This window comes from Dermacentor andersoni, chromosome 2 (assembly GCF_023375885.2).
Source record: "Dermacentor andersoni chromosome 2, qqDerAnde1_hic_scaffold, whole genome shotgun sequence".
NCBI classification, from domain to species: Eukaryota; Metazoa; Arthropoda; class Arachnida; order Ixodida; family Ixodidae; genus Dermacentor; species Dermacentor andersoni.
Window position 1 is genome coordinate 47,390,083 of NC_092815.1, and position 144,179 is coordinate 47,534,261.

Here is a 144,179-nt window from a genome sequence, read left to right on the forward strand (position 1 = left end):
AATCGGGCGTCAAGCCTTCAAGCTGTACACGATGTTACCTGGAACGAATCGCTGCCAGTATGTATATAACCACCAGGAATGGACGGACTCGAGCTCAAGGCTGCACCGAGTCGCCTTCGGTTCTGTTCTCTTAAAGCGATAACATTTCTTTGCAGGCTCAGTCCCCGGGGTTTAGTGTTCGTCTTCGTTTCCTTACCAGATGAATTTGCGGATATATATAGATAACTTGGTGGTGATGGTGGTGAATTGTAGCAACAGGCGAGTTTAGCCTGGCGGTCAAGGCCGGCAATTGCTCCGCCCGAGCATCTCTTACGATACCGCTGAAGGGTTTCACCATATGTCCATCAAACAAGTCTCTTAAGAATTCGATAAGGAGACGTTAAGTTTTTTTGTGGGCTATAACTGATCCCTCGGGAAAAATAAGGTGGTGCAGGCACGCATGCGGAAGGTCTTTTTTTTTTTTTTTTGCAGATTCTACAGGAGAGCGTCCCTTTCATCTTGGAATTTCTGGCAGGGCCACAAAAGTGCTCAATGCCTCCTGTCTCGTTGCATGCCGTGCAGTTCGGATCATGCACAGTTGCCGTGGCCTTTATTATTCGCCCCGCCTTAAATGACTAGGCCGGTGTACTAGCCGATCCTGTCCTTATTCGATATAGAAGTGAGGCTTCCTCTCGGTGAAATCTCTTGGTTACGCAGGGCATATGCGGAGGAACCCAAAGCGACACAAAGTGATTTCGAATGTCAGATTTTTTCACCTGATTACTCTTTGGAGCCTTGACTTTGGGAGGATGATAGAGCGCTGCGTATGCAAGCGCATCAGCTTCTTCGTTGCGAGAAATACCAATGTGGGAGGGTATCCACTGAAACATTACTGTGAAGCCTTTGTTGTTGAGTTCTTTCACGATCGCTAGTGATTTGCGTGGGAACTTGAGGGATGGCAGACCACGGTATAGTTGTTGTAACGCGGCCTTTGAGTCCGTAAGGACAACCGCATTCTGCGGAGGCAAAGTCTTTAGTTTGCGCAGAGCAGAAGCTATTGCTACGCCTTCCACAACTGTCGACGAGGCTATACAGTCCAAACGGCCAGACCACGTATATCTTAGAGAGGGGATATAAAATGCTGCTGCGCAGCGGTCTTCGTCTGCTTTGACAGAGTCATCTGTGTATACTTGAGGTGATTCGGGTAAGTCGTGTTCAAATGTTCCAGGACTAGTGACTTGGCTTCTGCAGATGGAGTGCAGCTCTTTGACTGCAATCGTGGTACACTTAAGTTGCATGTGATGTCCTCGAATGTCCAGGGTGGTTCTATCATTTCCCTCTGTCTCGAGCAGCGCAATCCTAAGACGCGAAGCGTGTTCAGTGCTGCATAAAAATGTGAGCGCGGCCTGTTACCTATACGTCGTAACAGGACTTTGCCGGGCGTAGACTCACTCAATCGTAGTAGCTGGATCATGAGAGCCTGGGAAGCCTGAAGTCGCAGAGGGCGTGACTCAGCTTCGTAGAGCCCTTTCTTGTTTGATGCTGGCTGAGGGACTCCAAGGCAAAGTCCAAGGCAAAGTCGAGCACCTTTTCTGTGGATGGCTTCTAAGCGCTCGTATTGGCTATCTGAGGGTGACATCAGAGGTAGCTGATACAGGATCCGACTGGTAACCAACGCTGTATGTAGCCGTAGCATCGACGTTGGGTGGCTGCCCCAGCGTATGCCAGCGACTCGCTTGAGCACATGTAGCCTGGGTGACGATGACGTCACAACGTGGTCTACACCGCGGCGCCAGAGTAGCCTGTGGTCTAAGGTAACACCAAGAAATCGGACGTTGGTGACTTGTCGAATCTGGTAACCGTCCAAATTCGGCGTCAAGCGTGTAGATTTTCTTTTCACTCTAGGAAATAGTACGAATGATGATTTCTCTGCTGATAGTGATAAACCAATCGTTGCCAAGTGGCCCTGAATGGCTTTTACTGCTCCCTGGGCTATTCGTGCGAGGCGGCGGTGCTGGTAACCGGAGACCCATAAGCAGATATTATCGGCATATATAGATATCTTCACTGGTGTTAGATGGTTTAGTACCCTTGGGAGGCTAGTCATGGCGATGTTAAATAATAAGGGAGATAAAACACTCCCCTGTGGCACGCCGCGAAATATACGTATTTCATTGCTCAAAGTGTCGCCAAGACGAACTCTGATGCGACGATCATTGAGGACCGTATGTATGAAGTGCAAGAGATGACCCGTGACGCCTATAACTTGTAACTGGCTGATGATGGCTGTCTGAGACACGTAGTCGTAAGCCTTGGAAACATCCATGAAAACATGCGCCACTATGTACGCGCCCGAATAGGGAACTTGTTGCTGGCTGCTGTGAGGTCTATTACAGTGTATATGGACAGCTTGGGGCACTGGATACGTGCCCGAAGAGACAACTTCGGCACTGGGTCTCTGCCCATTCGTGGCCGATCCCGCATAATGAATTTGCCACTGTGACACAAGGGGCATGAAATCTAAAATGTATTTATATTTCTGTTGAGGCTTTTCTGCGCCCGTGCACCTCTCATCAACATTCCTCCCTCGGCAAGAACCATACATCGCCTTCGTCCTCTTGAGGCAAACAGCTATAATGCGGGCGACGAGGCTGTGCTCGTGTCATGCTTTATATACTGTTGCTATACTTCACCAACTCAAACAAGGTTCGTGTAATTTAGACAGCAGCATCGCGTTGAATCTACGTGCATTTTTATTCAGCGCCTTACTATCTAGGTGGCTGGACGCATCATCGCGAAAAGAAAAAAACAGAAGAAGAAAATAAAGGAATTGGTGGTTTAGCTCGACACCTATATAGAACAGATCTGGGATGAAATCAAACACTGCACACGGTATCGTTAGAAATACGTTGCTCCCACTGGATTCTTTTCGCAAAACACGGCACCCACTCATTACCTGTCGTCAATACACGGGCAAGATCGACGCCGTTGCTCAAAGCAATGTACCGGCAAGAACCATACATCGCCTTCGTCCTCTTGAGGCAAACAGCTATAATGCGGGCGACGAGGCTGTGCTCGTGTCATGCTTTATATACTGTTGCTATACTTCACCAACTCAAACAAGGTTCGTGTAATTTAGACAGCAGCATCGCGTTGAATCTACGTGCATTTTTATTCAGCGCCTTACTATCTAGGTGGCTGGACGCATCATCGCGAAAAGAAAAAAACAGAAGAAGAAAATAAAGGAATTGGTGGTTTAGCTCGACACCTATATAGAACAGATCTGGGATGAAATCAAACACTGCACACGGTATCGTTAGAAATACGTTGCTCCCACTGGATTCTTTTCGCAAAACACGGCACCCACTCATTACCTGTCGTCAATACACGGGCAAGATCGACGCCGTTGCTCAAAGCAATGTACCAGCAAGGTATACACGCTGAGCTGCGTGTACACGTCTTATTGAAGGCTTCACTGCGACTCTTTGAAATGCCTTATCTTAACACAAGGATATAAAAAATTGAGAAAGGAATCATTACGGTTACCCCAGCTGAAGTTCCGTGGAAACCTGGATTCCCTATTATTGCAGGTTAACGACGCGGTTCTTCGCATTCCACTCCAACGTTTACCGGATATCCTAGTTCACCCCGACTATCCCGGCGCCTCGGATGGAGGAATGGCGTGATGAACACATTTAGAGAAAGGAGGCAACGAGGAGAAAACACGCAGTACACGCGTTGGGAATAAGGAACAAATGTGAAATAGTTCGGGCACAGCTTAAATTACGCCGTACCGCCAGTGTACCGAAGCGGAATACGCGTGACTCAGCAAAACCGACAGGAGTCCCGCAAATCAAAAAAAAAAAAAAAAAGTTCTCGCGCAAGACTGCGAAACTCGCATAAGGTTCAGAGTAAAAACACCGTGAATTCTTGAAGCAAGCAAGAAAGAAAGAAAGAAAGTGTAGAAAGAAATTCAATAAGCCGCAATTTTTCCAGAGCCGTGTAGGGCGCTCCACTTGGAGTGGCTTGTGTACAGTCAGTGCACGAGCACAGGGTGAGGGGGCACGCTCCACTGCCGTGCACAGACCTCTGCAGGGACGGGGACGAAGCCGCCGCCGCGTTGAATGCAAACACGTGCCGACGGGCGCAGTCGAGTGCGCTGCCTTCCTCGACGGAGGAGATACGGCTTAAAATTGCAAAACAGGGCCCCGGAAAGGAGAGGGAGAGAGAGAGAGACAAGAAAAGAGCTCGGGCCGTGGCCTTTATTATCGTAAATTTGACCGCCGGGTCTGCATCCCATTCGCTGTGCACGTAAAACAGACTGAGCTAGATAAAAAAAAAAAAAAAAGAAGAAAAGGAATGAAACTCGTGCTGACAAGCGTGCATCGCCAAGTGTAGAGGTGCCGTCCCAGTTTTGGGAGCGTTAAAGCGGGGATTTTCGATTCGTTTTCATTTGAAGTGCACCAGAAAAGCGCGCCGCTAAGCTTTCGCCTCTTGGATACAGCGTCGACGTCACCGGCCGCAATTGCCTGACCGCTAGCCGCGCACACTTCTTCCGTTCACGCGAATCTGGACTGATTCGCGCCATGTCAGACTGACGACACTAAGAAACGACTCACATTTTGACTAACCTGAACACATCAGTGGAAAGCCAGAAATTCGACCAACCGTGACGTAAAGATAAAGCTCACCGTGGTGGTCCAGTTGATATGTGGTGCTCTGCAGGTGAACACGAAGTCGTCGCGGGTTCGATTCGCGACCACGGTAGCCGCATTCTGACAGAGAGTGAATGCAAAAACGCTTGTGTAAAAACAGCGCCTTGTGTAGTGAACTTGTTAGCCGAGATTTGGGCGCTCGTTTAACGGTCCCGTGTATGTGAAATTAATCGGAAGCTTTTCCCAAAAGTGTTTTTCGTAGCCCCTATACACGCATGTTACTTTCAAAAGAGCTTAAAACAAAGCTTACGTCAGAAAATTCTTCCTCACTCATTTTACCAGCACACCTGGATGTTATGGCGTGAACGGGTGACAGCGCGCAGCCTTCATTTGTGTCGAGTTATTTCAACTACTGCTTCTTTATTATTAATTAGATTAATTTTGACCACCAGAGGATGTTTAAGGTGTCCCAATGCACGGGACACGGGCGTTTTTGCAAGGAAGAATACTATAGGTCCTATGCCTTCTCTTACAAAGCAACGGCAAGCTTTAAAACTCATTTTTTTAAATATTCGTTGAAGACATAGGCTTAATTAGCAAGCTCTAGCATGTTAGCATGAACACCATCGCCTTTCTCTCACCTGTACATACCACGATAGCATTTCTTTCTAGATTCTTTTTCTTTTTATTCTTTCCCGCTCTCCTCTTTCTATAGGGCCCTTCTGTCCACGATCCACTTCCCTTTGAAGAGTAACATGTTTCCTCTTTCTATATTTCCCTTCTCACTCATAGATTAAGTTTATCGTGAATTGTAACATCACTGAACTATAACGAATTCGTAGATTTGAAACAGTGATACAACGAGTTCATCTCATTCTCGAATAGTGGAGTGGAAGGCGAACGTCGTTTCCTCTTATGAAAGAAAGGTATACTTGACGATTCAATCTTCTCTTTTTTTTCTTCTGCCATGTGACGTGGGCACCGAGTGTCCAGTAACATTATTGAGGGGAAAAGGATGTTTATGTTTGGTACCGCGGACAGGACGCTTCGCCACTTCCATCATTAATTATGCCAGACTCATCTGACTAAGGTTCTTCGTTCGCGCAGTCGCCGTGTACTCGAGTACTAGACGTCTCCGACGTACCGCAGCGCTTTCCGTTCCCGACAGGTCAACGAACCAGACTACTGTTGCATTCAATAGCTAACTGTAGTGCATGAAAACTAGCGCTTTCGGTACTTCGCAGTGGACACCAGAGGAAGCAAGACGCAATTAAGTACGTCATATGTAACTCTGTAATGTTTACCCGTGGCCTGCGAGATCTCGGAGGTCACGGTTTACCCCGGCACAGGTTAAATGAGACTACTGAGCAATGCAGTAAGTGCTGGTCAAAGCATGGCGTATACATGACGAGTTTCTGACTGCGATCACTTCTGGTGCATTCAGTTAGCAAAAGCACAGCTTTTGCTACTCGGTGTTAGATCTGCCCGCGGATACACCATCCCCTTCATCCTTTTCGAGCAAATTGAAGAAGCAAGCAGCGGTTTCTTTCTTTATTTATTCGTTCTTGTAGGCGTAATATAAGCGACCACAAGGCAGATGATTCGCGTAATTAGTCTCTGCTTAGTCTAGAGATTTCTTGCAGCTTCAATAAACTAAATCAGGTTAGAAATTCAAAAATACAGGACGTAAACGCTGCTATCCACGCGGGTGAATCGTCGCTCAGAAGTTTTTCCTCAGTCCGTTGCCAATTCTGAATGCATGGTGCACAATTCAGGGGGCGCAGGACAAGTGTCCAGAGTAGGGACGTGAGTGAAGGCACAGCGGGCGAGTCAAGTGGAGCGCCATTGTGAGGCATAAAAGCCGGACGTTGTATTGTACACTGCACTGTTGGCTTAAAAAAAAAAAGAAAAAGAAAAAGGAGTCCCTTCTGGGTCGTCACCGCTCAGTGGTGTGGAAAACTACAAAACCATAAATAAAAAATGCCACACACAAGGACCTGCCAAGCCCCATATATCTTATCATTAGTCTGCTTTACGAGATCCTGCAGTTCGGACATCAATAGACGCCGTTGACGAGCCTCGATCGGGCGCGTAACAATAAGAGAGAGAGAGACAGACAGAGAGAGGGAGAAGGTGGCAATCATAAAAAAAAAAAAAGTGCTATTACAGGATACTACATGGCGCTTTAGCGAAACGGGGCGGAGGAGAGAGGAGGAGAAAATGGAGCGATAGGAGGCCTGGCAACCAAAAAAAATGAAAGAACCTAAATAAATCACGTAGAAAAAAGAAAAAAGACAGCCAGGCGTGTGACGCGCGCGCAGGCAGCTCTGGCCGAGCGCTCAGGGATCGAGTCGATGAAGGCGCGCGCGCTGTGCCCGCGTGAGCTTCTCCAGCTGTCGATGCAATAAATTCGGGGTTCGATATAGGGAGCCAGGATGAAGCGGGAGGAGGGCGAGGGGGGGATCGCTGGGCTAGCTGCAGCCGTTGTTAGCCGCCTCATTGGTCGGCACGAGAAGCCAACTTCCGAGCACCACCTTTCTCGGCCTTGCGTTGGCACGTGTAGAAAATAACACAAAATATATATATATATATATATATATATATATATAAAAATAAAACGCTCCAGACTTCTTGCGCCAGAAGGCCATGACGCTATACAGAAGCTAAATAACAGTGCCGCAGGGGCCTGAAGATAAATATTTCTAAAAAAAAAAAAATGCTCTTATAGATTTGTTATTTTTAACACCTTGACAGTAGGGAAGCCAGCTTGCAGCAAGTGCCGGAGGCCGCGCATGATGCTGCTGCGTCTATAGCTTTGTACGTGTACGGTTCTTGCGAATGAGGCTAAGCGCGTGGGAGACAAGCAGGTCGCTGTTTGGTCCATTGCCGGCACGCAAAGCTTGATATCATTACGAAGATTGTACAGTGCTGACCAACAGGTATACGGGCGCCATTTTGACGGCGCGAAAAGACGCGCAGCATCCCTGCAAAGGGGACAAGCGTGGAGCCCTCTTTCGGCTGAAGGTTTATTTAAACTCAGCGTGATATGCAGATTCCCGTCGCAGGAATCGAAATTAAATAATAATAACAATAATAATAATAATAATAATAATAATAATAATAATAATAACATTGACAAGGAGTAAGCAGCATGCTCTTATCAGGCGAATGTGTAAACGGACTCCGGGTGTCCTTACTCCTCGCGACCTTCCCCTTTATCTCATTTTCTTCCAACAGGTCTTCGGCCATCTTCTCCAAATAAACAATTATTAAGCCAATCAATTCTTTGCAGCTTCAAAGTACGTACGTGTTTTGGAAGTTATACACACGATACCAGGTCTCAGACAATTGAACCGATGGGAACGTGTCTCGAAGACACGTTCTCATCGGCAATAAAAATCAAATAATGTTCGCACACCAGAGGAAATTGAAGATTGTATTTGTAGACTAGGAACAGGCGCTTTGTCGAATTTTTCACCAATTATGAAACAGGCCAACGTTTCTTCACCTCCTCCACTCTAGCATAGCTGTGAAAACATCTTTGGGGAAATATGATCTTTTAAGAACAGCTCAGTTCACACATGAGCGGTTCAAATAGTAGCCTTTTAGCATCTCGATCGAGTGAAGGCTGCGGATTTGAAAGAGAGCGTGTTGCATAAGTCAAAAGTTGTGTGCACTGCTAGAACAGCAATGTTTGAAGCTGCGCATATTTTGCGCACAGGCAGCATCGCAACCGATGAAGTTACGACTGAGGAACGATCGCTGCTATACACGTACCACGGCAGTTCGATGAAAACAAATCATATGCGCTCTATGACCGCTGCGCTCCGTTCCCGGCCTTTACAGACCGGGAACAGAGTACAGCGTCGCAGTTTTTCGATGTCTGCGAAATAGATAGCGGCGTCTCCCAGCAGCCAGGCTTTTATAACCGTACCGTACCCACTCCTATACATTTGCATCGTACGAGCTGAACTTTGATACGTACGCAACGCTGCAGAGAGAGATATACACGGGAAGCTACGGCGAACGAAGTGTGCGAGGTTTCATGCGGTGAGTTGACATGGAGACTCTGGCAGGAGAAACGTCGGGTGAAATGCACTTTCACTCCGCATTACCCTTCGCGTGTACCGAGCGCTTCCGATGCGTCTGTCATGAGAATCCAGAAAATGAAGGGGCCGAGCAATGTCGGCGAAAGAACTGAATGGCTCGCGGGAACTTCACATGCGCATTGTAAGCCTCAGGTTCTGTACTATCAAAAATTAGACGCGATAGCAGCTGGGGAGTTCAATGAACTATATTTGTACTAACTACATGGCGCGAAGCTAATCAAGACAACATAAAAAGGGTTTTGCAACCGTTCTCCGTAACCGCATTCAAGCGTTTACAACCCTGTGTGGTCTCTTCCTGCAGCTACTGGTCCGCACAGCGGCAATATATCTCCTGGCGGTGGGCGTGTTCCCGCCGTACGTATTTCGTGAAAACGGTGCAACCTCGGTGCAAAAAAACAAGACAACGACCGCAGCGCAACGTGCAGCGACAACGGCTCCCTGCGGCATCGACAGACGGCGGTGGCTAGACAATCCTGGCGTCGGCGGCCGCGACCTCCGGGTTTACAGCCGCCCTGCCGGCCGCCAAAACCGGCCATAAATAACGGTGCAGCAGCGCTGCCGGCGCGGGAGCGCGAAGAACAACACCCCGTCAGGAAGACACACTTGTCACTGTTTGCGCTGGGTGTATACGTGCCGCCTCTTCCCCGTCGAGCTGACGAGGCCGGAACTGAGGCGCCGAAAAAAAAAAAAAAAAGTGCTGCAGCTCGCAACCACACGTCCGGCCGCCCCGAACGGCGCCGGTGACGCGTGCTGCTCGACTCGCTTGTTCGCCGAAAGACTCACAGGTCCAAGATGTGAAGATACGCGAGCGCAAATGTGAAACGTAAGTGAATGAGCGAGACAGTCATTACCTAAAGTTGTGTCTTTCTTAATCGTCCTTTTTTTTTTAAAGTCACACACTCTGACACGCATATCTGAAGAAAGATTTGCTGAAAATATGTTCAGTAACTTTGGGCACAGACCCGGTCCACCATACTCCGGTTCCGAACAAGCTATTTCTTCTCATACGCTATACATAATCTCCGCGAAGCGCGCCATTCCATGTGTACGCTTCCTTGCACCCGTCGCGCGCACCAAAGCTCCTATAGCTGTTCTCTGTTCTCCATCAAAGATACATCTGAGCGCGACGAGCAGCCCTGAAACTGCTCCCTATAGGAGTTACCAGAAACAATCACGGCCTGAATGCAGTTAATGTATAGTGAATGTAGCGACGGAGTATCTGTTGACGACAAAGCCCCACGCTGGCATCGAGGTATACCCTAAAGATGCTTGTATAGGTGTTCAGTGTTCGCTGCCCAACCGATGTGATACTTTAGCAGTCTGTTTACCGCGCTTTTTCACCCTGATTGTTTGCGCCCGTAGTCCGAGGCCTCGAACCACGCGTGGAGTGGACAAGAAACCGAAGGCGCAAATGTTAACTCTGACATGATCTCGAACGTCCAGAACGAGATCGATTGCCAACGTCTTGCCATCGATTAGTGGCGGAGTTAGAAATACATTCCAACGAGCTCAAAGGCGTGGATAGTGAATATACACAGGCACACACGGAAGCTCTAGCAGCAACCAACGTTTATTCAAGATCAGACGTCACGCGCCTGTCTTTCAGCAGTAATTCAAAATTCCGTTTTTGTTTTTTAGATGTCCTGCTGAAACCTTTATCACCTTCTCATAAAATACATCTTGCCTGCTTATTATCTGACGCGTGTATTCGTAATTGTTAAAGCCACCGTTATTTATATTTATAATCTTAACAAGTTGGTGAAAGCTGTACATTCTTTGAGGAGCGGTAACCATCCACAATTGTCACAGCGCGCACATACGTGACCGTCTCACTAACGCATCAAATCTTGCTTACGTTTTCTCAGGCGATCATTTAATACATCTTCCTGTCCGTCCAGTGTACTCCCGTCTGCAAGACGGGACAACGCCGATGTCACGCCGTCAGTGCATGACGCGAATGGTTCCTGCAATGATGTCCTTTTCTGCAAACCATGCTTGATTTCCACGAAAGGGGCCAGATAGCTTTCAAAGGTGGCTGAGCTTTTTTTCCGGTGCACAGAAGGCAACTTTAAATCCAATACGAATGACGTGCATCGTTATTTAGTCCGTACTATATTACATGTGTGTGCGCAATAACCGCAGCCTTCACCTCCTCCTGAACGCGTTTGGAACTGTCGCTGCATTGCATGCGCCTCCTTCCCCGTCGTGGGAAGGGAAACACGTTGGGCAAACAGGAAGATGATCGCAAGAGGGAACATAAGCGATACGTGATACGTTATCGAAATGGGTAGTTACCTGCGGTCTGTAACTGCCGCTTTTCACTGAACTCACTGTCATAAACAGCTACAAGGGCAACTTGCTCGTAAGAGATAATTACTGAACAAAAGGCCTAGCAAATTTCGATAACATTGCCTCCTCAAAAACGACCCAAGTACGAGAAGTATATTCAAAAATACACGACGTCACATTGCCGTATGGTCACTGAATGTCGTCGCGAAATTTAAGAAACGAAAGTTTAGCCTTCGTGTTGCTTACCGATAATAATTTAATAAACCTCTGCTACCGCAGTGTAAATAGAAATATGCTTTCGAAAGAATGCCAGGCTAAATTAATTTTCGCCTTCAGTGTCCCTTGAACTATCGTCACCCTCCGCGCACTTTGCTGATTAGAGGCAACAAGCACGGCAATGACGACCGACAGTGCCATTACACCGCGTATATATGTGGCATAGCTGGCCCGCCAGCCTCCGCGTGGATCGTGGCCATCGTACCTGTCAGTGCATGCACACGCCGCGGGCCCATCTGCGCCCCCGTGTCCAAACAGCGCGCGACGGGTCGCGGCCGTAAACGAGGAGCCGACCCACGCGGTGGGAGCGCCCGCACGCGCCGCGGCCAACAAAGGGACTCCTCGGCGCAGCTGCCACGTGCCGTTCCGCCCATCGGCAAACGACCACCGGCGAAGGAGGGGGGGTACCCTGCTGTGGTCGCGTCTCCCTCCTCCTTGCACGCTTGATTAGCGAGTTGCAGCCATGTCGGGCAGTCGTCGCAGCGAGAGCCCAACCGGGTCGACTTAGAATTGGCATCGTGTGTTGTATCTGTTTCGCGCGCTGCTGTCACTATTGGTGAACGACCACGGATGTTACACTTTTCTACGCCAGTGCCACGAAGATATTATTTAAAGGGGCGCTAATCGGCGACGTCAGATCAGTTTACACTGGCAAATTTTATTCTCTGAAGACCTCATTCATTTGGCGGAAAAGGGTTGATTAGCATCGGAGAAAATGAAGGACAAACTTCTCTCTTTCGATTTTCGCGCCACAGATTTCAACGGAGACCAATTTCACCTACCTTAGAAGCACCTGTCTCAATGAGATGCCTTAATTTGTCGAGTGTGTTGTGCATCTGTGACGTACACTGTGCATATCAGTCCTTTTTTTTTTTTTCGTCATACAAATCTGGAGTAGCATATGCTATATGCGTGCCGCCAGGCAGAGATCTCCAGGATCCATAAGGGAGCTCTCTATTTCTCTCGGATTTCAAAGTACTACCTCATATTTGTACCCGCTTTTACGCAGGAAAAGTCCAAATTTCGTAGGATCAGAATTCATGGTTTATTTGCAATGTGACAGATCACTTGTTTACTGGTAAACAACTAATAAAGACCCTCATGGATACTGTAATAGTCCATTACTACATGGCGCGCTGTTGGGGATGGATGGATGGATGTTATGAGCGTCCCCTTTGGAACGGGGCGGAGGGTTGCGCCACCAACCTCTTGCTATTATACTGCCAAATGTCCTACCTATATGAAAAAAAAAAAAAAAAACACGATGAATTCCCATAACCAAGTTTTCTGACCCCCTATTGTGAACTTTGCTTTTGTACGCCTCCGTTGTTTGTCGTTTCCCTATTTTTCTTCCACCAATCTTCAAATCGCCTCTTACTAATCTCTATTGCGGACATGTTTACTTTTCCCCTGCTGTTGCTTAACCCAAGGGCTTCAAGGAGGCCAGTGATGCCTAAATCGACCGTTGGGCAGATATCTTCACATGCTAATAAAACATGCACCATAGTGTCCTTAGCTTTGCCGCAGCAAGCACATGCTTCTTCTTCCTTGTTGTTGTTGTTCCGCTTTGTAAGTGCTTGTCCTAAGGCATCCTGATCTCGTTTCGAAAAGTAAAGAGCTTCCCTTTGAGTTATCATAAATTGTTTCTTTCCTGGTTTCGTTTTTTACTCTTAAGTAGTTACTCATATGGCAGGTTTCTTTTCCATTGCCGCCATCCTTGAGATAATTTCAGCCTCTCCGACTTTCCAGTTGACGTTCTTGGTTGCTGAGCTGCTCACCCTACATGGCGCATACTTGCTGGTAAGCTTCCTAGTTCTTTTCCTCCACTGTGAATCAATGTTTTTCCTGTACGGATACCTCAACACACTTCCCAGCCAACTTACTTTCGTCCATATTCCCTTAGTCGTTATCCATAATCAATTTTACTGTCAGCTTCCCTCGCTTAAAACCTTGTCCAGCCTATATCACCCTTACAAAGCTTTATTTGTAGTCTTCCCGTGAGCGCCCGATTCGAGGCGTCCTACTGACCTTTCGCCGCCATCGAGTCCTGATTGTACCCCTGATTTCAAGAAACAACCACATTACCAAAAGTAAGTCCTGGAACCATTACACCTTTCCACATACCCCGGAGAATCTGGGGTATGTGGTTCCACATGGCGCCCTGTGTTTCACTATGGCTGCATTCCTATTTATTTATTTCTTTATTTATTTATTTATTTATTTATTTAGCAAATACTGCCGGCCTGGATTAAATGCCTTAGGCAGGAGTGGGGTACAGAAATAATAAGGACAGAGAAAACGTACATTGCAACAGAAGAAGCAAACAACAAGACTCGGCCAGAGTCCAAAACACAGTAACATCAAGTGCAAAAGCAAAATACTTGGCTCAAACCAGATTACATGTGTGCCCTATTCTTCACTCAGGGCTTGTAGAAACAAGTTCACCGTTTCGGAACTGACCACGTTTCCAGGCAGACCATTCCACTAAACAATGGTACGGGGAAAAAAGGGTATTTAAAAACATTTGTTTTACACGAAAATGCACCGACTTTTTTGGAATGATAGGAACGCGTAGGGGCGGTGAGTAAGGGGCTCAACTAAAATGCCTTCCTCTAGATTTATTTTATTATGATAATATAAGTAAAATAATATTAGTCGTTCGCGGTGACGTCGCATGTCCAGATGTTCGAGTCCTGCGGTGTGCAGTAGGGCTGTTGGGGATATATTCCAGCTGTAACAATTAAATATAAACCTGACTGCCTTGCGTTGGACATTTTCTAGTTTCACTTCGTTACTTTCTAAGAGCGATCATACATAGGTTTTATAAGCTAAAAGCTTTATTTATTGAGTAGATTGTACTAGTGTTCTCTTCAAGTAATGCAGTTGTCCTAGGGCATTTTTTTTTCCATATACGAGATATGCACATTCCATCGAAGGTCGGAGGTTATAATTCCTAAGTATTTAAAGGTATTTACAACTAAGAGAGGTTCTTTGGCTATGCGATATGTAAAACTTAAAGGATTCTTTCTACGTGTGACAGTCATTGCTACGGTCTTTTTGGAATTCACAGTCACTTGGCACGTCGAGCACCAATTGTCTAATGCAGATAGGGAATCGCTGAAAAGAAGTTGGTCGTTAGAACTAGAAATTTCTTTATAAGTTATACAATCATCTGCGGACAGTCACATTTTAACATGTATGTTTTCAGCAATGTCGTTAATGAACACTAGAAAGAAAAGGTGACCTAGGACAGAGCCCTGCAGAATACCGGAATCCACTGGGACTGCATCAGAAAGAATGGAATGAAATAGAAAAACTTTATTGCTCTATATTTCAGAGAGATTGGCGTTGGGCCGGTGTCTTCATGTCTTGAGTCCTGGCCGCTTCACAAGGTCGGCGCCCCTATTCCAGGGCACCGCTGAGTCTTGCTGCCTTGCAGGCGTGCTGCACCATTGCCCGTTGGGCTGCGAGCTCGCTGCTGGTGAGCAGACCCTCCCATTGTTCCGCACTTAGGTTATTTACTTTATGGAATGCGAAATTAGGCTTGCATTCCCACGTGATGTGGTATAACGTGGGGGTTGCCCCGCACCTCGGACATGTATCCCTGTACTGGGCAGGGAACATTTTGTGTAGTGTGTGCAGGTTGAAGAACGTACCTGCTTGCAGTCTTCGCCAGCTGACTGTCTCGTGTTGTGTGAGCGATGTGTGGGGTCGGGGGTATTTAAGTCTCGTTCCTCTGTAGTGGTTAAGTATTCCTGCATAGCACCATCGACAACTACACTTTGACGTCTGTGCGAAAGATAGGCTTCAATCCAAGAGAGTGGTCAATCGTGTTTTAATGTGGGTTTTAATTTCAGAAATAATTTGTGATGAGATACGCGGTCGAACACCTTCTCGAAGTCAAGAAAAATGATATCGACTTGACTTTGCCTATCTAATGCTGCTGCTAAGTCGTGAACAGTTGCAATCAGTTGCGTAATAGTGGAAAGACCGTGACGGAACCCGTGCTGTCGGTTATCAATAACGTGATTCTCCTCGAGAAAATTGGTTATGTGTCTACAGATGATGTGTCCTAGCAATCTTACGGAAGTGCACAAAAGAGAAATCGGCCTGTAAGAAGAAGGTACTGACGGGTTTGGTTCTTTAGGAATAGGAGTGAGTTTTGCGAATTTCCAATCTGTCGGCAACTCTGAGCATTTTAGTGATTTCTTAAAGCTAAAGTACTTCGCACACCACTCAGCATACCGGACTAGAAAGGTGTTGGGTATTTCATCGATACCTGGCGATTTCTTGGTGTCTAAGTTGAGCAGAAGAGCTAACCCGCCTTGCGCAGTTATACAAATGTCAGTGATTGGAGGAAAATCATCAGTGGAAGAGGGCTGCGATGTGAAACGGTCGTCATGTGTGAATACCGAACTGAAGTACTGGTTGAGCACCTGTGCGAGTTCTAACTTGTGCGTAGTCGCGCTATCTGTAGAGAGGCCAAGTACCGATTTCTTGCGTGGTGCAAGATATCGCCAGAACTTATTGGAGGTAAGACAAGGAAGTTTTTCATACACACAGTGTGGAAATGGTGTTTAGCTTTACTGATAGCGTTCCGTAACAACTGGCATAGTCCGGAGATCTTATCGGCTGTGGTCGATGAAAGACGTATTGTATGTTGGCGTCTTGCTTTCTTCGGTTTACGCCCCAGACGCGCAATGTCTCATCTAAGGATTGCTGCTGCGCACAATTTTCCGTTTTCTTGTCACAAAATCATTTATGCATCGGTGAACTAAGCAGCCACCGTAGTCCTCCATAAAGAAAGCAACAAAATCCCAATAAAGAAAGGCGTCAGGCAGGGAGATACGATCTCTCCAATGCTGTTCACAGCGTGTCTACAGGAGGTATTCAGAGACCTGGATTGGGAAGAATTGTGGATAAGAGTTAATGGAGAATACCTTAGTAATTTGAGATTCGCTGATGATATTGCCTTGCTTAGTAACTCAGGGGACCAACTGCAATGCATGCTCACTGACCTAGAGAGGCAAAGCCGAAGGGTGGGTCTAAAATTAATCTGCAGAAAACTAAAGTAATGTTTAACAGTCTCGGAAGAGAACAGCAGTTTACGATAGGTAGCGAGGCACTGGAAGTGGTAAGGGAATACATCTACTTAGGACAGGTAGTGACTGCTGATCCGGATCATGAGAGTGAAATAATCAGAAGAATAAGAATGGGCTGGGGTGTGTTTGGCAGGCATTCTCAGATCATGAACAGCAGGTTGCCATTATCCATCAAGAGAAAAGTGTATAACAGCTGTGTCTTACCAGTACTCACGTACGGGGCAGAAACCTGGAGGCTTACGAAAAGGGTTCTACTTAAATTGAGGACGACGCAACGAGCTATGGAAAGAAGAATGATAGGTGTAACGTTAAGGGATAAGAAAAGAGCAGATTGGGTGAGGGAACAAACGCGCGTTAATGACATCTTAGTTGAAATCAAGAAAAAGAAATGGGCATGGGCAGGACATGTAATGAGGAGGGAAGATAACCGATGGTTATTAAGGGTTACGGACTGGATTCCAAGGGAAGGGAAGCGTAGCAGGGGGCGACAGAAAGTTAGGTGGGCAGATGAGATTAGGAAGTTTGGAGGGACAACATGGCCACAATTAGTAGATGACCGGGGTAGTTGGAGAAGTATGGGAGAGGCCTTTGCCCTGCAGTGGGCGTAACCAGGCTGATGATGATGATGAACTAAGCTTTTCAAGAAGGCCCACCCCATGTGCTCAACAGAAGAACTCTTACTCAACTGTTACAAACAAGAAAAAGGAGGAAACGAACTGTATAGTTCATCTAAAATATCGACCTCACATGCACCTCAGAACAAGGGAATAACTGTCTCTTTCTTCTGAAGCTTTGGAGTAGGGTGCAGTTACAAGGTTAGATTTAGCATTTTGTGGTCTGATATCCCTTCTAAGACATCCACATAGGGCTTACGGCGTAGCAGGTTAGCGGTAACAAGGAAGATGTCCAAAGTTGACTGTGGGTCATTTTGTACGCGGGTGGGCTCCATGACTAGCTGAGTCAGATTATGCAAGAGCACCACGCCGGGGAATGATTGACAGGCACTAGTGAAAGCCTCCGGAGTATCGGTTAACCAATTTATTGACGGAAAGTTGAAATCCCCTGTCAACAACAAGTTAGCTGAACGGATTTCATTTCGGCATATGAATTCATTAAGCTTTTGTACGAATGTATTATTAGAGTTCGGGGGCCGATAAAATCCCCCAATGACTAAATGAAATTCCTCAAGGAATAATTTGACTATTATACTTTCTAGTCCGTCAACAATTGGTAACCTTGATACTCGCAGAGATTCTTTGTATATTATTGCGACGCCACCACCGCGACCATTTCTGTCCCTCCGGAAAATATTATAACCACACGGTGTTACTTCACTATCATAAATATCTGGATGTAGTCACGTTTACGTCACTACTACAACATGAGGGTGATATGCTAAGATAGTGCTAAGTCAGTTAATTTGTTCGTTATACTTCGGGCACTGACATTGATGCACCGGAAAGTCTTTTTAGGGCAATCACTTATTGAGTGTGTTCGTTTTGGACTGCGGCTTTCTCTTGCCCCTTACTGTTATTTTTTTTTTCTTGTGTTTTCACATATTTATTGCCTTCGTTTATCCATATACCAAGGTATCTATATTCTTTTACCCGAGGTATTTCCTGGCCCTGTATTGCCACTGTCAGTTCACTGTTTTCATTGAATATCATAACACCTGATTTTCTAACGCTAAATTTCAAACCTAAATTCTCGCCTTCCTGTCTAGATATTAGCCAGACGTTGCAAATTACTTCGCTTGCTAGCTAGAAACGCAATGTCGTCCGCGTAACATAAACCGCACAAAATGTTCTTTCTTGCACCAAGTTCCAGGTCTAAACAAAGAAACGTCGTTGGAGCAAGTTGGGCCGCGGAATTTCGCGCGTGCCCATGAAGATCCATCCTTCAGCGCCTCCTAAAAGCGACACATATATGGCACATCGCGCGGCAACAGCGCGCTGCAACGGACACAGTCTGACGCTCGGCGGAATCCGACGCCATTATTGCAGCTCATTGCTGTGTGCCAGAAGCCCAGTGGGAAACATGTTGTGCACGCCGCGCACGCATACATCAGCGTCCCTAACAAGGCGGCAGCGCTGTCGCGCGTTGGGAGACGACGTGCGCGCAAGAGGACACGCCGCCGGTGTTGGGTTTCGTTCCGCGTCGGGAAGGACGCGCCGCGAGCCCACAATGCGAGCGCTGTTCCCACCCGCTCTCTCGGCTCCTACGGCCCGGCTGGAATGCGTGAGAACGAGCCGAGCAACGACGATGCAACAGAAGGCACGAGGACTTCTTCCTCGGCTGACTGGTGAAGCGTCGAGTGGTCTGGGCCCAGCCCAACGGCTCGGCTGCAGATCCGTCGGAAGTTCGCAAGGGTTTAGCCAAGCCAGGGAGCGCGAAAGGATGAGTGGGGTGGTCACGTCAATCACCTGCCTGGCCCAGCAAAAGTAGTCGCGTTCATCCACTTTTCAAAAGGGGCGGGAGGGGGGTGAAAGCCCCTTAACCCTTCTACTTACAGCGGTGTTGCAGATCTGCATACCCCTCTTGGTGTGCGGGAGGCGGTGACGATGGGCGATACATAAAGCCAACAGAACAATGACGCAGAATAGCCAGCCAACACACAGCCACCGTAATTACTGGTGCAGCTCTTAGGCACATAATCCAGCTTTAGTGCAAACATATTTGCCAATGAATAGCAGCCAGTAACAAAAACAATGCTTAGCGGTGTGGAAAGAAAACAACAACAGCAAGACACACCGTGAAAGCAGTCAAATAAGACCAAGCATTATAATTTGGGCTAGTTTTTGTGGCGGCTTGTATGTGATGGGCCACACAAGTTGCGCACAAACCCTGGTCTTCAAGAGCAGCCATACACTGTGGCTGACATTCATGCTTCAACAAGATGGCAATCAAAAAGTGCTACTATGATTACTGTAAAAGAGAAATATGTGAAGCTTTTTATCATCGACATGATAGCAAAAGAAGTTTGCATATTTTTTATCCCAGCTTTTGCTGGCATATTACTTAAAGTTATATGCTTTATTTTAAGGTTTCTTCTTTTGTTGCCTTCAATGAATACATTCAATTTTGTCAAGTATTATACCAATTTCTAGCCCATTTTGTTGTGTTTCTTGCATCCCTCCCAGGCACGTACCCAAGGGGGGCCCGGCGGCCCCCCCCCAAGATTAGGACGCATCCCCCCCCCCTCCCGCCTTACTCCCTGTCCACGCCACCACTTCTCACACACATTCCTACAGCACCGCCAAATCAATGTTGAAGCTTGACAGCTATTCGCTGGTTCCACATTTTGTTGCCTGCTTTTGGATGGCAGTAGTTATCGGGGTCTACTGGGATGTGAAGGTGAGTTTCCTCATCGATTCCGTGCCAGCGCGATTAACTCAAGATACATTCAGTTGTCACCATCTATTCAACGATCACACGCATCGCTGTTGGTTCGTTAGTTCAACCTCCTTTGTTTAGACTGATCTGGGGACCAGGAAAGAGATTCGGTTCGTGGTCAGCTGGTCTGTATGCACGTGGAACGAGCTGCGGCCGGATAAAACGCCAATTGCGTTTAACTTTTCCTTTTGCTTCATTATTTCCTCGAGTGACGGCTCGCCAAAACGCTGACAGATCCTCAAAACCATATGCCCATGATATGGGTTAGATAAGGTGGAAAATAAAATAATGTGAGACAGCGTCCATCATCAAACACTGCAATAACCCTTAAACTCATGGGCAATAAGACTTTCACCCGTTAGCTCATCTGGTTTTTCCCTAATTGTACAGCTCTTTTCGTGCAAAATAGCCAACTGGAAACGAGAGTCGCAAGGAGTTGAGAAATTAAGCGATCTACTAAGGCAGAAAGCTGAGGCAACAGCCAAACAGGAAGGAAAAGCAAAAATGAACAAATTTACCCATTGTCTATGAAAATATTTATGGATCAACATTTTCTTATTTAACTAGGAAGTAGAAAAAACACCGCCGGAAGTGGAGAACAATTTCGTGTGTACTGAATGACGCTTATACAGTTATCATTCGAGCCGCCTGACGTAGCCTCTTCTCTGCTGTGCTTATATATATATAGGCGTCTTTCTAACCTTCCGCGGTGGGCGCAGTACGTTTAGAATCCCAGCGTCCTGTGCCCTACGAGGTTGTATGGGACTGGCGGCCACGCATCGTTACGTAACTTCCCCCCCAAAAAATGTACGAATCACTTGTGGCACTTGCTACAGCAGTAAACGAGGGATCCAAAAGAACTGTGATTGTTCCGCAAATATATATTTATCTATAATTCTTCCAAAGTGAATTCAACAAACGCTACTATAGTCGGCTACAAGTCCGCCAGCCAGTGTTCCTCCGCGAGGCTGCAAATAATTCATACTTCAAACTTTTCTGCTACCCAAATAAGATGGTAATCACAAAAATAAAATTATTAACGCGTAATATTATACCTTTCCCTCGCCTATTACAGGGTAATGGCGAAAGCCTAATTCTTTATTGAACTGAAATAACGTGCTTGCTTCTCTGCAACTATTTATTGTCAAGTTTCACTTCAGTTGGCAGTGAAGTTTCACGAGTAAAACGAATTCAACTGTGAAATGAACTCCACTGCAGACTTTTGAAGAGTGAGATGTTCAGACTACATACACTTTGTCCATGTCTGTTGCACACCTCATTGCTTCCGCCGATGAAAGGACTCTTCAAGAACAGCAGATGCTCTGGAGCAATCAAGTACGACGGCATTTTGAAAAGGCCGTATGACGACGATTTTGTTTGCTTCTGTGATTGGCTGGCAGAGTAGCATAACTCTGCGCGGTCCGTGTGCCTTAGTTGCCAACTGCTGCTTTTTTTAAGTTGTATTCTACTAAAGTAATTTTTATTTTACGCTTTCGGTTCTTTACTTGTTCTTGGCACGGTTCTTCCTGCGCTTCTTACCTGCGTCAGTCCATTTGACATGGTTCCTTGTTTGTCAAGTAAAGGAGAGGGGTATCGCATAGGTGTAGCTTTAAAACACACCTTATTTCATTTCTCTTTTGTGGGTTTACACTTGTTTATGGCAAATGGTGGGCGTTATTCACATTTCTACTAGTAAAGGTACCCCCCTTCAACTGCATAGAAAAGTTACCTTGGGTTGGGACCCCCCCAATAAATCGTGGGTACGTGCCTGATTTCTCCCCTGTGCTACTCCAGTTAAGAACTTATTGTACACCAAAGACTATGACAAGGTCTGAACCTGAAGATGCCTTTACTACAATATGTGTGCGTAAGTGGCCAGTGCTATGCACAAATGCAAGTGAGCAATGACAAGGCTGATCTGCCAATGCAGCATCAAGAACCATAGTTATTGACAGTGGATGCTACAATAAAACCGGAAATTAACTGCTAAGGATCCAACTTTAAGGTGGAGGAAAGAGTTCTTTCAGTAAGCTTGCTGGCATGAATGAGAAAGCAGTGGAAAGAGTGTGTCTTTAAAGAGGGGTGAGGGTGGAAAGCCTGCTGTCACATGCATCGCAAATGTGTCGCATACATCTTGAATGACATGTGAAAAATCTTCCAGTTAAACAAGTGGCAAAATAGATGGTTGGGTGTTTTTGCTCGGCGTCAGTGTGCCATATGTAGCGGGCTGACTTCTTTCATTGTTTTTCATGTTTTGCACCAAGCATAATTTTCAAGTGGCTGGACAGGTGGTTTTCAAGCCTGCTAGACAATAGTTGATGTTTCTATATCTGATGTTCCAGTAGTGAGCAGTGTTGCCATTTTAGTGATTTTGTTCCTAAATTTAGCAAGTTTCTTGTCTGTTGAATGAAAATCCTTCAATTTAGAGACCGGTGACATTTTGGGCGACATTACAGAACAATTGGCGACATTTTAGTGACTTTGAAGTTAGCAAAGTTGCTTTGAAAACGGCCTCAATGCACTTTATTATTCAAAGGCTACACGTTAGTGGATGGAACTGGCTGTATGACGTGTGTGCTCTGCGACTACAATGAAGCAATAGTTGCCTTCACAGGTTTCACAGTTTGCTCACAAGTGCATGCATTTCATTAAGTTTTACAAAACTCATCTGAATGGGGTGTAACACACCGGGTTCTGCACTTTCACTAAGTATGTTCGATTGTTGGACATTTACAAATTTTATCGGGAGATTTAGGATGCAGCAGGTGAATAATAAGATAGGCTGATGGTAGAAAGGTGCATACATAGGAGGGGCTGGGTTCAATCACGCGGGCCTGAGCACATTGCCTCGTTGTCACGTTTTGGACAAATAAGTACTGTCAAGAGCCTTCAGGTAGACTAAAAGGGTGGAAGCGTAGTATTTGACCTGCAAAAAAGTCATGCAGATGTCATCACTATATTAACATGCACCCATCTGCGTCTTACATAAGTTTTCCACCTTTTCAAGAGCACCGAGAACTACAAAACATTTAGAGATATTGAGGGCCAAATGATTCTGTGCTAAGAAAATCAGATCGCTCATGTTCTTTTGAATCATGCTGCATCTGGAACCTCACAATACTACAGTGAATGCGAATTTCATCTGTCATCGTCTCTTGTTATGTAAATATAGTAGTAAAAGCCCACTACACACTGCTGGTAAATTCAGTTTATTCCCGTCTCAAACAGACCCTAGATGAATGCAAGACATTTTGGTATATGATTTACGCCATGATAGCGTACGTTATAGCTTTCCGGAACATTATGTTACCTAAAGTTTACTCAAAAGCTTTAGCGACAATTTAAGCGACCTTGCACTAAATTTTATTGAAATTTCGCAGCTTTTTCACTTCATTTTAGCAACATGCTAAAGAAAATTATGGCAACACTGGTAGCGACTTTTCACATGCGAGTCCACATTCTGCAAACTTGACAAATCGCACTGAAGAATGTAATATTCGTAATATATTCTGCAGCTGTATGGTTTTTATGATACTAAAGATGCAGGAAATGTAGTGAAAGTAAGTTTTCAATCAACAGAATTAACTGGCACCTGAAAGGGGCAAGGCAAGATAACTAATGAAATTAACATCTTTTGGAAGAACAATGCATGAAGCTTAACAAGCTACAAAAAGCATGACAAGTGACTGGAGAGTATCCCAAGCAACTCAACGATAACAAGCCCTAATGTACTCATGAAAGCAAATCTGGTTGCCCTAATTGGTAGCAATTTGCTACCATTAGGGCTGTGGCTTTTCTACTAAAGCTCGTAATAAGGTGGGCAGTCTAAAGCTTTGGAGAACCAAAATGTATATGTACATGCCAGCAAACACCAGTCTGCCATCCTAGCATTGTTTCCTAGGTGTGCCTGTTGTCCAAAGTCCACTGCACAAGCGCCCACCTACTAGCACAGTTGCACCAATGAGCAGCCAGGCTTAACAAAACACACAGCATGCTTCAATGAAGCTCCTTTCAACATAACTTTCCAACACTGCTTTAGAAACCAAAATGAAATCAGTTACTAACACTACAGGCTGTTTTATTAGATAATCTTTCACCAGAAACCAGCGAAAGAAAAACCAACTTCTCTGCAAGCCAGTAGGTCCTCACTTTAGTAGGAAATGCTGCGTCTTTTGCTTTTGGAGAGGCAGCTGTTTGGTGTCATTAACTGCTGTCCTCAGCCCATCTTACACTGTCACGACAGCCCTTGAAGACTGAAGGCAGCTCTTGTGGCAATTCTGCTAAATAATTTAATTTAATTATGGGGTTTTACATGCCAAAACCACTTTCTGATTATGAGTCCAGCTGTAGTGGGAGACTCTGGAAAGTTGGACCACTTGGGGTTCTTTAACGTGCACCTAAATCTAAGTACACAGGTGTTCTTGCATTTCGCCCCCATCGAAATGTGGTCGCCGTGGCCGGGATTCAATCCCGCGACCTCATGCTCAGCAGCCCAACACCATAGCCACTGAGAAACCACACCAGGTGCAATTCTGCTAAACGGTTCTCAACATATTCTGAAGATTCACACGCATGAATGTCTATATTTGAACAGGAAAAAAAAAAAAAAAAACTTTCATGTTGTGTATTGTTTGGTGACCAAACAAGTGTTCTAATCATATCTCTGGGTGGAAATTTGGACATGTCCATATTGCATCTTAAGGCAATAGGTGCGAAAACGACTACACGGAGATGTTGGTCGGTTTTTCTGTGTGTCGTCATTCTCGTGCCTTTTACCTGAAGTCTCATCATATGGCCATGCTCCGACTGCAGCACCAGCGCAGCACAGAAGTCTAAACGTGACCTGCAGGGTGCTAAATATCTGCTCACAGGCCGTACGTTGTGCAGCCATGATCTACAAGGACGACAGTACAACAAACATCTGGAATCCTGTGTGGACAATATATGACAGTCTCAGAAACATGTTATTGATTGTTCTGAAACTAATCTTACATCTTCAAGCGTACCTCAGGACCTTCATTAAAGTTTTGCATCCATCCATCCATCCATCTTCAAGTACAACTCGCCCACACAGTTGTTAGCATTGAAACAAAAAGTAGTGTGCAAATGTCCGTGTTTGTCTCTTGTTTTCCTTTTAGCGTCCCTGTGTGTATCACTTTTGCAGCGCAACCCTACAACATACAGTCAAACAAAAATAACCTTCAAATCTTGTCTTTCACGACAAATTGGCATAACATGTCAGCCAGACATTAATTAAACAAAGTCTCTACCTTGTGGGCCTACAACTTAAGCTATAACAAGCACAATAATAGTACCAATTATGCATCCCTTCCAGTGACACAAACAATGCATATCTTGCCCTTCTTATGTTCAAAAGTTCAGCACAGCGTATTAACACAGAACAAAAGCATATAAAGAACTTAGTTTAATCATCATCATCACCTCAGTATTTACAGCACACAGCGTTTGTCCCAGCAAACTGCTGCAAGCAATGATTCAGGAAGATTTCTATAACCCTAGAAATCGGTGCTCGACATACAAAACGCAGGCGCACCTAGCCTCATTTTTAAGCAGCTAAGGAATATCATAATGCATATGTGTTGTGTCATTCACTTGTGTGTAACCGTGTTCCCTTCTTTTAATCATCACAAAATTTATTCCCACAAGTGTGACAAAATGAATATGTAACAAGGGAGGAGGAAAAAAAAAAGTGCAAGGGAGTAATAGTAAAAATAAAATGAAATACATAACTATAAATCTGCATCTGTCAAACACAACAAGGCTGGTAAGCGTTCGTGGCATATAAATTAAAAACCGTCAGGCCAATTGCTTCTTGTGTGCCAAGGTTAAACAAATGAGGTCTCTGTTCGAGACCTTCTGCATCGATAACAGCTTGTCATTGCTAGTTGCGTGTGAACGTTCGTCCCCTGTAATAAAAAAGAAAAGACCAAATATACACAGCTATGGTAGTACATATGAAACTGTACCTGCAAGCGGAGCGTGGTGCTGTGGTCTAATGTTAACGGCATGCAGTCTTTCATACTAAATGCTGCACTGCTAACTTCACTGATAGGTCTTGATCGTTCACTGACAGAAAATGATAGCATGATAATGTAACGCTGACCAAATAAGTTTACGGGCCATGGGATCTGAGAAAGAACTGAATATATCCTCAGCCTCACAACCTAGCCCGGTGTTGCAAGATGCACCACAACGAAAAAGAACACCTGGTTTTCGTCGTGTAGAATGCAGAATGCTGTTGTTTCGTAAATGTACCATGTGACATAATTTTAATTTTAGACCTACTCAGCATGCTTTGGCAAGTGATGTTTCATTTCACACTTCTTCAGTAGCTATTGTTTGAATACCAATTAGGTGTGCTGTGATGTGTAGAGACAATGTTGCAGAGTAAATGGCCAATGTGGTTATCAACTAGTCCTCCACAGATTGGCACAATGTCTCTGATAAGGTGTCCATAGCTGAGGAAGTGTCGTGCATATTTTCTGACTTAAATCACCACAGATTATGAGTCGGACTGACAGTGTAACAGACCACAAGCAGCTACCACCCTTGCTTTTATGAACTGCAAGTTTGCACAACTAGTGCACAATGACTGCAATATGTCAAGGTTGCACTAAGTGCAATCACTAAATCATTGCAGGATCACTAAATCCTGCATGTGACTTGCTTGATGATTGTGCTGCCTTAGCACAAATTGAGACTTGGAGTCTGAGAGAGCATTGAGCAAGGATTGTCTTGCTGCTGAACTTTTCAGTCAAGCTACACAATGATGCAAAGCCCAAAAACCAAATGTGTCCTGTGCAGTTAGTACAGCCTAAAAAGTCACATTAATAAATTGCCTGATCACGTGCTAAACAGAATCGCACCAACTTCCTTCACATAAAGGATGATGCAATAGGCACAGAAAATGTCCAAAATATCAGCCATATTGCACCAAAACATTATAGTTACCCATCTGTAGGGGTGTGCGAATATTTGAAAATTCTGAACTAATCGAATAACTGATGTAAGTAAATACAAATATCTTTCCAATAGTGTAAACATAAATACAAATATTTTTTGAGTATTTTTCGAATAATTTAAATCCTCTTGTGTGCCCAATCAAATACAATGCTGGAGAAAAAAAAATCCCATTATTTTTATCCTGGTGACTGTGGTAGTAAACATAAAACAGGAGAAATTACGTAGTAAAGCACATTATACATCGCTGAGGGAGCCAGGCTTTTCATTTTAAGCCACAATCACTAACACTCCCCAAAGAATGCTGTGTTTGTGAGCAAACTGACTATTGCTCCGAATCCTCTATTTCGACTACTAATAAACAGCACCTCATAATATGCAATGTATAGGGAAAAAAAAGTGCTAACATTACAGATACTAGTATATATGAACGCAGTTTTATGGTAATAGATAAGACGACCATTATCTATTCAAAACGTAATCAACAGTTCACCCGATTTGGTCTCAAAAAGTACTATTTGCACAACCCTTGTTATCTGCAAGCCACGTTGGCTGCCATTACACATCAGCTGGTGTTGGTAGTATACAATTGAAAAATCTTCAATAATCAAGTGTCAAAGATCAGTTAGCGAAGGCAAATGCTAGGAATTTCCTACGTCCTTTCCTAGAACTAAGGAGGAGTGGAAGAATGTGTACATACACTTACTATATATATATATATATATATTATGGTGGCCTTCCCTTCAACAAACAAGCCAAAAAGAGAGCTTCGCAAAAGAAAAGTGTGTAACGCTCACGTGATTGTCTTCTTCTCTACAGATTTTGGGTCTGGTCTCGCACGATTGAGCACCTTGAGGAAGTCGGATGTCTTGGTACGCATCCGGGAGTGTATGTAGGCCTGCAGGAGTATTCCAAATTGATGAATCGGGCAACGCAGAGACCATTTCAAGCAACTGGTTCTCTATTGCCTAATGGGGCCGTTAAAGGGGGGGATAAACACTTTTTCTTCAAATTGTGCAACATACTGGAGTGACTGCAATGCTTTTCAAAGGCTATATTACTGAAATTTTTTTTTGGAAAGGATCAAATATGAATAGAGATATAACGAGTGCAATGTTCTTGTTCTTAATTTCCACTATATATACATATATCATAAGAACGCCGCTGCCGAAAATTTGCATCAGCAGCGAAGCAGGATATAGTGGGTTACTGGAATTTTAGCTCTGCGTTTGTCTAGTTGAACTCTATGCCACCAGGCAGCTACACCGCTCCGGCCGCTCACGTTTACGCCCCTGCAAATCCGGTACTCCGTCCAAACCGCTCCCGTTTGCCGGAATAGCGGACACGCTAAATGTCTCTAATATCTGCTGCTAATGGTGAAGGCAATCTACATAGCAAGCAAATACCGAATCAGAAGATTATAGGATAGGCATTAATATAGGTCACGGTTTTGTGGAGACTTCACATTTCTTGTCTTCCTTGTTGCCTTCCCCATGAAAGACAAAAGGCATAATATGTGAATAACATGCTTACGTATTCACTACAGCTCAGTGCACCTAGGCGGCTGCAACCTAACGCAGCACTTTCATACCAGCAGTGCGCATTAGCTGGGTTGTAACGCCATAGTGTGAGGGAGTAGTAAGCGAGATTTCAAGTAGGTTAACACACACTGAAATGCAATCTATCAACATTACAAGATTTGAAAAGGTCACGCCAAATTTGCAAAGACGTTTCAATCAGAACATGAAACATTTCTGAAGAATTTGCAAGTAATGAGCCAGACATGAAGATGAACACAAGGAAAGCATTTTCCATGTACTGAAAATAGCATGCTAAGAGAGGTCAGGACACATGTCCTTGCCTCTTTTCCAAGTGTCCACCAAGAGGTTGCGTTGTTCCCAATAAGCTACTTTCCTACAAATTTGAACAACTGCATAGCTTCTTTTCCAACCCTGCATACTGCAATATTACAATTTTATAAATTTGCTTGATATGCAGCATAACTTGGTACACACACATCTGACGTGCAAACACTCCATTTTGCTTCAAAGTACCAGAGCTGCTGCTGCTGCATCAAAACTGTTGAAGAAATAAGGCTGGCTAGAAAATGCAAATGTGAATGACAGCTTTGACATGAATGTTCAGCAGCTGCTTGTGTGTATTTGAATGCACATGTACACACACTGCCTCTATTAAATGGAACATTTGAGCACATGGCCTGGGCATGGTCAGCTGTTTCTAGCGCTACCAGCGGGTGTATGGGAAAGGCCCTAAAGCTATCCAGAGCCAGCAACTGGTGGCCGGAAGAACTGCGATTGCAAAGCCACAGCTACAGTCGAGCAAAGAAAGCTCAAAACGACACCTGCAGGTGCTCCTAGCAATCAAAGGTCACACGTCCCCATGCGTCTTTTCGTAAAGGCGCTGTGCATACACGGGACTTACGAAGGCCCTATCTCCAGGCCCCCAATTTTTGAGAATCTTGAGCACCTATGGCTTACCTTGGAACACTTGATGTGATAGTGCAGGTAGTCACGGAAGATGTGAATCAAGTTTATTGTGTTGTCCCTTGCTTGGCGATTTGTGTGCCTCGGGAAGAGCACTGAAGGGGGTAAGAAAAGGTGCAATTGCAAGTCATGCTGAAGGTGTTGTACAACACGAAATGCCCAAGCAAATGTAGAAGAGACCTGTGGAAAGCAACAGGCCCAGCCCACACAGTACAGGACCTGGCTGACAGAAGGATTGTGATAATAATCATTTAGCCAAATATTAAATGGCCATTTCTTACTTTGACATGTATTTAGCAGGTGCAACTAAAGCTACTGTACAAGCATAGCACACAAGTATTGCTTCCAGCAAATGTGACTGCATGGGACAGCTAACGTCAGTCCTGAGTTTGATGTTCGCAGACCTAAGTCGAATCAGAGTGCTGAGCCCGTTGAAATTGCCATCACAGTGATTAGGAACTAATGCAAATTTTCAGTGGATGAACAGGCACTAAATATTTTGAATGCTCCCTTCCTTCATATTTAGTTCCTCCCCTCACATTCTGCCTTTCTTCTTTAGGTCACTCTAGCCATTTTTGTCATTGTGTGTCACCTTATAACTACACTTGACAGTCACTCTAGCGGAAGTGCAAAAGGTACACATTCTACTAAAAAACCAAGCCTGCCTTCTTGAACACTGTTGAAGACTGAATTCCAAATCACAGGAGTGGCCAGTGATTAATTACAGGACAGTGGACACATACCTTATCTGATTCTTCAAACTGACATAGATAACAGCACAAGCCATTCATGGAAGCTGCTTTTTCAGAAAACAATGCTCACCAATTGCACGAAAGCAAACACAACAAGGTCAACAAAAATGAAGCACAGTTGAACTATGTTGTAAGAAAGTCGCATCCAAGCTGATAATGCTTTCGTTATATCCAACATTTGTTATAACTATACATTCACAGGGTTCATACAGAACATGTGACTCAATATACAAGGACAATTCAAGGCCAACAGACAATGAAGCTAAGGAAAGCATGGGGGCACAGTAAAACCTTGTTAATTCGACCCTCGTCAATTCGAAAAATTGGATGATTCAAACTCGTCCTCCTGTCCCAGCAGGCATATGCATTATTTAACTGCATCAAACTCTTGTTAATTTGGATGTATTTGTTTGCACACCAGTTAATTCGCGCAACTCCTAGAGCGACAGAAATGCGAGACAAATCAGAGAAAAGCGGTGCTAGCACCCAATCGAAATGAAGCGACAGAGTCTGTATCACCATGGTCATCAGCAAGAAATGTACGAAAGACAGGAATGCCAGGACACTTTGTGCCTATTTGTGCCTTTATAGCCTTTATTCTAGCATTTATCATCATGCATGACTACATGCTGGCCACGTGTCTTCAGAACTGTGTAGTCGCCATCTGTGACCGTGCCGATAGCGATTGTGGTTGTGGCAACACTACTTTCATTTTGACTCAGTATGCGCATTGACCATGTGCCTGCATTGTGGTCATGTCGATAGTGACCACGGTTTTGTCAGCAATGGTTGTGGTGTGCAGTAGTTTTGGGTTGACTCAGTGCAATGCGCATACAATGTCAAACACAGCAGCATGTGGAAACTGCCAAAAATGAAGAGCGATTCTACCGCCATCTGCTTGCTTGCATTAAACACCTCAGCTACATTGTGATCAACGGACGTCTGTTGCTGACCAGCTCATTGGTGAAGAACTAATTGGGATGTACGTGTGGTAGCGAAAAGCATGTCTATTTGGATGAAGACATGGGTCTCACTCTGCACTGCAAAGGAAGTCACCAGGGCCTCATAACTGATAGTGCTAATCAATCATGAGATGACGAGAATTGCAGCTTCCGTGCAGATACTGTGCAAAATAAAAGCAAGGGTTGTGAATTCATTTATTGTTTTCTTGATATCCTCAATAATTCGATATTTGGTCAATTCGGACACATTTCTTGGTCCTTTAAAAAACAAAAACAAAAAGAAGAAGAAGAAGAAGAAGAAGAAAGAAAGAGAGAGAGAGAGAGAGAGAGAGAGAGAGAGAGAGAGAGAGAGACAAGCCTAAATTAGCAAGGTTTTACTGCAATGAGCTGTAGTTGAAATTGAAATGTTGAAAACATTTAAGAGAAATGAAAGTTGAGAAAAAGATTACTTGTTGCCAGCGGCAACCGAACCCACAACTTTCGCATTATACATGTGAAGCACTACCAATTGTGCTACAGCGATAGTCACTCACAGTCCACAGGGTTTATTAGCCCCGTGCCTGCTCTCATAAGGTAATGTGTTAAATGATGCCTTCGGGCAAAAAAAAAAAATGCATTCCACATTCGCCTGCCATGGCTTTTGAGTGGTGCAGGCTAACACGCCCCAGGGCTAGATCTACCGAGTACACATAAAAACCGAAGTCAGTGGATGGATGAACGTATGGCTGTCGCTGTAGTACAATTGGTAGTGCATTGCACACATAATGTGAAGGTTGTGGGCTCGGACCCCACCGGTGACAAGTTATCTTTTTGTTCATTTTCAATTCTCTTTTCTTCCCTGCCCTTCATTATTTTCTACATTTCAATTTCAACCACAGCTAATTACCCCACACTTTCCTAGGCTCCATTGTTTATATGGTCGTGATTAACAAAAATCAAGCCTCCGTTCTTCAAGGACAATTCAAGGATTTCAAGTAGTATGACAAAGATAAACTTGCAAGGAAGGAGAAACAAATTTTATTTGTACACATACACTAGAACTGCTTAGCTGCAATTTCTTGCAGCTAAGCAGTTGCTTAGTGCAACACACGCTTCGAGCTCTTCAAATGGCTTTCCACAAACTTGACTTTCCCATTGTAAATGTGTCAATCAGCTTTTAGCATGATTGTTAGCAGTGTTTGGCTTCAGCCAAAGACACTCGTCACACTAGAGTCAAATTGCAGAAACTTATTTTCAGCCACGCATTTCTAGAGCCTAGGGCTCGAAAATGTAGCCATGACGGCTGCGGTGTGAACGAAGTAGCAAAATAACAAATATAGTGGTACAGCTTTGTTGGTTGATCTGGTTTTGTCTAGCTCCATGATGGCAATGGTAATTTAAACATGCCTGTTGTTGGTCGGCGTGGGCACGCGACATCGCATCACTTAGCGACACTCTGGAAAGAAAATATCTAAAATCGTTTGCGGATAGGCAGTGTGCATGGCACAGGTTTGAAGCGATGTTTGTTACATTGAACGTTCAAAAGTTGCCCCGAACCCCAGTTTTCAAGTAATTCAAGGAGCTAATTTTTTTTCCCAAGAAGTTTTAAGGGGGCCTTGAATCTCCTTCTCCAAAACCAAGAGTTTTCAAGGATTTCAAAGAGGTAGGAATACAGGATTCATAACCTGTATTCGTTGCATGCTAATATCGTTGAGAAGATTTTTGGATTTACTTTGTTATATCTGATAATTCATTATACCTGCGGAGGTTCAACTGCACTGCACAGCTGCATTTACGTTATACTCTGAAAGCCTTCACCTCACATAAGTTTCTTGAACCTCTTTCTGCTCATGCATGTTTCCGTTAAATCTCATTAATTTGAAACTGAATGTGCAGATCTGCTTGGCTACTTCTCCATTTGGGGACTGTAGTATAAAGATAAGAACACAGGATGAGTATCGTAATTATGTTAAGTGACGCTTCTTTCGCCTGCCAATTGCGAAGCAATGGCAATTACATACTTGGAGAAAAAAAATTAACTAGATCTAGCTTAGGGTGACATCAGAATTATGACCGGTAAGCACATTTCAATGGACAACCAGGTTTTGACATGTATGGAGATTATCATATCATAGTGACATGTATGGAGATTATCATATCTTAAAACAAATATAACTCAAATCGACAAGCAGACAGTGATGAGAACTGGCAGGAACAAGATAAAGAATGATCCATGAGTCTGTACCAGTATTTAACAATGCAACTGCTTCTCCCACTGTGCCTGGACTGTGAGTCATCACACCATCAGCTCTGATAACACTATCAACTGCAGTTGACCTCCGAATAAGGTCAGCAGCACAGGAGGTACTGTAGTTGGCTTTTTAGTACACCTCCTTTGTACACTTCCCAAATAAAGGTTTGTTGTAATTACCCTGCTTTTCTGGCATGCGGTAGGTGAATTATTTCAATAGTGAACATGTGCATTCATAAAAGTCCTGCAGTCACGTAATTGCAGTCAAGTAATCTGGCCCCAGCAATTAGCAAAAAAAATTGAATTGCAACATCCCGCATTGGTTAATGTTGAAACGCAAGTGCGTGGCTGTTTCTACGAACTTAGGAAATGTCCTCGCGCATCTACGGCACTGAATGCGCGAAGTATCAACTACTTACACATGTTGCGACTACAGCCTATACGTTTTACACCTGCAGTGCTCCTACAATTCTATCACGTCTTATGTAAGAAATTATTAAAAGCAAGCACTGCTGCACAGTGACAATTTTTACCATTTGCTTGACCCCTCAAACTGCTTTTGTAATAAATGCAATGCAGCTGCATGCTGTAGGTGCTTATGTGCAGGCTATGTATGATCACGTTAATTCTTCCTGCTTACACAACAAACGATTTTCATATAGCTAGAAACACCATTTTGCAGGAACAATACTAGTCCAAGCACACTGTTGAAATCAGGTATGCTTTGAATTAACGGCAACTTTCTTATAGATATTTAATCATACTTTTCTTTTCAAACCGAACAGATTTTTTCTTTCTTTCTTTTTTCTTTAGAAACTGTACACACAACTAACAATCACTTCTTTTTTAATGAAGGTTAGCATTCCCGCAGCATGTACAAGAATCCTCTGGTCCTGAGACGGCTTTTGCCAAAGTCCAGTCAACTCTATAATTGGCATTCAGTAGAAGTGGTGCAAGCCGTAATGCATGAAAGTTATGTGCAAGAGTCTGTAGCCACAAGCGTAAGCCTAACCAGAGAAGCCACCCACCAAATGTGATATAGCCGATGCTGTTGCCAACACGGGCATCCGTGTTCTCTAGTTCTTTTGGAGGTTCACGGTGACTGAAGAGCACTTGTGGCGCTGTGTGGCTTGCTTTGCGGCCCTCTTTGAATTCCTAGTACACAAGGAGAGACATCACCATCCGCCATTACATCACTGAGGCAAGCACACAAACATCTGAAAGGTGCAATCAGCATCCACATGCACTGTGAGAGAGACACAACACAATAGAAAGAAAAGACATGGACAACACCACTTTGTCAACACTGCTTTCCAAGCAGTGTATGTGGATGCTGATTACATCTCACCAACTAGCGACCATCAAAGTGCTTACTAAGTTAATAAGTCTAAAGGCACTGTACAATGCTTAAAGAAGCCCTGGAACACTTTTAATGCCATTCTTAGGGTACTTCACATACTTTCTGGGGGCCAAGTATCTATCTGTATGTTTGTATCTAACTGTTTTCCCGCCTACCTGAGTCAGTGGGTAGCTCATGGTCAAATGTGTAGTGCATCGGGCTGCTGTGATGAGAAAACAGTGTTCGAAACCAAACGTTGTAACAACTTGGGTCGCTGAGTATCTGGCAGCGGGTATACAGGTGTCGCTCTTCAACAAAACTCTTTCATGCTGACATGGCTCACAGTAGATGCAGAACTGAGTAGGTACCGCTGTTCGAAGAAAATCTTTGATGCTGACTTGAAGCACTGGGCATGTGCCACTCGGCCTGTGCTGGTCTTCAACGAACCTCTTTGAAGCCAACTTGGGTTCCGGGTACCGCATTCACTCGAATCTAACGTGCACTTTTTTCCCCGATAAAATGGGCCCAAAAATTGTGTGCGTGTTAGAATTGAGTATGACCATAAATCTTTTGTTACCATATTGCCATCGGCATTTCCAACTGGCCGCCTCGTACGCGCTTCGAGCCTAGCTGTCACAGCTTCCTCAATGTGCTGTAGTATGTGTGCTAAGGTTAGTCCACCATCCGTCTTCCCTTTTTCTGCGTTTGCTCCATCAGCATGGAAGTGCCGACTGTGAAGACACGCCGAGTTCATCATGATGCTGCAATTAAAAGGAAAGTGATCACTTCTGCGGAGTCAGACTGAAATCGGGCTGCATCACGGGCATTCGGAGTTCTCGAAACTTGCGTGCGGGACTAGCTGAAACAGGAGAGGCGTTCTACTCCAGCGGCTGTGCGGCCCCTATATTGAAAGCGATCTGCGATGGAGACAGAGTCTACACACCTAGGCACACCATGCTGTGTTCTCGTTGTTTAGTTTGCACTGAAGCGAGAGGCCGCAGAAGGTCAATTTGCTTGCTCCTGCTGCCGAACTTCATCACTCCAGTGTTTTGATAAAAAGTTTCGGCGGTCATTGAGTGAGACATGTTCATGTTTGCTTGTGTGTGTGTGACACCATGCTTGTTAATTTAGTTACTAAACAAATGCTTAAAAGTTTATACGGCCGATAAAACTACTAACCTTACTTTTTGCATAGCTATCTACTGATTTGATATTGAAATCTGTTTTGCCTTTTCGGCAAAACTGTGACTTTTTATTTATCGCAGCTTTAGTGCATTTGGCGTAAATCGTTTTTCCAAATGAGAGAAAGTTATATTTCTGTATGAAAGAATGAGTTGCACGGTACTGTAAGGGACATTTATTTTTTTTAGGTAACGACAAACGGAAGCCTGTTAGAATCGAGCGCATTTTTTTCCCCTTTTTTTGGTCACGGAAAATGGGTGCATGTTACAATCGAGGGCGTGTTACATAGTAAGGTTTGTTACAGCGCAACACAAGACAAGGAAAAACGAAGGTATAAAACGACAACACGGCACTGACTCTAAACTGATATTTTATTGGTAAATCAGGCAAATCGGGATCAGGTAAATAATTTACTGGACGCTGGTTACTCCAAAGTGATTATTTCATCTGTGAGTGATAGTATGGTTCGCGGCTTCAAGTGCATAAATGACCAAGGTATAAAAATTAAATTAGAAGAAAAAAGAAAAAATGCAGTAGTACCGTATGTACACAAGTTAGTGCATGGGCTTAAGAACGTTGGTTCAAGGTACAGCATTGATGTTCGTTTTTCTGTGAAACATGATATAGGTCGCACATGCCTGTTAGTTTATCACTTTCTGAAGGATAAGCAAGTGAAGGGGAAATGTACTGTCAAACATGTGAACAGGTACATCACTAGTGCGAAGCAGGTTGTGTATGCCATTCCATTATCTTGTGGTAGAGAGTACACGGGACAAACGAAGCGATGTGTGAACGTTCGACTAAGGGAGCATGAGCTATCTCTTCAAGGGGTTGTGCCACTTCATCTCTCAGAGCATTGCAAGTCGTGTAGTTGTCGCTCCAAATTTAAAAAGACTAGTGTCCTTTTTAAGTGCGTGTGCCAACTGACAAGGGAAATCTCTGAGGCTTACAATGTAAAGATTAGGGACAAGGCATGTATCAGCGAACCGCCTATCACTTTTCATGACAATGAACTGCGTTACCTATCTCAATTTTGATTACACATCAGTTTGTCACAGTTGCTTCGATGCATATCTGTGTCTCGTGCATGTCATGGTTATGAACTGGCACCTATATATATGTTAGACATATCTACAATAAAATATCAGCTGAGAGTCAGTGCCGTGTTGTTGTTTTATACCTTCTTTTGTCCTTGTCTTGTATTGCGCTGTAATGAACCTTACTATGAATCCCAACCAACTGGCCCAACTTGCCATCTTGAGGATGAAATACGGTATGTGCCAGTAAGTATGTGCCACTCTTTGACGAGCGTCTTTGACGTCAACTTCGGTAATTAGGCATGCGCCACTCTACAATGATGAAAAAGATCCCTTAACTTCTGCCATGCTGAGTGAATCGAGCCCACGTCACAAGGGTTCCTCAAAGACGGATGCCCGACGCTTTAACAGGCTGTGCCACAAATGCACTGGTTATGTGCCGCTCTTCAGTGCACCCCTTGCCAACTTTGGATCACCAAGTATGTGCCACGCTTCTAATCTCGGAGTCTACACATGGACTTCTCAGCAGCGCCACTGGATGGTGCAGTGTGTCCAAAAAGAAGTGCGAGAGAGGAGCTCGGTTGCCACATGACATGTTTCTGAGCGTTCGCCACACACCGGTGCACCATGCATTGCCGAGGCCATGTGCAGCTTCGCAGTGAAAGTGCTAGATGGCTCCAAATGTTCTTAGGGAATAGGATGCCTCGAGGCCAACGCTGCAGTTCAGGGTGGTGACACCCTCTGACCCAGTCTGCGTCGCCTTTCATAAGCACTTGCGCCACACTGGTTCTCGCTAGCGCGATTGTGTACTGCTGTTGCTGCTTGCCGGATACAGTATCTTCTTTCAGCATGTTTTTGGCTAGCTTGGTGTATGCTTGGTGAGTGAGCATGTATGTGCGCACGTGTGCTTGCAGGTGCAGTTGTGTTTGTGTGCACATGTTGGCAAGTGTACAAATATGCAGTGTGTATGTGCGTGCCTGTGTGTATGTGTTTCTGAATGTTTGTGTGCATAAGACTGCATGTATATATGCTTGTTCGTATGTGTGCATGTGTGTCTATGAATGTTGTACCTGCGTTCGTGTATGTGCATATGCCCACATTTGTGCATCGACGTGTTTGTGCGGGCATGTGTTTGTGTGTGTGTGAGTGCATATGTATTTCAAGCAGTTGGTAGGGTTTACCTTTACATGCAACAAACTTCCATCAAAATTGCCATAGTGGTTGCTGAGAAAAACGATTTCTCTGTTAACGTGAATTTAGGCAGGAGCTCCTGAATAAACCTTCCCCTTAAGAGCCTAATTTTGTGTTTAAAACTTTCTTGCGAATATGTTACAACACCGAACACTTCCTTTTACCAAATTCTGACATGACTTTCTTTTCCTGGGCAATTAGACAGATGATTTCGCCAAAATCACGATCGCTTTTGTACACACTCAAAGGTGGTGCGGTGGAAATGAGAGCCAATATGGTGCTGGCGGAAACCATGTCTCCACCCTAAAAGCCGGGCTTGGTATCTAGGCGCCCTGTTAGGGAAGCACGAGAGATGAGTCCCGCTGCAGTACACGCCTCACAACTCATTTAGACAGTGGAAATATGTTGTGTCGCTATATTGATTCAATGCTAAACGCATTACTCTCAACAGTCATCGTGACATGTGTTCTGTCGAATCTTTTTGAACATAGTAAGAAAACATTGCCGGTTGTTAAAACGAGAACATCTGTGAACATGTGGGCCAAATGTTATTGCACTGCATGCAGCAGAAAATTTACGATCTCGTGTCAAAAGCAGCGAAACGGCACTTGCTCTCGCTTTCGCGATATCATCATGCAGCTTCATCTTAAGCAGCTGGACTCACAACAGCTACTGGCTGATTTCGTGATCACGGGAACATTCTCAAGAAAACAAAACTGCTCATTTGAGGTAAATAAATGAAAAATATGTGTGTGATCCCACAAACATGGAAAGACCATTTCATCTTTGCAGTGCCAGTCTTAACACGATAGTTGCGCATTGGTGTGTTTGCTGCATGTGGCCTTTGAGATGAAAAGTGTAGTGTAGATGCTGCGGCCACCATGAGCCGTCTCACGTTCAACCTTTGGGCTAGGTCAGCACGGCATTGCTCTCTTTGCCCCCCTTGCCATTCCCCTGTGTAGTTTCCAGTGTTCTAGGGGAAATGGAAGGAGAGAGAAAGCCGCTGATCTGTTCGGTAGCTACGTCTAACTTGGTTTGTGTTTGAAAGATCCAAAACATTTTTGCGACTGGAGATTTATGAGGCAACATATTTTAATAGTTATGTCATTCTACAATTAGTTAGAAAAGTGTTTCAAGGCCCCTTAAGAATGGTAAAGAGGGGCAAAGAAAAATGTGCCTATGCCGCATGGTTGAGGTTTTTGATAATGACTAATCAGTTCCACAAAATGCCCCGGCAATAACAAGGCTTACTAAAAATTCCTAAGTTACTTAGCAAAATATGAAAACAACAATGAAATAAAGACGCAGTGCCAGCAGTGAATAAACAGAACTTGGTAAACATTTCGGAGGAAATGGTGTAAGCAGTGAAACTTGAAAACACCAGTCCCAAAATGTTAACGTGGTCAAGTGGACTACCACTAATGCAGATTACGCCTCAAGGGCCACAAATGTGAGATGCAAAATGTGTGACACAAAAGTGATGGTAGCGCCCAACCAAAACAAGAAATGGCAAAGTAAGCTTCGCCACAGTTATCACTCGTACCCGAATGGTGCATAGAGCCATTACTGACTCTATAGCCTGTTTCACATGCAAGCGAAAATGCTCGTGATTCCTGCCGCCGCGACGCAGAAACCTGTTTCAAGCGGTGGTGGCAGCACTAGCGGCTGGCGCGCTGAGATTCAGGCTAGTGGGAATTTCATCGCGGCAGCAGCACCGCTTCCGAACCAATGACGGCCCGCCTCGCCATGTGACCTGTGGAGGACTAGCGCAGGAAAGCCTGCACATAGAACGATGTTTATTTACTTGCTGCTTGCTAATGTCAGCTGTGCTGATTCCCACTCTGAATGCCAGGGCGACATCCTGAATTTGCTTGCTAATGTCAGCTGTGCTGATTCCCACTCTGAATGCCAGGGCGACATCCTGAATTTGCATCCCCGATGCCATGTATCTGGAAGGAAGCGCAGAAGTAAAGCTGGCGTACTCAGATCAGCGATTTATCAATGGAAGGTGGCGAACTACCTAGTACCTCAGAGCCATTGCAAGTCTTGAGCGTAACAGTACGGGTTCCCGCACAACAAAGGGCTTCGTAAGCGGCCCTTCAACGAGGGCATGGAGCTGCTCAAACTTTTCTGCCAACATCTTATAATACTCCTGAAAACATTCGGTGTCGGCGTTCATGAGCAGCAGCATCTGTACAAGAAATGCTGCAAAGTACTATTTCTGTACAAACACAACCCACTGTGGTGTGGAACTTGGATTCCTCCTTCCGATTCTCCCAGATAGGTCTCGCCCACCAGCGCCGTGGAACCCGGAGTTCAAGCAAAGCCTTCTTTTTTTATGCAAGTAAATACGGTATAAGGACAATTAAAATTCTGGACACCTTATAGCGCCATGTGATAATTCAGACTCGGACTGCATGAATGCGTGCTAATTTGGCCACCGAGTTGAGCTGAAATAGCTATATTTTGGTTCTGATACATTGCAGGCATGGTCGTCGACCATGTCACTGGCACCTCCTTGAAACCGAAACTAGCGAAGCCTAGTCGATTTAGTAGTCGCTGGCTACACCCAAACTGCAGGACAAGCCAAGCAAAGCCACTAAGTAGTAACGGTGGCAATTGTGAATTGTGTGATTTGTGGTGCGACTTCCGTTTTGTGCACCCAGTGCTTGGTAATTTATGTGCTACAGTCAAACCCACTTATAACAATGTTTAAGTGCCAAGAAAATACCATCTTATAACCGATAATTGTTACAACAGGGTTGTACAAAAGGGACAGATGGGACAAAAATAAAAAAATTTAATTAGGCAGAAAGAAGTATAGTCGAACCCACTTATAACATTATGGGTTTTAACGATACTCAGACATAATGATGAGCTGCCATGGCATTGTGAATTTTTGTGCGTGTTCCATAATAAAATAAACAGCTTACTACAATGACCTCATGCTATGGTGTGTTACTGGTTACCTATAACAATTAAATCTCATCATTGGGTGCCTGTGCCGAAAGATAGTGAAATGCAAAATCCTGTAGAGAGGGGGTGCTGGCGTTCCTTTTCATTTCAGCGCAAACACTGAGTAGCTAGATTTAATTGTTATAACCAATAACGCAGCATGGGAGCATTGTAGCAAGCTGTTTATTTTACGATAGAACACACACAAAAGGTCACGGTGCCATGACTGGTCATTGCTTTATCCAATATTCTGTTAAAACTGGTACTGTTATTAGTAGGTTTGACTGTATATAGCAACACGGCATGCTTGGCTGTGCCAAGAATGGAAAATCGTAGAATGATCCCAAGTTTGTAAACTTAACGAAAAATTTGGGAGAGTTGGCAGGCGAAAAGTACGCCTATTAGGATGAAGATGCACGTCACACTGCTGCCCCACTGGAAAAAAGGCCATGGGGCCCTCACCCCCACAAGTGCTTATCATTGTCATCAGATGACAAGAATTGCAATTTCGGCACCGATATTATAGAAAATACGAACATGGGTAATAAATTTATTTGCTCAATAATGCAGCGTTGATAGAGTGACAGTACGCATATTTCTTTTTTCTTTTTGCCCATCTGACAGTTCTTAATTTTGATAATTCTAAGATTTGTTGTGGCCCTGTGATATTTGAATTCAGAAGATTTTACTGAATTTCTTTGTGATGTCTGGAATGCACAAAAAAGTTTTAGACCAGCATGACTGCGAGGTTGCTCAACATTTCTGATTATAAAGAGTTAAATGCAAACATGTTATACCAACTTAGAATTCTCATGTGCTCAAAATTGAGCAAAGAAGCGTCTTAAAAAAGAAATGTGCATGATGGCCTTACCTGCATGAATACCTTTCCGAGGACAATATCACCTTCATCTTTGAACATGGTGCTGAAGACTACAGTTACCCTGTCTGGCTTTGCCTCGACATACCTGGAAGCAAATATGGCCATGAGTATTAGATTGAGGACATTCAGTTGATAGAAGGACTGTGTAAGTGCATGACTTTAACCTAGAATCAGGAACACCTCTAACACCAACACTACAATGTTGCAAACACCAAGTCGCCCCTGACAAATGCACTGATATACAAGGTGCACGAGGAATTTTAGAACACAGCTTTGAATCGCCACAGACATTCACACCTTCATTCGGTCAGTCAGGTCCTTAACTTTGTCTTCTCCAACCCACCTGCTACTTATATAGTAGCACATTTATTCCAGGGTAGCATCTTGCAGTCTGACACAAGAAGTGAAACCACAAGCAGTCGTCGTCACATTGCCCACCTTCCACAGTGATTAGGAGATCACTACCTTCTTGAATGAGGCAAAATCATTTGTTTTTGAGGCACGATGAGAGCTCGTGGCATATTCTCATCCGTGACAATGAGAATAAGGCATTGCCAGTGAGTAGACATCACTAAGGTAGTCAGATTTCTCCAGCAGGTAGAGGCCACCATGAGTGAAAAGCCTGAAAAGCCAATGATGGCCTTTGTGAAGGGCCGACTGACATGCGTGTCCTTTTTCAGTGTGCCTGTGGCTCTCAGCGCGGCTGAGCGTGTACACAGCCCACGCACCTTGATTTAGTGGTAACCTGCCATGTGTGCAAAGAGTGGGCGTGCCGAGATGGCGTGCCACCATGTGTGCCGTCTTTCTGTGTGTTTAGTACCGGAGGTTGTGTGATCTTGAGTTTCGAAGAGGGGCCAAAGCAAGAGGCTGACGGCAGCTCAAACACCCGCTCCTCGCTGCCGGTGTTTTTCACGATAGTGTCGTCTTACTGTGGGTGACACTATAAGCTGCAAGGGTGGAGTGGACGCAAAAGGATGGCTGGCTTTGCTTCGTACCACAGATGTGAAGATATTGTCAACATGGCATGAAACTTTGTCTTTCGCTGTAGACTCTCAAATTCAACGAAATTATTTTTTTTTCTCAGTCATATTTGCATTTTCCAATTGCCTGATAATTTGAAAAATTTTGCGGACTCTTCCGTGTAGAAAAAATCCATTAGAGATGGTACTTATTTGCATAAAAGGTTGAATTTCAATACAAAAACAAAATTCATTTAACAAAGGAAATTGCTGATATTATAGATTTTGTTATATCAAGGTTTAACTGCAATTAAAAGTACCACGCCACTGTGCACAGGTGGTGTCACAGAAAAGGAGACTAGAAAATAGCCACACACATCTGGAAACTTGCCAAAGGTTGCTGTTATGGAAGGACTAGCCAGCATCTACATGCCCCATCTCATCCGAGTATACAATCATAATCAAAGCCAAATTAGGTCAATTATTGAAGATTCAGAAGGCTTTATCGAACAGTCTTAGGAAGCAGCAATAAAAGAAACAATGTAAAACACTTGAACCAAGCATAACTAATTTTGTCTGAAATATTGCTACTATTGAAGACATCAGTATCTCCTCAAATACCTTGGGTATACTGCACAGTATGTTCAAATAGTGGTTACTCTTGCTCCCTAAAATTAACGCTTCAATCGGCAAAAACACAGGAAGCTTAAGAGCACTGTTTCTTGGCTGAGTTGGTAATTTACGCAGTATGGGGACACTGCTAAAAGGAGTAGTATACAGTGTACCTCTGTCCCATGGGTAAAAATACATTGGACAGGCAGGCGGCTGCATAAATTACTGGCTGAGAGAGCTTAATCAAAACATTGTGCGTTACAGGGACAGTCAGGTGTCAGCTCATTGCAATGACTCTGGACATTCCCCCCCTCTATCTTGAAAGCGCAGTGTATTGAGCTCCAACAAAGATAAATTAAAATGTAGGCGAGGGATTATTGAAACAAGTCACAATCAGCGAATGTTCCATGTGTGCCAATACAACAAGTGTTTCGTTGTTAGAAAAAAGAATTTGCTTCCTACACTCTGCAGTGAGATGGTGGTGAGCGCGACATACCTATTTAAACACATGAAAAGCAATAAACTTCAGTCACTAGTACAGTTCCGTGTGCGTCTTTACTGCCCTTTAGGCAACCTTACGAAGGCTAGAGAGACTTCTCTCTCTGCTTGCATCTGCAACCAAGAACTAGTGCGTCGCTATATAAAAGGAATACATAGCATGTGTTCGTAATTCAATATAACATTGTCTCATAGTTTTACGGCACGGCATATGATGTATTTACTAAGGGGAAGGCGTCACAAATCTGGACATATTTAGTACCAAATGAGTGGAATGACATGTTTCTGCGATCACCGGCAGAACTACTTGTGACCAAAACACAGGGGGAAACACACTGGAAGCACAAAAATGTGCAAGTAATATGTGATTGGACATAACCTTATTTTCACAAGTTGTAGATGTTATATAAGAAGCAGTTCTTCCATAGTGTTGGAGTTCGAAAACAACTGCACAGGGAAACAACCGGAGTGAGACTTCTATTACCGCACAGTATCCCCTCCTGGCTTCAGGAAGGGATACGGCACTATGGATCACGTCCATGTAATCAATCAGGTAATTGAGAAATCTGCAGAGTACAACCAACCTCTCTACATGGCTTTCATAGATTACGAAAAGGCATTTGATTCAGTAGGGATACCAGCAGTCATAGAGGCACTACGTAATCAAGGAGTAGAGGAGGCTTACGTAAATATCTTGGAAAATATTTACCAAGGTTCCACAGCTACCCTAATTCTTCACCAAAAAAGTCGGAAAATACCTATAAAGAAAAGGGTCAGACAAGAAGACACAATTTCTCCAATGTTATTCACTGCTTGCTTGGAAGAAGTATTCAAGCTATCAAATTGGGACGGCTTAGGGGTAAGGATCAATGGCAATATCTCAGCAACCTTCGGTTTACAAATGACATTGTACTATTCAGCAACACTGAGGACGAGTTACAACAAATGATTGAGGACCTTAACAGAGAGAGTGTAAGAGTGGGGTTGAAGATTAATATGCAGAAAACAAAGATAATGATCAATAGCCTGGCAAGGGAACAATATTTCAAGTTTGCCAGTCAGCCTTTAGAATAAAAATGGGTTGGAGTGCATACGGCAGACATACTCAGATCCTTACGGGAAGCTTACCATCATCACTAAAAAGAAAGGTGTACAATCAACGCATTCTACTGATGTTAACATATGTGACAGAAACTTGGAGACTGACAAAGAGGCTCGAAAACAAGTTAAGGACCACACAAAGAGCGACGGAACAAAGAATGATAAGCGTAATGTTAGGAAAGAGGAAGAGAGCGGTGTGGATCAGAGAGCAAATGGGCATAGCCGATATTCTAATTGGCATTAAGAGAAAGAAATAGAGCTGGGCAGGTCATGTAATGCGTAGGTTAGTTAACTGGTGGACCATTAGGGTTGCTGAATAGGCACCAAGAGAAGGGAAATGCAGTCGAGGACAGCAGAAGACTAGGTGGGGTGATGAAATCAAGAAATTTGCAGGTGCAACTTGGAATCGGTTGGCGCAGCACAGGGGTAATTGGAGATCGGAGGGAGAGGCCTTCATCCTGCAGTGGAATTAAATAGAGGTTGTTGATGAAGATGATGATCATTATTTGTGCAGCTTCCGCAGCTTTGCCTACCAAGTATGAAATGGAACATAGATAATGCAAAACGGTGGCAGATTCTCTGCTCTAGAATGGGAATGAAAGAAAAGCAAGTACATTCTGCTCTGTTACATATTACGGCAGGTTGGCATAATGTACAACAGTGCGGAACAAGTTAAATGCTGCAGCGCAGTCTAAGAATTTGAAGATTTATAGCTGAACAATGCAGCTGTGCACATTATTCTAGAATCAGCATGAAGACTACAACACAATACTAAGAGTATTGCGAGAGGCGGAAAGTGATTGGCTCAGGACTGCAAAACAAAACAGCACACTTCTACACCGCTCTGTATACTTCGGTTTACTAGACTGTAGCCTCCTTTTTTAAAAGCTATACAGTCAAACCCGGCTATATCGAACTCGCAAAAAAACGCCTGTCAGTTCGATATAGAGCATAATTCGATATAAGCCTGCTAAATAATTGGATGTCATAAATGCACATACCATTTATAAAATCACTTTATTAACGAAACTAGCTTAGTTTTCTAGCATTTTCTTCTGCTTGGGCAATTTCGCTGCCTGCGACGCACGCACTTCCCCACGTTGTCAAAGGAGTCGGAGCAGCTGAGGCCGCAACCTTCCGCATTCGCACAGAAGCGCCGGACTAATGCGAGAGCACCAATCACTTCGGAGGATGTGGGCAAAGGACCGTAGTTGCTTTCCTCAATGTGCCTACTTTCATTTGTGCTCGGTACGATGTCGGCGATGTAGTCTTCGTTTCCGGCCTCTACCGTGGTCGCGACAGCATCATCTGCGCTCACCAACTCGTCCACCGTTGATTCGAATGTCCCGGAAGTTTTGACAGCTCGCTCCAAACTTCGGCAACACCGGCAACGGCTTCGTCGCAGTGATCAGAATTTACAGTCCTCACCGAGCACGCGGAAACCGGCGCGTATGAAGAACCCCTCGTACACGGCCGTGCGTACGCGTCGGGCGCCATGGGCACCGGGTTGCGAGTCTGGCCACTTTAGCCCTAATCGTGCCGAGAGTGCTCCTCGGAATCTTGCACGCTGCGGGGACATCCAACTTCTCATCGCGTTCGACGCGATTTATGATTTCGAGCTTCACGACGAAAGGCGAATTCTGCCGCTTCATCACGGCAACACTGCGGGAGAAGGCCCACAAGGCGCAAACACGGTAAACCAGAGAAGCAGCTCGACAACTCGCACTTTCGCCATCTTGCACGAAGAGAGCACAAGAGCCTCTGATTGGCTGTCTGAGCAAGCGCTGTAGGCGGGCCAGGATCATTTTTTGCTGGGGAGCGTCGCTAGATAGTGATCTAAAGAAAGGAAGGACGCTTGATGCTGCAACCCGTGAGGGAGCACGGCGAAGCGCCGTCAGGCGAGAGGGGGTGGCAAGTGAAAGATGATAGAGAAAGAGGGAGGATGTGGCCTAATAGACTCCACTATGCGCGACAGGGGGAGTGTCGACGGCTCGCCCGAACAGCCAGAGGCAGCGCGGTCACGGTAGGGAGAGCGGTTGGATGGAGCCGCGCCGCCGGGTTTCCCCGCTACCGCGAGGGAAAGCCAACTTCTGGGGGCACTTTTCCGCCGCTTGACGTTCGATATATCGGGAGTCACTGCAATATTTGTTCGATGTAAGCGTAATTTTTGCTATATATACTCATTGTAACTATACCGTGACCAGAAATTGTTCGATATATAGAATAATTCGATGTAAACGGGTTCGATATAGTCGGGTTCGACTGTATTGAACACAGATATAACAAATTATTGGATATAATGAAGTAAATACAAAATTTGGTTGGTCATGATTTAGCTCAATAGTGTTCTGCTATAATGAAATCGAGAATGCGGGATCTGACACATTATTGGTTATAGTAGCGAGGCAATGTTTTGCACATGAGCAAAAAGTGTGAAATATAATCGCTGACCGATTTTTCAGACGCTTGATTTTTCGGACATGCATGATTATTCAGACTTCCTGCAGTATTGGCACCTACCCCAAGCACCAATGTACCGTATGTACTCGCATAACGATTGAACTTTTTTGTAAAAAAATTGACGCAAATTCAGGGGTGCAATCATTATGTGGGTTAAATTTCCCGCGAAAATATATATTTCTTTCATCCCACATTTGCGGCGAACGAGATTATTTTCTTCTCGTGAGTAAATTATGCGCATTGAAACAGTTTATTCTGTATCAGTAATGAACAATATCACTAATATCGGCAAGTCTGCGACAATAACGTAGCCATGTCCACTTTGAGGGGACAGAAACAGAGATGGGCGCGCTTAGCTGCCAGTGACATAGAAACACATGGCGGGCATGCTGCGGAAACTGCAGCATTTATTTGTCTTCACTACTATCGTAATACGGCACGTTTCCGATAAGGGTGGGCGAATATCTTAGCTGTGTTACAAGCATCAGCGTATGAATAGGGTACACTTCTAACGTATCAGTGTAAATGTGGCCACTATTGTTGCGTGCCCACGAGTGCAGACGAGAATAATCGAAAAGTGCCTCTTTTGTTGTTGTTGGCAACAACCATTATAAAGCCTATGAATAATAAAGCCAAGGCAAGTTTGTTTGTAGTTTTTTTTTTTCATGGAAGTGCGGAAAGTGATGAAAGGAATGGAATGGGGCATCTGCTTAAGAATGCTTGGTGCGTGTAGACTGCTTGGTATGTTTTGAAGAGTCGTTTGCGCAGCAATCGACAGCATTCGACAGATGGTAAGCGCGATCATCATTAGCTAGACTTGGCACACGACATATCGCTGTGACAAGTTCGGGGTGCGATCATTACACGGGAAAGAAAAAAAGAATAGAAGTTTGACGACAAAATTCAGGGGTGCGATCATTATGCGAGTAAATATGGTATAACCACAACAACAGAAATTTAAGATTCTGCAGTGTTTCAGGCATGAACCGTGTGCATGATGAGTTGGATATGGTGGCCATGAAAAGCTGCTGCCATGTTGACCAGCAGAACACCGAAACTTTGGTTGCCATCTCACAACGAAGCAGCGCTGATTAAGCTCGGTGGTCTAAGCAGTGCGGCCGGCAGAGTGACTGGTGACAAGCTATCATGAGAAGCTTGCTGCAAACACGTTCGCACTCGTAGACCTCATCGGCCATCGAGCGTGGGACTAGACACACGGGCTAGACCAGTTTTTCTTACACTTTTCCAGTACGTGAGCCCTTTTATTAGTACGAAACCTAGCATGATCCCCCTTTACAAGGTTTCTGAATATTTGCTTTTTTAAATGACACAGATACATTTACACTTTAATTTATTTAAAAGACATATAGCAGAAAGAGCTACCAAAAATACTTCCAACGTTTTTAACATGGATTTATTTAATCATGTATTTTAACAAGAAGGATGTGTTTGCTTTCTTGATACAACCATATCTGCTGAACCCCAATTCTACAGTTTTGATAAGACAAAACTGGATGCGGTTGGGAAGCTAAATTTGGCGAAGTTTTCTTTGAAGCGACCGAATGTTTAGATTACTATTGTCTTGTCACTTCACAACCCAATATATACTTGATGCTGAGGCACGCAACTACACTCTGTTGTGGACTATCCAATACCTTTGCATGCCTCACAGCGTTTCCTGCACTGTAAGTAGATTGTGAGATAAGTATAACTGCACAATACAGTATCGCTTAGCACGAATTCCCTTAAGCAATTCTCGTCTGCGAATAGAGATTTTCCTCAGTATGTTTCTCTGAGTAAATGTATATATCTCTTCACTCATGCTGCCTAACCTATTTCACAAATCTGTTCGTCAGTCCAATGTTTCCTGCGACATGGAAAAGTGGGAGGATTAAGCAATTTGTCACACACTACGCAGAGATGGTGCAAACAATTACAAGTTATTTTTCAGATAGTGTGCGCAAAGCTTTCTCTTACTGTGCAGTAATTTCAACAAGCATAGAGCTACAGGTCAGAAGCCAATGCCTTCAGGACACTGTGAATAAATAAACATACCATGACAAGCAGGGGTTATCATCCAGGAAGAAAACTGCTATGTCGCATCATCGGAAGCCCGTTCAATGCACGAAGTGCGCATGTGCGAACAGATGTGCCTACTGCGTGTGTTGCTGTCACTCGTGTTACTACAGTGGTGACGAAGGTGGGAACGATGGGAGCGTGGTCTGCAGCAGACCGAATTGAAGGATGGCATCACGCCCACCAGTTTTCGACGAGACGATGAGCAACTGGAGCACGTACAGGATACTCCTGAAAGCTTATTTTGAGGGCAATGGCATTATCGACACTACAAAATGCCGAGCTCTGCTGATGTCTTCGTTGAGCGATACTGTCGTCGGCGTGTTGCAAGGGCGCCTTTCATCCGTGTCGGTCAACAACCAAACTTATGATGCAGTTGTTGAATACATGGAGGAACATTACAATCCTCAAGTTAATGAAATAGCAGCAACTTTCTAGTTCTTCATGCACAAGCAAAGGGATGGAGAGAGCGTTCGGGAATACATCGCTGACCTCCAGAGACTGGCGGAGAGTTGTAACTTCGGCAATTAACTGCACCGGATGCTGCGAGACTGTACAGTGTGCAGAATCCGCAACGACAACGCCTGTCGCTGCCTACTCGAGTGCAAGAAGCTAACTTTCGAGGAGACAGAATAATTCGCCGGAGCTCCGGAGAAAGCGCTAGACGACATCCGAGACACATGGGAAGGGTTCCCGGAGACTTCGGTAACCAGCATAAACATTGTACAGCTGCAGCAAGGACGGCGGCCCTGGACGATGTGGAGGAACACTCCAAAGATCATTCATGTGATCGATGCGGCAGTATCCCCGTGAGACGTACGTGCTGTCATCGAAACACAAAGTGCCTGGCACTAAAGGGCATCTGGCAAAGGTTTGCAGCAAGGGACGTTCCCATAAGGCCACGACATTTTCCATAGAGCAGAGGGCAGGTGAGAGCGAAGAAGAGATGCTGCTTGCTCTTGTCGCTCACAGCTCTGCCGATGGAGCCACATGGAAGCCTCTCGAGGAAGACTTGACCTGGCAGGGTCGAAAACTATAAATGACCATAGACACGGGTTCTCCGGTCAGTGTCATACCAAACAACATATTTCAAAAGCACCGCAAGTGGTGGCTGGCACTGGAAAAGACGTCGCTCCATTTAACATGCTCTTCCTGGGGCCACTACCGGTCGTCGGTCAGATAACAATGCTGGTGCAATCGGGCTCAACTGTTGTAACGAGCACTCTAATAGTTGTCAGATGTCACGGACCACTGCTTTGTGGTCGGAACACAAGAGAACTAGTCTGCATGGTGGGTGTGTCCTTTTACGACGCTGGAAACTCCTCGAGTGTAAATGGCAAGGTGAATCCTCTGCTTGAGGAATTTTTGGATCTTTTTGAGAACAAGCTTGGTTGTTGCAAGGGCGCACCTGTGAAACTGCACCTCAAGGAGGAAGCCTACCCACGTTTCTGAAAAGCGCAAACAGTGCCTTATGCTATGCGCTCCAAAGTTTCAGCCGAGATCAACCGTCTTGTACAAGACGGAGTGCTTTCACTGGTAAGCGTTTCGGAATGGGCAACTCCAGTGGTTTCGGTGGTAAAGAAGAACGGAGATATATGGTTGTGTGGTGACTTCAAGTTAACCGTCAACCCCGCGTCGCACTTGGAGTAGTATTCCTTGCCTAGAGTTGAAGACATGTTCGCGGTTCTTTCTGGAGGCGAAGTTTTCAATACGCTGGATGCAGAAGCCAGAAAGACGGCGGTACTCAGCACACACCGAGGTCTTTACTGCTAAAATCACCTGGCATTCAGGATTGCTTCAGCCCCTGCCGTGTTATAGCGATGCATGGAATTGGTTTTGCAAGGCTTGCCGAATGTTCAAGTTTACCTCGACGACATCATTGTGGCAGAAAACGAAAACGACACCTCTGTACAGCGGCAGGTGCTTCAGCGGCCGTGTGAACACAACTTGAAGTTGAACGAAGTGAAATGCCACTTTAGGAAAGCACACGTGTCGTTTCTTGGGCATTGCATCGATGCTAAAGGTTTTCATCCTCTGCAGGACAACCTTGAGGCTGTGCTAGCCACGCCAAAGCCAACATCGGTAAGCCAGCTGAAATCTTTCTTGGGCTTGGTTACATATTACGCGAGATACTTGCCCAACTTGTCAACTATGCTGGCTCTTTTATATGGCTTGCTGGCAAAGGGGATGCAACAGAAATGGGGGTTGTCTCAAGACAGAGCGTATCAAGAAGTAAAGACAGTCTTGTGTAAAGCTAAATTTCTTGTGCACTATGACCCGCAAAAGCCCCTTCGACTGGAGTGCAATGCATCACCGGTTGGCTTGGGCGCAGTACTGTTCCATTGTATCAATGGTGAAGATTATCCGATAGCCTTTCGCTCAAGAACCTTAACGCCGGCAGAGCGAAATTACTCTCAAGTGGAAAAGGAAGTGCTCGCACTAGTTTTTAGTGTGACAAGATTTCGAGACTATCTTACTGGTAATAAATTTTCTTTGATAACAGATCATAAGTCATTGATGGGGCTGTTCCCCCGCGACAAAACCATTCTGCAAATGGCGGTGGCTAGGATACAGCGAAGGGCACTACTTTTATCGGCGTATCAGTGTGACGAAGACTATCGGAAAGCACCGTCGGACATGAACGCCGACGCTTTGAGCCGTTTGCCTTTGTCAGAGCATGGACAGCCCGGTGAAGATGATCCCGTAGAAGATGTGCTAAATGTGCAAGCTTTGAGAGATTTTTCTCTTTGTGCACAGCAGTTGGCAGACAGCACCAGCGATGACGTCCTTCTCTGACAAGTGATGACAAGGATTCTGCGGAGCTGGCCAAACCAACTGAGACCGGAGCAATAATGTTTTCAGCCTTACTTCACCCACGGACATTAACTTACTGTGAGTAATGGACTAATCTACTGGGGTCATCGTGTTGTTTTGGCTGAGGAAGTGCAGTCAATTATTCTGCAGGAACTTCACGAGACCCATCTAGGCATGATGGCAATGAAGCGCCTGGCGTGCACAATGTTTTGGTATCCCGGATTGGATCGCGGCACAGGTCTCCTTAAGCTGGCCGAAGACCAACGAACGTTAATCTCGCCTGCATGTCGAGTATGCAGGTCCAGTTGAAGGCCACATGATCTTGGTGGTAGTGGATGCGGAAACGAAATGGATGGAGGCAGTACCCCTTAAAACAGCAAGTGCAGAAACCACAGCGAAAGTTCTGCGGTGATCTTTGAGCGTTTTGGCCTGCCATACACAGCCATTTCCGACAACGGGCCACAATTTAACAGTGCAGTGTCTGAAAGATTCTTCAATGATAACCATGTGCGTCATGTTAACTGCGCTCCATATTACCCTCAGTCAAATGGATTGGCAGGGCACGCTGTGCGCACCATTAGGGAGGGAATCAACAAAAATGAAACTGGAAGTCTACTTATTCGGATTAACAAGTCCTTGCTGCGTTACAGGATGACGCTGACTCGAGAAGGGAAATCACCCGCCGAGATATTGCTTGGTTTTCAACCAAGGACCCGTCTAAGTGCATGTTTTCCAGAGGAGGAGGTGGCACCATGGAATTCCACGGTGAGCACACCCCCGGCACCGACGCCGCAGTTGCTTCCTCAGGGAGCACCTGTTTGGGCATGACAGTACAATCAAGCCGGTCAAAGATGGTTACCCAGCACAGTGACGTCAACAAGAGGTAGGCGCTTGGTTATGGTGGACGCCGCAGGAGGAGCGCAGTGCCGTCACGTGGACCAAGTGCGCCTACGAACGCAATGGCAGAGTTAAAACAGGAACTCAGCACAACTCAGCCTTCAGATCACCACACCTCGCTAAGTGATAGACCCTCAGATGACCAAGCCTCCCAGCGTGACCAAACCTCAGCAGGAGAAGACAGCGAACCACCATTGGACGTATCGCTTAGTACAGCCCGATCTCCCAATGAGGCAACCTCAAGAGAACAGACAGTCTCGAGACTTCTCAGGCATCATTCTACGCGCACAAGAAGACCTCCCGATAGACTAGGCTTCTAAGGTAAAGGAAGTGCTGTGTCGTGTCATCGGAAGCCCGTTCATAGCACGAAGTGCGCATGGGCGACTAAATGCGCACTTCATAAAAGAAGCCACGCTATCTGCAATAAAACACCCTTTGGCTTGCGCCTACTGCGTGTGTTGTTGTCACTCGCTTTACTACAAAAACCACACAATATTCTACAAGCTGCACTGCAATTTTGATGTCCAGATGTTATTGCTATCTGCCTGCATCACAATGTGGCTGCGCTGACTGAAAACTGAAGCTGTGTCTTCATGCTAGGCAATAGAATGCCCAGTAGGTCAGTAGCACACAGTAGCAGGCACACAAGTGGCAGAACTAGACAGGCAAGCATGAAATTGTTATCGATCACAAAAGGGATGGTGTTCAAAATGTAGCTTCTTCCAATTGCAGATCTATGAGAATATTTTACCTCAACACTTGGCAAAACTTGCATGATTCAAGACTTATAAGGCCTTGCTTCAAAATTGAAAGCTGGACACTCCAGAAAAAGCACGTTCTCCTGCAACTATGTTTATGCAGACTTTTGTGAGACACATCAAAGGCCATTAAAGGAGCCCCAACAAAACTACAAGCTGTCTCGCACATAAAATGACAAACCTTTACGACTCTCCCTCTGCAAGAATTTCTTGAAAGCAATTTTAAATGAGCTATCAACAATAAAATGTCTTTAGTTGCCCACGAGGGTTTGACTGTTTTGCCATTGCTGTGCTGAAGATGAGCAGCTTCAGCACCACAGATAAATGCTTGTAATACTCCACCTAACGGCAAATTAATGCGGTCTTTTTGTGTTTGGTATTTTCCTTCTCGCATACTTCGACCGGTGACAGCCTATCTAAGGAAACAGCTTGCTGCGTTTACATGGTCCACTTGCTCCTGCTTTTTGTTTTCTATAGTTCTTTTAATATTGCGCATTTGATGCCATTCAGAACACTGACAAGCCTCCCCCATAGAAGCCACTAATTCTCTTAGGTTTACCAAAGGTGATGAATCAAGACAAGGGGCTTGTACTATCTAGTCAAGGAGGCAAGAACGATTTTGAGTTAAATTGTAGGCGCTCCGGTTTGTGCAGAGGAGTGACATGTCGCTCAGACATTCATGAAGACGTAATTCAACAACTAGGCAAGCTTGCTTAGTGTGCTTGAAAACTGTCCGAAGAGACCTTTATTTTTTGACTATTGGCCCAACTCATTTGTTTGCTTGTGAACCAAAGTACGAAGAATGCTTCAGGATCAATTCCATGCTTTTCTATTACAGATTTGGCTCGGCTGCTATTATGCTTTGTTGCTAAGCATGAAGTAACAGGTTTGATTCCTTGCTGCAGTGGCCACACACTGATGAAAACATTTGACTGTACTAATGTGATGCGGTAAAACTTCAGTAAATGTTAAAGAATCAGTTGGAATTTATCTGGGGCCATCCATTATGGTATTCCTCACAGCTGCATCCGAGCTGTAGCTTTGGGACACACAGGTCAACCATTCAAGTCAATGAACCAGGGCCTCAGACTGTGCTCTTTGATTTCAATGAAGCGATTCCAGTGTGCTCTGCTTTAGACTATCTTTATACCATACACAGGCTTAACCTAATGAAATCAACAAAAAGGTGCCTACATGGTTTCATCGTCCCTGTAGGGAATAACGGCCCTCTTGTCTCCAATTTCGCCACGCTCCTGGAAGTCAAAGTACTTCTCAAAGACAGATGCAAAGCAGTTCCTCTTGAGGTGGCTGGCCTTGCGTGCAATCTCCTCTGTGTTCTCAGGAAGGTTTTCCAGGTCAAACAATAGCGATACATTGTAACCTATAGAGGAAGTAAAAAGGACTAAGTCACCACGTGAAAAAGTCAGAGGGCTTACTTTTACGAAGTTTTGTAGAGAACATCACGCAGTGCAAAGTAAAAATGATGCCATAAATTATCTGATTTTCATGTGGTTATGCACTGGTCATTGCAGAGCTTCAACTATATATGAAGAGCGCTGCAAAGAATTATAAAGATATTAACCCCTTCCATGCCTTGGATGAGCTGGGTTCTTCCATGCATTTCTGGTAAAAACTACCAAGGACGAGCTCAGCTCATCAACGGTATTTTGCATTTTCTAGCAATGCCATTGGCAAGTCTAGTTTTGTTTCAGTGCTTAGTCATGCTTTTGGTAGATGGCAGCACACAATTCATGGGACTGCACAGGCAGAAGCAAATTTGTTTTTTGTAGGGGTAAGGTATGTTGGCAACTGGGGTCTTAAAAGTAATCTGGCCAGAATTTGGGACAACAGCGTGGCATGGAAAGGGTTAATGTGCAGTGTGCTACTGTTCATATTATACAAGAAGCCCTGCAGATTCATGATTTACGGGACAAAAAGAGACGAAGGCAAAGAAAAAGTAGGGATGACAGGAGCACCGATAGCTGACACACGACAGAACCCTGACATTTCTGCCCCTGCTTCGGAAAAGTGCGGAAAAGTCATTATTCCATACCTGCATGCAGCCCTTGTGTTGTCCCTACTTTTTTCCTCGTCTTTGTCTTTTTTGCGGTGCAAATCACGAATCTGTTCCAACCCACCCAGAACTCCATTCTTATTCAAACCCTGAAAGCACCTTAGCAACAAAGTGACTGATGGTGCGGGACTGAGGAGTTTATTCCTTCAAAGCCTTCTGCCACTCTTTTGTGCCACCTGACAGCAATGAGAAAACGAAGAGATAGCTCTGCTATAGCCAAGCTATAGAGGCAGCAGAATGTCATAAGCACCCCACTTGCCACACTGAGAAAGTCAAAAACGCAACAGAGTGCTTGACAAACACATTCTTCTTAAAGACTGCCAAACGAAGTCGCAAAGTGGCACAACGAAGCTCTCATGCAATTCAATACACTAATGCTGTATCAAACTTTAATGTGTACAAACTTGTGCTACGCATCAGTAGGAAAGAGGTTTCTAGTTGCAATGCCACAGTGAACATATGGTGCGACCCAACAAGATGGCCCAACAAACTTATATCATTTCAACACATATGTGAACTCATACAAAACAATGTTACTTGGTAGCAGATGCCGCCTATGACGTACATGCCACAGAATACCAAGTGTTAAAATGAGCACTGAAACTTAAATTTAGAGCCATGTGTTTTCTGCTGCAATCTGAGAATGAGGGCATATGAAGCGACTGGTGCCTTTGCAGCACATGCATTCCACGCTATAGGTACCATATTTTCACAGTGTGCCCAACACAAAAGCACTAAGGCCGCGCTATTTTTGTCTAAGTTTGTGGAGTGCGAGAGAGTTATGCAGAAAAGTGTACTTCCTTGGCATTTTGGGCATGCAGCCTGTGAAAAAGATTGTGTTTGTCGACTGTGTTTCGTCACAAATACTAGTGCAGACTGCAACTACAATGCGTGCGGCCTTTATAAAGGTCGAGCATGTCCTGAAATCTCACACCCTGTAAACTTTTGTAAACAACTTAAGTCGACAAACTCACGTATGCGCAGACTCATTTGAAGCTGCAGCCAATCATGAGTTCACGTGAATTGAACCAAGTAGGTGAGGGTGCAGGTCTGAGTCTGAACAGGTCCAGTAAGTTTGAACGAAATGTAATTATAGTTGTATTAGAGTTAATAAGACTACATTTTAGGCTTAGTGCATGCACTATCAAGACAGTCCGACTGTACAAAGAGTACAAGAATTTTGTCAATTAAATCAAATTTTATAAATATAAGATGCTAGTTTTACAGTATATTGTGCTGGAATTTTTGAAGTGAAATGTGAATTTCGGCAAAGGTATTCTACATGTTTATACACTCGTTCGCACTGAATGTGCTCTTTACACTAGGTGTGTTAATGTTTCTCTATGGTGAGCATGTGCATTTATGCCCTTTCATTTATATACCTTAAGAACATGCTGCTGCTCTAGGTGGTACATAGCTAATGCAACGAGTAACCCAGTGATATATCATCGAGTACCGCAGAGTGAAACCATGAGTATGAATGAGCCTGCCTGCTATGTCCACAAAAGTTTGGCAGGGCCTGATGATGGTGAGCTTGAGTCGTAGCAAGTCTACTGACCTTGGCAACTATTGAGTCTGAGAAATTTCTCTTCATTCTGATGACCTGTGGTTACTAACGTTACAAGGATATACAAAAGTTTCACAAACAGATGCACCTATCTATTGAAGCAGAGCTGGGTATAACAAGTCACAAAGTGCAACTGAAAGTCCCACAATGAGGGATGCACATGTGTTGGGGTGAAGTCTAAAACTGAGAAAGACCATGCAGAGACAGCAGGAGCAATACATACCATCTTCAGTTGTCGTCAGCAAGGGACCATATTCTCGTTTCAAGAGCTAGTAGTAGAAAAGAAAGAAGAAGGCTGCAGATGGATATTCATAGTACTTTACAACATAATTGAAGAATAGTGACAAAAGAAGCACTGCATACTGCTCAACAGTAAATTCTGAAACCTGTAGTTTCTTCTAAAACTGCAAATGCACTGATAATTTTGAACTGTAGAATGCATTATTATCTTAAATTATCCAATGAACTTGCTCATCAGTGCTTTCTCCCGTTTGTTAGAAATATCAACACAGTACAGTCAACCCCAACCTAAGAACTTAACAGCAGAGGGATCTCAAAGGCAACATGTCCACATGTGCTAGCCATTTGCGTCTTCAGGTTCTCCCTTTACTTCTTTCTACCCACGTGTCTGCTGTTTATTTGTGAGATACTAAGATGATAGAATGAACAGCAAACAGCAGAGCACTTTTCTATCAGTACGTGCTTGGCTGTCTCACTGCGCCCACAATAAACTACTGTACGTGAACTGTTAAATTATAGGGTTTGCAGCTTCACGTTATGCTGTGATCTTTTCGACTATCGCTCACCTTGTTAGTGTTTTTATATCATGCCTACAGAGTGCTAAAAGCCTCTACTTTGCCGCAGTGCTCGTTGGTGGTTGCACAGTCTTGAGTGACTAGCAAAAACAGCCCCCTCGCATCTACTAACGAGCTCTGCAGGAAAGCAAAAACCTGTACCACTCTGCAGGCATGATAGTGAAATACTGATAAGGTGCGCAATGGTTGACAAGATGACAGCAGGATGAAAAGCTCTTAACTATGCATGTGCAGCAGGTTACAATTGGTATGGTTAGTAAGTGCAACATGTGCCGAAAGACATGTGCTACGCTGTTCCAAGTTTCATTCTGTCATGATAGTACATGAGATGTCCCTGTCTGTGGGGGGATGAACACAGCCTTTGGATTTACACTACTATGCAAGACTGAAACATGAACTTCAGCAGACAAACCAGAGTGCACTACCTGCCACTGAACCATCAGGGCACTTCCTCTTTACGCCTGTGCTATCCATAACCGAACAATTTATCTTAGTACAAACAGAGAAAGGGCAGTTGCAGCATGCTTCTATGAGAAGGTCTCTTTCTGAGTAGTTGGCTTGTAACTGAATAGACACAGTGCCGTACCTATACCATATATGAAAGTACACTGAATGACTTAATGAACAACAATAAACCTCCCACCTGCAAACTTACCATGCCAAATGACAAATGTAGGCTAAACAAAATGACCTTGATTACACGTCTACATAACCTCTAAGCCCTTTTTAAGTATAGAGTAAGCTTGCAGAAATATTCGTTCACACTTGCAGTTGCTTGGCGAACATATCTGTGATGCTAAGCTTATTGCTCTTAGCCAGATATGTTACCAATGAGGCTATCATACACCAATAAACAAGATACGAAGCCCTGTAGTCATAATGCAGCAAAATTAGAGTAACAAATTCGCATGCAATGAGATTATCTGTTACCTCATCTGCACCATGTTCTTGGAGTTCCTTGTAGAATTTCAATGAAATGCTGACCTGTGAAAGACAGAATAACATTTATATCTCTGTGACAGGGAAATTACAAACGTGATTATTTCTGTGGCACAGAATAGGATGAGGGCAACATGTACCTGGTTAGGAGAAAGAATGAGTTTTGTCTACTGGCAAGCAAGCTTACCTTTTAGGCTACGTAATTGTTCCAATGTTAGGAAGTTTGGCAGGCGTACATTTCTAAATTTACAGCACCTGAATATAAATAAGGAAAGATGTTTCTATTGGCAGACAGGGTATAGATTCGGGTCTTGAAATCCAACAGCATAAGAATTTGTCTTTATATCTTTGTTTCTGCACTGTCTGACTTTGGAGTTAGCAGGGGGGCTTTCTAAATGCACACCCACTATCATATATTCATGAATACAGCTGCATTTAGCACTTTCAGATTTACTTATGGTATATATAATTAGTGAGGCAAAGTAACTGTACTTATTTGTAATAAGGAGCTGCATTTTTTGTGGCATGTAAAGTAGAGTTAATGACAAAATAGGAAAGTTGGTTTTTCTAGGGTGAAAATGGTATATAATTTCCAAAGCTACGAAAATGTTGCAGCAAAAAATTACGGATGAACTTGAGCAGTGAGGGTTCTCTGATGTGTTTTAAAAACCCAGTGTTAGGCGTAGATACTGGGGCTGCCGTGACGACTCTGCTGGCTGAGCGCATTGCAGCTCGCTCAGGACAACCATGTTTAGCTATGTTTGGCACGCTGTAGCCACCAAATAGGAAGTAGTGGCGTCTTTTTGAACATTCAAAATCAGATTTGAACTGCGCACCACGGTGACGTACGTGACCTTTGATTGCCAATGACTATATTTCTTTCGGGCACACTGAAGTACTTTTTGTGGTAAATTATTTTTTAAATAATATATTTTAACTTCAAATGCAATTCTCAACTTTGATAAAAAGTTGTTCAGGGCATAAGAAAAATCAATGCAGTCAAGTGCAATGAAATTCTAGAAATAGCAACAGTGTGGATGTGACATCAGCTTAATCAATTGAAGTGCTTTGAGCAATATGATGTATATTCTTATGTAAATATTTTTTTCTTATAGATTGCACAGAACATACTGTTTATCTCAAGGAACTAGATAAAGTACCAAAGCAGCTGCATTCCAAATGTGCTTTTCTTTTGATGATTTCCTTTCCCAGTGGCATGGCTGAGGCGTGAGACAGCTGGACTCAATGTGAGACAGCTGCATCATGCTTGTTCCTTCAATAACATTTCATTCTCTTTTTCTCTTGATGCCCTCTTTCACCAAACATGACCCGTATGCATGAAAAATGATGTGAGGCATCATGGCACATCAAAGGTAAAAATATATCTATATTTTGAAGCTTGATTTTGATAGTACCTTACACTATCCTCAGAAACCTATCAGCATGCTCTCAACACAAATATTGTAAAAAAAATTTTCGGCTGACAAAACTTACATGGAAAATACTGCTGTTCAGAAACTGCCTAGACTCGTATGAGACAAAACGGTGCAGCAACTCACCCTTATCTTTGTCTTGTCACCATTTGGGTTGGATATATGGTACAGAACTCCATCGAAGTCGGCAATTTTGACATCGACAGCCTCTGGCTTGTTGCTGGAGTATAGAGAAGACAACATATTAGAAGCAGTAAAGTGGGAAGAGTACATTTACTCAAGCACATTAATTTCTGCCTTATGATTCAAGCACACTGTCTTTACATGAGAAAAAGAAAAAGAAATAGGAAACCAAGGAAATAGGTACTGGTGAAATATATATATTCCTGCTATTAAACCTCTACTCATATCGCACTACACAGTTAAAGAAGAAGTTTTGCTACAATCAGTCAGTGGGACACAGTTGTTGTGTACAGTAGAAATTTTATTCAGACTGCAGAAGGCAGCATTAACAGAAAGAAAGCACAAGAACTCATTACGTAATGTGGTAATCACGATTATGCAGAATGCCCTTAAGCAGGCCTCTCTTTCTCCAGCATTGGGGGTGCAATCGGCCTGCTGAGTCATCAGTTTAAGATACGCCCAAGGAGTTGACACGCTTGAGTGCGTTTGTAATTTATTCGACTGCTGACACAGGCAGTGTGACCTACCAGCGGCTGCCTTCGCGTCTCAATGAGCTTGTGGCTGACTAAACATTCAGACAACCATCGAAAATTCTAAAAGAAATTATGACCTTGTAAAAGTGGACTTACGTAACAATGACACAAACAGATAAACGCACTTTTTTTTTTACACACTCTAATTTCTGTGGATGACAAGATCAGAAACCTTGTGTATTTGCAACAGATGAATATTCTCAACGGAAAGATAATATATTATTCCGTGTCAGCACTGTTAGTTTTTGGCATTATCAAACAAATTAAACGGAAGAATGGATTTATGAAACTGAGCAAGATGGGGGGGGGGGGGGTGCAGATAACTTTCAGGACATCATGTTCAAAATGTGCCACTTAAATGAACCATTATCGTGCGGTGTGAAGCAAATCGCTATCTGTCCGACGTGTTTTGCAACAGCAGTTCAACACTCTGAACTGTTCTCGTTGAACACTCGGTAAGGTGTCTGCCTTTTTTCTTTAACCAGCACGCTCGCGCCTAGTGCGACAGTTCTCGCGTCGCACTTCGCTTGGTGCTGGTGGTGATCAACAAGTCGCTGAGCATAGTAACCTGGCGTGCTCGCCACAACGTTAGAATGCAGGCGAACTTCCGATCATACCAGATATTTTGTTTCGCTGCGCGCTTAACTTTTTCCTTAGTGCTAATTTGTGACCGAAGCAGTCGAGCAACTATCTTACAGGCAAAGGTAAAACGAAACAATGACCGAAACTTTGGCGAGAAACGATCGGAGGAGGTTTCGCAACAACGTGACACAATTTAAAGAAAGCAAATGATTCACGTCGCTAAGTGGGTAGGGCAGGAAGCGCACAGGTGCATGCTGTCATTGTCAGGTGCAACGTTATAGATTGGAATAAAAAAGTCACTAGTCAGTAACAGAGTGACGAACACTTGTCACATGACGTAGAAAACTACTTGAAACTGCAGCAGTAGATGTGAATGATTAAAACACTGCACTTTTAAACTCTTATCAGCAATGGACGATCGGCGAAGTGCCCTGCCGCGTTCAGATAGAAGTGAATTGAATGCTCGAAGAGTCAAGATCAAGGTACTCACGCTGACTGGGCATTTTTGAACTTGAGCCGTAATGTTTCTTCTATTATTCTGTTGTTGATTTCCAATAATATCATCTTAACCGGCGAATATAAACTCCACACAACACCCCGAACAACTACACCGGAAACCCACCGGCCGGACGCGAGAACGTAACGATAAAGCCTCCGCTAGTCTCGTATAAATTCCAGTTTGTTGCGTAAAATCCAACTAAAATGTAAACATAATATATATACCACCAATTATTGTTTTGTAATACAGATATGATATTGTGTCACAAATAGTTACCGGTTTTAGTACGTAAAAAAAAAAAAAAAAAGGCAGAGTACGAAGTTCGGATAACTGTTAATCGCGTATTCTGGAAAAACAGATCAGCGAGTCTGAGCGAGTGGTGAATTACCTAAATTGTTTGTGATTTAGAGGCTGCTGACAATTACTGGCTGAGCCGCTACAACAGTTCTTTTTGAGAAGATTACCTGCATAAAACTGGCAAGTATGGCGTAACAATGTTCAGTTTCAACGAAAGGTGCTGCGAACGTCATTTGCAACGCTAAACCAAAAATATAAATTTGAGTTGGAATGCTGTTTGCGTTCAGAGGCACTGAACTTTATTTGCTCTTGCAGCGTTTTTTTTTTCTTTTGCCTGCATAATTTAAAAGTGCTGCTTGCGTAATCAACCGGAACGCCAGTGCTACCTGGTATGTTGTACCAGATTGTCGCTCAAAATACCCGCCTGTGAACGATTTTATACTATTTCACTTGTGTAGACGCTTATCATCGGTCCGATCAAGTGGCAGAGCTTTGCTTTCAATGTTCTTTGGGTTCAAAGTTGTGCTCTCATACAGATACGTGGAGCTTTGTTCAGATATTGAAAAGTTGTGGTGACGTGTATGTCACTGTTTAGTGGGCAGAACCGTACGTGTCACATACGATGTACACTGTGGGTTAACGTATGCTGATCGCAATGTTTTGTTTTCAGGAGGCACTCGTCATGGAGGTTGGCGAAGACATGTACCCCAAGATCAAAACAAATCTCTCACGGGTGCAAATATACGAGAGGCGTGACCTGCAAGAGAAAGCGTTGGCATGCATACCCGTTTCAGATCTTACACGCCGAGCACAGCTGACGATGCTTAACTACTCATCTCGCAATACCCCTGCGAAAGAGAATCGCGACCCAGGGTTCAGAGACTTTTTATTAATGGAGCTGTTGCATTGGTTCAAGGAGTCTTTCTTTGCTTGGGTGGATACACTAAAGTGCAGCCATTGTGGTGGCACCACAACAAATGCTGGAGCTGGAGAGCCTACTGCTGATGAAATAGCCGGTGGGGCGTCACGTGTGGAACTACATGCCTGTTCAAAATGTGGGACCCACGAAAGGTTTCCTCGGTTTAACCACCCTGCTAAGCTGCTCGAAACACGGAGGGGGCGCTGTGGAGAATGGGCCAACTGCTTTACATTTTTTGCCAGGTCGCTGGCCTTTGATGCTCGGTATGTGCTCGACTGGACTGATCACGTTTGGACTGAAGTCTACTCTGACAGCCAACAGCGTTGGCTTCACTGTGACCCATGCGAAGCTCTCTGCGACACGCCCCTCGTTTATGAGGCTGGTTGGGGAAAGAAGCTCTCCTACATTCTTGCCTTCTCCAAGGATGAAGTACAGGACGTCACTTGGCGCTACACGTCAAACTTTGAAGCCGTTCGATCGAGGCGCACAACTTACCCAGAAACGGAACTCATTCACCTAATGCTTGCACTGACCCGGCAATGTCAAGAGCAATACACACAGAAACGCAAGGAAGAGTTAGTGCTGAGAAGAGTGCTAGAACTGGCAGAGTTCCTGACAGCAAGGAAAGCAACTGAGAATGAATTGCAGGGAAGGTTGTCGGGGGCTTTGGCATGGCGGCAACAGAGGGGAGAGCTTGGAAACTGGGTGCCCTTTTCATACAAGCCAATCAGCTGCAAGTGCAGAAACATTATTTTCAAGTACTCATCAGCAATGGACAAGTACTCCATCTGGGAGGATGGTGTGGAAATGAAACAGATTTCGGGCTGGGCAAAAGGAGCCTTCAGTATCGAGAAGATGTTTCGGAAGGTTAGAGATGCTTCAATGCAGTCACATTGGAATTAGTTGAATCACTGTGGTGAAATTGTAATTTACACTTCTCTTACATGTGTGTGGTTGATGCCGGTGGCCTCAACCTTCATTTAATGTTTATTTTGAGCCACCTAACAATAAGGGGTCTGTTATCCAAGAAGCACAACTAAACTAAAACCATGTGTTGCATACAGAGTATGTAGATGCTGATATACCTCATTGATGCTGATATACCCCATTATTCAAAGATGGGCCTCGACTTGAAGCTCTTCTTCAAATTTACTGAGTAGAGAACACTACCATTTCTTGACGGAAGAAAGTGCACTTCATGATGTTCTCACCCGATTCCTATGACAAGCGAGATACTCGAGAAACATGTCATCACTCCAGTGTGTTTGTATAGTAGCTGGAAAAGCCTTGTTAGAAAATTTTTGTTCAGCAAATGCTATGCATTATAAATTAAGTGCAGTGACAGCTTCAATTGAGGTTTGGAGCTGCTATCCGCTTTCTTAACCCTTTATTTATGAGTGCTGCCTACAGGCAATATACCAGAAATTTCTTTTTCTTGCAGAGTTTCGGTATTGAGCACAAGGCTTCTTGGTAAATGTCTTTAGCCAACACTGAATAACAGGCAGCAAGCATCATTTGTTGGTTTAGAGCAGGAACGTTGAACGAGGAATAATGAAGTTAGGCACGGAACTCGCTTTCTTTTGAAAGCATCATCATAGGAGACAGATCTGTGCACGTTATCTGGCTACAGTCATGTTACACATATAATGCAAAGCAAATGAAATGTTTACCTACGGTTCACACATGACACAAAAGTTGTCTATAAAACTAAAAAAGAAGCCTTAGGTTTCAATGACCCAAAATTCTTTGGGTCATTGAAAATGAAAGTCTTGAGACTAAACAGTATGAAAAGTATAATGTACTAAAAGCCATAAGCATCACATGTGCTGCCTCTTTTAATTGTTTTCTTGCTGTTTAGTTCTAAGATCAGTTGCCATCTTGCTGTGTTTACGAATAGTCTAGCGTGGTATTGGTTATAGCGGTGGTTATGCATTTTGAGTTTCAGTTTTTGTATAGTTCAACATATTTTTAGTTTTTATATCTACCAAAACCTTATTTTAAAAAAGATAATTCTTCCTGAAGGATTTTCCCCGCATTTTTCTATGGATAATATTTTCGTGTAGAATTTAGTTATCTTTAAAAATTTTGTTAGAATATATGGCTCCCATAATTTGTTGATGCTGAAGTGTGCTACGTATCTGCAGATCCTGCTCTTCAATACTACAAAATTGCAAAGTTTTAGAGAGACAGTCTAGCAAGAGCACAATGCAATATGGTGAAGTGACTATGTGGGAATTAGAGCGAGTGCGTTTGAAATTTGAGCACGAATTAAAATGGGACTTTATTCCCAGCATGTGGGTATAGAGTTCAAGAACATTATACAGAAAAAAGTGACTATCTATAGGTACATATGACTAAGTCTTGTGAGCTGTTGCAGAAGCACAAAAAAATAACAAAAAACTAACATTAAATGATGCAAATAATGTAAAAAAAAAAGTTAACGTTTTGGTGGCAGGCTGGCATGTGACCTTGATGTCATCAGGCTCCTTCCATTGCCTGATTGCCGTATGAGCTCTCTGGTAAATTTGCTTTCACTGAGCCCTTTAAATAAAAAGTGAATTCCTTGGGGAAAAAAATTAAATCCCTTTTTTTCATTCTTTTTCCTTCAGTTTAAATTGAAAATGCTGAGCTCCAGTTGTGACTAAGGGGCTTTGTGCTAGCAAAAAGCTGAAAATTGCACCTAATGAATGTGAAAGCACTGTTGTATGTGCTACCAGTTAAAGACATGTAAATATTGTAGCAGGAATCAAATGTGGACTTGTCCATTTTTTAATGCAGAGCAGAGTGGGAGTGAAACTTGAGCATTATAAAGAATTAACAGAGACAGATCAGAACTTTCCTCAATTTTTATTATAGCTCTCATACTCTTCACTTCCAGCATGTCCCCCTCTTTGTTTTTGTCCTCGTGGCACTCAAAATTATCTGGAGCCTGTGATTCAAGCCTTTCTGGGATAGCACAGGACATTGTGCCCAATGGAGCTAGCTTCAATTGTCTTCCCAGGAGTCTCATTGTAGACTGACTTGAGAATTCCATGCTGGCCATTCTTGGTAACTATGTGTGGGCCACTAAATTATTGCTTGGAGATGCTGGGTCATTTCTTGATGAGGATTGAACTTCAGAGTTGAATTGTAGTGAACTTATGGTAATGCCTATTGTCAATGTTCCTTGTCATTCCAGACTTGTACTCGGTGTGTTGTCCAGCTGTTTTTGGGTTCTTCTGAGTAGTGCATCTGGTTATTCCTAACTGGTGATCTGTTGAAAGTCCAGGGCTTCTTTCATGTATAGAGTAAGAATAGTTATAATAAAATGGAGGAATGTGTTGATCCATTTCAGTTGAATTCTTTACTAGTACTACATGTTTGCAGTTTGCTGACGTAGCATGCTTCCTTGTATTGGTGCTGCTGCTTACCTTTGAATGCCTTTTGCATTGGCATTAGCGGGCATTTGCATCAATGTAAAGTGACAGGAAGTTTAATGCATCTTGTTATATCCCTTAGAAAACTCCTTATTCAGCTATGCATGGGAGCGTATTGCTTGGCGGCTGCGGTGCTCTGGTTGCTTTAGTTATTGGCGCTCCCAAAGCTCTGCGGCTCTGCCTAGGTTTGGCTTACCAGATACTTTCACCCAAGTCTCTGTGCAGCCGGCACAACCTGGGTGTGCTTGGATGGGACTAGATAAAGCTAGGTGGCGTACATAGCCTCCTTCCCCTCTCGGTCAATGACTCCTTGTGTCATTGACAGGCATAGGTGCCTGTGTGGATAGACTTTGAGTGGGGCACTGCTGCCACTTCGGTAATGTGGTCCCATTCTGTTTTGAATTTGGCAAGGGTAGTCTCGGCTTTGTTTTTGTGGCTCTCGGCACACCATGAACTGTGCTGCAATTTGCTCGATTGCTCTATTGATGGGTGATTACCACACATAGCTTCTGGTGAAAGCTTTTATTGAAACAATTCATTGGTGTCTGGCATGAATGAGTCTCATCACGTCAGGGCGTGCTTATTTCAGAATCGCTATTCAAGAACCAAATTTAAGAAGGTTTAGTTGCTTTTTCTGCAGTGTTATGTCTTAAAGGGAACTCTTCAGCTATGCACAAAGTGAAGCGTACTGCTTGGTTACTGGGGGTACTCTAGTTGTTGGAGTCTCCCAATGCTCTGCAGCTCTGCCTGAGCTTGAGTTGACAAATATAGCAATGGTCGCTTCGGTTTCCGAGTCGCAGCAGCTGGGATAGGCAAGGGCGTGCTGGTGCCTAGGTGGGCGAGGTGCAAGAAAATAATGTACCGAGCGGTGGTGGTGCATAGCAGCAGCTTGATTAGGCAGAAGGGAAAAAAAATTTTATTATTCGTTGACTTGTAATGGAAGTTTTCTCTTTTGAATCAAGCTGGCTCCTAAGTTGTGGTTCTTAGGTCACTTGATTGAATTTATTAATGTGCTTTATGTAAGCTGCCAGCAGTGGCCACAGTTTCAGGGGTAGTTCCTGTGGTAGAGTGGTGGTTAGGTAGGAATAGGAGTGAAGAATGGCCTGAGGTATCTATGGTTGCTCTTTCATATGCAGAATAAGACAAACCAGTTAAAAGCATGTACTGCAGATGTATTGAAACTTTTGAATCTAAGATAGTGACCAGTTCACACAAGTCCCTGCGAATTTGAAATCTGGAAATATCCTTCAGTTGACTGTTTGAAGAGAAATGCCTCGGATGCGACAATCTAATTGCTGTGGTTTTCGGACCGTTTCCTGACAAATGGTTTTTATTGAATTTATTTTGACTTCCTGAATGATCATGTTTAAATTTAATTCATGCAGTCAAAATGACAGCTTGCTAGAACAACTTAATTTTATTTGTGAGTACTAATATCATTGAAAAATTAGCAAAGAACAAACTTACATCTCATCATTATATTGAAGATTCTATTTTGCTGCTAGAGGTCTCTTGTGTTGTAATCCGCACTGCATGTAGCAGCACATGGGAAGCTGTTTCTAACTGTCGTGACCTTCGGGCAAGCTTCCTTTGGTAACAAGAAACAAGAAGTTTGTTTCTGTCGTACCCGTTGTGGTGGTGTAGTGACTTTGGTGTTGCGCATCCAAGCCTGAGGGCGTGGAATCGTATACTGGCCACGGTTGCTGCATTTTGATGGGGGCAAAGTGCAAAAATGCCAGTGTCCTTTGGGTGCTTGTTAAAAAGCATCAAAAATTAATCCAAAGTCCTCCACTATGGCATGCCTCATAACCATATAGTTTTCAGTACGTAAAACCCCACAATTAAACAGATATTTCTGTGCTGGAGGTTCCTCTTTTGACAAGTGATGTTGTGCTGTTTGCAAGGTAGAACAAGACTGGAAGATGAGCTACTTGGCAAGGCAGGAGGGCTCTCCGGAAGGATGGCTGTCTTGGAGGCTTGAGCTCTTGCCTGGAAGGACAGTGGAAAGGCTAGACTTGACATGTGTGGGAACAACGTATGAGAATGGATCAGTCAACTGGTCAGTGTCCACAGATGAGGAAAACATTCCCATTGAGGGCTGTAAGTATTACCTGTTTGTTGTTTTGCCTGGACACTGCCGATAGTTTAATGACAAGGTGCGTGCAAGGCATTCACTTTATAAGCTGACACACAAAAGCTTTCCAAAGTCAGATCTCTTACTGTAAATGAGTCTTGCATGAATTTCCTTCTAGATTGCGTCCATAGTTAATAACTCACCATTATTTTACGAAGCACAGTTTGTTGCATTCTGATTATTTGTGAGTAAATATTCAGTGTATTTTGTAGTGGCTGAGACATCTGATAATCATCACTCATTGTTAGTGAGCCTATAGCTTCTTAAAGAAAAATTAAGTACTGCTTTGTGCAAAATGGAAAACGGCTATAGCTAGTGCAGTATCAGTTGCTGCACACATTTGCCGCACTGCACCAACAATATGTGCATTACTGTCCATCTGAAGTCTGGATTCTTATGTAGCCTCCATACCGAATGCAACAGTACTTGTGTCTGGGGCCATGCTGAGCCCGAAGTAAGAAAAATTCAGGTGGTGATATTCAGAGGGACCAGCAAGCACTGCAGATTCACATATAGATATTGAAAAACTAAATTGTCGTGCCATAATTATCACATGGTTTCCATCGCCCTAATTTCTCACCTGCTGGTGTCCAACTTGCCTAGATAAGTCGCATCTTATCTTTTTTTACAGCCTATTTCCTGAAAATCCTGAGACAAATGTTATTTCAGAGGCTGCAGCAAATATAGTATTTGCGTGCAGGTGTAGCTTGTGCGTACTAACACTTGTGAAATCTAAGTCGGTGATGGTCTCGTAATTATCAGTGTAGACTTTGAATTAGTACATTTTGAAACAACAACAACAACAACAACAACAACAAATAAAACCCAGGAAACTGAGCAGTGGTGTGGCTTATCATGCGGTAGTTGGCAGGCATGAAGTAGTAAAGAGAGAGAGAGGAGCTCATTGAATTTAGCAAGAGTAACGTTCTGGTCTCGATTCTTCTTTTGCTTGCTTCTTCATTCTTCGTTGGAATGTGAAGTCTCTCATGTGATGATTGGCAGCGATGATCAAATGCAGACAAGAAGCAGTGCAGACCAGATGGCTAAACATTTACATGTAAATACATTGCAGGTAATGCAAATGAATTAAATATTGAATGATAGAGCAAGCAGTGTCTCACTCTTCGATTGTCTCAATGACTGTTAGAGCCCAGACTACTGTATAGTGCCTTGCTGATCCATCAGCAAATCTGATTACAGCCAGACTCCCTCTAACTTATCTATTATATCCTTATCTAACTTCTAACTGATCTATTATATATCTTGATTTCAGCCCAGACTGAGGTACAGGATATTGTCTAGATTAATATAGCTCAAACAGACAATTAAAAAAGGTGGTAGGGCCATTGGCCTGTCCCACAGATGCAATTGCCAGAGAGAGTTAAAAGTTTGGTAGGCCACAACCCAGAGGGATGGGCTTACTCTTAAACGTAACTGTATTGGAAAACAAAACTGTTTTCTTTCTTTCTGCAACTATGTTTCCCTTTCCTATTTCCACATAGTTGGTACAGTCTCAGCGAAATGCACTAGGCATGCACAACTTATTGCCAGGCCATCTCAAACCTCGGCGGCGTTTATGGCCAGTAAGGGACTTGGGAGCCGGTGCCACAATACCGTGTACCGTAGTCCCACTGAAGGTTTGTCTGCGTAGAAAAAAAAATTATGGCCGTCGGCAGCACCTGAACTCGGTGTTTAAAAGATGAGGTTCTCCGAATGCAATCTTCACGTGCGTGCCGTACTTCTATGGCATGTGCTGTGAGTCGTCACTCAACACCACGCAGGCTTATCTCAGCATTTAAAAATGTAAAGAAAGTCCAATTGGTTGCAGCCTGGACATGTAGGAGAGTGGACCCCCGCCCCATGAACGTAACGTATGGTCGAAATTACTAGGCCATTCTAAGCCCTGGTTGCATCTCTGGTTAGCGAAGGACTCGGGAACCGGTGCCACAGCACTACGTACAGCAATCCCACTCGAGGTTTGTCTGTGTGGAACAATTATGACCGTCGGCGGAATCCGAACTCAAGCGATCTCCGAATCCATTCTCTGCATCCGCACCGTGCCTCCATGGTGACTCATCACCTGACACCACGTGGAGCTTCTGACCCCTCAGAAACACCAAGAAAACCCAACTGGTTGCCACCCGTACACATAAGGGAGTAAACCCCTCCCTGTACACATAACATGTGGCCAACTCGTAACACAGTGAAAGTGTACAAAACAATCTTGTGGCCTTACCGCAAGGTTCCGTATTAATGTCTTTTTTCTTTTTATTGTCATAGCAATTGAAGGACACTCGAAGGTGCATTTTTGGCAGCGCTATTGTTACTGCTGTTCTATGAAGGTATCAATAGTACACGTACCACACGTGTGCAGAGGTTTAGAAGTTGTCCAGAGATGCAAGCAACGCACAGCACATTTGGCTGCAAAGACGGCCTAGCCAAAACCATCATCATGCTTCACTCATTCAGCTCCGCATGAGAAACAGGGCTGTGTTCTGCCTTTCGCTTCTGGTGTCGGCACACACGCTAGCATTGCTGCTGATTAGCTGTGTGACTACGACATTGTGGTGCATGCACTGGCCCGAGTCGAACAGACAGCAAACATTAAGCTAAACATTTCCAATTGTTCCATTGGGTGCTTACAAATGCTGATGGTTTTCCGTCCGTCTCATCTTGAGCACCATCAAGGTGTGGTGCCTGTAATGCCACTGCCAGCATTCCGTATCGTGGCAGCATTGCGATATGCTGCTGCTGCATAGAAGTGTGCTGCGTCGTGCCAGCATTTCGCCCCTGCATATTGCTAGAACAGAGCTTCTAGGAGCTCGAGCAGAACACTAAACCTTGCTGTCATTTTCTGTGCGTCACCCCTTGGACGAATCTGCCAATTCTTTTCATCCCTTTACTTGTTCTTTGGCTAGGTTGTCACTGGGAACGACCACTCCACGTTGCTGCACTGTCAATGGGTTTTATGTGCGGGCCTGTGCTATTTATTGGCTCTCGGCACAGAAATGTCTGCTTACTTAGCTCTGGCTTTTGAAGCCATGTGATTTGGCTGTGGTTACTTAATATTCACATTATGCATCAATAAACATTCAGTATTATTGTCACCATTGCATTTCATCAGCAGCTGTGTGGCAGATGATGGGAAAAGAAGTATGAGAAAACGAAATGGATCGTTACAAAATGTGGCTCCTGCAGAGCTTTGCTTGGTGGCTTGCCTACCTTGTTGGCTACTTGAGGTAAAAGATACAACGTTTTCATCAAGTGACGCAATACACAAGGCAAACCTCACTGCACAATATGAACAAACATATTTTCACCAAGCTAACCGCAACTGGTTGAATCTGTGGTTCAGTTGGAGAAAGTGTCTTCGTAGCATGAGACGGACCAGTAATGCTGTTATAACATTCTACATATGATCTGTACCTCAAAGCCCAGAAAATGAAAAGAGCAGCATCACACATGTGTTGCAGAGTATTTTATTTTTGGACTGTCAAGCCACTGTATTCTCTACATATATCTGTGCCTGCTAGGTTGTCTAGTAAACAGGAATAGTGCCACTGCATGGTTGAGCTGGTTAGTGTTGCAGCAGGGTGTGCAACAATACAGGGTTGCCACTGATCTTTACAACTTGAACTCACTTCTGGAAGAAAGTACAGATACTAAAAAAGAGCAGTGGTGGAATTTGAAATATAACCTATTGGGCAACATCTTTGGCATCAGTGGCCTGCCAATTCTCTTCACATCAGCTAATACTATGTTTGCTTGCGTAAGACCTGCACTTAAAGAAAAAAAAATTGGTGAGATGCAGCTCCTATGCAAGTTGGGCTTACTACTATATGCTAAAAGTGTGGACAGTGTGATTAACAATGTGCTGAGTAATACAAACAGTGGTTGCATCCTAAACACACATATATTTAAGATTCAGCACATAAGTCTGCTTCACTCTTCGACACCCGCTCTCCATGTTGCTCCAGTCATCACTGGAGTTTACTAGTACCCTTACCTCGTCGGCACTCTCTGAGATATGGTCAGCCTTGGTGCCATCCATGGTTTTAGATATTCCAGCAACCTTAAAACATTTGGTGACCATGTAAACTGACATCGAAAGCCATGCATTCAAAATCAAATCTTTAGCAGAACATTAAAAAAAAATTGGCCTCGAAAATGGGGGTTGTGTGTCCTGCATGAGAAAATACAGTGGAACAGGAGTGCCAACAAACTTTGTCATCTGCTACTGCACTTGTTTTGTGACAGTTGCAGTGAGGGCTCCCATTGCCTATATCCTTGTATAGTTCTTGTATAGGGGTCCTTCACTACATTAGGGGCATATAAAAGGTGATGAAATCTCTACACCTATGTAGCAGACACAGGGGTATATAAAGGAGATTAGATTAAGCACCAATGTGCAGCTGTTTTTATACTCCTAGGCAGTACAGACCTTACATCAATTTTATTCACTGTTTTGACTGATCCATATCTTGTTTGTTTCAGCCAATGGAGTACATTCTGTGACGTCGCTGAAGAAAGCAAAGTTTGTGTGTTTGAAAGCAGTAGTCACTGGTGGCCAAGGAACCAATGCCTGGCAACATGCTCAATTGTGCAGGGAATCATTAGACAACCAACACTACAGTTTAGAGATGGCTGTGACACTATCAGACTGAAGAGACAGAAGCCTGTACCAAGTGTCTTATATTTCCAAAGCATATATGAATAATGCCTCAGGAGCTAAGAGGTGTTCAAATTAGGAATTCAATTGTGTTTAATGGGGTGAATCGAAATCTTATGTTTGTTGCACTTAGGATTTTACACTATGAGCACAACCTCTATTAGTTGAACATCATGAATGGAATATGTAATGCATTTGCACTGCATCGAGTCATGTCATTAAACAAGCATTTTATAGCAGTACGAGAAATTCGCAGCACAAATAAAAATTTTTAATCCTTGAAGCTCTCTTCACTGTTCCGCCAGCTGCTTAAGTATGGGGAGTGGTAAAAAAAAAAACACCGCTCAGACGACACAGGAACGTTATCTCCCTCGTGTTGTGCAGAACTATCGACAAAGCTACATTATAGTTTATTGTGAGATCTGCAGCTACATTAGCAGGTGTATTGACACAAAGAGTGCATATTGATTATACTTTTGCTCAAACACAAAACGAAGGATGTATTTAGTGGAATACCATTATTATACAGTAACAAAGCTTACTGTTTGTAATACCCCTCCATAGGATATAGATAAATTCAGTTCATCAATTTCCAGCATGCTCACAAACATTGTTTTCAGCACTTTACAGCTTGAGCTGTTACATTCCAGGGCATTCTGTTCAATTCTCAGGCACGCCACCTAACAATCGAGATGTTCAGTGCTGAAGTGCAACAATTTAGGCTGAAGAGGGGGCCCCTACAGGGTGGCGACCAGTATAGCATGTGCACACTCACACATGCTCATTTATATATATATATACATAATCAACCAATTAATCACGATTAAATCTATTTGAAAAATTTGAGAATTTTAATTGCCCCGCAAAAGGCACTACTGGTAATAAATTAACTTCAATAACTTCCAGAACTTGTCGAATGGGTGCTGCTGTGCTAGAGTTGACCTGCCTAGGGTGGGCAGAGCCCCTCCTTAAAAAACGTGAGGGGGGGAGGGGCGGGGCCAGCCTGACTTTTAAGTACTGGAGATGCTCAGTATTGAAACCCTTGGGCGGTAGACCAAAACAAGATATTTGGTGAAAATTTCTAGTGTTTGAGAAAAGCTTGAGGAAGTAATTAGTGGAAGTTATTATTATTAAGGATAAAAAATTGCACAGCACACTGCTTTGGGTTGTGGCAGAATGTTTTCTAATATTTGCAAGGCAGCTGTTTGTGGGCATCATTGATAGCGAAATGGTGTTGCCAGTAGTACTATATGAATAGCACTATATGCCGCTCCTTCTATTACCTCTTTCAGAGACACGATAGCCTACGACCACCAGTGAAACAGGTAATAAGAGGGGCTGCTGTGCACGGCGTTGGCACGCCGGCTGACACGCGGGCATTGACACGTGATTGACAGACGGCCGGGTCCCTGGCCTTGTGCACAGCACTCATTTATTCTCAATTCGACACGCTAGCACACCTTCGCTCGTTGCCGCACACACCCGCCTTACGCCCTCTCGCCTTTAGAAGAACCGCACCTATATATACTGTGGCGAGGAAAGCACATGTCGCCTTGAAGAAGACAAGTCCACTTGTCGAAACATTGGCTCCTGCTTTCACCTTGTTCTCGTTTTGCTCATCGTCTAATATGAATAGGAGGAGTATGATTTATTGCTTTTGTATGAGTTTTTTATTTTCTTGTTTCCCCCCTTGTCTATGCAGTCTGAGATGCACTGTGCAGCAGCATGTCGGCTAAAACAAAGGGCCCCCGACTATAAGAATAAATCAATTGAAAGTTGGCATCATATTGCTGTTTTGCTTGTATATTGTACCATTTGCATTAATAATTGAAAGGAACCAACCTGCCGTTTCTGCTATTCTTCCGAAAATTTGTCACTACAGTAGAACCTTGTGGATACGATTCTGTTTAGTACAATGCCCCGGCGCCAACGTTCGCTGTCGAGAACGCACAAAATGACCCAATACAGGTACGCTTCTTTACTGGTTAATGCGGTACCGGAAAACGCAATCTTTCGGCACCAACGTTCAGCAAATCGCCAAGCTGCGATCGTGTGATGCGTTTTCCGGCCGCTAGATCACATGCAAACAAGAAAAGGTACAAGGCACGCGCGATCTAGAGCAGTAGGCGACCACAGCGGTATAGCTTCCGCGCAGTACTCTCAGCCTGTGTCACGTGGAAATGACGCCATGCGAAATATCTGCAACGTACTGTTTCCAATTCCGGTACCAGAAAAACCTCTTCGCGTCTTTAGCGGATCATAGCACGTCGCCAACTCGTTGCGATAGTGTGCTTAGCTATCACATAAGAGACGCGAAGGCGAAAGCCTTGTAAAGCCTACTGTAATTCACCTTAATCGTCCTTCATCCACCTTAATGCACCCTAATTAATGTTGCAGTTTAAAATACACTCTTGAAAATATTTCAAATCACAACATTGAGCTTAGCTTGACGATTCGTGGTACCAACTTTAGTTTGACTATGTCGGCAACAGTAGCCTGGTAAGATCAACAGATGGATTTGGAAAGGTGTCGGAAAACACTTAGTGAAAACGAGTCACGTACATACAATTTCAGTGAATTTCGCTGAGCGATTTACGCTGCTACGGCTGGATGTTAATATTCGCTAACTACGCTTCTTAACGTGCCGATTCGTTGAAGTTTCGTAAGTATGATGGAAAACCAGGGGACGTATTCTCAGACAATCACTTGAGTTCTACGTTGGTTGAGCAAAAGCGGTCGAATCAACCAACGCGCCCTGTATTAAGTTACGCGACACTGACATTATCGCCGAAAGTGATCGCCCGAGAATACTGCCCCAGGAGAATTATATATGCACTCGCGATGCGTAGATTGCATAGCGTCATTAAAAAACCATTTCGTTCACGCAGTGTGGGCTTCACCCCGCTAAGTATATCTGTGCAGCGGAGCTCGCTTTCCAGGGCGCGAACGGCGGTGGCGCCATCGCGCAAATGGCATCTATTATACGGCAGGTGAAGGCAAGCACCAACCTAGAAACGCGATATTATTGCACAATGGAATAAACTAAAGCGCTACATAAAACACAATATCAGAATTGTGTCTGGTGTAACACTTCACTATTTGAGTACTGTAGCCCCATGGCAAACACCCAACTGGGCTGGATATTGTCGGGAATGTGCGGTCACGAAGTTTTCGCGCATAGGAAAGCACGAAATAATGCCGCACTCAATTTCGCCCAACACCGAAGGTGAAAGCTCATTACAAAATTCAGCGAACATTTGCTTAAGGATCACAGTATCCCAGACACGACTAAATTGCTTAGGAATAAGGTACGGTGCCTCACAGTGATGTAGAACGTTTGGCACGTGCCGACATCCTATTTTGCGTGCCAGGGTCTCGTGCGGTTGGCACCGTGACGAGAGCAGCACAGTCGGTTGCAGCGCTATATGTTCGGGCAACGAAACAGACCCTGGAAACGGAATGCAGACGTACAAACTGAGTAAGCGCGACGTAGACGCTACAGCGTCGATTCGCGTACGCGGCTTTTGTAACACCGCGAAAGCGTCACCAGAAGGAGCAGCGCGTGGTCGGGGTCATGGGTAGCCCCGGGGCACATTGAAAGGCGCTCCCGAACTGGGCCATGTGCATGAGCGGCACGTTGCACCTCGCCTCGGCTGGCGAAGGGCCGCTGTCGGGTTTCGGGTTCGCGCACAGCGTCGAACAGAGACCCACGAAGAAGAGCTGCTCGGCGCTGAGCTCTTCGATGCCCGCGAGCCTTTCTTCCTGCTGGGCGCGGCTCGGACGGCCCGAGCCTGGCGGCCCGAACGCCGCGGCGTAAAGGTGCGGCGCAGCGGCGAAGTCGCAGAACCAGTCCGAGTAGTTGTGGCTGCTGAAGGTGTCGTCCACGGACGCCGACGCTTCACGATGGAAGCTTCGCAGGCACTGGACGCGTCGGTTGCGCTCCCTGCGTCCGTCGCTGTATCGTTTAGGACAGTACGGCTTCCTCACTCCGGATTTGAGTGACGTTGTAGTCTGATTCATACAGCCCAAGTCGGGGAAATAAAATGTCAGAAAAACAACAAAGTTCCCTTAAGATCCCAACTTGCATCAAGCCACTGGAAGCCATCAAGCCATTATACACTGGAAAGCCATGACAAATGCCTACAGGGAGAGCAAGTCGCATAAATCCCTTACGGTTTGTGCTAAATCACACAGCTGAGAAGCACAATGTGTGTATACAATTGCCAATTTGAATCGTATCAATATAGTGAGCGGAATAACAGGATAATGTGCCGTAAACCGAATCACATCACGTCAGAAGGCCTTGCGCCAATGTACTTCTCTCCGTAGTTATAGCTGAAAGGTAGTCTACCGCTTTATCGAATTGCGCGATATGAAATGCATATCACACCTCGGTGCGTAGCTTCTCTGCATACAATTCTTCGACTGTCGCTGGTATAGCTCTGGCGAACTGCATAGTATAGCGTTGAAGATTTCGCTAACCACATGCGTCGAGATTTAGTCCTAATTTTGACGCGCTAACTGTCGGCACGTCTATCTTGCTACGCACGATGGCCACAACGTATTTAGGGTCAAGCTAAATTGCACGTTGCTTCTGCCTTCTTTCTTCTATGTTTTTATTGTGATAGCAATTATAAATGAACACTCCAGGCGAATTTCCGCGGTCGGCGTCACCGTCGCCATGAGGTTCCGCATAAAGTCCAAGTGCGATAACATCGCCGCCCTGCGCCGTATGCTGTAGGTGCGAGGGAAAATCATGCGAGGGCGAGAGGAGACGGATAGTGGCTTGATGCGGTGTCGTCTACTCTCGCGCGCGCATGGGAGGAAGGCGCGCGCGGCACCCTCCCAACACCCTCTAAAAGGTGTTGGGAGGGTGCGCGCGCTAGGAGGGGGAGAGGGGCAAGGAAGTGCGTCTCCGCTTTTAGCCGAGCGCGGTGGCGCGCGTCCTATCTTTGATGTGTTCTGCGGTGGGTTCGAAGGCTAGCCGACCCGAAATGGCTGATGGCTTCGTATGAACTGTGCTCTCGCCCGCCTTGTTCGCGCCTAGTTCCGTGATTGTCAATTGTTTTGGTAAGCGAATTTTAGCAGCAGTTTATACAGCTTATAGAACATCTAACATTACTGCGTACAGACGTCTAATAATTTGCTATCGCAATCAATGCTTCGCCTTTCGGGCGATACCGCGCTTGTTCTTGCGTGTGTTTTTTTGCAGCGACGATAAGAGACGTGCTTAGGTCATGATCATCGGCGTGCGCGAAATCCTGCGAAAAAACTAAGGCACTGACGCCACGTTGAAATGCGACTGAAATAACGTTCCAAATTCTGGGTGTTGGCTGAGTGCACTGCTTTACGATCAGTAAGAAGCAACCTACTTTCAGTTCAACAAGCCTCTTATGGTATAACTGAAAGTTGAAAGGGTTTCTTTCTAGGGCCTCGTGTTCAAAGACTCAGTACCAACAAAAATGGGATGTGGACGAGCATACGGAGTACTGCGAAGACGGTGCTTCCGTGCTTTGACGGCACTGTATATATTTCGTTCCTTGGATCGCTTTAGCCAGATTGCTAGTAGAGCTAAAGGTAAGGAATGTCAGCTTCCCAAGTCAAACTGCATTCAGAGCCCTGTCGGCGATATTTTACCGCTTTGCATTTGTTCCCAGCTCCCTAATTCCCTCTATTATCTTTCTTGTGCTGTGCGGTACCTCATTTTAATATATTCGAACTATTCACTTGTGCAGTAGTCATAAGGTTCATATATATATATATATATATATATATATATATATATACAATGCACGCGTACAATTATTTCATAGTTGATAGAGGTGACGGTGAAACGTCTTTCTTGAAAAGCCAATTCATTACTTTTGGCTCCAGCGCGCTGTGCACTTCGCACGCGAGCTTTGCGCCGAAAAGCCGCGTTACAGAGAAGAGCGTTGCAAATGGCCTGTCGTACATCTCGGCTTGCTGGTTGAAGACAGTTATAGCTGCCTACTTAGTTATAGGTTGCTCATTTTCGGGAATTATCGTAATACTTCTGAGGCCCTAAAATAAAATTCGATTTACTACAGACAGCAGTCAGCATATTGTAGCTCTCAAAGGCAACAAACTTCATTCAAATCGGCCGAGTCTAATGCGAGCATCTCTGCCTTTCAAATGTACTTGAATAGTCAAATCTGAGTTGGCCCCGAGGCAATTCCCAAAGCTGTTCCAAGGCCTGTCACGAGGTACACCGCAGCGCAAGGATTTGAACTGATCCCGACCAACCTGGAGCCTCAACGTGCGCCTAAATCTAAGTGAAAGTGCGTTTTCTTTTCCTCAAGAACCAACGCCCACTTACTGAATTGACGGATGACTCTGCAAATTTGGGTCTCGCAGGTCTTCTTCCAGTAAGGGGAAGATGTCGCTTAGGGCGTGCATCATCTGATGCACGAGGACGTATCCAAGGCCCGCGTACCGCAAGCTGACAGGCAATGTGTCTGCGTACAGGGGCATCTGCAGCAGCGCTGGCTGCAGCCGAACCGTGGCCGTGCCGCCGTGGAAGAAGGCGTTGCTCATGAGCAGTTCGTAGGAATGCAAGCTCGCCTTTGCCTCCAAGGACAACTGGATGCGAAGAACACAAGAACGAAAGAACCGTACACATGAGACCCTTGAATGGGTCAGGGAAATGCATTCGCTGCCGCAAATGGAGTGCGTGGCTTTGTTGATGCGTGGTAGTGACACCGATATTAGCGCGAAGTGAAGGTGTTGGAAGACCAGTAGGAAGACAGCGACCAGCGGTATGTAGTTTATCGTCAATTTATAGTTCAGGACGCATGTATGACGTCTACAGTATACAGTGCACGTTGTGATCATATCCTGAGGCGCCCAGACTGGCACGATGTTATAAAACGGCATTTGTTAGTGTAGCTAGCATGAAATGAGATGCGCAAGTATACGTACAGATTGGTAGGTAGTGGTTGCTCTTTTCCAAGCACGAAATAGTGTTTCGTTTCCGTTGCTTTTTGACGGCTGGTCAACGCGCGGAACGTGAGGCACGGTTCCCTTGGCAAACCCGAAGGCGAGCGACAAGGTCGCTATCCTTGAGGACGCGATCTGCTTCGTCCGATAGTCCATCCACGAATTTTCGCTAAGGGCCAGAGAGACGCTGCTTCGAAACGTGTCGAAAAGCTCTCGCGATAACGCCGCTGCGCTGCCCAGTGGCGTGCTCCTGTAGAACGGCGCCACAAGAGCGCTGCTGGTCAACTTGTCCATCCTGTCCCAACACCACAGCAGCAGGTCAGTGCTCGTCATGCCGTGTAGTTCCCTCAAACTGCCGCTGACGAGGCGACCCAGCTCTCTGGCCACCGCCCAGCCTATAGACGAATAGTATTTCTCCCTCTTGGCGTCTCTGGACAGCAAAATGGCCACCGCGGCGATAAGACCTTGGCTGGAGATTAATGCGATGTCCCCTGTGGAGACGTTGTGAGCGGAAGGCCCCAGGCTACGGTGAACCGCGCTTCTCCAACGCTCGGCGTCCGTTTCTGTTTTCTTCTGATTGGAGCCGTCACCGGCGAGCTCACGTTCGGGCGTGTAGTCGGTCAGAAATTTCTCGATCTCCGGCTCTGTCTCTAAGACGTCCTGAACTGCGCGGTCGAATCCCTCGGCGTTGCTGGTCCCAAACTCCCTGGCGTAGGCGGTCACGAAGGCTACGTGCTTTTCCGCAGCTTCCAGGGCAGCTCGTTCCTTGGACCACCGCCGGAGCGCTGCGCTGTGGCGCACGTGAAACGTGAACCTGTGGCGAGGCGTGTCGGCGAGAATCACTCGCAGCGAGAACCAGACGTCTACGTTCCAGTTGAGAGTCCAGTCAACAAGCATTCCCAGAAGGTCCCGCGTTGGCGGGGTGGACGCTGAAGCACTCGGCCACTTAAGGCCCCGCTGATCCATAAGTGCTCGAAGCTCGGCCATGCCGTCAGAAGAGACGCTTCGAAGACTGTTCCCGGAGACGCAGGAACGGAACAGTGACGCTGCGAGCAGCGTCATTTCGCCGACCCGCCTGAGAGCGATCGTGTCGCCGTCGATCCAGCTGCGTAGCACGTGCGTCTTGAGACGCTCGCTCGTCATGGACAGGATGCTACCGGACGAGTCGCTCCACGAGTCGCAGACGTAGCGGTAGAAGTTGTAGCATGGATTGGCCTTGGTGGAGAGGGAATGCTGCAGGCGCCTCGAATACTCCGTGCAGGCGCTTGTTCGACACACGCTGTGGTTCGGCGACACAATATTCTCTGCGCGATACGCGTTGTCTTCCACGGGTAGGAAGTTTCTCGAGAGTACTACGACGAAAAGCAGCAGAGCGACGCCGATGATGATGATCTGCGTCGTGGTTTCGCTCCTATGATTAGTAGTCGGTACGGAAGCACCGCTGTCCGCGTCACCGATGGGACAGTGGCTGCCTTCGCTTGAGGGTCCCTGCGATTGATAAAAGCACCGTTCTTTGTGAAGTCAAAGCCATAGAGACAAGCGCGATCTATATAATATACAGAATAGGAGCTCTTTACAGTTATTAGTGAACAGCTTTAATTGTTATAATTTGTCGTATTATATTTATTTACATATACTTCAGTCCAATATAGGACTATAGCAGGAGTGGGAACATTATACATTACTATACATTACACATTAAAAACACACATATACACAAAGAGAGGAATGATCAAAAAGAAGCGCTTTACACGTTAGCGAAGTGCTTACCAGTGGTAGCTATAAAATATTTTAGTGATAGTGAACGAATGTTATCGGGTAGAGAATCCCAAAGCTCCATTGTACGTGGAAAAAAACTCTACTTGAATGTATTAGTACGGGCATAAATAGGTGTTATGCTCAAGGCGTGGGAGCTGCGGGTACAACTTGCGTTAGTAAATGCGATATAGTTACAATTAGAAAGAACAGATGTGGAGTTATTAATTACATATAAAAGTTCTAAGGCTTCAATGTGATAACGTGAAAGTAATGGCTCAATGTTCAAAAATAGTTGAGGCTGTGTTGGTGAGAAAGTGCGGCTGTAATTTTGGCAAATGAAACAGATAGATTTCCGTTCAACGTTATTGAGCGAGCTTATTTCGCATTGCTTATAGGGGAACCAAACGACAGATGCATATTCTAGAACAGGGCGAATTAACGTTTTATATTATAGCAGTCTATAGTTTCGCCGGGGTCTTAGCTAATATGCGGCGCATTAGTGCATATAGGAATAGTGCATATAGGCATGGTCCTTTCATGGTATGTGAACAGAAATATAACCATGCGATGTGCTTTACAAGTAGGTTCCTGCAATTTGGATAAAGCAAATAGAACTAGCAGAAAGTATTCGGCGCTCAAGTATTTTTCAACTGAAGCCTACATATATATATATATATATATATACCTCGAAACAATTCGGACAGATTTGCACACACGTGACAACTTTTTGTTGTTTCTTCTACAGAACACTATAGAAAAAACTGCGCGATTTGACTTTTTTTTATCGTACTACGGGTGCGTAACAGAAAAGAAAGACAAAAGAAGCGGACACACATGTCCTTCCTGCAGTCACGGTCCTGCCTTCGGACACGCAGATCTCGCCCTTTCGAGTGGCTCCGCGGTTGCGCACGCCGGCCGTACACAGAATACTGAATAATCGCCAAGTCAGGGCCGGGATCTTATATAACGGTGCCTTCCTCTCGATTCTATGCCAGTCTTATCCATCGTTCATGGCCGGCTGATCTCATCGATAACGTGGGCGCCGCGTCGCTCTGACCATTTCTGCGCCGTTTTCTGTGGGCACCGTCACACTGGACAATATTTGATAAAAAACTGTCTGCAAGAAACGCGCGTTGTTAGTTGACTATATCGAAGCAACAATTGGTAAGAAACATGGTTTCCTAAGCGAATCGTTGCTGTGGTGTAACGGAACAGTCTACAACCATGCAGGATCATGTTGGATCAACTATAGCTCAATGGCTGACGTTAATAAGCCATGCACAACATTTTGTTCGCGGATTGTTTTGGCGAGGGCGGGCTCTAAGGAGGAGGCCGACCCCCTCATATCACCTCCTCACTTACCCACCCCCACTATGAAGTGCCAAGTGGAGTGCCCTTCTGCACTCCCGACGAAAATTTAGAATCATGCTTTGCAAACGCAGCACAAAAATTGGGAGACGCTTAAGCTTCGCCTTCAAGAGTGGAACGCGATAGCGTTATCGCACCCCGTTCGCACTGCGCACTCAAACGATCTACGCCAGCCAAACGTCGCGATCGGCACGGACAGCCGGGCCGCCACGCGCCATGAAGGCGGACGCGATCATGGGGCGAGTGGCGCGCCACGTGTCGGGGCAGCGCCGTACATTGCGAGGAGGGGGTCTTCTGTGTTTGCCGCAATATTGCTCTGCGTGTGCGCAGAGCGCAGAAGAAATGTAGCAGAAACGTACTTCGCTACTCGTGAAACTGCGACTTCTGTAAGTTACATGGTCTTAATTAGCGATATACACCGTAGTATAACTTTCTACGGCATGTTTCTAAGGCAACACCGCATTCACTAGAGGCGATTATGTCCAGCTTTGAACGAACGAACTCGTGGCTGAGTCGTAGCGTCTCACACTCCGGAGACCCTGGTTCGATTATCACCCGCCCATCTTGCAAGATATTCTTTAGTTATGAAGTGCCTTCTCGGATTTATCGCTCACGGCCAACGCCGCCAACGTCGACACCGGCTTTTCTGCAACACGAGCTCCTTAACGCTGTCGCGTTAAAAAGTCCTGGCGCTGCCTCTGGTGTTGGCCAAAAACGTTGCCCATGCAACAGTAACCTAAGTGCAACCGATATGTGCGCCTAATGTTTCACGAGCTAATGTCTCTATGTTGTCGCACCTGGGTATCAGAACTTATATACGACCGGATCATATACGTATTGCGTTACCGCTCTTTCAGGGTCTCTGGATGCGACGCATCCCGGCTCAGCGACCGGAGCGGGTGATGCCGAGTCGTCAGCGCCTGCGGTGCTCTTCTTGTCCGCCGTGGTGGTCAGCTGTCCAGCACGTTCGTCGTGCTCTGCAAGTTCTCGGAGACCCGCGTGCTTGGCGGTGATCCCGTCTGGCACGCCTTCCCTAGGCGTCGACGTCTCTCCCGCAAGAGCTTCGGCGTGGTGGGTCTTCTCGTGACTGGCAGCTTCCTGGTCGCACTTCTCTTCCTCCCGTGTCCCGGCGTCCGCTTGCGTCACCGGCGCAGCTGGGAATGCAGAAGCGGTTATCTCTCGTTCGCGCACGCTGGCTTTCTTGCTAGCGCCCTTGCGCTTGCGCTTCCTCGCCATTTGTAACACTGCACGAGATCCTGCTTTTGTTGAACTTATTTTTCGAGGTCGACGTGACAGCTCTCCGAGACCAAGCGGCACAGCGGTTAGAATTCTTCTTCTTCTTCAATCTCACCAGCCGCCCGACCTGATTGGATTGGATTGGATCAGTGGGTACGCGCCTTCTTCGATGGCGCGTACCCACTGCGGGGGATCGGCCAAGATTTGGATGGTATTAGGTAGATGTTGGTAGTACAAAAACTGGTCACGTGGAAACGGATAAAAAGACTATTTGAAGAACTTAAGAAAAACGTCTTGAACAACTATGAATTCCTGCACGGCTGAGCAGACACCCCTGTGGTAGTTGCCAAGAGAGGAGGCTCCTAGCGAAAAGATATTTAAAATGGAAATTTTAAACCAAGTTGCGTGAGCGTTGGTTCTAAAATATTTTCATTTTCCTTCAGTTATGGCGCATACCTACTGTGGGGGATTGGCCCAGATTCGGACGGTTTTAGGAAAGAAGTTAGAGCACTACTAAAATCAACAGAAACTTTTGGGAAGAAATGAATGAAAGACAACGCATGAAGAACCAATCATGAAAATCACTTTGAGAGAACTAAAAGAAATGTCCACGGCTGCGCAGAATCCCTTTGACAGTGTCCAATAGAGGAGGCTCCCATAGAAATAACGGAAAAATTAGTACCAATTTGTCCGTATCGTGATACCAAAATGCCCTCTTTGTTTCGTAAAAATAAAAAAAAAACGGCGACAGAATAATTAAAGTGATCAATCGTCTCATCTTCTTCACACATTGAACACTGAGAGGATGACGCCATACCATGATCTCGCGCATTGTACTGCATTATACTTTTATCGTCACACGGCTGGCAGCCCTTTGACGATAAAAGTTCAATGCACGTATTCGACAATGCAATCGAACTTGTTTTTTTTTGGGGGGGGGGGATGAAAGAACTGTTTGTGCCAAATGAATAGGAGGTGTCATTGATCTGCGAAATGAGCTATAGCTGTATTCAAAAAGCCTTGAATAACTATACGTCTCCTGAATCTGGCATTAGTTATACCTAAGTTGACGTGTTGATAGAAGAGGGCCGTTGAGGATCGCTCTTGCCAGGCTGTCAGCCCTTTCTGTCACAAATAAACCTTTATGGCTAGACACCTAAGCCAATCGCATGCCCGTTTTGCTTCCTGCTATGCTCTTCAGAGCATAGGCGTATCTACCGAGGGGAGCAAGAGGGGCATTTGCCCCCTCACTGTAAAAGTGGGGGCAAAGGATGTCATTTGCCCTCCCCCCCCTTTTTTTTTTGAAAGCGGGTACTGGCACTTACGGCTGCCCGCTGGAAAGTTCATTAAAACTACAGCTGAAGCTAAATTTTCTTTCTTAGTAGAGTGACCACATACGTAATGCTTTTCTTTACTAAGGCTTGGATAACGACGATCGTCTTTTGCGCCTTCTCGGGACTTCCGGTAGCGGACGATGCGCGGGATTCGCCATACACGCTCGTAGTGTTCCCGTATACGCTCCCGCAGGGAGCATATACTGCGGGAGCATATACAGGAACACTACACGCTCGTGCTGCGGAGAACACGTGGTGCTGGGCAGTTCCCGCCCTAACAAACTATCAGCTTGCGCAACTTGCATCATGCCCAGTTTTTTGCGACCGCTATATCCGTGTTCGAAAACACAAACAGCTTGCTACATTTAACCTGCGGGCGACGGGGAGTTCCAGATAAGCTATTATAATCAGCCGCGCCCAACGACTGGTGTGCCTTACGGCATGAAATCGTTGGATTATCAAATGCTGGAACCATTTAAAGGGGCCCTGAACCATCCCTCAAGCTTGGTGAAATAACATACTCCGCGGGTAGCATACGCTGTTGTGAACATCTCAGCCAAGTTCTGCTTTCGTACGCGATCCGTGGAGCTCGCAAGCGGAGCGCGAAGTCACCCTTTTCTCAAACGCTCTCGTTTCAAGAACCCCATGCTCCTCGCTCTTTTCTGTGTGCTCTATTTCGTCATAAAGCACACTCCAATACGCGGCTGCTATTGGTCGCTGCGCTCGGCTACACCGCGGCCGCCGCGAGGTGCCGCCACGAGTCCAGTGGCTAAGTGCACTGCGGCTCTCTGAGGGCAGCCGCGTTTGGCTTACATTTAGCGCGGCATAGGCACCAAATCTGAAATTTGAACTGCGCGCCACGGCTACGTCTCCGCCGTAGCCTTCGCAATGCAAGGCACTGGAGGAGGAAGGGGAGCACAGCTGAGGCCGTGTTTGATTGCCGAGAACTCCGCTTCTGCTGAACGCATTGAAGTACTTTTTGCGGCAAAGTGGTTCTGAAATAGCCTATCTTCACTTGAAATGTCTTTCTCCACTTCGATAAAAAGTGGTTCAGGGCCCCTTTAATCTCTGTCCGTTGCTGCGTTGCAGTCTGCGTCTTATCACCGTCAGAAATCTAATAAACCTCTTACAGGTGTAACTGTCCAATTTCTTTTTGTAATCACGAGTTATCCTAGATGTGCTCGTGAAAATGACCTTGGTCGAACTCGCAGGGCCATTTCAATGCCAATAGAACAATGGCTTGATTTTTTTTCTAAAGACATGTGTCACTACTGACTGACGATTTTATTTTCAGGCTGTTTCTAAATAAGAGCTACGCTATATTACTTGTTTCCCGGCAGGAGCAGAAAGAGAAGATATTTCGTATATTGAAAAGATGAGGTCCACTTTTTGGTGATGTTTACCGAAAATTTGTACTATATAGGTTGCTTATGTACTCTGAAAACAGTAACTGACTGGTCGCTTTATCCCAATTTTTATGCGTTGTACACGACATTTGGTTGTTTTCCACCGGTATCCTCGGTAAAATATGCGGGGCACGGTGTTTATATTTATTCGACGTACGAAACAATGTTCCGAGCGACGAGCTATGTGCGTTTATTCTGTGTGGGTTCATTAAAGTCTTTGTAGAAAGGTACTCATTGAAGCGTTCCAGGTTGTCCCTTTAGCCGCTAATCTAGATTTTTCCTAAGGTCCTAAAACAACGCGCGAGATATGGACGTGAAATTCCGTGAAAATATAAAAAATTTAAGCGCAATGCGTTGCGAAACTATCACTTTTCTGCTTTAAATGCAAGTGTCGCAAATAATTACTAAATCCTCATTCTTTCACGTATTTTCGTAAACTACCTTCAGTCAGGAATTACAATCGACTGTCGATAAATGTGTGAAATTTACACAATTTTATCCCAAGGTGCTGGGGACTCCATCTAGAAAGCAAGTCAAACAGGGAGAGTGATTCTATGCATTTTATAGTGACCCATCATAATTACATAGCAGTTACATATTCATTTATTGTACAGTAAGTCGTGCTACCTTTCTTCACTAAATATATTGAATCACCCGCTGGAATTACATGCACGGGTCAATTATTGGGCACAAGCATTACAACAAGGGAAGAAATAGTCTTTCACGATTACTACCGAAACGTCCCACTTCAAACGTCCCGTGAAGAACGGTAGTGCCTTCATGAAAGCGGTCGTGGGAAGCGATACATTTACCTCAGGAGTGAAATGGGTGTGCTTTAAGAAAGCAGAATGTTCAACTTATTCAAAGCTTAATGTTGATTGTCTGTTCCTTGCAGCCACTGCACAGTAATGGCAAAAATAAGTCGCGTTCACGAACGTGTGTACGCCGTGACTGGGGCGGATATTACGAGATTCGCAGTTTCTTTCTCCGGTGCCCTCGGTGACCTAAACAAGGCATCTTGTTCATATATCGGGAAAATTAGGGGCGTGGTATGAATAAGATGTAGGCAGTGTTACAAATGGGTGGGTTAAATGCGTGTTTTCCACTAGAATACGTATGCAAGTGGTACGTAGCGTTATTGGTCTGTTTTACGAGCTGTGTAAGACTTAGACGGCTGCCCTGGCATAATTACAACAATAAGTGAGGCCAAATTTTGCGAACGTAACGGAAACAATACGCCAAGTTTATGTGCGATGATAAATACTTGTTGATCAAATACATCGTAAAAAAAAATGTAAGCAAATATTCGAAGGTATCACGCTACTGCCATTAGCTGGGTTTCCAAATTAATGACCCAAGAGAACTCTACGTGTCAGATATTGTATACTTTGAAGGAATAGGCAGCATTTTAAGTGCAATGTGTTGCGTAGTTTTAAATTTCTGGCTTATTTAGAAGCATTACCGAATAATTATTGAACCCTCATTTTTTTCAGCTTACTTTTTCATGCGTGATACATTAGCTTCGCCTGGTGTCCTCACTGAACTAAAGGAGGTAGCTTCGTTATGTTTGGTGACTGTAAGGACAAGTTAATGGGTGATGTGAAGGTGAAGTTCAAAGTAGATGGATAATTGGGGCTTTCGCAGTAAATTATGTATGCAAGCACTCTCCAGTGTTTGAGCGTGTCTAAAGAGCTGGGAAGAATTGAGCCCGCTGCCCTGGCAGAACTACAAAATCCGCTAAAACCAAATTTAGCGAAAATTGGTGTTAGGCTATGGAAATTCTCTGTGCGAAGTTAACTGCGGTTGGATCAAACACAGACTCCGTAAAAAAATTCCTATTCAAGTGTTAGAGCGTGTGATATGGCCGCTATCAGCTATGCTTAATTCCCGACATAGCTGTCCCGACATAGCTGTAGTTTACAACAGATTTATATCTTGTGGAAACGGGAGGGGGGACATAGTAACTACAACGTGCGACAAAATTTTTACATTCCTGGTCCGGTGAGAAGCGTTGCAAGTAATTAATGAGCCTTCGTCTTTCTTTCCCTATTTTCAGGCGCCATAACACGTCCCGTCTTAGGTTCACCGATGTCCTCGATGAACTAAACAAGGCATTTTGTTAATATTTGGCCAAAATAAAGGGCGCGTTATGGGCAATATGCAGGTAAACTTCAAAGATAGGCGACTAATTATGAAATTTGCAGTAAATTACGCATGTAAGCTATGCGGAGCTTTATGAATTCGTTTCGCGAACAAAGAATTTATCTCGTTTCCCTGGAAGAACCACGAACTCAACAGATATCAAATCTAGCGGAAATTGAGTGGGAGAGGGGGTGGCGTTATAAAGTAATAAAGCATTGCACGCCCCCCCCCCCCCCTACCCCGATTGTGGTGGCTTTCCACAGATTCGCTGGACGCTGTTGCAGGGCTGGGATGGCGGGTCAATTTTTTTATGTGAATATAGCAAGCAATTTATGTTGATTGTACGTCGTTGTGTGCAACCTCGACAACACTATTACCTAAACTATCGAAACATTTATGCTGTAGACTTAGAACAGCAATTACAATTCTTTGTTGAATTATTCAAATTCTTTGAAGGAAATGTGTATTCTTTATATGCGCTGTACTGATGCTACTGGGCGGGATCCGGGGCCACTGTGGGGCACTTATTGCCTTTGGTCCCTGCATCATCTTGAGATTTTGTATATAGTTGCAAGAGATAAATACAAATTCAGATCATTTTCGGGCCCCCATGGTTCACTATGTGTGACTGATAAATAGGTCCCTGTCTGTTAAATATAAATATAACTGACGTAAGCATTTTCAGGCTATTTCACTAATTGTAATAGCAATTCGCTATACAGAGGGAGAGCGAGAGCTCAGACCTTCTGCGGTTTGACCTCCCCTCCCCCGCCCATCCCATTCTAGAAATAGCTGGTACGCCACTGCTTCAGAGTATTGTTTCAACATTTTTATCTTACATTTTCTCTTTCGTGCGAAAGAGGCTTTTCTGAGAATGTTACCTTCTTTCATGAATGAAGTTGTGTTCATCAGTACAACGTCTACGTTTCTTCTACGCTCCGCTATATCCACGAATTAAACGCTTGAATTTGATGGTGAATGCTGGGTGCTTGCTCCTTTTCAGTACTGTCTGTTAGAAGCAGTGACAGCCAAATAATTGTGTTGACTTTCTACTGTCTGGTGAAGCATATTTCTGTGTGTACGCGCGAGCAACTGATTTGGCTTCTGGCCACGCAGATGGGCCTGGTTTTAAACACCACGCTCTCCGTTGCCCATCGAGAGCAAACGGAACTCTCGTGTCACGGCCACTCGATGCACCGAGCGGCCGTGTTCGTGTGTACCCTCCGCTTCTTTGATTGAACGAGTAATTGCGTGTTTTATCGATCCGTCACTCGATCAGTGACTTTACATCTCAAACGTATACACGTAGGTTATGAGGGATGCCGTGGCAAAAAGAACGCGATCAAAATCCTGTCTCAATACGGGGAATAACCGCCTCGAGCTAATTTTTAAATAACCGGAAAGTAGGAATAAAGGTACTCGACCCGCTATGCTTGCTAGGAATCTTTTCTGGCCCCGAGTACTGTGACCTCGGAAATGGTTGAATGAGATTAGGTTGCACCATAAATCGCTATTAAAGATAAGGCTGGCATGCAGGCCTGCCAAAAGAAGCGGAAATGTTGGAGATTTTTTCGAAGCCTAGCGAGAAACATACGACCAGAAAGACATGAGCCTATCTTTTGCTTGCATTGTGGGTGTCGGGGCAAGACATTGTTTCAATGAGATTACGTGGATCGATTTGCGTCTTTTTTTAAATAAGTTGAAGCAGTCTATACAAGCAGTGGTATAAATCGCGAATATGTTCGAAAATTGGCGCGTTATGCTTGCTATGTGAAGGTGTAGTCGGGAGCGGGAGGTGGAGCCACCACAGCGTCAGGTCAGGCCGTTGGCGGTGGCTGCGTTGACGCGAATGAATCCTTGCGTCTCGCAAGTTCTTACATTGTTCTTACATTCTTACAAGATCCAATATTCTGCTTGCAGATGGCCTCATGGCAGTGGTCAGTTTCTACCAAGCAGCATTACCCTAGAAACTAACCGATAGCAACACACTGGTCACTTGGCTGACACTTATTTTAGAACTAAACAACTTCGAACATGAAGGTCAACACTATGTCCAAGTTAATGGAACATCAATGGGTACGCGGATTGGCCCCATTAAGGCCAATATATTTATGGGTGAGATAGAAAATAAATTTTTGGTAACACGGGCGCTAAAACCACTGTTTTACAAGCGTTGCATTGACGATGTTTTTTATATTTGGTCACATGGTGAACAGGAGCTGCTTACCTTCATTTCTAATTTTAACAATGCCAATCATCCATATAATTTTTTCACACGTATACTGCATCTACAATTAACTTCCTTGATGTCGGCGTTTCAGCGCTAAATGATAAACTATCTACTGCCCTATACAAAAAGCTGACAGATCGATCTCAATATTTGTACTTCGATAGTAACCACGTTAAACATTGCAAGACTAGCATTCCTTGTAGTCAGGCCTTAGGGGTCAAAAAGATCTGCTCACAACAATCCGGGTTTCAAAAAAATTACGGAGCTCTAAAGAACTCTTTAGTCAAACAAAATTATCCACCACCGCTAATTAACGACGCAATATATAAAACGCGCCGAAGTGCATGACCGTAGGACGCTTCTGTCCACTGCGAAGAAACCGACTCCCTCACCCCAGACAAATCTTGTCCTAACCTATTCTGCGTCAGTCCCGCGTGTTTCAGATGTACTAAAGAAGCACCAAAATATCCTAATGCAAAGTGAATGCCTCAAGGACGTCATCGCTGGACTGCCTAAAGTCCTCATAATCATCAGCCTGGTTACGCCCACTGCAGGGCAAAGGCCTCTCCCGTACTTCTCCAACTACCCCGGTCATGTACTAATTGTGGCCATGTTGTCCCTGCAAACTTCTTAATCTCATCCTTCCACCTAACTTTTTGCCGCCCCCTGCTACGCTTCCCTTCCCTTGGAATCCAGTCCGTAACCCTTAATGACCATCGGTTATCTTCCCTCCTCATTACATTTCCTGCCCATGCCCATTTCTTTTTCTTGATTTCAATTATGACGTCATTAACTCGCGTTTGTCCCCTCACCCAATCTGCTCTTTTCTTATCCCTTAACGTTACACCCATCATTCTTCTTTCCATAGCTCGTTGCGTCGTCCTCAATTTAAGTCGAACCCTTTTCGCAAGTCTGCAGGATTCTGCCCCGTAGGTGAGTACTGGTAAGACACAGCTATTATACACTTTTCTCTTGAGGGATGATGGCAACCTGCTGTTCATGATCTGGCGTATTCTAGGGCAAAGATGGGGAAGACGTCGATGACTGGATCAGCCTGTATACGAACACGTCAGCCGCAATAACCGGTGGGACCCTACTATCATGCTCGCCAACCTAGTCTTACCTCGGTGGCACACCTCGAGTTTGGTTTCGGATGCACGAAGATGGGCTCACCAGTTGGGATTCGCTTAAGCAAAAGTTCCGAGACTTGTTCGGCAACCCATAGGGTCAACAACTTGCCGCGCAGAATGCGTTATCCGGTCGTGTTCAGACGTCAACGGAGCCCTACGTCACGTACATTCAGGACGTCTTGGCTCTGTGCCGCAAAGTTGACGCACACATGACTGAGTCCGACAAGGTCTCCCACATCCTCAAAGGCATTGCCGATGACGCCTAACAACATGGCGACGGTGGATGCAGTTATAAAAGAGTGCCGCCGCCTGGAACTCGCTAAAAGCCGACGTATGGGCCAGCAGTTTGCGCGTCTGCCCAACACCCCAGCGACATCTTCGTGTGCCGACACTCCTCGTTCCACCAACACTGGCGATGTTACCCGGCTCGTCCGGCTTGAGACCGAGGCCGCCTATCCGGCTGCCTTGGACTCCAGCACCTCCAACGCACATGCAGTCACGGTTTCCCTGATCCAGGCAGTTGTCCGCCAGGAATTCGCAAACATGGGTCTTCACACCATCTGCTCGGCCCATCGTCCTGATAACCACCCGGCTTCATCGATTTTGCCCCGTCTTGCATCTTATTACCCACCACGTTTCCGCAACCCATCTGAATGGCGCACTGCTGAGGACAAGCCCATTTGTTTTCACTGCCGTCGAATTGGGCACATTTCTCGGCACTGTCGCAGTCGCTGGAGTTCGCCGACCCGGTCTGCTTATACTGACTACCCTCGCCCCTCAGGTGGCCCTTCTCGTCCCTATGTCGCACGCTCCGATAATGCCGCCACTGATTCTCCTGCGCCGAAACGCCCCTATTCTCGTTCGCCTTCGCCCCAACTACGATAATCTCGCTCTCCCCAGCCCCGTCGCTCTTTTTCGCCGACTCCCTTCAGACGCCGCTCCCAGCCGGAAAACTAGACGATGCAGCGCGTCGAGGTGACGCTGCATTGCTCCCTACGCCGCCAAATCTTCTACTGACGTTACCCACTCATCTGAACCTTCTTGACGTGCAGACACTGGGGCGCATTTGTCGGTAATGAGCGCTGACCTTCGCAACCGCCTGAAGAAAATAATCACGCCTGCCACGATGCCTGTTGTCCGTGTCGCCGATGGCGGAACAGCCCTTGTAATTGGTATGTGTGCCGCTCGCGTCTCCTTCGCCAATCGCTCCACTATCGTGCTATTTACAGTCATCGCCCACTGTTCCCACGGCATCATCCTTGGCTTAGACTTCCTCTCCGCACATTATGCTCTCATCGATTGTTCCGCCAGTACTCTCCGCCTTGACCTGCTCGTTCTGGATCCCGCTGAACCACACCCCAGTCGCCTCAGCTCCATCGACTTCGTTCGTTTGCCACCTTCGGCACTGACTTACGTTGACTTAGTGTCATCCCCACCAGTGCCCGACGGCCACTACATCGCGGCTCCTATGCAAGACGTCCTACTTACATACGGGATCACAGTACCTCATACAGTTTTATCTATCACGGCGAATTGCGTCTGCCTGCCAGTGGTCAATTTTGTCTTGACGACGCAAGTGCTGCCACGCGGGATGTCTCTGGCCCAGCTTTGCTCATTCGAGGATCACACAGTATAGCATCTATTGCAGTAGACGACAATTCAGCTGATCCTCCTCTACCATCACAGTCGGCAACTTGTACCATCGCTTACTTACAAAAAATGATTGCTGCGACACTCCGTGCCACCACGCTCGTGAGCTCTACCGCGTTCTGTTTTCTTACCACGATATTTTTTACTTTAATGATCATCCTTTGGCCCAAACTACAGCTGTTAAACATCGCATTAATACCGGCGATTCCCCTCCTATTCATCGCCGCCCGTATCGAGTGTCACCGGCTGAGCGTCAAGTTATTCACGCAGAAGTTCGCAAAATGCTTGCCAAGAACATTATTGAACCGTCATGTAGTCCATGGGCGTCACCTGTTGTACTGGTAAAAAAAGAAGGATGGCTCATGGCGCTTTTGCGTGGATTATCGGCACCTTAACAGGGTTACCAAAAAGGACGTGTGTGTCTACCTCGGGTTCATGACGCCCTTGACTGCCTCCACGGTGCTCGCTACTTCTCCTTTATTGACCTTCGCTCCGGCTACTGGCAGATTGCCGTGGACGATCTCGACTGCGAGAAGACTGCTTTTGTAACACCAGACGGTCTTTATCAATTCAAAGTGATGCCGTTCGGTATATGTAACGCTCCTGCCACTTTTGAACGCATGATGGACTCCCTTCTTCACGGTTTCAAATGGTCGACGTGCCTGCGCTATTTGGACTATGTTATAGTATTCTCTCCCACGTTCGCTACGCACCTCGAGCGCCTCTCAGCAGTCCTGGACGTTTTTCGGCGAGCCGGTCTGCAACTTAACGCATCGAAGTGCCAATTCGGCCGTCGCCAGATTACCGTCCTTGGGCATCTCGTTGACGCGAACGGAGTGCAACCGGACCCAGGCAAGATCCATGCTGTTACGCACTTCCCTGTTCCGAAGTGTGTCAAGGATGTTCGCAGCTTCATCGGCCTTTGTTCGTACTTCCGCCGTTTCGTGAAAAATTTTGCGGCCATAACACGACCACTAACCGAGCTTTTGAAAAAAGACGCCCCTTTCCAGTGGGGTGATAACGAGGCCTCTGCATTCTCGCATCTAATCGACCTTCTCACAACGCCTCCCGTTCTGGCCCATTTCGATCCTTCTGCAGCTACCGATGTCCGTACTGATGCCAGCGGTCACGGAATTGGCGCAGTACTGGCCGAACGCCAGCGTGGCAACGACCGTGTTATCGCTTACACCAGTAGGCTCCTCTCACCCCCGGAGCGCAACTATTCCATCACTGAGCGTGAGTGCCTGGCCCTAGTTTGGGCGGTTGCGAAGTTCCGCCCATATTTATATGGCCGACTATTTTCCGTTGTCACAGACCATCACGCGCTTTGCTGGTAATGCTAACTGAAAGATCCTGCAGGAAGACTTGGTCGCTGGGCCTACGCCTCCAAGAATATTCGTATACTGTCACCTACAAATCTGGCCGACTACACAAGGACCCTGACTGCCTGTCTCGCTACCCGGTAGACGGTCTGTACGGTCGCGAACTGACCTTGCCCCTTGACCCGGGACTTCCTCCTGCTGCGATCTCAATAAGCGAGTATGCGCGCGACGCCATCGCCCTCGCCTACCATGCACGCCAGCTTGCCCGTGCTCGACTGACGGCCTCGCAAACCACTCAGCAGCGTCAGTACAACGCCCGCCACCGTGACGTACAGTTTTCGTCTGGTGCGCTCGTGCTCCTGTGGTCGCCCTCACATCAAGTAGGACTTTCAGAAAAGCTCCTTTCGCGATACACAGGGCCTTACCGCGTGCTGCGCCAGGTGACGCCCGTGACGTACGAAATTGCTCCTGTGAACTCAACCTCGTCCTCTACTCTAGCCTCTAGTGATGTCGTGCACGTCAGTAGGCTCAAGGCCTACTACACTGCTTCCGAGTCCGACCTTTAGTCGCTCCGGGACGGCGCTTTTGCCGCCGGGGGTAGTGCTACGGAACAGTGTTTACAATGTTGTGAATACCAGTGCGAGAAAAATTGTTTGATATGAGTGAGTGAGTGAGTGAATAAACTTTATTGTAGGTCCGGCGAGGACGCGAACTCGTCGCGCACCCGGCTAGTCCCACGTCGGGACCGGCAGGTCTAGCCCACCGGCCCGGTCGCGGGCACGCTGGACGGCCAGGATTTGCTTTTCTAGAGCGGGGCTACGCAAAAGCGAGTCCCACTCCTCCTTGATGAACTTGGGGTATGTCGACCCACACTCCCACAGCATGTGTGCTAGAGTGGAGGTCTGCCCGCAAGAGGGGCAGGCGTCGTCGCGATACACGTCCGGGTAAGCCTCGTGGAGAACGGACAGACACGGATACGTACTGGTCTGCAGAAGCCTAAGCGAAACGGCTTGCGCCCTATTCAACTTGGGGTGAGGGGGTGGAAAGACCCTTCTAGACATGTAGAAGAATTTAATAATCTCGTTGTGAGTAGCGGGAGCGTCCCTGTGGCCGTAGGGAGGAGGGGAGTCGGTGCTTCTTGTAGAGGAAGCGCGGTCGGTGAGGTCACGCGCAGCCTCGTGAGCAGACTCATTGAGGTTCGGGAGAGCACCCTCGACCGACCCTACGTGAGCTGGAAACCAGTGGATTGAATGATGCGTGAGAGCATCTCGACTCGAGCTGCTAAGAAGACGAGCAGCTTGCTTGGCGATGCAACCCTTCTGAAAAGCCCTAACTGCTGTTTTGGAATCGCTATATATCTCGGATCCACGACCGTCTAGCAGGGCGAGGGCGATGGCGGCTTGCTCGGCGACACCGGGGTCTGAAGTGCGAATGGAGGCGCAGTTGGAAATCTTGCCGCTGGAGTCGACCACAACGATGGCAAAGGTCTTCCCATCGCTGTACTCCGCGGCGTCGACGAAGCCTGCTCTAATGTCTCGTTGCTTGATCTGTTTGAGGATGGCTGCTGCTCTGGCCTTGCGTCTGCCCTCGTTATGGACGGGATGGACGTTTCGGGGCACAGGGGCCACTTCGAACTTGTCTCGAATGCACCTGGGGATCGGGGTACTGACCATCGGGAATCCCGCAGGTTGGTAACCCAGCTCTTCGAGGATGTGTCTACCTGCCGTTGTGGTGCTCAAGCGAGTGAGTTGCGCGCGTTCTTGGGCTTCGGCAATCTCCTCGGCAGTGTTATGCACCCCCAGCCTAAGGAGATCCTCGGTATGGGTCCTGATGGGTAGCCCGAGAGCCCTCTTGACCACTTTGCGGATGAGAGCGTTGAGTTTGTCTCGCTCCGCTCTGAGCCAGTTATGCATAGAAATTGTGTACGTAAAGTGACATAGTACGAATGCATTGATAAGCCTGAGGAGATTGTTTTCCTTCATTCCTCGGTGCCGGTTTGCTATTCTGCGAACGAGGCAGAAAGCGTTGTCCGTCTTTGCGATGATCTTGCGGAGAGCCGTTCCGTTCCCGCCGTTGAATTCGACAAACATGCCCAGGACCCGAATAACGTCAACCCTGGGTATCACCCCCCCGTCACAAGTGCGAAGACTGATGCTGCTTTCTGAGACTGGCTTCCAATCTTTGGGTCTGCCTTCCTTCTCTTTTCTGTAAAGCAGAAGCTCCGACTTGGCGGGGGAGCATCGAAGTCGGGTGGGGCGGAGATACTCCTCGATCACGTCTATCGCCTCCTGCATGGATTCTTCGACTCTGCCCTCGCAGCCGCTGGAGCACCATGAGGTGATGTCGTCGGCGTATATGGTGTGCTTGACGCCCTCTACGCGTGCCAACCTCTCGGAAAGACCAATCATACAGATGTTGAACAGGGTGGGTGAGATGACGGCGCCCTGAGGAGTGCCCCGCCCTCCGAGGGACACATCGTTGGAGCGGAAGTCCCCAATGCGAAGCTTGGCCTTCCTGTCCGTTAGGAAAGAGCTGACGTAGCTATGGAATCTGGAGCCGAGACCCAGATCTGAAATGGTCTTTACGATGAAGCTGTGGAGCACGTTGTCGAAAGCTTTCTCGAGGTCCAGACCGAGCAAAGCCTTGACGTCTCTGGAACGGCCATCCACAATCTGATGCTTTATTAGGCGCATTGCATCCTGCGTCGAGAGTCCGGCGCGGAAGCCGATCATGTTGTACGTGTAAACCTCGTTGTCTTCGAGGTACCCGTTGACCCCGTTGAGGACGACGCGCTCCATGACCTTGTCGACGCAGGAGGTTAGAGAAATCGGCCTGAGGTTCTCGATGTTCGGGGCCTTGCCGGGCTTGGGAATGAGCACCGTGCTGGCCATCTTCCATTCTGCAGGAACAACGCCGCTATTCCAGGACTCGTTGATTTTGTCGGTCAGGAAGACGATCGACGTGTCCTCGAGGTTTCTCAACATTCTGTTGGTGACTCCGTCTGGACCCGGCGCAGACTTGCGGTTGAGCGCGAAGATGGCCTGTCTAACCTCGGCAATGGAGAAGTCTTCGTCGAGCTCGGGGCGTGGAGGGCCTCGGTAGTCTGGGAGTTGGGTCACTGGATCTCCGTCGCGACGGACGGGCAAGTACTTCTGTACCAGTTTTGCGACGAGCTCATCGACCGTGTGAGACCTGGTGGCCTCGTGAAGGGCCCTGGCCAACGTATGCCTCTGATTTGACTTTGAGCCGCTTTCGTCGAGAAGGTGCTTCAGCATACCCCAGGATTTGCCATTGCGCATCTGTCCGTCGATGGATTCGCAGAGCTCGTCCCACTGCTGCTGGCATAGCGCCTTGCAGTGGTCATCGATGACCTTGTTGAGCTCCGAGATCTTTTTTCGGAGTCTGCGATTGAGCCTTTGACCCTTCCATCGGCGGAGCAGGGCGTTTTTGGCCTCGATCAGGTGGGCAAGTCTGCTGTCCACCCGCTCGACGTCGAGATCGGTTTCCACTTTCTTGGTAGCCGCGGAAGCGTCGTTCCGGACGCCTTCGCACCATTCTTCGAGGGTGGCGGGTGCCCTGGCTCTGCTGGGTTCTTCGCGAATCTTGCGGAAGTGGTCCCAATCGATGAACGTGAATTCCTTGATCCTACTCCGAGACACCTTGAAGTTGGTCTCGAGAATGTAGTGGTCGCTGCCGAACTCCATGGCGGTGTTCTCCCAGCCCACGTACGTCCTCAACGTTCCTGTTGCCGATGCGAGTAGGAAAATTCTTGTCAGTGACCAGAGTGAGGTCCATCTCGTTGGCGTCTTGCCACAGGTTGCGCCCCTTGGTAGTGTCGTAGACGTAACCCCAGATGCCGTACGGTGCGTTGAAGTCACCGACGACGACCAAGGGTCGAGGGCCGGCCAAGTCGGTCGCTTTCTTGAGGATGGTCTTGAACTGCTGGCGCGAGTCCCTGGGGTTGCTGTAGATATTGAGGACGAACACGCTGTTTCTGCGCTGATTCTGGTGTGGTACGTCGAGCAGGATCTCAACCATGACATATTCAATTCTACCACACCCCAGCTTGAGGTCGTGGGTGAGATGAGTCAGCCTTTTATCAATCAAGGTGCAAATCCCTCGCCCCCCGGGCAGGCCCGACACGGCCCTGTAGCCCTGGAGCGAGGCGGCGGAGACTAATGTTTCCTGGAGAGCAATGACTTGAGGTTTGACAGCGAAGGACCTGAAGAACTGCTGCAGAGGGGCTTTTTTGTTAGAATATCCCCTGCAGTTCCATTGCCAAATGCGAAAACTCTCTTTGGACCTATCCATTATGGCGGACCGGATGGACTACCACCTAACGGGGCAGTTAGGGCTGTGCAAAGACTGGGACCTCCTGACGCCGCCCTGGTTGGATATTGAAGTCTAGCTTCCTTTAGTATGGCGGGAACGGTGAGCGGTTGTACGACGGAGGCGGGTGTAGCCATTCGCGCCTCAATGGCGTCTATGCGATCAGCGAGAGCTCCGAGGCCCCTGTTGGGGTCTCCGAGTGCAACCTGAATTTGACGAACGTTATCGGTGAGACAATTGACGCTAGCAGTGACCTGTTTGAGGCCATCTGCCAGCCCAATGAGAGATTGCTTAATCTCGCTGACTTCTGAGGACATCGCTCCCGATTCACTTGTTTGTTTTACTACTGCTCTGCGTTTGGAGGACGTCGCAGTACCGTCTACTGGGGCTGGGATTGGAGTCTCTGTGGCCCTGCCTGGCGCAACGTTATCAGACGCATTCGTAACGAGTTTCCGAATCTCTGCCATTTCGTTAACTAGCCTCTTGATCATGCTCTTGAGGTCGTCGTTCTCTTTTCGTAAGCGAATGACTTCCGCGTCCCTAGCTCGCTCTGGGTGTGGGTCGTTACGAGGTGCCTGAGCAGCTTCTATATTGGCACCGGGCTTGGGACGTGCCAGATCGGCCCAAAGGAGGGTCGGCTGCTTCCCCAAACGTGTGGAGGCCGGCTGAGGTCCAGATGCTGGCTGGGTTCTGCAACCTGGGCGGTCCCTGGAGCCGGATCTGGATCGTGATCGGACTCGGGATCTTGACATCGACCTGGCCCTGGAGACGGAGCGGCTCCTGGTGCGACCCCTGGAGCGGCCACGAGACTTGGATCTCCCCCTGGACCGGGAGCGGCTGCGACCGTATTGGCGTTCAGGCGATGCTTGCCGGGCTTGATTCGCGCCCTCCATGGGCGGGAAATGTTCGGCGTTGAGGGCGCGAGAGCGTTCCCCCTGTCTGCGCCTGACGAGATATGGCGTCTGAAATCGTCGCTTGCACTCCTTGGCGGCGGTAAGGTGGTCGCCACCGCACAGCTTGCATTTGGGATCGCACCTATGCTGGGCGTCAGGGTTTGCTTCTCCGCATCCTCTGCAGATGGCGTCGTTGGGCGAAGGGCAGACGTCGGAGCGGTGCCCGAGCCTGCCGCAGCTGTAACACACGTCCATTTGCTTGCGAAATAAAGTGCACCTGACGATCGTGCCGTCGTAGGAGACAAAATTTGGCACTCGGTACCCCTCGAACAGGACCACCACGGTGCCGGTGTTCTTGATTCTTTTGGCGCCCAGCGCCGTGGGATTTCTCGGGTTTACGAGTTTTTTGTCGAGCACCGCGGGCCCGTCGGTAAGGGAGACGCCTCGGATGACGCCCTTGCACGTGTAGTGGGGGGCGGCCTCGTAGGCGCTCACCTCGAAACGTTGACCGGCGACGGAGATGCCTTCGATGCCGACGTAGCGTGCAGCGTTGTCCTGGTTTGGTGTGCTGATCACCATTATGTTTTGTTGAAAGTTGGGACACATCGTGTCCGTGTCTCGCGACGCCGGATCGAGCCCGGCAGCCTGCCATATGGCGTCGGCAACTGCGGTAGGTCCACACTTGCTGATACACAGGCCTCCCCTGGGCTGCACGACGATCTTTGCCTCTTCTTTGGGCAGCGGAGGCATCCTGGCCCCTCGAATTATCTTGCTTTTAATGCCCGCGCGGTCGGCGGGACGCCGAGCGTTGGAACCGGCGTTATGCTGAACGTCGGCCGCACTGGTATTGGCCGCATTTCTCTTGCTCCCTAAAGAACGTCTGGCGGCAACGAGCTGCCACCCGGAGTCTTTAGTGAAGTCCTCGGGGGATAAAAGCTCCCCTTCCACCTCACACTCCATCACAAATTCCGTGGAAAAAGCCTCTGACGAGAAGATGTGGGCGAGCGATGCCTCGCCTCGCGAACCCTAACACGGTTAGGCTCAGCACACAGTGATGGCGTAGTCGAAAGAAAAACTGGAATAAATGTCACAAAAGTCCACCCACCCACAAAAGTCGGGTATCGGCGTGTTCCTCGTGACTTCACAGATCCGGAAATGTGGAAAGTTCAGGGGTACACACTCGAAAAACATCCGAAAACGATGGCAAAAAGCGGGAGCCGAGCGAACCACGTCAGGTGTGGCTCAAACCCACTGCTGTCACATCAAATTGTTTGATATTGCTACGGAACAGTGTTTACAATGACGAAGAGGGGAGCAGTGAGAAGACGACGACGACGATTAGAGGCTAGCGCGGGCTGTTGCCTCTTGTACCCTTGTAAATATACTTGTATATAGCTTTTTGTCTGCGTCTTCCTAAGTAACAATATTAATGGTGACGAAGCTGCACATCATTCGCTAACCTTTCGACAAATGTTCGATATTGCATTCCAACTCAAAAGCTGCTTAACTATATTCTAGAAACTACTTAACTATAAACTATATTCGCATCACCCTTAGACATTAGAAAGGGAGCTGATTACAAATGCAAACTGTCATTCAAGAAGCCTGGAAAATTGTGCTAAATTTATAGAGTAGAACGAAATGTCAGACGTACGCTATATACTTGAATCGACACTGGTTGCTCCACGTAAATGAATGTTGTAGCGGCGGGACCGAGAAGTAAAGGGCGGAAACAAGAACGTGTGCGTTTGAAACGGCACTAAATTGGCTGGCTGTTGAGTTAAACCGGTTGGGGCGTTTCGACCCACATCGTCGCTATAGAGTAAGGTGCCGCTGGCTGCTCATACAGACTGGGGCTGCTTCCAAACCAATCAGTCGTTCGCGTTCAAAAGGTGAAATTCGCGTTCATCTAATTATGAAGTTGGCTGTACTCAATATACCAACAAAGCCTCTAGCTTATCACGGTTCACTGGGTCTTTTGTTCGGCGTGAGTACGCGGAGCCACTCGTAATCACTGCGAAGGGCACTTTCGTCCCGTCTCTCGAACGGGAAACTATTGCGGAGTTTGTTTTAAGTGCAGTGCTAACGAACTATACTAATGATCTAGTCAACTGACACAGGCAGATTATGTTTCTGTAACAACAAACAAATCTCTTTTTTTTCTTACCTTGCGTAACGAATCTGGGGTTTTGGCATAGCCGGCTCTGACGTGGCCTACCTTCCCATGCTTCTACAGCTAAATAAATAAATAACTAAATAAATAAATAACTAAATAAATAAATAAATAAATAAATAAATAAATAAATAAATAAATAAATAAAGCAACTTGCTGAAAGCAGAGCTCTGGCTCTTCGTAAAATGAAAGCGGCCACGTCACCTTCGGATTTCGAAAGCAGCTTTTTGTGTTCTCCATAGTTCGTTAGTTTTGGATAATTTAGAAAATAATTTGGGTTGGAATAATAATAATAATAATAATAATAATAATAATAATAATAATAATAATAATGCGAGAACATCACCAATAATGCTGTTCGACTATGACAAAAAAAGAAAAAACGATCCAGGAGAGAACGCTCGGCGCTCCTGGAAATGGTTTTGTACTAGATGACTCACATATATTTTTTTTTTTGCCGGGAGGTGACAGTTGAATACAGAAGCCCGTAACACAATGTCACCATTTTAGGTTGCTGGTTATCTCGCAATTTATTTTGTAGCAACATAACGTTCAGAATATTAGGTTACGCCGTGAGCTAATTAGTATCGAAATATTTTTGCCGCTCATCGTGGTGCTGAACATTGCATAGCTGGCTGCAAAAAAAAATTTCGCCGAACAGTGTTTAATTACAGCACACGAACTTTCAAGGCGTGTTGACCAACTCATCCTTTGCACTTACACGTTACAGGAGAAAGCACAGTGGGGCGCGCTATTTGTTGTCATGATCGAATATTGTGGCATACTTTTCTCTTCCGTACATGGCGGAGGTTTACACGAAGATGGATACTTGAAGTTATGGACAGTGACTGAACAATGACAACGTTTCGACAAGAGGGACTCATCGTTCAACAGGTCCCCTTGGCGACAACTTGTCTCCAGCTCGAGTCTTCTGCTTTATTTGATGTAATAGTAGCACTGCAACTTTCTCATGATGACTCGTTTTTAACTACAGCATCATCATCATCATCATCATCATCATCATCATCATCGTCGTCGTCGTCGTCGTCGTCATCATCATCATCGTCGTTCGTCGTCGTCGTCGTCGTCGTCATCATCATCATCATCATCATCATCATCATCATCATCATCATCCTGGCTACGCTCACTGCAGGGCAAAGCCCTCTCCCATACTTCTCCAATTACCCCGGTCATGTGTCCCTGCAAACTTCTTAATCTCATCCGTCCACCTAACTTTCTGCCGCCCCCTGCTACGTTCCCCTTCTCTTGGAATCCAGTCCGCAACCCTCAAAGACCATCGGTTATCTTCCCACCTCATTACATGCCCTGCCCATGCCCATTTCTTTTTCTTGATTTCAACTAAGATGTCATTAACTCGCGTTTGTTCCTTTACCAAATCTGCTCTCTTCTTATCCCTTAACGTTACACCCATCATTCTTCTTTCCATAGCTCGTTGCGTTGTCCTTAATTTAAGAAGCCTTTTAGTAAGCCTCCAGGTTTCTGCCCTATAGGTGAGTACTGGTAAGACAAAGCTGTTATACACTTTTCTCTTGAGGGATAATGACAACCTGCTGTTCATGATCTAAGAATGCCTGCCAAACGCACCCCAGTCCATTCTTATTCTTCTGATTATTTCAGTCTCATGACCCGGATCCGCGGTCACTACCTGCCCTAAGTAGATATATTCCTTTACCACTTCCAGTGCCTCGCTACCTATCGTAAACTGCTGTTCTCTTCCGAGACTGTTAAACATTACTTTAGTTTTCTGCAGATTAATTTTTAGACCGACCCTTCTGCTTTGCCTGTCTAGGTCAGTGAGCATGCATTGCAATTGGTCCCCTGAGTTACTAAGGAAGGCAATATCATCAGCGAATCGTAACTTACTGAGGTATTCTCCATTAACTCTTATCCCCAATTCTTCCCAATCCAGGTCTCTGAATACCTCCTGTAAACACGCTGTGAATAGCATTGGAGAGATCGTATCTCACTGCCTGATGCCTTTCTTTATTGGGATTTTGTTGCTTTCTTGATGGAGGACTACGGTGGCTGTGGAGCCGCTATAGATGTCTTTCAGTATTTTTATGTACGGCTCGTCTACACCCTGATTCCGTGATGCCTGCACGACTGCTGAGGTTTCGACTGAATCAAACGTTTTTCGTAATCAATGAAATCTATATATGAGGGTTGATTATCTTCCGCACATTTCTCTATCACCTGATTGATAGTGTGAATGTGGTCTATTGTTGAGTAGCCTTTGTGAAATACTGCCTGGTCCTTTGGTTGACAGAAGTCTAACGTGTTCCTGATTCTATTTGCGATTACTTCCGTAAATACTTTGTAGGCAACGGATCTGATTGGTCTATAATTTTTCAAGTCTTTGGCGTCGCCTTTCTTATAGATTAAGATTATGTTGGCGTTCTTCCAAGATTCTGGTACGCTCGAGGTCATGAGGCGTTGCGTATACAGGGTGGCCAGTTTTTCTAGAACAATCTGCCCAACATCCTTTAACAAATCTGCTGTTACCTGATCCTCCCCAGCTGCCTTTCCCCTTTGCATAGCTCCCAAGGCTTTCTTTATATATGTGTATAAACCTTACTAACTATTGGTGGTGGTGTTTCGACAAGCGGGGTTAACGTGACAGTCTGGGCTGGCTATTACTTTGCCTGAGCGCCTCTTTTTGTGTGTCACAATAACGTGTCGCCAGAAGTAAAGCGTGAGAGCCCTTTGCGCACTGTATGTCCGCGGCACTTCCGGAAAATACAGTGGCTTTGCGCACGCGTGAGAAAGCCATTTCGATTCTCACGTTATCAAGCAGCTTTTCAGAGTATGTCAACAACGTTGCGCCTGCTGGTCTGAGTGTGCAAAAAGCGGGATACAGGAATCACTTCATGGACCATGCTAACGACATCCCTCAATGCACCTGAAGGTGTACACTGAAGGTGTGCCTGAAGATACAATGTGCACTTGGACTGTGGACCAGTGCCGCCTGTGCGACCCGCGCTACCAAGGCGCTCCTGACTTTTTTGAGAGAAACTGGCCTCAAGGAGGGATACTTCACTATTGCATGTTGTTTTATGCGTGTCTTATGCGAGGGTTAAGTGTCCTGTGGCCTGAGTGCATCATTCCATTTATCATCGCATTCAACTGGAGTTTTATTCTAGGCGTGCCAAGCCTCTCCAGTTTTCATTAAAAAGCCCGCTCTCTCCCCTCTTTCTCTCCCTCTCATGTGGCGCTCCCAGCACTTCTGTGTTGAGAGGAAGGGACTACGAGTTACAAGAACTGCGAGAGGAGCTAGGAGAGGAAGAGGCTGCAACTATATATGTATACACTCTCACACAGTATCTCCGGCACTCGCGAAGGCACTCGAATTTATTTCCCTTCCACTCGAGTGCTCAAGACAGTTCATTTCACGGCAGCAGAAGCATAAGATTAATCGATCCATCCACGCAAGCAGGACGCGCTCAACGTGAAAGGCGTACTTGACAGAATATTTATGCTTTCATTTCACGCGGATGTAAACCTGACGCCACTTTTCAATGGCGTCCCAGGCGCTTAGCAGCACTCCGATAATATGGTGATAAGATCGATTTATTACCTGAAGTTTCAGAGTAGCAAAAAAAGAATATATATATATATATATATATATATATATATATATATATATATATATATATATATATATATATATATATATATATATATATATATATATATATATATATATATACACACACACACACACACACACATATACGGGTATTAGGCGGCAGAACGCCACTGGATGCTGGAATTATCGAAAGAATTATCAAAAATGTCAGTTATCTCTTTTAAGAGTGGAAAAAAAAAGAAGAGATGAAGGCTGGCACTTCCAACGTCGTGCACTCCAGGATGCCTGTCTTTCGTCGTTGCTATGGCGCACTCACACATGCGTCAACGGACCCTCTTGCGCAAGCGCTCTGCCGCTTCAACTCTCGCTCGTTCTCAAATGCATTCACGCATAAGGGATTGTATCATCGCTCGTTTACGCTCGCTTGCCTTTTACTTTATGCAGGCGGGACTATTCTAGGAACCGTGAAGTCACACCGGATGCGTGGGCTTCAGGAAATTGAAGTCACCGAAGCCGCTCAATACAACAAAGGTTTAACGAGGAAAAGAACGATGCTTGCTGAGAAACTTTAGATAATCTTTTGTAGCTTATGGTGGTCTTCCGATCACCAAAAAAAAAAAGGAGAATAAACACGACCGTTCACAGCGTACATAAAAGAAGGGGGGACTTCTTACGAAACGCTTCTTATAGCGTTATATATACACCTACAGGCGTTGTTGACGCTGATGACTCGCTATCCAGCTGCCGAAAACAGTGACAAAAGCTACGGATTTCCCACGTAACGTTGATTGTAGGCAGTAAGCTCACAGCTGTCGTCGCTGTTTTTGCCAGCGCGATCCAATACGTAACTGTCACCGCCGCCTTGTGTTGCATGTGGCAGGAACGCCTCCTGATCCTGTGGTGTTGTAACCCCTTTTCTTTACGGCTGGTAGAATGTTTTTCCCGTGCAAACCTTCTTCGTCCTTTTCGTCTCGTCCTGTTCGTGTTACCCACATCGTCGCGGCGTGTACACCTGCACACATGACACAGGTGCACTACAGCGTCAACGGTTAGCAGCTTATCGGTGATAGTGTTACCGTGTATACAGCAGAAGCCTCAGTGCAATTGCCAGGCAATCACCGTATAGGCGGGCAAGAAGATGTGCCCAGGCGAAATGCAGGGACTGAGTATAGACATCGTGTACATGATGGTGAGAACCCTACAGAGGTGTTCGGTGAAATAGTAAATCACTCAATTATTTACAAATCTTGCGATGAATTTTGGAAGAACGTTTTACTGTAAGCTTGCGTATTATCTATGAAGACTCTAGCATAAACTACCGTTTGCATTCGCAAACCATCGCGCGCCTTTAGGGTTCCGCTCTCAGCCGGCGCTGTTCTTGGCGAACGCCTTCTAGAGTTCGCCGCATAGAACTGCTTAATTTGCTAAAGCGAAGTTTTCTTTGCGTGCATAATTTTGCATGGACGCTTACATTTGTTTTGCTCGTATTTGGGTTTCGATTTCAGAATAGCTTGTGAACGGTGTATTGCATAAAGGTAAATGCTGCACAAGCTTTATAAGTTGTGCCCTGCGTGATGCATAAAGAAACGTCGCATGAGATTACACGTTGTACAGGGTGGAAATAACGAGAATCGCACGCATTGCAATGAGTTGTATAGCATTTATTTAACACCGCTTCACTTCACATAGATTCCAAGATGTGCTTTGTATGTTGCTTTAATTGTATATCACTGTACATATTATAATTGTTACCCAGAACTTGGAGTATACTCCAGGTAACGATTATGATATATAAAGTGATAAATAATTAAAGGCACACACAAAGCCCATGTTGGAATCTATGTGAAGTGAAGCGGTGTTAATGTCAGTCGAACAGCCAGGCTAACACCTCCAGAATATCATTGAAGCTCCTTTCTCCATCTCTCTCTAAATCTGAATAATCTTGTTTCTCTCAGTTTCTGGCTCATCCCTCCTAAACATGGCTCCTAACGGAACTTCATGCTTTGGTTCCCAACATTCAAGATCACTGCCAAATTGAATATTCTACCGGAATTGGCACAGTGGAGGCGAGGCTCAATCCACTGCTGTGGATAGTGCGGAAAATAAAAATCGACGCCGACACCTCACCTAGAGATATGCGCTGGAGGAGGGTTTTCGGCGTTGCATTTGGAAGAACGAAATGACCTTTCACACGCGCCAGGACTCTTGGCCGTGCAGATATCGCCTTGAGCACGCTTTATGGATTAGCGTGTTTATGGAGATGTTTCTTTTAAAATTTACTTAAGAATCATGGGAATGTAGGCTAGGTCGGAGCCGTGGGTGCACGAATTCCGTGGTTCACATTGAGCGGATCGCTGGACAGCCAGGAACTGCCTAGAAAAACGCTTCATTAAAATAAACACACGGTGAACACAATAGCTGTTTCGGATTTTAAACAACAACAACAACAACAACAACAACAACAACAACAACAACAACAACAACAACAACAACAACAACAACAACAACAACAACAACAACAACAACAACAACAACAACAACAACAACAACAACAACAACAACAACAACAACAACAACAACAACAACAACAACAACAACAAACAACAACAACAACAACGACAACAACAACAACAACAACACAGATTCAAAGCGTGTTGTGGGAGCACCTACCGTCTAGAGAGAATGAACTGGGATACCTAGGCAGAGGCGAAGTTAAATGATGGGGATCATAAAATGAACAAAGAAATTTAAAAGAAAGAACGCGTTATATAAAGTGCGCAAAGTATCAGCGTAGGCTTGCTGCGGAAAATGTTTTGCCTGGCACAAAGAAGATATTAATAATCATTCGCGCTTCTTCTCGCGTACGAAAGCAACGTTGATCACGTTTGTTGAATGTATGTTCAAGGTCGTTGCTTTTATGGCAGTTAATCACAGCTAATTACCTCCCCTTGAAATTAATCTGTCAATGGACGAGGAATCGAGGTCTTCGATGCAAGACTGTGGCGGAGGAACACGCGAAGCAATTAATTCTGACGTGCTAACTTTTCAGCATCTATTCCTAGTGCGATGGTGGCGAGCCGCTGAAGGCGAACAAAGGAGAAGAAGCAGGAACCTAACGACGCGCTTACAATCTGTATCCTCCTTCATTTCCACTAAAGAACCACTAGAAAGAAATCGTGTCGGAAACACTTCGTTCCGCGATGTCGCTCAGTATTGAAATTAAGGACTACAACATTTTTATTTGAAACTTTAGGCATTAAGCGATAAAGCTCTAACTCATAAAACTTAATTATTCATTTAGAAGATTACATGTGCACGATCACAATAGCGCAAACATGCATCTCACAAATATAAATATAGAGTCCGTTGCACGCACGAGAAAAAAAGTATATATATATATATATATATATATATATATATATATATATATATATATACCTGTCGGAGTGTTTTCCCGTTGACGCGAGGACATCGAGGCAATTAGCTCATAGATTAGAAATTGTGATGCAGGCTGCACCGATTATTTGCAGCACACTGTTTAACATTATGACCTAATGAATGCCATATCCTCTCAATTGCGTCAATGAGGGCGGGCCTGCGCTTGCTATCCCTTGCATTGCGGAGGGAAAACGAGCAGCCAGAATCAATCGCGATCTGATCTATGGTCGAAAGCCAATCTAGAATCCTTAAGCCAGAGAAATCGCTGCTCACGTATGAGGTTTCTTTATCAATTAATTAAAGGGCATTATAGCATCGACACGACAGAATTGATTAAATTATCATCTGGATATGTCATTAGGCAACGACATGACCTATCAATAACGCCTTTCACTTCTAGGAATAATTATGTTAAATATTTCATTTTTCCGCGAACTGTTACCGAGTGGAATAACAATTCACTAATCATTCTGTGCTGTCGTCAACGCTATGAACATTTGTATCTAGCTTAGAGGGACTGCATTATATATTTTGTTGCGTTATCAGATTTACCTGAAACCTGTATTGTTTGACTGTTTGTGGAAATTTTGGTGATTAGTGAAATTTGTAAACCACCATGCTAGAACCCCCAGAAATGGCATTGCAGTATTAATAAATAATAACAAATACATAAATTAATATGTGTAAAGCGATTGACCCGCTCAGGCGGCGGTAGTCCTTCAAGCTCGATCACAATTTTCTTCTTTTTGGCAAGCTTGCTTCTCAACGAACCCTTATGACCACGTATAGTGTCTCCTACAAAAAATTACTAGAAGGACTTCTGCCGCTAGGGTCTGCAGGAGCTGCCTAGTATATGGCGGTTCTGGCAACACAAGAATGCAATTAGCTCAGAGAACGAACTAGAGGGGCGCTGCGAGCGCCGCTCGCGTGACGTCAGGGCACGGACTCGCGCCTGTGGTCGGCTGCAGTTCGGGTGTTGTCCGGGCGCCTTCTGCAGTGTTTTCGTTTGTTCGCTCTCGTTCCCTCAGCTTGTATACTTATGGCGGTCGTCTCATATATGTTTAAGACGGCTTTGATAGCGAAAATTTATTCGAAGAGCTTATTTCTTAGACGATAACACAGTTCTCAAAGGCAACGCTACAGCGCCAGCCAAAGGAGCGCAGACCAGCCCATTGCGGGTTTTTCATGAGCGGATCAACAACCGCAAAAAGATAGCATGTAAGAATCCAGCTATGATACCATACCTGCGCGGTGTGATAGGTATGTCACAAACGCTGATTATATATGACTTCTACAACAGTTATCTTGATTTTAACCCGCTAAAACAGGTTTGCTGACGACGAGTAGTTCATGATATAATATCGAATTTTTGCATTTCTTCACAGAAACGCTCGGCAGTAACACGAGCACTTAACACTGCAGTTTATATTCTACCGGCACCACTTGCTTCTTCATCTGCTTCTCAAAATTAGGCGGTTCTTCACGTGTTTATTATAAGTGGCGCGGTAACTTGAAGTAAAGCTAATTAATGCTTACAGCTGTTTGCAGAATACGAAAAGGAATGTACAAATATACATTCCATTTTCCGTGCTACACGTTCAACTCACATAAGCAATTTACTGGAGTGTTCGTTGCTTGAGGAATATACATGACGAATCTGTTTGGCGAACTGACAGAGGCCGCTCGGCCCAAATGTTTTTGTGAAATATACCTTATGGGCCGTATGGCTGCAGCCAGAAAGAAGCTGAAGCGTCGAAGCGGACAGACACGGCGCATATATGCATTGCAAAACCAGCGGACCCCTTCAATGCTACATAGCTTGCGATATCCAAGCCGCAAATTTTCTCGACTCACGCGCTTTTGAATAAGGAACTCTGGTTCAGGCATGGCAGCAGAAAATAAGCGGACATATCCTTCAACACGTACGGCTCGAGCCACCTTATACGCCAAGCATACACGAGAGCGCGCGGCGTCCTGGGCGTGACGTCACTCGCGAGAGGGCGCCACTCCAAATTCTCGCCGCTAATGGGAAATACGTGGATTTGGCTAAATGTAACCCATCTGGCTTCAAATGGCTTTGTGACCTTAAAATCGATGAGCATAAAACTTCAACAAATTATTGCGTTATAAATGCAACAATTTGCAACGATTACGCATACGTGCGGCGGCTAAGTTGCCTTGCTATAGGCTAAGGAAGCTAATAGTGCTTGTAAGTTTATAAAGGCGAAGGGCAATGAATAACGTCACAAGAACGTTTGAAGCCGTAAGCACGAAGATGAGAAAAATCCATCTACAGCGACCATCATTGCCGCGACAGCTGAACGGTCGCAGCGCCAGACTTCGCACGAGTATATCTTGTATAGGAAACACCATGCTTATGCATGTGGCTTCGCTCAGTATCTTTATGCCTGGGTCAGTTGGTTGGCAACGTTCCTTTCCCTATAAATAACTTCTCGATCTTGCGGAGCTCCGGAGAGCTTGGTTTTTGTGGGCAGGGATAATTAATGGTGAATTCGGCAAATCGCACCGGGGCCCCTGGTGCGACGATGATTGGATGAAACGGCGCATCAGGACGCCCCCGTGCGCACCGTTGCGATTAGCCGAATTCGCCATAACGTGACAGCGAGAAATGAATGTCGGTGAGCACTAAGTGGCGCATATCTAACTACGAACGCGTCGGAATAAGAGTGCGACTGGAACGACTTCGGCATTCGAAAGAAGGCGCATGAAATTCTAATGCGCTTAAGGATTTGCCTTATGCTGCGATATCGTGACCGAGCGCAGATCTGCATAAAAGCGCTTCGAGCTTTAAGCCTGCCCTCGTTTACAAGACGCGTTGACCATTTCACCCCCCTCCACCCCCCACCCCCCCTTTTCGTATAGTTCAGTGCGATTTCCGAAAGCATGCGAATGAAAACGGAAACGTCGACTGTCACAAAACAAGCAAGATAGAATCTACCATTTTTATTCCCCCAGCGAGAACGCGAATGGCACTCGACTCGGCAATGTCGCGCGGTGCAAGCCGTACACTAACGATCACTTCAGCTCCGTCTTTAAGGAGCGGCACTCGCACGAAACTAACGTAATCCTTCCGCAAGGACGAGCAAGGATGGATCAGGCTTTTTTCACTGGACGCGTGTGACGCGACCGTGTAACGCAGGAGCCGTCTAGCAGCTTTCCCAAGCAGCTGAGGAGATCGCGAGCTGTCCGTCCCGTCGCGCACACGCCGAGTCTCTTGGTTCGTTATCGTTTAATGAAGCCGCCGGCCGGACCCTTTGCTTTTCCCTCGCGGACGAAGCAGGCCGGGAGACTAAAGACGCGCTGCGCTGGCCGGTGTGCTTGTAAATGCACCGTGTTTACGGACACTCCACGCTACACGGAATCCGATCACGTGCGGTGGAGCGGACGAGGAGCCCTGCTTGGCAGGGTAATTAATAAATAACAAAGCGCGCTGCCAGCGAGGAAGATTCCTCGCAAGAGGGCAGAAGACGACAGGAACAGGATGCGCGTGAAGAAGGGAACGGGTCGCGGCGATGGCGACCGCGTATATACGTCACGACGGGGCAATGTGCTGGGCCCGCCACTGCGTGCATGCTGCGGTGCACGCCAGAGACAAGGCGGTTTCCCCGAACTCGAGTCATGGGGGGAGAGGGGCCGCAGTGCGACGATGAAGCTTGTTTCACGCGCCAGAGAAGTCGTTCGTATGCCGTCGGCGCGAAGTAGAAAGCATAAGGCCCTCGCAGAAGAGAAGAGGAGACGCGTGCGCGGCGGCCGCGACAGGCCTAATCAAATTTGCAAACGCTAAAGTCCTTCCTTCCTCGTAAATGAAGAAGGTTAAGGAAAAACAAGAAATAAACGATAAAAAAGAAAGCTCGCGGGCCGTCGGGGCCACCAAGGAGAAACGAGAGGGGAAGAAACGACACGTGTGCATAACAAGATGGAGCGCTGTCCTTGCATTTTGTCACCGCGAGGTCGTTTCCGCCGCCCACTTGGTTTATATTTCACTTTCTATCTGTTTTTATCTTTGTCTCTTAAAAAAAAAGATGTGTCGTTTTATAGAGGGATATCGCAGTGACGCAGACTAATCCGTGTTCTCGGACGCTTTCCAAGTCGGGCGAACGTTTCCGAGCCCCGTGGTTTCTTCTGCTCGCGTCGTCCCGATTTCCTTTTTCTCTTCGGAACATAAACAAGCCGAGGCCTCGATTCTTCATAACTCGACGACTCGGAAAAACATACTCGTACAGTCATGTTCACTCGGTTTGTATGTACATCACGTGGCTGCGTGCTTATGTGCTTCCACTGTGTCCCCCTGGCTCACACCGAATGTGAAGTCAGCCCGAGCTCGACGCGGCGCGCTCATAACAGATGAGCCTGCGCAGAAAAATAAACATGATATAGCTCGTCCTCGGGTATAGTCTCACACCTCTGCGCCGATATTATCGTTGCCGCTTTCGTAAGCCGAAATGTCATTATCCCCACATTTCTATTTTAGTCGCGAGGATGTGGTTTTGTTGCTGCTTGATCAACCAGTTGTGCAATCATCGTATGGAAACCTGGGGCCGAAGTCGTGAAAGCTCTGCGCCCGAGTGCCATCTGCCTTTGGCCGGCCGCCTTCACTATAGTAATATGTGCAGTCGATTGCAAAAGTTTACGGACCACGGGATCTCAGAAAACGGTGAATTTCTGAGCAGCCCGTAACAGCAACCAGTTAAACCGCACATCACAGTCTTGCTCGCTTACACAAGTAGAGGCTGGAAATGGGAATAGCAGGCTGCGTTGTCAGGCTGCGGAGAAACATTCAGCTTTTACTCAGGTCGCGCGGTCCGTAAACTCTTGTAGTCGACTGTACATAACGGTTGGAGCTGGCACCCGCTCTTAACGAACAGTTCTAGTGTAAGAATTCTTATTGTGAACGCGAGCCCTGGTATCTTTATTTATTTATTTTTGCTTACAGCACTACAGACGGACTGGACCAACTTCGCAGGTATTCGTTTGACAACATTGTGGGCCGATCTCGAAGGCATCGCAGTCTAACACAGGGTATCAAAGCACCCGCTGTCACGAGCGAAGAATGCGAAAAACTGACACGTGACCCACGCGCGAAAGGTTTCAAAGAGTGACGTTGGAAGGACAGAAACATGCGTGCGATCGTGGCCTAATGGTTAGAGGACGCGGCCGGCTACTGTACCGGAAGAAACAGGTTAGATCCCAGCATCGGTCAAACATTTCTTCATAGCCATGTAAGACTAACTGTGCCCACTTTAGAGTTGTCTAACGCAAAACTCGAGATGTTTTCGCACTGCGCACGAAAACGCAAGCTTGTAAAGAGATACGGAGTATATAGTAACGTCACTTCGATAAATGAGAGTCTGCAAGGCCGTCCGTGACGAAAGCGCGCGCAGCTGGATATTTTTTTTATAGCTGTGAAGCTTCTCAAAAATCACCATTTACCGCCTTTCAAGATAGTTAGATCATTCAGCTAGCCGGGAGCTCGTTCCCATATTTCGTTCTTTTATTCCTAGTCGAAGTGTACGTAACGCAACGATTCACATATGTGTCCCGAGTGGTCGGCTCGTGCAATATTTCCCGCAATGCTGCAGTGCTACCGTCCGGACCCGAGGTTTTAGCAGACAGCAGGCTTACACGGCCCGTGTAAGTTTTTTGTTTTTCTCTTTAGCCTAAACTAACGAAGTCGAACGCAAGGTGCGGACTTGGGTAAAGATTGAACTCTCAGTTTTGTTTAGTGTCCTCCAGTGAACGTGGCGATTATTGACGGAACAGAACAGTATATGTATGCTTATTCAACATGTTTAAAAGAGATGTATGTGGGAGTGGGACAGCTAAAAAAAAAAAAAGAAAATATTCGGCCATATTGCCCACAATCGCAGACTTACTTGGCTGGCGGCGTTACCCGCACTCGAAATTAGGGTGTACAATATGTTCTCGTGAAAGCTAATCCCACTTGCAGTATCGGGGTTAGCTCGCGTCAGGGAATTCTAAATGGAGCCGGAACATTCAAAGTGGTTGTGAGTGGTTGAAGGAGCGAAGGATCTCGTGTGCGCCGATCTGAGATTATTACATTCGGCCAACTGTGTGACAGCGCTCACGAAATCAGCGAAGCTCGCGAAAATGCGTCGCACACACCGCGCAACCTAGCCTAACTAAGTCGGGCAATTTGCCAGAAAGTTCTTAACAGCGACTAAAAAACGACGCGGTTTGCCTCGGGTTAGTCCCCGTACAGTTGCCGACGCAAACCTAAGCTCGAGCCGTCACGTCAGAGGGCAGCGAAACTCGCCCAGAGGCAAAGCTATGCATCACGTGCGAATGCGCTGCGTAATCCGAGCGTTGAATAGTGACGTCGGATAACTTCGGGACGGTGCTTGGCGGACCAGTTTTCATCAATCTTGATAGTGACAAAACAAAAACAAAAAGAGGGATAAGAAAGGGGCAAGAAAATGTAGAAGCTTCGTTTGCCCTCTTCAACCGGGGGTACATGATGGACTGGGCAAGGCGTGTATATGCTGCGGTCGGCGAGGACGGCTTCCCACCGTTCATCATACACACTCTCCCGGAGAACACAGACGCGAGGCACCATTTTTCAGCGGCGAGGCCTAGGCGCAGCTGAGCGGAGAACGTCGGGGCTGCGGTGAGCGCCAGTTTGTCACCGAAAGTAAGTGCGCGTCGGTAACGAAAGTTCTTTCACGACGGTCCATCGCGGAGCGTTGGTCTCCACGCTACACTTTGTACCTAAACTTCCAACCACAACGCTGCCTCTGTAGTTGTCATCTTAGTTTTATGTGTCTTCGTTGCGTGGGCCGTCAAAAGCAGAAAAATAAAATAGGAATCTCAGAAACACCGTGCATATCTTAGTCGCATACCAATTTGCGGTGATGAATTGACTCTTTTGCCAGCCGCTTTAAACCCCGAGAAAATCTGAAAACCGGGCGGTTATTAATAACGCCGTGGTGTTATATACGGTCGGCGGCGGCTTTATTAAATCGAAGAACCTGCGAAATGGGAAGTTAGAAAAGCACGAAAACAGAGGAAGAGGTATGCATATGCAGTATATGCACGTCCGAACGATTTCGTCACAGAATAAAGTTCCGTTAAACGTGCACGTTCGCGGCTCGCAAAGCTATAAGGAAGGCTAATGTGCATTTGCGTTTTCTCCACGAGAGAGACGACCGTTTCCGATAATGTCATGAGGATCGTGCCCGTTACTACTAATCACCCTAATGAATGCAGCGAATGACTTAATTTGATCGCAATGCAGTCTTAGTAAATGGAGTGTGTGGTTGCTGCCTTTTTTTTTTCTTTTCTCAGACGTTGAAGTATGCACAGTGACTTCGAAGATCAACGGATGGAGAAACATTCCGACAGAAACCATCTCATCATGACTGTCGGCATTAATGCGATTTGCACTGGAGCAACGTAGGCGACACACCGTACTTATTGCCACAGCCGAAACGCGTCATGCACGAGGCGTGTACTGTAGCCGGACTCCTCTTTCGCTTCATTCCGGACACGTTGCGCCATCTAGTGGCGCCACAGCAAAGTTCACGCGTGGCACTTTTGTGATCCTATATTCAGACAGGATTGTCTGAATATGTATGACGCAACTTCGATTCCGCCGAGCTCCGGGTAAATCCTAAAGGATTGTTTCTTTGTCATTGAAGAGCGGCACATACTCAACACACCCAGTGACCCACGTTGGCGTGAAAGAGGTTACATTCAGACGAACACACATACCGCAAACTGGGTGAACTTCCCAAGTAATGCTAATATAAAGCGTTCAACCGTATGTGTCACTGCATAATGACGCGAAGAACTGAAGAAAATATAGATGCAGCAATCGTCAAGATTACAGGGGCACATCATTGCCAGAATGTAGAGAGGTACTGACAGCTCCTCTTTTGGCACAGATAGCGCTCATCCCACGATGTCAACTTTATTGTTGTCTTCCCCCGCAACTCGAACAACATTAATCCCGACTTGTCCGTCCGTACACCGACCTTGCCACACAAACGTCCGCATGGGTTTTTCGGCATAGCAGAACCGCATTGCCATCACAGTCCTTCACCTGTCGGCTTTACAGCCCTGTTCACGCTAGCTAATCCACCAGGCGTTTGCACGTGCGTAGCAGTGAAGATGCGATTTAGCCAGCACCCGCAAAGCTTGTCAGTGACGGGGGAAGCGGTAACGCTATGTGCGAAACGCCCTATTGTCTTTGCAGAATGCCCTACTAATTGCAGCGTGCACGAAACATGACGGGCGGAGGAAACGCATTCAGCGCTGCCGTTGTCCGTTGTTCTGGACACTACCTCAATGCAATACTATCTCTACGCTACATTCTGGCGTATAGTAGAGCAGCAACGGCAATAGCTACACGTCAAGCTAAACTTGCCAAATATTGGAGTCTATGAAAATCTGTTGATCAAAGTTACGCGCACATTTAAAGTTGAAACATGAAGGGGAACGGCGGATGCCGTTAGTAAGAGATTGGGCGCGACTCATCCAGTCATTGACTTAACGTTAGAGGCTTCTCGTCTGATCTGTTATAGCGCTTGCATTCCTTAGCCTTATTTCCGCGAGGCTGTGACGAAGCCTGGAGCTGCAGAGCTGAAGGCGACATCCATAGTGGCAATTTTCACCCAGGACGTGTTAGGAAAGTTACTATACTTGTACACTGCATACCTAATAATAGTGAAAATGAGATAGAAGTATACTTAAAGGACTACGTCGATGCCGAAACCTGAAGTCACGAATACAAGCCCAGATTACAGTGTCCAAGGACTATACGTACTCTACACGCTACACGCAATGTTCAAAGCTGCCAGTTAGATTTCGCCATGGTACAGCGGACGAGCCCCGACTCTCCGTGCTGCAAACCGCACCCGCGCCTGTTTAATTCCCGTGAACGCTTGCCACAGCACGTTCGCGCAGATGAACAGTTGCAGGGAATTACGGCCATTAACACGTTGCATCTACGGACGCGTTCTTTCCCTCGCTGTCTTCAACGTCAGGCCGATGAACTTTCGCGTTGTAGTACAGGTGCCATTTCCTCGCCTAATTTCTTTTTTCTCTATTTGTTCCAGACCGCGTCGCTGTCTTCGCATATAGAGCATGCACAAGGCAGCGACCCCTGAAATTATCCGCGCGTCGTGGCACTTTCCGATTTACACTTTTGCGGAAAGCGAGAGCGCGCGTTCAGTGTTACACTCTGCCTCACTAACTGAGTGCAGTGCGGTGAAGGCCACGCGCCCTGTCAGCCAAGCAGGAAAAAGAATCAGCTGCACCTCTCAGGAAATGAAAGAGGAGGCTTCCTTTCTGCTTCTTTCTTCAGGTGTCGTTACGTGTTGCTTTCATTTAACTATCGTAATGCACGGAAGAATTAACGGCGGGCGACGGACAAGCCCGTCTGATTTTCGTTATTAGTTGGGCAACGCAACCTGTGGCTTTCGCCGCACTGCATAGAGTTTGTATAGGTGCAGGGCTGGCTGGATTCCTCGACTCGCGCCACTCGCATCTAGTGCTAAACGACCGACCCTGGATTGCCCGAACAGCATCTTTCTTTCTTTCTTTCTTTCTTTCTTTCTTTCTTTCTTTCTTTCTTTCTTTCTTTCTTTCTTTCTTTCTAAAGGTTCGTAGGCAAGAAAAGGCGCTCATTGCTTGGGCAACGTACCTTGGAAACACGAGGCATTTCCGGCAAAACGCAACAACGGAAATCAGCTTTTTGGAAGTTTCTCGCGATCCTTTCTTTCGCTGATCATTTATTTTATTTTATTTGTGCATAGTTATCAGACAGAGCCCTCGCAGATACGAAAGTAGGCGATAAATACGAAACACGCAACGAACGCCGTAAACAACTCGCCGCTACTTTTCCACTTTCGTTTCCTTTCGAGCTGATTACATTTAGGAGCATCTTTAGTGCCAATGTGTGAGAAGGTCGGGCCGCAGCTCGCGCGCCGTTATAAAAGCGCCGTAAACCTTTTATGCGAGGAGCACGCTGTTGGAGCGAACGGTTCTTGCTTTTGGAGCGCCCATACACCCGCGCGCATAGCTCAGTGCTCCCAGTATGCAGGAGGTGTTTCAGAGCGCGGTGCTAATGGAAAAATCAGTTTTCTTTCTGTCACGTGTGTGCGTTCTGGCGAGATGCATGCTCGTTGATAAGTAGAAGGAAAAAAGAAACGTTCTTTGCTATTTCACACGTTTTGTGGGGCTAACCATTTACTTTAGTGTCACGCGTTGCCTGTAGAAAGTGTCAAAGGAACGGTTCCTGTACCTTTACACGGTCAAGTCGCGACGGACGCGCGCAGTTACTGAAAGCGTTGTAGGCAAATGTTGAAATAAGAGCAGCAGTGAACAATGCTATTATTCTGACCTATTACGCATTACACGCATACACGCACGCACGATTACGAACTATCGTATTCTGTTGAATTTGCGAACAGGAGCATGCTACGAATGGCGAGTGCACGCAGTAACTACACAAAAACACTGTGCCATTAGTGGCGCAGTGCCAGTGGTATTCAATTACCTGTGACGGTCGTATTTGGTGCCGTACTTCGAGAAATGGTCTCTTTCTATGCGTACTTCAACGGGGACGTCTTCTGGTCACTCCTGCTGTATAGGTGAAATCGCCGCGCTATCAGATGGTCATCGCGTGTGCACCCTAATAACTGCACGCTTGGCCACATGTGCTATATATACGTGCCTCAATTTCCCCGCTCTTCTTCTGCAGCCAGGGTCACTGTGCGAGGTCTTACGATGATGCATTGTTGGCCGCGGTAGCAACATAACTAATCACGTGTCACACGTTCGAAAAAAAAATATTATAAGAGGCTGTATAAGTGCCCGTAGTCGAAAAGGAACGGTTTGCATCGTATACATTGTTTTAATTCTTTTACGTGAAACAGAAACAGTGGTTAAGATTTGTTGCGGTTAATTTCAACGAACATTCATAGTGTGGGCGCGCTTGCGTTCTGTGGTAGGGGAGGGAAAGGGGGGGCACATTTTAATCACTGTCTGCACCTTGACCGTGTTCTCGAGCGACAAGGTCTGCACGGCGCAGGGAAAGCGAGGCGGTATATAGTTTTCGTTGTCTCCTCGCTATTTTGGCCTGCTGAGCTCCGCGGGGGGTTTTTCGTTTTACGTTGCACTCCATAGCCGGCGTCTCTGTAATAACGTGGGTGTGTGTGGGGGAACCGCTGGGAGTGCGGGCGTCTGATGTGCACGGTTGGTTTACTTTCAATTATCTCGGAGCGGCGAGCAGTTGCAGGCGCTTTCGTAATTTCCATTTGCGAAGACAAGCTCGAGAAAAGAGACGAATAGCCAAGGCGGCGTGGTCGCTATACGGCGTCGTATGCTTGAATTGCAACGCATATATGATTGTGAAGGCTAAGCGAAATAATCAAGCCACCACAGTGTAGAGTATACAACGCCGAACAAAGGTTGAAATAAATGTGATGTAACCAACTTCAGCGTAGTGAAAGTAACGTCAGTCTTGAATATATCAAACCGCGTAAGCGTTGGGACGCCGACGACCGTGAAAAGTGAGTGCGAGGGTGTAAATGTTTATCTAGTGACCTCCGCCATCTCCGTGTTTGGGAATTAAGCCTGAGAGGCAGGAGATAGTGCTATAGGCGAGATAGTGAGCCAGAAGTTCACTAATAGCCGCGAATACGTTCTCTGAGAATCTGTTTCCCCTGCACGCATAATCCACACTGGGCACAGCTTTCCCACTGAGAGAAAACTTTAGGTCGAAGTGATGTCAATGGCGTTGCTCCTGCTACAGGCGAGGACCACGTATATCACGTACTTCCACATGAAGGTCGACCTCGCCATTGCATCTTAAACAGAGGTCAGAAGTTTGAAGCTGTGCTGCTAAGCCAAACGGCCAAACTGCAAGAAGGAGAAGCGCTATTACCTCGCCGACCTCATAGCTTAGTCCATCGTTTCTCGCTATCATTCTCTGGTCACACTGAGAGAGAGAGAGAGAGAGAGAGAGAGAGAGAGAGAGAGAGAGAGAGAGAGAGAGAGAGAGAGAGAGAGAGAGAGAGAGAGAGAGATGAATTTTATTGTACCATTCGCTTTCTGTCCAAGACGTCATCACTGGAGACACATCACGTGTTGTTTTGAGGTTGGAAAATCCCAGAGAAACGCTCGCAGTAGTGCAACCGAAGAGTGCATTCGAAATAGAAGGGTCTTAACCACGCTGTTGCTTTGTTATTCATGTCTTCTTTTTTTGCCCCTTTGTATATTTAGAGGTGACCACACATGACACTTTGGCTGTTCAGTATATAAAGCGTTTATTCTTTTCGAGTAAGCTAAAAAAAGTTAGGTTTACGTGTTGCCTTTCTTCCTTTGCAACCCGTTTGCAGTGCAGTTCGTTGCAATGAATGCAGACATTCCCTGGAAGATGCCAAGTTTCGGCAATATTGCGCGCATCACAGAAATCACAGACTTGGAGAAGAAGCACTTTGTGTTTAGAACATAAGCACAAATACTGAATAGTGGGGGTGTGGGAATATTTGCAATTTCGAATACGAATCGAAAAAGTGTGCCCGCTTCGACTCGTATTCGATTCGGGAAATGACTATTCGAAGTAATTCACTGTAAAGAAGACTTTAAAGATTGTAAAACGAGTGGAAAAAAAGCAAGCAGATGCAAAATATCCCTTTATATGAAAAGCAATGCAAACGATGCATTAGCATAACATTTATGTAGCACGCATTATTACCATGTAAATATTAATGCGTAATAATAGGTATTAATAACGCAATGTAAATAAGCATTCTTCTTTCTTCCTTAACCAAACACACTCGACGCGACCTTTACGTTTCAGTTTGTTTGGAAATAAGAAAATGTTTGCTCTTCAGTTAAATATTTGCAGGTCATTTTTCTAGGATATTGGTATTCGACTTGGTTATGAAATTTCCATATTCGAACACCACTACTGAGAAGATGTGCACGTTGACACACAAAAGTTGTGTATAGAGAGCGGACAAATTGGTGACACTTACTCACAAGCCCAGAGAAGATAAACCATTCCGATGCTCGCTTACAATCGTTAACGATTAAAAAAAAAACATATCCGAGGACACCTCAGTACTTCTGATTAGTTGTGAATGCGAAATCATTAACGTCCATTTGGGTGCCTTTGAGCGGTCTTTCGAGTTATGAACTCTTCGAGGGGAAGCGAGTGCGCTGAGACGCTTGGCCAACGTCTTGCTTAACATGTTTTAACGCGACAGCGGTAATGGCCCCGTGTCGCAAGAAATCCGGTGTCGGCGTCCGGCGCCGACCGTCTTGTGAGAGAAAAATAATTCCGAATCACGCACACCGAACCACGCAGGCTCTCTGCGTGGCGCAGAGGCGTTACTGAACTATTCGAATTTATCAAAGTGAAATGCGTCAGAAAAGTCGTAAAGCACGACTTGCACGCAACCTACAAACACCATAGCGTCGGATCGTAATTTGAATATACGAGAAAAGATGATTCTTTTGCGCGTACACTCAAACACAAGGCTCTTTTCCAGCGTTTCTACCATTCATAGAGCGGCGCCCCTCTCTCGGTTTCTTGCAACAACACTATCCAGATGGCGTTCACCTCCGCGCATGCGCGGCAGCGGTGCGCGGAGGCGGACGAGTCGCAGTTAGAACGCAGGGGAGAGCTTGCGAGGACAAGGAACGCGCGGAAAACACAGACTTGCGAGAGCGAGAGCAAGAGTGACGTGGCGTCGCGGCGATGTCCTCTCCCCTCACGCAACACCTGACGCGCTATAGTGACAGCAGGTGCACCCTTTCGCCCTCTCTGCTCCGTCGACGCGCGCTCGGGACGTGGCGCCGCAGCCAATCGAAGTTTAGGTGCCGTTTTTCGCTTGTCCAGACGACAGACGCCGGCTTTTTTGCTCAGTGGGTTATTTGATGCTCTCGCATCAGAACACAGACAAAAAAACACATACAGACACATAATACAAAAAATATATGAGGGAAGATCTTAAGCACTATGGTTCGACGAAGAGGCCAGATGAACAATTTTATATACCGTAGATTAGCGCAAATGTCTGTGTCTATTGAAGCTGACACGAAAGGTAGAAAGCTTGCTTCACTGCTTTTGCCGTTGTGTAGCCCATGCACTTATTATTTTATTCTTATAATTGATGATGGTAGCTCTTCCCGATGGGCGTGTGATGCGATGGACGAATACGCAGTCCACGTGAGGTTCCACTGTCCTCGTCGCGCCCAGCAATGGCGGCAGCTAGGTTACAAACTGATGACGCTTGCCCAACGCCCATTATAACTAGGGGCAGTACTTATACTTTTCCCCGTTATACAGGCTCTGAAGCACAGCCTCTGTTGCGGTGAAAGATTGTTTTTTAGTTGTGTGTACGCGGGTGATAAAAGTATTAGGGACGTGTCTCTGCACAATCAGATGCGTTTGTTGTTTCGTTTCCTCAGATGTTAGTTCATTCTTCAATTATATTTGATAGTGGTAGCGCATGCTAAAGCGTAAAAAATAGTCGTTTTTGGTACATACCGTAGAAGAAAAATCCACGTTCGCTGCGTTTAGAACACGATGAATATTTACATTATTTACGCTGATTCAACCCTAAATATCAGAGAAGTGTCCACTGCAGACTCTGTTGTCTTCCTCTTTGTGTACTTCTCTGTTTTCTATGCACCGCGTTGGCGCGCGTATTTAGCGCCTGCTTTTTGCTCATTCGATCTTGCTCTTAGAGGAAGAAATATTCAACAGATAATATTGTTATTATTTCGACATCATATCGTTTCTCCAACGGACATATTTTAATATTTTTTCCCACAACAGAAATAGAGTTGGCGACAGCTAGCCGCTCACGACCTCTCCCTTTGGATCACATTTTATCTCGCCCCAATGTACATTCACAATCGCTCCTTTCAGGAACACCCGGCGTGCGGAACTCGCATATTGTGCCAAAAGTGGGAATAGATACATATATTGTTTTTGCCAGTCGGTCCAGATAGCACGGCGATCCACATTGCGAACGCCACAGAATCGAGACGCAGGGGCTTGTCTTAATTCCCGTCCAACGATAAATGTATAAACTGTTACTCTGACGTTAAGCGCAACGAAAGCACAAAATAAGCGTGACGCAAGCGTACAGCACATTACGGTGACGTAGGCCGAACGAGTTCGCTGCAAGCTTGATGCAATGTGGGCAAATACGCCTGGCTCGACTGTGACGCCAGCGGATCGCAAGCACCTGCCCGCAAAAAAAGAAAAAAAAAGAAGAAAAAAAAGGAAAGAAAAGATCAAGTAGATATCTACGAATGTAAACAAACTTATATGTCGTTAACCACGGCAAAGAAGGTGTTACATTTTTTTTTCTTTTAAGAGGAAGATTAAGCTCGAGGCCAACTCCGATGCCGCCTACTAAAATACATGCAAAACACAGAAATACTTTTATGAGACAATTGTTGGACCTATTTGGATGACATTTATGCATTTAAGAGAAGAAAATAAATAATTTTAGTAGGGAGTAAAAAGCAGAACTTGAATTTAGAGCTTTTGGACAACGACAAAAAAAAAATAATAATAAACCGAAGCACGAAGTTTACAAATCTGTAACTCCCGACTAAAAACAGATGCGGAAGCAGCATCTGTTAGAAAATCTAAAGTGGACACATGTGATATATCCATTTTCAGCTTACGTGAACTCGATACATTGTTTACAAGGACTTTGCAACAATTCTATTTAAAACCATTAGTATTTTTTAGAATGACTTGTAATACATAAATTTTGTCCACTTTAGATCTGTTATTAGGTGCAGTTTACAGAATTTTAATATCGCTTTTTATTGCTGAGTTCCATAGTTGTAAACTTGATACTTGAGTGCATGTATTCTTTTGTTTTTTAATTTGACTGCTTGCAACAACATTTGTAAAAAAAATGACGACATGAATTAAAACACCCGCTTCCTGCAGTCACCTGATTTAAATATTTCCCTTTAAATGCAATAAACCTCATCAAATTTGCTGCACTTATTTCAGAGAAAAATGATTTCTCCGTTTCTATGTATTTAGACAAGAGTGCCCGATCTAAAGTTCCCTCTTAAATGACCAAAATGAAGCGCCCAGTGTGACATTTACTTGCACACAACTACGTATAGTTCAAAGGAATATACGACCTTGTACAGCTGGATATCTGCTTAGATTTCCCGCTCGTGTCGAATGCCAGTTTCATTAGTTCGCTACATTCTTAATAAAAAGGCGCGTTTGAGGTTACTTTGCCGGAGGCTCCGCAATGAAGAAGAAATAGAAGTGCTTTTTATTTTCGACCCGGGTAATCGAAGCGAGCTGTTCTGTTTCACCTTTATGCTTCGACTGCGGGCAATTAAGGATTATTGCGCTGTCACTGTTTGTTAGAATGTCGAAGTTTAGAAGGGAAAAGATGAAGTTCAACCCAAATACTTTTGGAACGTCGCTAGGGCGGTTTTAGATAAAAGAGCGGGGACAAAAAAAAGTATTAAACAAGTATATCAAGAAGTAGACACCAACGCTGAATCTGACTCCAGAATTCGCATTAATAATGGTCGGACATTCGCAATTTAGCCAGGAGGGCAGCAATTGGAGCCCTTAATTGGGATTCACGTTAAACTTCCAGAACTAAGGTTTCTTTCTTTTTTTCACCCTTGAGAGAAAGCCATTTAAACACGTCGGGAGGCTTTAACTTTAGATAAGGTAATATGCGCACAAAAATTTGTATTTTCATACTTATTTGCCTCACTACATTCTTCGGAGTGCGCAAATGCGATGGGTTCCAGAGGAAGGCCCATTCTTAGCCGCATACATATTGCTGACGCCCCAAACAGGAGCAAAATATCTTAATCGCAGTTGATAGGAACACAAGGCAAGCAACTCGATATGCGTGTTCTTGATATCGTCATATATTATTTTGTTTTTCTCGAAATATAAGAGCACATGTACAGCTTTTTCTTCCGACGCGTACACGGCTGTAACAGAGGGTGAAGCTGACATGGTCGTTAAGAGTTGCTGGAAATGCGTAGAGTTGGCGACGTGCTTTCTCTACTTTCTTAGCGCGCTTTGCAGCAGCAACATATTCGGGGCACTCTCTCCAGCTTTCTCGGCGTCTGTCGCAAGTATCGCGATTATATTGATCGGCACCGCTCTTGAATGCTAAAGCAAAAAAAAAAAAAAGAAGAAAGAATAAGAAAACGTCGGAACACTCCATTGGGCTCCACCCATATTTTTGTCCGATCCCACACGTATCCTACACGTATTTACAAACCATGCGCTATACAAGCAATCAGCCGAGAAAAAACAGCGACGCTATTAGGCAAGATCGTTGCAGGGCCTCATTTCAACGGTACCACACCCTCTTGAGAATGCGTTTGATCTGCACATGAAACTGTGTTTCGATTCCGCTTTCGGGAACTTACGCTCCGGGTGGGCTTTCGCTCGATGTCCCGTGAATGTATACACTGCCTCTGTTGGACTCGAACGTTTTCCCCAAGCGTTGCTTACGTTCGTTGTTTCCGGAGCTACAGCTGTGTATCTACCCCCTGTGTTGCCACGACGCGAACGTACCATGCGGTACCGTTTCTGGCTCGGCGTCACACTTGCTAACTCCTATACCTGCCTCATCGGAATGACCCAAAGCCCAACAAGTGACACATACAGCTGTCACGAGACACCCGCACACATTATTAGCATCTGTTCGCACTCTAGTTCCGAGAGGCAAGTGATGACCACAGTGCTGAACCGACTGGACAATCGTTCACTATCAGAACAAAATTAACTAGGCCAGTGATCCCAAAGAAACTTCGCGCAGACAAAGAGATGTAGAGAAAGACAGGGACGTTAGCGGGTAAATGGATAATGAGGATTAAGGAATATAAAAAGAGATACAAGAAAAAAAAATAAGGAAAGCTGTACATGATTGTAATGCGGCACCAGCGCGGCACTTCTCAAGATCTGTCACTAAGTCCACTTGTCCTCAAAAAGCGCAGCAATGCGTTCAACGCCTTCGTTACTGACAACGCTCTTGATCAGTGTCCGAGGATTGTGGTTTTCGACAAGGGGCGATTGTTTAGTCTGTCTTACGCGGTTGAAAGTTCTTTCTCCTAGGCGCACTGAAAAGAGGAGATTCACAGTGAAGATGCGCCATTGTCTTCTCGTAGCCACAGTCGTCGCATTTAAGGTTGTCGGCTTTTCTTATCCGAAACGAATAATGGTTTGTGGAGGCCACGTCGAGCCACAGGCGGCACAGAAGAGTTTCTTCAGCTCGTAAATATCTATGGCGGAAGATGGTGACGTAGATGTGGATCCAAACCGTGGAGACAGGTGTTTGTGAATTCCGTGTTTGTGAATTCTTTGCGAACGTCAGACGCTACGGAGCATGAGTTCCGACAGGGATGAGATAAATTTTGCAGGTGCGCTTCCCCACACACCTAGTTTCAGCCGCACACAATAGCGGACGTTCTTCTAAGAAGCGGAAATGGAGCAGGAGCTCACGAGACTGTCCACCTGACCTTGCCACTATCCCTTCTTTACTGCATAATCGCTGCTTACAAGCCCACCGTCGAATAAGTGGTGCCTTGAGCGGGCTGTCGGCCATCTTGCGTAAGGGCAACCTAATAGTGTGGAAGAGCCCACTTCCGGTATTTCGCTTATCCTACATTAGCGAATGTGCTTTAGTAAGCCCCACCAAAGTACAGTTGCGTCATGCAGTGAAGCGTACCGATTTCTGCATATCTTTCACAGAATCACTCATCTTCAGTAGCGCTGCGACTTCTTAACAAGCGCGCGCCCACGTAATAGCTGCTTCAGTATCCTGCGGTAGTGGCATTATATTGCGGTGAAATAAACTTACTAGAAAAAACATGCAGTGAACACACTGGCGTTCCGCTGAAGTTGAAAGGAAGTCATGTGTTTATAAGCGAAAAGGGGAGGGGGGTTGCGACGGCGATGACGACGTCAGTTCGGCGAACGTTGTGTGCTATTTATAGTCTAAGTTTTGTGGCAAGATCAGGAGAGCCAGATATATCCATCTAGTTTCGACATTACGAAGTTCTAATGTGTTTTCATTTCGATACAAGGTCTTGCGCTCAGCTTAATATACTGCTGATTGATTCCTTTCGCAAATACGTGCATCAAAAAGTTGAATTGCCGCGTAGCAGGCAAGGAAGAATGAGAGGAGAAACGAGTTCATTTTTAGGTAACGCTAAGTTCTTTCGAAATGTCAGTCGCACGATGCATGCTTCGCAATTTCCTATGAATTCATGTTACCCGCCTTGCCGGGTTTTATGAATCTGAATGACCATTGAGGCATGCTGGAAGAGAGATCTGAGAGGCTGATTTACATTCCATTGATGCATGTACTTTATATATATTTTTTACATTTGTAGTTAATTTTAGAGCTTCTTGCACGAGGTCAGCGGATACAGCGCTCGGAGTGCGCGGTATTGTGTCAAAAGGTCAATTGAAGCGCGTTCCGCTTCTCTTTCAGCCGACATGGCTTTTGGCATGATCAAAAGGCTGCTATGAATGGAATAATTTGAACGACAAAATGTCTTTACACACATCCCTGATATTTTCGGGCTAGGAGACGTAAAAAAATAAATAGAAGAGACAATCGCTAACTGGTAGCCAGAACCCGGGATAAATAAGAGACCGCAATATATGTGTTTGCGATGTAACGCTAAAGAAAGAAAGAAAGAAAGAAAGAAAGAAAGAAAGAAAGAAAAAGAAGGAAGGCAGGCCTATCTCTTTGCTTGCACCAATGCACCTTACATCCACGATGCCGTGTTCGTTTTTAAGTTGTCGTCTACAGTGCGTTTTGTAGACACTCGGGATCAAACAAATAATCCGCTTGTACTGAATGATTATGTACATTAATAGTTACATACGGGTTTATTACGATTCTCAGCGGGGTCGTCCCCGCTGCACATACGTAGGCAGCGACAATTATGCCTACTAAGAACTTTACTTAACGAATTATGAAATAATATTTATGAACTATAAGAAAGACTCCTTTCTGTGACCACCACCACAATACAAGGCGCATGAAATAACAACGGTGAATTTATAGCTATCTTGGAGGGTCTCTCATTGCGCTTGAGTTGAACAAGATAAAACAAAGTTGTTTAGAACTGATTGGTTGTAGAATTTACTAAAAGACAGCGACACTAAACGAAAATTATATGTAGTTGACAAAATAAGATCAAAAGAAAAATTATATGCTTCTCCTTTCCGGCCATCCCGCATCAGGCTGGCCACCAACGTTGATGACATCGCCCTAAAGTACTACGAGCTCCTGCGACACCACCGACTCAGCAGAAGAATGTACTCGTCACCATACAAAAACCTGAGCAAAGAGGAAGAAGTCATCCTCCGCCGCCTACAGACAAACACCTACGTGGACGGAGTAATCATGCTCAGACTATATCCTACGTAGTACACGTATACATGCACCCACTGCGACGCCCCAGACAACCTGCAATACATGGTCCAGGATTGCCCACTGCGTGACACATCCACAGACCTCACCTCACAAGCTCCACAATACGACTCCAAACAAGGACGCCCAATAGAAGCACAAGAAGAGCACCCCAACTCACCGCAGATCCATACCACCACTGAAACTTGGGCGGTCAAGCTTTCCTCTAAAGACCTGGAAGACCTACGCAGTCTCGTCGCCCACGCCAAGGAGGCAGTCCAAGCCAGAGGGTTCTTGGAATAAGGAATCCTCCCACATAGGGTGAACCGGTCCCCGACTCGGATTACCGTTTCAGAAAATAACAGTTTATCTCTCTCTCTCTCTCTCTCTCCTTCTCGTCCTCACCACCAACACAAATTCTGGCTTCGTTTACAAGACTGGACGTGGGTTTACACACCTCGCTTTTCGCGCTGAGTAAAACAGAAGACAGGCTCCAACTACGTCTGCTGTGACGCTCCAGACGCTTCTGTGGATCACTTGTTCATGGACTGTCCACGATATGACCAACGTTGATTCCATCTTGGGGAAAAGTTAAGCCGCCTCGTCTTAAGGAAAGTCTACGAATGGTCTGTTGAAAACGGCTTCAAAATTAATGCAAACAAAAATAAAGCAGTGTTGCTTCAAGCTAAAAATAAGGAAATTACACCAGAAACAACTTTACTTATAGGTACTCAGAAATTGAAATCGTAAGGACAATAAAAACGCTATAGGTGTCTTCCTTGATGAAAATATGTCGCGGAACACCCATTACGACTTCCTCGCTGGAAACCAGTGCCAAGTCATAGGCGCAGTGTACTGTCTTACGTACGTCCCACGCAAAATAAAAATACTAATTTACAATGCTTCATTTGAGCGTAGCTCTTCGGCGCCCACTCCTGCGCTGAGCGTCGGCGTCTCTCGGCGTAACCGCGCGAACGCGCTACTGCCACTGCTCGCGCGTTCGTCGTCGTCTTCCGCCACAGCTGGCTCCGATGCCGCTCATTGTGCCAGCGCTTCCACAGAGCACCTCCCACTGCGAAGACGCTGACGGCATTGACCCACTGCCAGCAGGGATGGTGATTTCGGTCTCAAATTCCTTGCCTCAATATGTCGCGAAATGAAAGCACGTATCGAGGTGCGCTCAAATTTCGCATTAGGGAGTATCGCAATAATCGGACACTTCTTTTCTTTTAAAAGTAATTTAAGCTACTGCTGTTTAGTATCGTGCAGGGCATCCGAAACTAATATACACTGTCTCTCTGTCTTGCAGAAAGAAATAATGCACTTGTTATGTAATAAGCCGTACGACACTCCTACTCTGTCACTGTTTGTCACTACTCTGTCACTAGATTTGAAAATCTCTTTCAACACCGATTGACACTGACGTATCGCAAGGAGCTCAAGCACATGGCAAACGGTGCTCGAAGTATTGCTTGTCGACGTAAGCATGTTGCAGCTTGTGACACAAGGACACCTGAACAATGGAACACTCCGCACTCGAGAACAAATTATGGTCAACAAATGCTTCGACATACACATCAGACTTTGCTCAATAACTTCGCCTTACGAAAAATAGATCTTCTGCCCTTACGGAGCTTGCAAAATTACTTCCAGTCAAACTAATTTTCCTTATTTTCTATTGCTTTTGTGCATGTGACATGCTATATATATATGTACTGTGTGACCGCGTTTTGGAGTTTGTGCTGTACTGATTATAGTCCTATGTTACGAATAATTTTTTTTTTCAGTTTTTGTGTCTTAAGAATGCTTTAACCAATTCGTACTGCTCGTGTATAAATTTTGTCTTTCCTTGTGCACACAGACTACTTGTTTACTAATTATTCAAATGTACTACTTCCTACTTGTATACATACATTTTTGTAAATTGACGCCTACCCACTTGTGTTCTCACATGTGAGCACCAGCTGCCTTCTGTTGCCTTTCGTGAGTTTTTGGGCTGGTCAAGTTGCTTGCGCGCAACTTTTTACGCAGAACCTCACGTATAGAATTATTTTTATGGCAACTAAAGTCATTAATGTCATTTCATTTTCCTTGGACAGATGGGAATATTGCAAATCAGTACTGCGGAAGCCAATTCTTGCCTTTCGCGAATATTGAATTTCGCACATTATGCACGGCGATGCTCTGCTCAACGTTGATGTGCTTTGACAGGTCAGCGGAATTTTCTTGCACGTGTCAAACTGAATAATATGATTTGAAATGTAGATACCTGTTAACTCTACGTGAATCGAGTGTTCGATGCTGGCCTACTTGTAAAATGACATTCGTGTGTTATGTGTTTAGTAGTGTTTCTATTTTACAATGAACATGAATTTAACGCAAATGCATATAGGTCGCTTCTCCTGGTTTAAATTGTATTTCGCTCGCTTACGTTATTTTTTGTAGTCTCAGTGTGCGTTCGTGACATGCGCGCGTTTGTATTTGTCGGCTGTGCAGGGCAGCCGGAATCTAATGTAGCCCACCTTCCCATCGGTGTGCATTTATTAAACAACAAATATTATGGCAGTCAAAAAAACGCGATCGACATAACTTTGATTGCGACTCTTTGATAACGACGCAATGACGACAATGGCAGCACGACAATAGAATGACGAAGGCGGACTGATGACGATGGAACAGTGATGACCGTGTGACGACGACGGTATGACAACGCAGTCAACCCTCTCCCGTATTTTTTTTTTTTTTTTTTTTGCTGTACACTTCATGAACCTGGGACAGACCTCGCACACGATGCAAAGTGAAAATGATTTCCGATACCAAGGAAACCGAGACGCATTCGTCTTGTAAAAGAAAATGTTACGAATTAATGTAGGCGGAATGCATAGGAAGCGGCACGTACACACAGAATAATGGCACTCACTTTGATTAATGGTTTTGCTCCCGGAGGATATACGAACCGCACCAGTCACTTGCAGCCTTCGAACGAGGTAACTTTCTTAAGGAGCTTAGTGCAGATTCCTGTACAAAACCATGCTTTAACGCAGTTAACGTAGTACGTCATCATTAATCAAGCTGACCTGAAAAGAAAGAAAGAAAGAAAGAAAGAAAGAGAGAAAGAAAGAAAGATGTGTCATTGGCTCGCGAACGATTTTTCTCTTTCTTTTTCGGAATATCGTAATTAATGATGCGCAGTCTAAAAATCGTCTTGTGTCATCAGGAATGCTTGGACGACCTTCTTCCCTTTAGCTTCTTTTTTTCTTTTTTTGCTTATGAAGCCAAGAAATAACGCACTGGCGCTACATGTGTACAGGCTCATAATATAAACTTACGTATACCGCCGACTGCGCCTGTGCATGTACCAGATTAAAGGATTATATAATCGAGCGAGTATTAAAAGAAGGTATGACTCGATTCATCGTCATCATTCGCAGAGATTTGTCTATAGTTATTTGAGGCGTTAGAGCATAGGTGCGTAAAGAATAATAAATGTTTGACGCATAATCGAAATAAGCTATATGAAGCAGGCACACGTCAGTGACGTTACCCCGCCAAGCAAAGGAAGCCAATCCTATAATTAGCGATTCATTTTTACTACTTAATTCATGCGCTTTAGCTTGCTTAAAGCCAACATGGCTTCTGTCGCGTGCACACGAGGCCTTTTTGCATACAGCCCTCATCGGAACGTGGCATATCCGGCGATGTACCTAAGCCGCATCCTCGTACTCAACACTATAAATGCATAGGGATTCGCTTTAGCTCTGCACGTCGTCAAGCGTCTGTCGTCACTACGAAGCGTCTGACGTCACTACAAAGCGAACTGGGAATCCCGATAGCGCCGCGGTGCACCACCAAGAAAAAGGCGCTATCTCTCCGGGTGCTTGTTTGTCCGCCTTGTTGTTAAAAGCATAGAGTTTCCTACAAGATACTAGAGAGACCTCTAGCGCTGCAATCGTTGAGCCATCATGGTAGTGATGGGCAGTACATGGATTTGTGTGATATTCGTGCTTGTGGATTTAGACGTTTTTCTGGATTGGTTTATTACACTTCGTATGCCTTCAGTGTCATAAATTTCAGAGCAATGTATATACTTTTCCCAAGTGCAGAAGACGCTGCGAACACGTACAATCGCTACTAATTGCGATGGTTCAGCTTGTCGAGGTGGCCAACTCGAAACGCGCCAAGCGTCTAAAGGTACTGGTTTGCTCGCGATAAATTCGTAAGGAATGCATGCGTCCGTGGCGTAATATGTCCTGCAAAGGACCTTGAAGAAGGATTTCCCTTTGGATGCACAGGGTATAAGCTACCTAATGGTTGACAACGACGATGGTTTTCCTTATGATATTACTATGTTATTGGCTTTGCATAATGTTTGGACGTCACGCATGGCTGTTCGCCATAAAGACGTTGATGCTCGCGCTGCTATAAAGTACTTTCGCGAGTCCCTCATTTCATTTCTGGAAATGGAAAAAGCGCAAAAGTGTGCACCCAATTGGGTGCCCCATATGGAATCTTTGTTACATATGAAACAATTGTAACATGTGTATTTGACGTTACGTGGTTGATTATTATACCACTGCAATATATAGAGGAAAAAAAAAAAACGTCCGTGGCGTAATGGTTTCAATATCGGGCGTCTGCGCTAGAGGTCATGTGTTCGAATCCTGCCATCGGACAACCTTAATGATGTATAGTTCATTGTTTATTACGCAGTACATTATTGAAAATGACGAGTTTACGAAGCCGCTTGAAGGCAGAAGGACGAAGTTTAGGCAAACCCATGTACTTCCCATAATTCCCATGCTGGCCCAAACGTTCCCACTGCAGCTCCCGTAGACACCGTAGTGCCGGAGTTCCCTCTAGTAAATATTGTAAGAAGACCCTATGGTTAAAAGCAGCGACACTGTCGTCGCCTAAGTCTTCGCTTTACCTTGGTCCTTCTGGTCGGCGAATATGCCGCGTTAAATGATTCTTCGTGTTCACGGAGTTGTCTTGTGACCAGGCCTGCAGCCTCGCTCGGCCAAAACATAACCACAGAGCACGCTCTGGCAACAGTTATTGTTCCTGTAGCTCCTATTTCTTTTGTTGTCTTGGTTGCCACAAATAACATGTTGCCCAAAGATAGCTTTCTGTACTACACTGTCTGTATAATATTTTAGAACCTTCAATAAAGCAAGCGCCAAAAAAAAAAAAAAATACGTCTTCTTGAAACGGAGAATATTTTTTTAGAGAACATGATAGGTAAGCATAACACGAAGTAAACGCTGTTAACGTTATATCTTTATTCATATTGATTAAATAGTTTATCACTGCCAATCCACTCATACGAATGGCAAGCAAAATATTCTGAGTTGCCCTTGAAGGTCGCACGAAAGAAATCGCAGGAAGGGATTTAATGGAGGTATTAGAAACCCTAGATCACGCTTCAGTTACCACCGGGAGAACTGTCCCCGTAGCACAGGATGAGATGATTGAGATAACGTTACATTTTCATCTCGCCTGCATGAGTGCTTTTTACCAGAGACGGTACTTACTCACTGAAATATCGCACTAAAATGCACAAAGAGCTTTCGGAGAGCGGGTATCCGTTATGCCTTAGTGATAAGAAGATTGATGAACTATTTTATATGTGCTACACGTCCTGAAAATATAGAAACAAGATCGATAACCTGAAGTACGCTAAACTAACGAAAATGTAGAAAAGAGCTTTATTCGGCGATATTACCGGAACGGGAAACAGTCGTAAGCTGAGGGAGGAGCAGCTATATTAACTCCATACATGACCACAAATATAGTGACGTCAGCGAGCCATCATTTTAATAACTTCTTCGAGGCCGAAATTAAAAGCAAATGCAATGCGGGGCTAAGTCGAGGCAAGAAGGATAAGGATACATAAAAAGAAACATCGAGAGGAGCCGAGCTTGGCCGCAGAACCGCGCAGGGGGGCGTGTCGCAAACTAGCTTTCAGCGCCCGTTGCAATACTCGGCCTCCCCCCTTGCCATCCTACCCCGTGCTAATTCTTATACCGGATCGTTAAAAAGTCATTAGCCGATGGAGCGCCGCGGCTTCACCTAGCCAATTTGGAGGTTCCGTAATTAACAGCGCGGGGACAGTCTACCTTGACTGGCGTGCCGGCAGCGTCGATACAGGACAGGCCCGACATCCTTCTCCTCCCTGCACTTACCCACCAGTTCCGTATACCCCTACAACCCCACCTTCCCAACATACCTCGACCTTCCTTTGTAGTTGCTGCACCACCGCGCGGTAATCTCTGGTCACGGTATCCCAACACCTGCCGCGCATGGCGGGGACTGGTGGAAGCTTAAGTCGAACTTTATTTGTTTATTTATTTTTTTGCCTAAGCAGCGTCTGTCTAGTTCGGGCACGGGCTTTTACGATTGCGGCAACGCGGGTAACAAAACCTGTGGCGAATGTACCGGTTTCACCAGTAGGAATCGTAAAGAACTAAGACATGTGACTGGCGGGAAACGTATTATGGGCGAGCACCACACACGGCGAGTGTATACTCGTGCTGAGCGATAAAGTATCGTTCTTGGGACACCTTATGCTCACGTGTGTGAGAAACGAAATCTGTGGAACCACCTTCCGAAGAAACGGGAGAGATGCGAATTTTCAAAAAGAAGAAAGGAAAGTTAGGCAAATAAAATAATAAATCAAGCGATGAAGACTGCATTAGAATTTTACGAGGGCGCGTATGTAACTCCAGTGCGCAAAGTTGTGTTCGGGAAGCCGAGAAGCTGGAAACTCGCAGGTCGCACGTAACGTTTCGTTTTTCGAAAGAAATCGCCGTAAATTTCTCGCGTTATGGGAGGAGAGCGAGATTCAAACAAATGCGACGAGCACGCTGTGCAAGAAAAGAAAGAGCCAGCAAAAACTGACTACAAATAAAAATCTACGTTTTTACACTGTAACTTGTTTTATCCCCTAGAACACAGTTATATGCTCCTCACATATACCATCGAGCAGTGCACGATAATATTTCGAGAGGAGCAGATTCAATGTTCTGAAGGCGGATATGATTTACTACTCGAAACAAAGAGGTTGTTTGTTTTCTCATTTGGTTAAAAACAGCACCGTAAGCATGGCTTTCTTTGAATCGCTGTCAATGGTAAATTATGCACGAGCCCTTCTGGCGTATATCTATAGTAGCAACTAAATCACGGAATACAGGGGGAAAATATAACAGGAAGCTCCTATAGATTACAAAAAGCACCATGAAAGTAATGTAGTTTCTTCAACGTTTCTTAGGCAGCCAATGTGCACGGTCATTTATGAAGCGAGAATGTAAAGAACTCATCGCGACGCGACAACTCTCGTCCTATCCCGGCCATTAACTTTTTCGGTCACCCCTAAGCGGCCCGCTTTAACCACATGCAGCTGAAGAAATATGTCGGCTAAAAATTCTTTTGTCCAAAGCCCTTCCCGTTTTCCTTCGCTTAGCTTAAAATTGTGAGCTTATAACGCACCGCGAAGAGGGAAGAAAGTGAGGTCGAGTGGAAATTTCCGGAGCTCTGTTTCCTTGGATCGTCTGCGGAACTGTTTTCGCTTGTCACGGTTCCACGCAGCCAACACTATACAGCTCTTCAGCGGGCGCCTTGAGTAAGAGCTGGCCGTTGGCAGTTCAGCTGACTCTCGCTTCGTCCCAAGGGTCGGCCTTCGACTGTGTCCGCAGGCGCCGCAGTCATACGTGCTGTGCCAATCTCGTGGCACTCGTGTAACTGTGTGTGTGTGTGTGTGTGTGTAACACACACACACACACACACACACACACACACACACACACACACACACACACACACGCGCGCGCGCACACGCACGCACGCACGCACACACACACACACGCACGCTTATTCTATGTGATTAGTATGACTCGATTGTATTGTTTTGTTATGCACTGAAATGTTATATTGCTCTCGTTTTTGCTGATTATGTGCGTATCGAATTTCAAAAATATTATGCTTTATGAACCAGTTCAGTACTAATCGATATTGTTTGCAATTTTTTTGTGGGATACGCAAAAGAAATCGACATGATAGTACACATCCTTACATTGACATATGTATTCTGCTGTATTTGAACTGTACCCCTTACACTGTTCTTTGGTACTCTGATATATTCACTTACATTTAGTTGACTTGACAATCAACAACTTTGTATATACAATTACTGTTGCTTTTACTTTATTCCTGTTGTGCTAGGATTTCCTTTATATCTTTCTATCAGATCTTCAACTAGTCTTTGGCTACAGGTCTGATAAGGGGTTGTTACTCGTGTATAATAATCTACGCGTGGGGTTGAAGATTAATATCCAGAAGACAAAATTAATGTTCAATAGCCTCGCAAGGCAACAAGAATTCAGGATCGCCAGCCAGCCTCTTAGAGTCTGTACAGGAGTACGTTCATCTGCAGGTCAACTACTCACAGGGGGTCCTGATCATGAGAAGGAAATTTACAGAATAAAAATGGGTTGGAGTGCTTATGGCAGGCATTACCAAATCCTGATTGGGAGCTTACCACCGTCGTTGAAAGAAAAGTGTACAATCATTGCATTCTACTGGTGCTAACATATGGGGCAGAAACTTCGAGGGTAACACAGAAGCTCGAGAACAAGCTAAAGACCGCGCAAAGAGTGATGGAAGGAAAAATGTTAGGCCTAACTTTAAGAGACAGAAAAAGAGTGGTGTGGATGAGAGAGCAAACAGGTATCGCCGGCATTCTAGTTGACATTAAAGGAGGAAAAATAGAGTAGGCAGGCCATGTAATGCATAGCGTAGATAACCGGTGGACCATTAGGGTCAGTGGCGTAGCCAGAAATTTCGTTCGGGGGGGGGGGGGGGGGGGGGGGGCTCACATTGCAGCTAGGCCTCCTCCTTAAGAAGCTTGAGCTCGGGTGCTCATCTAAATCCATGTAAAATGTAAATGCGTTTTTCTCGGCAACCACTACACAAAATTTGACGAGGTTTGTTGCATTTAAAATAAAAACTTAAATTCTACTGACGTTTCGTTTCGATTTTCTTCATTTAGGTTGTCAGTTCTTTATTGAAATTAGAAAAAATCACAAATTTTCAGAAAACGAAACTATCAAGTTTAACACTCTGTAACTCAACAATTAAAAATAACATCGCAATTCTGTGAATTGCATATCATAGTACATCTACAGCGGACAAAATTGATATGTTACACATGAATCTCAAAAAATTTAGTGTTATGGAAATACGGCTTTTGCAGAACCCTTGTACACAACGTAACCAATTCACGTAAGATACGAATTGACCAATCGCATTTGTCCTCTTTGACTGTTATAATAGATGCCGTTTACAGAACCGCGATATCTATTCTTGATGCAGAGCTATTAGCTATTAAACGTCGTGCTTCTATTTTTTTTCGAACTTTCGAATTTTTCAAAATATTTAAACAAACTTCAGACCCTAAATCGTAATTCCGCTTCCAACAGACACTAGAATTTAACTTTCTCTCTCAAGTGCAACAAATTTCAAGGAAAGCGATCGAGGAGTTATCTCAGAAAAGTGTTTCTTCGTTTTACACGTACTTGAATAGGCCGCGTCGGAGTTAGGCCCGAGCTAAAGCTTCCTCTTCAACAATTTGTCGACGTTTCAAATACGTGAATAATAACTGCATTGACATTGCCAAAGATGCTGCAAACGAATTCTTGAACGCTACACACTGTCAAAACAAGTAAAATATGTATTTTTTCATAAAATAATATATTCGTATGTGCCAAAAATTGTGCCCAGAATACCTGATGTTAACGCTTCCATGTTTTTTGCCTATCTAATAAGTAAAGAAAATATCACACGTACTTTATAACTATATCAGTTCGAAACCAGCAAAGCAATGCATGCCGCTAATATGAAAAATACAAAGGCCATGAAATGAACAAGTTGATGGCAAATGTGTTAATGAAACTTTGTCATTCAATAACCTTGTTCACATTCTTGTATATATGCAACAGCCAGTGAAAAATCTCAATGACACTGTCATTTGTCCCAATGTATTGCGCAGGAACAGTCGTGTGTCCGGTCGTGTGTCGTGAGTAATTGCATGGAAATTATAGTCGCAACAGAGAGCGTGTATAAAAAGCAGGAGTTCTGAAATATATACGAAGGCGAGTCAAAAGAAAATGAGCCAGTGGGAATACATGACAAACATGGTACTTTATTTAAAAGTAGTCTTATGAGCATTTAGACATTTCTCCCATTGACTAGCGAGTCGCGTGATTCCCGTCGCATAAAGCTGCTTGGGTTGCTGCTTCGAAAAGCCTGCAACTGACTCTTTCACGTCATAGTCCGACACAAATTTGGTTCTCTTGAGCTGTTTTTTCAGCTGCCCCAGCATGTGGAAGTCGCAAGGCGACAGGTCTGAGCTGTGTGGCGGATGTTGCAGCGTTTCCCAGTTGAACTTTGTCAGTTTTGTAATAAACACATCAGCGACGTGAGGACGTGCATTGTCGTGGAACAAGATGACCCCATTCGTCAATATTTCACGTCGTTTGTTCTTGATTGAGACTCGGAACCGATCCGTCATTTCACAATATCTGAAATAATTGATAGTCTCTCAAGATTTAGCAAATTCTATCAGTAATGGCCCCTGACGACCGAAAAAAAAAAACTCAACAACACCTTTCCGGCGGTAATGACAGCCTTTGCGTTCTCTGCGGGTGGTGAATTCGAATGTTTCCACTGTAAGCTTTGCCATCGTGTTTCAGGTTCGTAGTAGTGGCACCATGGTTTGTCCCCGATCACAGTTGCAGACAAGAAGTCGTCACCCTCATTATGATACCAGATCAGATGAGTCACGGCAGCACCGAACTTCTCCGTCTTATGGCGGTTCAAAATCTTGGGCATCCATTGCGGACACAAGAGCCGATAACCGAGATGTTCATGAATTATGGCGTGAACTGAACCGTGACTGATATCCACACGCTCTGCCAGTTCATTGATGCTTATCCTCCGTTCTTGTCTCATAAGATCATCAACCTTTGGAATTTTGTTGGGGGTGATTGCACGATGGCATTGACCCGGTCTTGGATCGTCTTTGCAACTTTCACGTCCTTCTTTGACCGTTTACGCCAACGCTTCACAGTTGCCAATGAAATGAAATGTTCAACGAACACGCAGCCATACGGCGACTAATTTCTTTTTGGGAAACACCTTCAGCTGTCAAAAATCTCATGGCACCACGCTGCTCAACTTCTGGAGCATCCATTACGTCACGCAACCATGTTCAATCCAGTGTATGAGAGCATTAAGGAACATTTATTCCCACACCTGCGTGTCACTTTTGTAAATGAGAAATGCCTGTGTGCTACGCGCATGCCTTGCAGATAATGAACCGAACCATTATTGCGCGGAGTGGGTAGGGTAACTTTCATTTCACTCGCCCTCGTACATTATAAATGCGAAGATACAATTGAATATACAAATGCGAAGATACAGCTCGATAAAGGGCAAAAAAGTGCCACTGGAAACGAAGTTCACTAGACGTATACACAAAACCTGGTAACAAGATATTTAAGTATCGCATACGTATCCAATAAATCTACCTATCTAAGAAAAAGTCGCTGTATACGAGGTGTGACACAAAAAAAACGAGACTGGTCCAATAACTTATTGTACTAACTGAATCAGTTCCCTGTGACATTATCACCGTCAAAGTAGTCCCCTTCAGCATTCACACACTTCTGCATTCGGCGCTACCATTGCTGGTAACCGGTCTGGAACGAGGTTTTTGGAAGGCCCTTCAGGAGATTCTCCGTTTCTGCCTGAACCTCTTCAACTGAGGTAAAATGGGTTCCCTTTAAGCAAGATGTAACTTTAGGAAGTAAAACAAATTCGCATGGAGCCAAATTAGGTGAATAAGGAGGATTCCCCATCACAGTAATGTTTTTGCTGGTCAGAAACTGCTTGACAGATAGGGCCGTGTGAGCGGGTGCATTGTCCTGGTGCAACAGCCATTCATCACTCCACAACTGTGACCTTTTTTTCCTAATTTTTTCGCGAAGTCTTTTTAGTACTTCAATGTAGTAGTGTTGATTAACAGTCTGACCACTGGGAACCCACTCAATCATTACAATTCCATTAATGTCGAAGAAGACAATTAACATTGCCTCGAATTTTGATTTTGACATGCGTGCTTTTTTGGGTCTTGGGATCCTGGAGACTTCCACTGCATTGTCTGGCGCTTACTTTCTGAGTCATAGGTAAAAATACATCTCTCATCACATGTTACAACAGATTCCAACAAATTTGGCTCGTTTGCAATGCGTTCTAACATGTTCACACACACGTCTTTACGGCACTGTTTTTGGTCAACGGACAGAACTTTTGGAACAACCTTCGCACAAATCTTCCTCATGTGTAATTCGTCCGCTAAAATGCGTCGAACAGCTTCGCTATCCAAGTGAACCAACTGCGCCAGTGCACGAACACTTAATCTTCGGTCACCACTGATCAAATCACGAACTTTGGCAATGTTTTGGACTGTAATCGCTGACCTTGGGCGCCCAGCACGTTCATCATCTTCCACACTATCCCTTCCCCCCGAAAATCGCTTCTGCCATTCAAACACACGTGCACGAGACAAAGTTACATCTCCATAAGCTTCTGTTATTATTTGAAGAGTTTCCGTGGCTGATTTCTTAAGTTTCACAAGAAACATGACCTTGTTTCGCTGTT

General features: G+C 45.5%; 3 protein-coding genes across 5 annotated transcripts; 1 reads left to right on the plus strand and 2 right to left on the minus strand.

The window, feature by feature from the left end:
• Positions 1 to 25,213: 25,213 nt before the first annotated feature.
• On the minus strand, positions 25,214 to 62,763 carry Arpc2 (Actin-related protein 2/3 complex, subunit 2). The gene is made up of 10 exons (XM_050189803.3): positions 62,608 to 62,763; positions 60,946 to 61,039; positions 59,378 to 59,431; positions 57,856 to 57,901; positions 55,186 to 55,372; positions 41,808 to 41,901; positions 34,261 to 34,387; positions 29,283 to 29,383; positions 27,582 to 27,682; positions 25,214 to 25,730 (listed from the first exon to the last, which is right to left on the minus strand). The coding sequence occupies exons 1-10, from the start codon at positions 62,679 to 62,681 to the stop codon at positions 25,706 to 25,708; spliced, it is 903 nt and encodes a 300-aa protein (XP_050045760.1). The 5' UTR covers positions 62,682 to 62,763; the 3' UTR covers positions 25,214 to 25,705.
• Positions 62,764 to 62,861: 98 nt separating this feature from the next.
• Pngl (N-glycanase Pngl) lies at positions 62,862 to 74,334 on the plus strand. Of its 3 annotated transcripts, none has more exons than XM_050189796.3 (4): positions 62,862 to 63,093; positions 63,584 to 64,699; positions 69,153 to 69,348; positions 73,877 to 74,334. In XM_050189796.3, exons 2-4 carry the CDS (start codon positions 63,596 to 63,598, stop codon positions 74,044 to 74,046), a joined length of 1,470 nt encoding a protein of 489 aa, XP_050045753.1. In that variant the 5' UTR covers positions 62,862 to 63,093; positions 63,584 to 63,595; the 3' UTR covers positions 74,047 to 74,334. The 3 variants fall into 3 exon arrangements, with proteins under 3 accessions (XP_050045753.1, XP_054933157.1, XP_054933156.1); XM_055077182.1 differs by lacking the exon at positions 62,862 to 63,093 and adding an exon at positions 63,141 to 63,302; XM_055077181.2 differs by lacking the exon at positions 62,862 to 63,093 and adding an exon at positions 63,380 to 63,519.
• Positions 74,335 to 77,594: 3,260 nt separating this feature from the next.
• On the minus strand, positions 77,595 to 85,370 carry LOC126542619 (neprilysin-1-like). Its single transcript, XM_050189751.1, has 4 exons — positions 84,981 to 85,370; positions 80,991 to 82,496; positions 80,389 to 80,651; positions 77,595 to 77,994 (listed from the first exon to the last, which is right to left on the minus strand). The coding sequence occupies exons 1-4, from the start codon at positions 85,368 to 85,370 to the stop codon at positions 77,595 to 77,597; spliced, it is 2,559 nt and encodes an 852-aa protein (XP_050045708.1).
• Positions 85,371 to 144,179: the final 58,809 nt, after the last annotated feature.

Excerpts from the sequence above, each read along its gene's own strand:
- LOC126542619 (XM_050189751.1), bottom strand. The coding sequence starts at position 85,370 with ATGGCGAGGAAGCGCAAGCGCAAGGGCGCTAGCAAGAAAGCCAGCGTG. Across the intron at positions 82,497-84,980 it reads CCAGAGACCCTGAAAGAGCG|GGACCCTCAAGCGAAGGCAG; the intron begins GTAACGCAATAC and ends TATCAATCGCAG. Across the intron at positions 80,652-80,990 it reads CAACCACTACCTACCAATCT|TTGTCCTTGGAGGCAAAGGC; the intron begins GTACGTATACTT and ends CTTCGCATCCAG.
- Arpc2 (XM_050189803.3), bottom strand. The coding sequence starts at position 62,681 with ATGATATTATTGGAAATCAACAACAGAATAATAGAAGAAACATTACGG. Across the intron at positions 61,040-62,607 it reads TTCAAAAATGCCCAGTCAGC|CAACAAGCCAGAGGCTGTCG; the intron begins GTGAGTACCTTG and ends TCTATACTCCAG. Across the intron at positions 27,683-29,282 it reads ATCACATCAAGTGTTCCAAG|GCCTACATACACTCCCGGAT; the intron begins GTAAGCCATAGG and ends ATACTCCTGCAG.
- Pngl (XM_050189796.3), top strand. The coding sequence starts at position 63,596 with ATGGAGGTTGGCGAAGACATGTACCCCAAGATCAAAACAAATCTCTCA. Across the intron at positions 64,700-69,152 it reads TCGAGAAGATGTTTCGGAAG|GTAGAACAAGACTGGAAGAT; the intron begins GTTAGAGATGCT and ends GCTGTTTGCAAG. Across the intron at positions 69,349-73,876 it reads AAACATTCCCATTGAGGGCT|CCAATGGAGTACATTCTGTG; the intron begins GTAAGTATTACC and ends TGTTTGTTTCAG.